General features: G+C 36.3%; 1 protein-coding gene across 2 annotated transcripts; it reads left to right on the top strand.

The window, feature by feature from the left end:
* The first annotated feature begins 69,302 nt into the window (after nucleotides 1–69,302).
* On the top strand, nucleotides 69,303–136,456 carry KLHL4 (kelch like family member 4). Of its 2 annotated transcripts, none has more exons than XM_065846845.2 (11): nucleotides 69,303–69,461; nucleotides 117,922–118,095; nucleotides 118,640–118,776; nucleotides 120,142–120,338; nucleotides 123,348–123,560; nucleotides 124,386–124,572; nucleotides 126,517–126,741; nucleotides 128,610–128,772; nucleotides 131,462–131,674; nucleotides 133,291–133,462; nucleotides 134,016–136,455. In XM_065846845.2, the coding sequence occupies exons 2-11, from the start codon at nucleotides 117,953–117,955 to the stop codon at nucleotides 134,073–134,075; spliced, it is 1,710 nt and encodes a 569-aa protein (XP_065702917.1). In that variant the 5' UTR covers nucleotides 69,303–69,461; nucleotides 117,922–117,952; the 3' UTR covers nucleotides 134,076–136,455. The 2 variants fall into 2 exon arrangements, with proteins under 2 accessions (XP_065702917.1, XP_065702916.1); XM_065846844.2 differs by lacking the exon at nucleotides 69,303–69,461 and adding an exon at nucleotides 99,796–101,555 and having other exon boundaries at nucleotides 134,016–136,456.
* The last annotated feature ends 7,723 nt before the right edge of the window (nucleotides 136,457–144,179 follow it).

The following is a 144,179-nucleotide window of genomic DNA, read 5'->3' as shown; positions in this document are numbered from 1 at the left end:
AAAAAGTGATTCATTGTCTTTTAATTTAATGCCAAAATTTACACTTTTTGCTGGTATTTTATTAAAAAAAAGAAAGTCTGTTTCTCTTGAAAAGCCCCTAGGCAACAGATATAAAGTCTACAGAAAATAGAAGAAAAGGAAAAAAATTGGCAGGACACTAATATTAAAAACATTAAGATTTTTAAGCCAAAAGATCTTGACAATAAATAGCTACCAATGGTTTATTACTTTAGAAATGCTGTGTTAACACACTACGGGCAAACAATGTATTCTAGTTGTATTTATGCCCAACTCCACAGCTGTTACAACTATAACAAAAACTTGTACATATTTGGTTCCACATCACTTCTGAAACACATTCAAGTATCATTCCTGTTCTAAAGACATGCAAAACTAAAACGCAAGGGCCTGGGTACATCTCACCTAGTTTTAGACATCAAAATGAAGCAACTAAGAATCTCTTATTCCTCTAAGGACAGTGGAAAAGAGGAGCACATCTCAAGTGCTAATTTTATGATTCAAAGGGTCTCCTGAAGATGTTTGCCTTCATTCATTGGTTGTAGAGGAGACCTATAACAGTTTAGCACCTAAATTAGACACCCCACTTCAGTATTTAAAAGTTAGTCTGGGCCAAAGCAGCTAAGAGATTGTCTTCACAACATGACACCTGCAACACAACTGGGAACTGGACCTCCTCACGATTCTTGTCAGAAATGCTCCTGTACTTCCCAAACCGCCTTCCACAGGGAAGTGGAACATGGGCTGAGTGATCTCAGTCTCAACTACACCAAATGCACACCCTGGCACTAACTCAGCCCTGATCGGTATGTTTCACATTATTTAGCTCCGCAGAAAGCAAGCTATCCAAAGAAAATTTGGTGAACCTGCCTAGGTAGGCAAAATATGTTGTATTTTATGGGGAGATGTCCACACAGTGTGTTTCTTCAAAGGAAATCTGGTCAGCAAATTTTCTTTGCATCAATACATTTCAGAAAAACAAATCTGAAGATGATCAATTGGCAAACTATAAGGAATAACTGAATTCTCACTGTTTTCTGTAGCACTATTACTCAAGTCTTAACTCCAGAATGAGATAATAATTTAAAAATAAAACAAAAACGAACACAAAACCTAAAAATCCCTACATCAAACATAGCTTAGTATGAAAGAAAAAACATAACTGCATTACTTTTTCGGTTTTGTTTTCTCCAGGGTAAGTATTCTAGTGTTATGATTGAAAAATCAAAGAGTCATAACGCAAATTATGTGAAAAAGAAAAAACCAAATTCCAGCAGATTTTAGATTGGAATAGACACTTAACTGCTACATTCCCTGGCACTGAATGAATGAGATTCTGAGGTGGTGACTGAAATTGAGGTTTGAGGTACAACATGTAACATCACTACAATGCACAGGGTGATTCTGGACCTATTACCCAGATGAACTGCTACTGAAGGGAATTCCCAATGCTTAGTTGAAATATTATTCAATGGACAATTAAAGTCGCTTGAGAATCTTCTCAGTGTTCTGAAACGATACCTATTTTCCAAAATAATTTCAATAATTTGTAAAATGACGCTATCACCTAACAGTTTACTTATATTTTATTTAATTAAAAAAATTGGGAGTTACTATGACAACTACAACATAAGCTGATTGTTTTTCTAACACTCAGGCACACTGAAGGTGAAATACACTCCTCAAGTCGCATATGCTCTATTGTAAACTTTAAATTTTGCTCTAACAGATGGGATGGCTGAATTACAATAGAATAATTAATGTGCGAGGGAAACTGAAATTTTGGTCTTCAGTCCACATTTTGTCATAGTAATTGATGCTGGCTCTTCTGACAAACAAATTTTACCCTGATTTTCCTATGCTATGTTAGTAAATGGACACAGGTTCTTCTGCTATGCAATGCCTAGGGAGAGAAAATATAGAGTAGAATATGTAGCACAATAAAAGACTAGCAAATGACATTCGTTGACCATGAAACACAGCCTGACATACATTCTGCTCAGTCCCGAGGCACCTTGGACATTTCCATGACCGTGGTTCATGCTCGTGGACTGACCTCGTGCACCTGCGTGAAGCTTCCTTACCCCTCTCTTTGTCCAAGGCCAAACACAACCTGTCACCTTGTCATTTTTTTTCAACAGACAAGGTTAATGTCTGTTAACCACAAATATTCAACATCCCTACCCACCCTGAAAACTCAATGGATGTTCCAACTTTGTGCTAAACTGTCTCAGAATTATAAACTAGTGCTGATTATATAAACCAACAAGAACTGATTAATGTCTAATTACATGTAACGCAAAATTCTACAGAAATGAAACACACCGATACAGTATGTCTGGAAAGCTCTATGTGCAAAACACTGCCATGTAAATGATGGCCTGATGTACTTCTTTCAATTAACATGTTAAAAAAAACAGCAAGAGTTTTCAAGATCAGGCAACCAAGGAAAATATAGCAAATAAGAGCTAAGTCACTACTAACTTTATATGTATTGAACCATTAAGTTTACTTCTGTATTGAAATATAATTATCAGCATGTTTCAAGCCAAGAAAGTCAGGGACATAAGGATGTCCTTTGCTAATGCCAACACAGATTACAGAAGACTATTATAAAAATTACCACATAACTGAAAAAGGACCCAAAGACACAATGGTTTTCCAAGTGACATAAAAAATGTGGTGGCGGATCAAACCCAGCTCAAATCTAGCTCAGAAAAAGCAAAGGAGAAACACAAAAAATGTTTAAGATGGAAAGATATACTGAGAATTATTACATTAATCTAGATAAATTACTTCTACCAAAATAGAGGAGAACCAGAATAAAATAGCAGTCTTGTCCTTTCTGATCAATATAATCTTTTTCTCTTGAAGTTATTTCAATGTCTTTAAAATTAGAATTTTTAAAGTTCAAAATAGCACTTCACCATTTCAGTGTTACACCAGGAATGAAGACAAACATCTTCCTACTCTGATGAGTTCTGTATAGATTCTGATCTTTACTATTCAGTGCAGTCCACATTGCTTGCAAACTATTTTAGTAAGAGTGGCAAAGGTGAATGAATGGATAATTAAGCTAATCATTTATGAAGGACCAGATGCTCTCTGTATTGAAGTCAACAGCAAAGTTCATAAATAAAGGTACACATGTTTAAAATAGGAAATAAAAAAATTACCAATGGTAAACACCAATATTCTGCTGCAATATTTTCTGAAAATCTGGTGATAACACAGTGAAAAATGAATATATTGACTCTAAAAGAGTTGAAAGGAAAAATGGATTTTCTCAGCTGATTCAGTGAGGACTGGGGATCTCAAGGTTTGCCATTATCTTAGCTAAGCTTTTGGATCTAAGAACATAGGAATTCATATTTAGATGATCTAAAATTCTACTAAGACTGTTTTCAAATCTTGAGCTACCCACTAGTTAAATTCTATGCAGATGCTACATCTACAGGATCACAGGTGCCTTAATCGTGCACATATTAGTCATTTTCTGGTTTTACAGAATTCAGTTATTAACCAGAATTTTCCATATAAGCAGAAAAAGTGCTTTTCAGGCCTAAAAAAGAAAGCACAAAAGAGAAAAATGCAGCTTTGAGTTTCCAATCTCAAAACCCCAGTTCCAGACCCTCTCCTATAAAAGACCCACATATGTGACTGACGGCGGGTCAGTGATTTCAGGGTACCCTGCACAGGCAGGGGGCTGTGTCCCAGAGTGTCTTGCGAGGTGCGATAGCTCTGGTGAAGCAGCTTTGGGAGCCCGTTTTACTGGGCTGGGCATCACAGCAAAAAATGTGTAATACTCTGGAATAACTCAGTCTGCAAGTTAAGCTAACAGACTTGGTGGACAGTAGTAAATTACTATCAAACAATGAGAGACACATTCATGGTTATAGCTTTTCTCTGTTGACACATCAATCTCTCTGTCACCCAATTCACAAAATAATCCATTACATTAATATGTTTCCACAGTCAAATTGAGAAATTCTGATTTTAATCTAATCAGGGCAGTTATTTTTGTAAATATAAATTTTAGCTTGTTTAAATTTCTTCTTATAAGAAATGAAATTTTAGTTTAAGAAGTGAAACATCTAGAGCTGAAAATAACTAAACATTAGTGCAGGTAAATGACATTTTTTCTTTTTTAGAAAGAATACAATATTACCTAGAGAAGGTAATATTGTCTAAAACAGTAATAAAGCTGCTACAAATGTTATCTTTCTCAAAACTAGATTATTCTAATTCATAAGGATACAGATGCAACAGATATTTCAGGCACGCTAAAAAATCACAAAAGTCTTTCCTTACTCATTTGAACAGAATTAGCTGATGCACATTTTTTCAATCAGAGCTCCATCAAATAAATAACAGTTCAAAAGGGAATAATTCTACTGAGTCATTGGAGCTGCCCTTGTAGGCCCAGATGGAGATGAAAATCATATAAGGCTGAGAGACAGACTCTCTGAACTCAGTTCTAACAACAAACACTGCACATTTTGCATAGAAGTTTTGGTTTAGTGTTTTTGTTTTGTTTTCTTGATTCCCCACCGCCAGCCCCCCAAGTTCACACCTGCATTTTCGGAGGAATTTGATTTAGACAATTGTCAGAACACATGATGAATCTGAACTAGATCTGCGAGAAACTTTTGCACCTTCAGAAAAGAGTAAAGCCTTTCACGGTATTTCGCCTTTAAAGTGGAGATTTCATCTGGTACAGACAAAAATCAAACCTAAACCACCTGAAATTATGTTCTTTTTCCTCTGAAATTTTATTCATGATCTTTACATTTTTAGCCCAATACTGCTCTCTGAAGATCATTTTAGTTCCCAGTTGAGCGTAATTCATGTCCTTTGTGGTCCAGAAGTACAAAATTACTCTTCCCTAATTCAGTCCACATGACTGGAACTTGAAAGCTACCTTAATGAGATGAATATAATTGTTTTCAGATTTTTGAATATTTTAATTAATGACAACAAAAAACATGGACATTCAGAAACTAAAGGAGCAAAATAGAATTTTTTTCAAAATATTGAACCATACAGGCAACATTAGCCATTACTACATGTGTACTTTAAGTGTGTCAAGAGAAGACAGTATTAAATTATACAATGCCCAATACATAAAAATGATTTCCTATTGCTGTTACTCTCTAGGCAGCTTCTCTGAAACATTAGGTTACCTACCTTAAAAAAAAATCATGTTTCTCAGTATGTCAGTACTGTGTTGGCCCCCATGTCAGTGTTTTTATATACTTGTGGAAAACCATGGTGAAAATATTTGGCAATTACTTATAGAATAAAAATGTATTACTGACTCATGTATCTTTTATTGTGAAACTTGTCTAGATGTCATAAAGCTTATGAAATCATGATAATTATGAATATTGGCAGATGTAAGAATGTAAACTTTAGTGCTCAATCAGGACAAAGGATTTATATTTGTCTATAGTCTGTGGTCTATAACTTATTTAACTCCAGCTATACTTTTATTTTTGTGTAAATAACTTTGCATCTTACCCTGTTATTTGATTTTTGGTCTGTGTCTCATATCAGGTGTATTTTAGATTACTACTCAGTACAAAATGCTTGACGTGAATATTTAGGTACAATTGCCGCCATGGTAGGCAATCAAGACAGAGAACGTGTATTTTTTTCCTCTTTTAACCTACAAGTGACCTGCCACTGGAATGTAGTTTCCTCTTTCATCATCATTACTCTATAGAAACACTAACAGCACTATGCCATGCGATATTAAAAACAAAACAAAACAAACCAACCAACCAACACAACCCCCTCACAGACCATTACTGCTTAGATAATAAAGGGAATTCTCCATTATAGCTCAGAGCTGAACGCAAACGTAACAAACACTGAGAAAGAAATTCAGAGCATGCTTTTCTTGTGACCCAGCTCTACAGACTGCAGCCAAGCAATACAGCATGAACCTGGGGACAGCTGACACGGCTGCACCGAGGAGCAGAGCCCACATGCAGACACCAGCTCACCCACTCAAAGGGAGCATCCAGCAACAAAAGGCATTTTCCAGAAGCTTCAAGTTTCCCTGCAAACACTCACTTTGGACAAGAAATCGAAAAAGAACAGAAAGTCTTAGGAACTTTCGAACTTGCTTCAGTGATGGTTTAACACTGCTATGTAACCAAAATGATTGTTATTTCACATGCACTGGTGCAGCTCTGTGCTGGCAAACAGCACGGAGCAGCAGTAAGTGAGCTCCGATTCCAACTGTGCCTGCGCGCGCACACACGCAGCCAGGGAAACACCGAGGCATCGTTAATCAGCACCGTTAATCAACACGACAGGCAACACACGTGGTTCCTCAGCAGTTGCTTCGTCAAGAAACCCCGAGAAGTTCACGTGCCGCGTGTCCTGGCGGCTACGCGGCCTTTTCTCCCAGAATATTCGTGGGAAACGAGGAGGGTGATTCCTCAAAGGGAAACTACTAAAACCCCTTAAAAATAATAGAGTGAGCTCAAGTGCCACGCAGCACCAGAAATTTATAGCCATGCTCACAAAACTAAACCAGCTAATAGTGGTTAGAGGGAGTGGATATATGACTTTGTACACTCCATTAATTGGAATTTCTGCAAAGCTGAGACAGAAGAAGTTATTTCTTTTGCAGTATTTCCTAACAATTATTTGGGAATTTCCAGCTCTCCACAGGCTTTAAGAGATCTCAAGAGAAGCATAAAATCATTGAATTAGTTTTCAGATATGCTAAGCCTTTTAGCTCACATTAAATCAATGGCAAATGAGGTTCACCACATCTCTAAAAAGCGGATTACTCTTTCAGGATCAAACCAAAACTTTGAAATATCTGGCACAAGCATTTTTAAAATTAAAGATGAATCAGTAATTAAGATTTCGGTAAATTAAAAAATCTTTTGATAGGGACCTTCTCTAGATAAAAATTTCCACATCATAATTTAATATGAATACTACTGGAAAAGATAATAATAGTAATTGCACATGTAATTTCCATATATTTGGGGGTCAAATACAAACCATGATAGGAACAAACTTAAACATATTACTTCATCAATTCATAGAATTCTTTCTATTGAGGGAAGGAAAAATGATTTCTGTATGTAAATTATTCTTCTCTTCTATTTGTGTTAATTCTATGTTTCAATTTACATTAAAAATTGTTTCAGAAGACTCTTATGTAGTGAAACAAAACAAATTTTAGTGTTTCAGTTTTGCAGATATGATTTAGCATTCAAAAAAGCACCTTTACAAACCAACTCATTCTGCTGCATGTTTTAACTTTTGTAAACAGATTGCAGAGAAGGAGCCAATGCAGATCTGGACATCTTGTATGTCATCAGGCACAGCTTTTGAGTTTTTTATTGCATAAGGGATGGATTGCTGACAACACATTTTAAAAATTGCTTCTTATCCAAAAAACGACAAGCAAGAAAATTACTCATGAAGAATAATCTTTGTTCAGCAAGTGTAGTCCCCCCACGTTCTTTGCTATGGTGAGTAAATTGGCCATGTGCATGGAACACCATAAAGATCACAGAGGACAAAATCTACCCCAAACTGCACTCCCTGGTGTCTTTCCAGAGCAATTCGTGGCTTCCACCCCAGCCCCTGGGCTTGTGAAGGAGAAGAGACACCTGAGTTTTCTAAACCCAGGGTCTGTAGCTACCAAATCTGTTTGTATAATAATAAAGTCAGATCTTTCAGGATCTATCACTGGACAATGCACTCTTATGAAAAACTCATGAATTTTATTGATTTTCAGTAGTTGTTATGGCAGTTGTATGGATTACGGTAGTTACATAGGGTTTTAAAAAAAGTTGTTAGTTTTTCAACAACATTTATTAAAGAAAATAATAATGAATGAGAGGGAAAGTTTTTTTTTAATATCAATGCTATTTATGGAACTGGAAAGGTTTGATATAAGTGGTCAGTGTTCATCATGGCAAAGAATGAACGGAGTATTTCAAGGTTTGGTGTTAAGTCATACAAAATACATTACATTTATAAATGTAACACCTGTATCAAAAAACTATTTTAGCTAGTTATCATAGTATTTTCATAAGAAAAAGCAAATCCTACCCATAAAATTTACACAATTTTAAATTAATGTCATCAGCTGCATCAAGAGAATTGAAGTTCTCACTAGGCAGACCCAAAAAAGCTGCATTCAGTGCACAGGCATAATCTAGAAATAAATATGATTATAGAATGATATGGGAGAAAGATGAAACTATAGTGTTGAAAAGTGTGTGCTATTTCATAAAAAGTTTCTGCTTTTATGTGTAGTAATGATCTCAGAAAGATGATGTAAAAACTTCAGGAGTGTTTAAAAATTCTTAGGCGAGGAGAATTTGAAAAGACTATAAAGTCTGCTTAACAAAGCTACGAATGAGGATACATCAGACAAAACTCACAGTCATTAATAGTACATATAGAATGGGCAGAGTTCCCTCCTGCACGTTCAGGAACATATATCTAAAGAACATCCAAATAACAGGTTTTTCCTCTCCGCTAAGCTTGTGGACACCTACATCATCTGCACTATGCACTTAGGATTTCTGTTTAGGAAATCCAGGTGAAGAAAACAGAGATACTGTCTCATCTCTCTTCTACATAATAACATATTATTCAAACCATTCAGCACTTCAGATTCTCTGCAACACAGACAACTTTTGTGAGCATGAATCAGTCACGGTCCAGGGACAGCTCCCATTTCTTCATGTATTCTCCTTTCCTATTTATCGGTCTTTGACCCTGCAGCGAATCTACAGTATCTGTGAACGTGTCAATTTGCAACTGCCCCTTTCCTCCAGCCTTCATCCACAGTCTCACACCCCCAGCAATCCTCTCCTTTAGCAGCTTTCCTTCATTCCAAAAAACAGTAACAACACATATGTTGTAACTCCTTTTCTTTAAATAACTGCCAGTACTTGTAATTACAACCCCTCAACTACTTTTTCATTTATAAACTTGCTGCCCTTCTCCAGCATGTTACAGTAGTGTAATTAACTTCCGGAGAAGAGTGTTCTGACTTCTTCTCGACGATTTGCCTTGCAGCCTTCATGTTGCCTTTAATCCATCTAACAAATTAATTAATATCCAATGGTCAGAGGCCTAATCCTGGCCAAACCAGAGGTTCTTTGTATTCTGACCTTTTATAAATTCTTTCTCTCTCCTGCCCTCCCTTCCATTCATATCATCCTGCACAACACTTACATATTTGGTTTTTGTACTACTTAACACTATTTCAGCTATAGACACTGAGTAAAAAATTAGCTATCTTCTCATTTACAAAATGAACATAATCTTTGAAATATAGTTAACTAGCAATCACCTAAAGAGAGCCTGAGCCATACAGTGAAAACCAAACCAAAACAACACAAAAAACCAAAACCCAACAGTTTCAATTCATGCATGGTATCTGTTACATCTATGCCAAACAGAAGAATAAGCTGAACACAATATGAACTTCTTGTTTTCAAACAAATGCTACTTAGCTTTAGCTGAGAAGATTAGGTCTATGAAATTTCAATTTTCCCAGTCCGATGGGAATAGTGGAAAATAGTACACAAAAAAATAATAAAACTAGCCTGGTTTTACTTAAAAAACCCACTACCGCTGTGTCAATGTCCTCATCCAGTGATTGATAGAGTAATATGGAAGTACACCAAAAATACCAGTTTTGCTGTCATTTAGAAAAACAAACATATTGAATTCAACCAAAGAAACAATTGTACAGATAAAAAAATACACTGACTAGGCAAGAACACAATCCAGTACAGAAATGCATGGAGAAGCACAGAGATAGCGGTATTCTGTTAGCTGCCCAACTAATCAGGGACAAAGTGCTGACAGGCCCTAGTAACGCAGGGGAAAAATGGAGAAGTGAAAGCTGAAAATCCCAGGGGGCTTTTTGGACACCCCCCCTCTACAATTGACTTGTTGATAAAGATGTATAAAAGGAATCGGGAACACGGAGAGCTGGAAGGGCCGTGGCAGGATAGTGCAGGAGCTGCAGGGACCCAGACCACTCCAGCTCACACACCGCATGCACGTCGATGCACCTTGGAAGTGTCTTCAGCCACTAAGGTGTGGGTTCAAACAGGAATCTTCAACAACAGGACTTTATTTAAAAAGTAGCCTTTAGGAACAATGTGGTTGTGACTATGATGAATCAAACCCAGAACAGTTTTCAACATTTTTATAGAAACTAATAATAACTACTGACATTCATAATACAGATCTGATCTATTATAAAAAGTCGTACTAAATTTTCAACTGCATTCGTATTGATCTGCCTTTTAAGTTTTGTAGCTCATTTATTAAAATGTGTAACTGGTTCAGAACTCCAAAAGCTATGTAAATGGATGCATGAATTCTTAAAAGTTGCTATTAGAAACACCTGCATTAGTCACAGCCTGGACAAGCATGAGCAAACCCACACAATGGCCATGGCTGAAGATGGCAATGGCTGATTTGGTAATCATGTGGACTTTTCTGCTCTTGGAAACCATCCATATAATTTAATACAGTTTTCCCTAATCTTGTATGCTGTCGCATTCTTATTTTGCTCCTGACAGGTCAGGAGAGCATTTGAGCTCTTTCCTGATTAACTCCCTCTTTAATGTCTGCTTAAGTTCCAAAATGAGCGTGCAGTGTTGCGGGACTATGAATCTTCCCATAGTACTGCAATGTTCTTGAACAATTTTGTTACTGGAGAAAATATTTCACCTAGGAGGAATAAGGTCTGTAAAGAACACAACAGAATTATAAACTCAAAGAAGTCTCTGGAAGAGAAAGACAACAGTCCACTAACTCTATTTGACTTGAATGATAGCATGAGTTAGGAGAGAGTCATGAAGCAGGGCAGGTAAAATCGGAAGGAGATACTATTTTGAACAAAGGCAGAGAAGATATCAACTGCGAGAGGCTGACAGTGAAAAGGATCTTGTGCTGAGGACTCAGGTTGTCAGACTCCAAGTTAGCTCAAAGGTCACCACTGAAAGATAGCATTGCAAAGGGCAAATATTATAAGGGTGCCCTCTCTTCTCCTACAGCTGAATTAAGCCTCCAAGAGTTCGACTTTGAAGGATAGCATCCTAGAGTTCTGCCCGAACTGGCCTCTTCTCTTGCATCATTTTTCTGCGTTAGAAGACAACACTTCATATATTTGCTTCAAGATCAGCAACGCAAAGAGCAAGATTACATACAATGATAAAAAAACTGTGCATTTATCATGATGACCATCTTCTAGAGAATGCCAGATCAAGAAAATTAGGTGGATGAGGCTTTTTTTGAGATCCTGGTAGAATCACTAGAAACGATTTTGCCAAAACAGGGAGATTTTACATACTTGAATGTATTGCAAAAGAAATAAAACATAAATCAGCCTGCAAATTCTTAGAAAGCATCAATGGCAGCTTTTGCAACTGAAGGAGACAGCTACAAGAAAAGCTCTTATTGTTTGTAGAAAAAAACTTGCTGAGAACGGGAGGGTATAAGGAAAGCTGAATGAGACAAGAAAGTTCAGACCCTTAAAAAAGAAAGAAAATAACCCCAGCAAAATGAAATCCATGGATTTTAAGCAGGCAGGTCAAATGACAAATTCACTAAATGTAAATAACCCATTGATCTCACATGGTAGAGAAAAGCACACGGAGAGTGGAAATGAGGTCAGATGGTGAAGGGAATAAGAAGTCATGCTGTAAGCACATCAACAGTAGGAAAAATGTGGTTCGGTAGTTGAATATTCAATGGTATCATCAACAAATGCCAATTTGCAGGCTAAAGTTTTCAGCACATGTGCACCTAACTTCACACAAAGGTCAATCCTGTAGGTGACTATTGCAAATATTAACAACAAAGAGGTGAAATCTCAGTTTTGAACAGAGAAATAACAGGTCAGAAAGCAATCACTGAGCTAGACCTTTTCAAATTACTGGGACCTGATAATCTGCCAGTTGGTTAACTGTTCATAGAATCTCAGGACAAGTAATTGTATTTTAGAGAACTGAAAAAGGACAAAGTACTGAAAACCTGACAATCAACATATATTGCCTAGAAATGAACAGGAAATGGGAAGCGGAGCTGGAAGTTATGGGCAGATTCATTCTGTGGTACATAAAGACATTACTTGTAAATACTAGTAATAAGGAAATGAGTCAAATACTACTTTGCAAAAACAGTGTGAAGCAAATCCAGCAAAATTAATTTTACATAGCATTTCTTTACTGCATATGACTTCAAAAAAGGAAGAAAAAAAAAAATGTCATGGAAGGCTCTGACTTAAGAGACCTGTAAACGATTCTTGCGTTTCTAAACAAGGGTCTTCCAAAAATTGAATGCTATCTTAGGAAAATGGAAGTGCTTTAGCTGAGCATGAGAGACCCATATCTACAGGATGATGAACAATGTGGCAGGGACCTCAGGGCAAGCTGCTCCACGTGGGAAAATAACAGCATTGTGTAGAGATGTTCAATGGTCCTGTAAAGAGCATCTTGACTTTTAAACATTTGCTCTTAGCATGAGACAAAACTCCTGCTTTAGGATCCAAGACCATATATAAGTTGTTTAGTATAAATTTAGGTGCATTTTTACGTGGAAAAGTGACAAAATAAAAAATACTTTAAATATCAGAAAATTGACATCTTAGTCCAAAATATTTTTCTAATTGTAAAGTCTCCTCTTGACATTTATATAATTCCAAGATATTTCTAGTCCTATTTTTACTGCTGCTGTAAAAGAAAGCCAGGAGAAGATCCCTGTCCAGTACAGTGTTTTCTGGTAAGCAAATCCGTACTAGGTGAGCCGAGCATCTGGTAAAGATCAGATCACATAGATTTTCTCATCCAAGGCAAAAACTTTCCCTATTCCAAACTCCCTATGGATCTCCTGATCACTGTCTATTTCTTTGTTTTACACTCCCATCACAAATTCCATTCTGCACCTTTGAAAATTCTCTTAATTCTTTCTAAGGAAAAGATATTTTTTCTGAAATAGCTCCTGCCACATACTAATCATCTGGCTTTATGTTTGTCACCTTTCCATGCTATCTAGAAGTCTGCTTAGTCCGCAGAAGCAGTGTGGGGAGGTTTTAAATTCTCTTTTGAAATATCTGGCACTTCGTAACATAAGGTGAAAGAAAATGCATTCTGTGGAATATAATTTGGCTTTGATACAACGTACTCTACGTTGCACACTAAATTGAAAAGCAGTGTTTTATCCCAGAGCCTCTCCAAAAAAGATAAACTGTAGGCAAGGTATGTGCTATGTTTTCTCACAAGTGTAATCACTGATACCTGAATACTTGTCCCCCCCAATTTTAGGATATAAATGGCTTTGTTATTAACCCTCAGAGTTTCTGACCTTGCCACTTCCGTGAAATAGCATAAGGTAGTGGAATTTTCTTTCAAATGAAATGTTTACTCTATAAACCTGTAACTGTTTTATTGCATTATATTTTTATGTTTATTGGTATGAAATGATGTTATTTGTAAGTATAATTCTGTAATAAAAAGAAAACAAAGATTGATGCTGAAATAATGAAATTTCAGAACATGCTATAAAATTAATCTAATACTGGAAAATCATAAAAATATGCAATTACTCTCTTTACAGGTGAAAAGGTAAAACAATTGCATACATAAAAATAAAAGCTTTATTGTTATATTATGAACCTTATTAATATCAAAATAATAGTGAAATCTTCTCACAAACAATGGGTTAACCTTAATTGTGAATCAGTTTTGACTATAACACAAATTTTATTTTAATATTCTGAAACTTCTTTCTTTACTCAAAAGTGTCTTTGCATAATGAATGTTGTAGCTATTGTGGAAGTTATTAGAGGCTTTTCACACAAATCCCACTGCCATCAACTTGAACTCCTTATGTTTGGCAAAGCTGATGCTCAGTCACAGCATCCTCTGATGCCATTCTCAAAGTACCAGTTCGTACCACAGGCCCAAATACTGATGGAAAGCAGCGGATTTAAAAATTTACCTAGTAAATATAACTGCAGACTTCAGAAGTGTGAAAGAAAGATGCAGAAAAAGATACTTTGGAATGGGGATGGTTGGAAGCATAGAATAGCACGTGTTAGGGATGGGATAAGGAACCATGATGACCGCTGATTCATCACACAATAGCTGCTAACACATCTGGAAAGCTCACGGGGTCGAGATCACCTGTTCAACAGTTTAAAACAATGCAAAAAATACAATCCATAAGAAACATCAATGTTTCTTCTTTTAGCAATACTTTTGGTTTGGAGCATTTCCTTGGTAGAGAAGCTACTTCTAGAAAGTTTCAAGGAAACATTTGGCATGGTTTACTAGAAAAGTCAATACAAAACAGCTGTGATTTTACACCATGATCCTCAAAGAGCAAAGAAAATGCCTCCACAATATTCATAAGCAAGCAAACAGACAAATTTGGAAAGATCTGAAAGCAAAGCAGCACGTCTGTACACAGTTGACTTTCAAGTCACATCCCTTCTCACTGGAGTGTATTTCCATAGCATAAAACAAAGATACAAAGATAAATAATAAACTATACATTGCTCCTCAAATTTACACCTACATATAGTACAAGGATTAAAAAAGTTCTCTGCCGAACTTTCAAAGGCTAGACACCAACACCTGAAAAACCCACCAGCCACTAATGGAGTTAATAACAACAAAAGTAGATGTTGTTATAGCCGAGGAATTTACTTGCAAGGGAAGACCACGAGTCATCCAAAGTCAGATACTATGTGGTCATTTTGGAATTTAATGTGCAAAAAGATAAGAAGGAACCATATTAAGTCAAAGCAAAATGGAAAAAGCATGTGCAAAGCACTACCTTCCTGAACTGTAGTAATTAAAAGCCTTGACATCTCTATGAAAGAAGGGAATGGATAATCTTTATTATACTGTAAGCAAGGCAAATGGCAGATTGATATCCTTTGGCACAGGAATATACTACTAAATATTTGAAGACAAGCTGTGACTTCAAATATCACATCCAACTGCAACTTTTTTTTTTTTTCTTTTTTCTTTTTTTCAGAAAAAGCAACTCATGCTGAGGAAGATATGGCTTACTTGAAACTTATTTACTGTCATAACAGATGGTGAAGACTAGAGAGAATATAAATGAAAAATATGGGGGCCCAATAAATGTCAAGGCTCCCAACTTGGTTTGTGAAATTAAAAGAAGAAAAAAGAAAGAAGCTATATCTATGCAAGATACAAAAACTTAACAGAATAGATTAGCTTTTTAACATCTTAGAAATAACCATTTTTCTGCCCACACAATGTGAGATTAAAAATTGCATTGGTATTACAGCCACAGACATCCTGAAAAAGTTATACATCGTTACCTATACATACTTACCATTATTCAAAGCTCCTTTCTGGGCATTTTTCCCCAAACCTCTGGTGGACCATGAATATTTTATTAATTACATGTAGTATGGTCCAGATAGTTTCCTGTGAACCCACACGGCAGGGTAGAAGGTTTGTTGATGTGTTTTTAACCCAAAGAACCACAGCCCGAGGAAGCAGGTCAGAGCCTGAGCCAGAGCTACAGATCCAAGCCTCTCCCTTGACTGGGAGTTTTTGAGTCTGGGGTTCTCATTAATAAAACAAAATTTGTAAACAGCAAAATCTTCCATAAAGCAGAATTATTCTTTATGCTCAGCCCTCTCTAACACTCACTTTGCCCTCTCTTCACTTCAGAGAGAACTGAGGACTCTTAGGACTCCCTAAAAGGCACCTGGCATCCTATAAAAGTCTACTTCGGATCCTCTTACAGAAAGGGATGCTTGCACGATGCATCATTCCTTCTTTTCTGCGGTATGCAGGTGAGACGGAACCACTGAAGAACAAACCGTACCCACTCACCTGTAAAGGGAAACTGCATTTGCCTTGTTGCTGGAGCGATTATTACCTTGGCAATACTTTTGATACAAAAAGCAAACAAAACTAAGGTAGAACTAAAACAAATGGAAAACGACATTCATGAAAATCTGAAATAACTGTCAATGTAAACTTACATAACTAAGCTGAAGCTGAACCCATTGGAGCCGAACTCCTTAATCTCACTGGAAAGCAGAGCTTTCATGGTTATACTACACAATGTATTAACACTGTAGTTCACATAAGAGTACAAAGTCGGCAGCAAAATGAATACTCATTATTCTATATTTAGCCTCTCTCTTGCTGTTTTATATCACCTAGATGACCAGAAAATATACCACTTTAATGCAGTACCTCATTTACTAAAATACTTCACAGCTAATTTTACTTTAAATCGAGTAATTAATTTCAGAACACGATAAGAAATTGAGTATTAAATACCCTATAATGGCACAAAGGAAAATAAAACCGTGAGTATGTTTTTATACAGTTTTTCTTAATGAAAAACAAGGAAATATACACAAAGTATTTGAGTTTTTCATGCTGCTACCTTTTATGTTTTCTGTGCATTGTATTTGAATGCTGTCCTCTTGATTATATTCTCTGAAATACTTGTTTGAAGTAAGATACTTTATTTTAATAAGTGGAACAAAGCTTTGAATAGCTTGGTTCAAAAAACAGTTTTAAATGAAAGGAGCTGTTGCTAAGCACAGGGATCTTTGCCAAATACTTTTTAAATGGTTTATTGTGCCCTAGCAATCCTGAGATTAAAAACATCTCTTGAATTACAATGACACATCAAAAAATAAAATTAATGTGGGGGTTTTCATTACAAGAATTGAGCCTCTGTGTGTTATTCTTTCCATTAGATAAGAAAGAAACATACTGTGGTACATTGTTTTTGCTGTCAGAGTGAGCTTTTAGGCAAATATACAATATCACACTATATCCCTCATGGATTCAATCACGTACTGTACAAGGTCTTCTATTAATTTAACTTAATGCTGTGGATTTAAGGGATAGACTGTATATTTTCACATATTTTTCTGTACCAGGGATGAGATATTTTTAGACTCCAGAAGTCTTCATCAAAATCAGAAGATAGCATTGCCTCATATGATTACAATACGAATAATAGTATCGCCTCACTCTGTAATAAACATTGAATTTTACACAGTTCTTGCAACAGTTACAAAACTGTTGTTTTGCCAAGCTCTTATATTGCAAGGCTGCGGAGCATATAGATCCCATTGTCAATAAGAAACCTGAATGCAGAGCTAGGCATTATAAATAAAAACATAATCAATAACATTTTCTAACTAATAAAGATGTCTAAAACAGTACTCTTAGCAGTGTTGGCCTCATGGTACACAAATTCTGATTTAGAAAAGGGAAAAAAGGAAATAGCAAAGACAACAGAGAAAACAGCTGCTAATTGATTTTAAACCAAACTTGCTTTCCACATCCTGAAATTCTATTTTAGTTTGTATCTAGAGGACTGTAAAAATATGACAAACCAAAGACATAGCTCCAGATACCTTAAGGTGGATATGAAAGCAGGGGCATGCAGATTGGTGGGATTTTTCTTGAAATCACTGACTACGGTGTTTTGCCCAACATTTCACAAGATACCAGTGAAAGACAGCACATGAACCTTGCCAGATAACACATGTACATAGGTAGTGCATGGCTTTAGCTCACAGGTTTTATCTGTCAAAATACACTTCCCTGCTTTATTTCACAAGGACAAATAAAATAATTCATCTGCAAGTTAGAGATTATGGCAAATTAAAAGAATACACCTCATACATAATAAAACTCAGCAATATCCAAACTAGGGAGAAGGATGGCAGGACCAGAGAAGGGGCATGACAGATGAGATCTGGGGAATCGAATCTACCTTACGCTGTTGTAATCTACAGCAGCCTTCAGCTACCAAACATTTTCAAGAAAATGTTTCAACACAACTTTTGATCAAGAAGTTTAGAAGCAGGTTTCTGATGCACTTATCCAGCAGATCCCAGTGCTGAGCCAAGCTGCCGGGCAGACTCGGGCCATACAGGTGACAACAGTCCAAGCAACAAGAAAGGTAAACGTGAGCTCAGCTATATGCTTAACCGAACCAAAATCTTCATGCTTGCATTAGCAGATCACAACTTAAACAACAAACATCACTCAGGGATGATGCCTTTTCTTCTCAGAAACTTCACTGCGTATTATAAACTATGCAGAATAATCTACAGTTAAATTTGCCTATAGTCTAGTACAGTAGGTTCTCCTTTCAAAAAAAAAAAATTAAAAAAGGGATTTCATACTAACATTGCCTCATCTAGCATTGCACAAACTATGCAACGATGACATGGATTTGCATTTCTTTGTGTCTGAAACTTGTTTCATACTCCCAAAGGCCAACTCACAGGAGTGACCTCAAACTGCATGCCATTTTAAAAGCAGATATTAAAGATGCTCTATGTTGGTCAAGTTGAGAAATACCTGTACAAAATTATATTTTTAAGACACTATATATTTTCAGCTGGAGACACTCAATAGCTTAACTGTCCTCCTTAAGGAGATCCCTGCTGCATCTACTCATACACATCATTGGGGTCACCAGGCTTCTCGTTGCCATCACTCATACAGCACTAGGACCCCATCCTTCAGTTCATCAAACCCACCCTTCTCAGGGGAGTCCAAAGGCAATGAATGCTACTGGGAAACATATGCTTAAAACAGCCCTGTTTGATTCTCTGCTCCGATAGGAAATAAGAAACAAAACACTTTAAAAATGAATCAGATCCCTTCAACCTTTGCTGAAAGGTGGGCATCACAGTTTATAGTGCTGAAAAGGTGAAGAAGAAACATAAAAAAAATATGAAAACAATTACAACCCTTTACATGCCTCTTCAGGACATATATATATATATTTCTCTGTTTTTCTTTGGTAGTACTACGTAACTCCAGATTTCTGCAACAGAAAGAGAATACACTGTCGCACATAAAACATCCATCCACTAGGAAAGGCATTTATTGGTCTCAGAAGACAGATATCACCAAAACGCACCATTATTTGGACAAAGATGAAATGAATCATCACGACATTCTAAGCTGCAAGAAGATGCCCTCTTCATTACTAGTCAATATTCAATGGTGCTCATTAAGAGAAGTTGTGGAGGCTTTGAACATTGGCACTGGAACCCACAGACTACGGCAACCTCGTTTATTCCTATTTAGTTCTGTGCTTTGTTTATTCAGTACAAGAGATGCCATATAAAGTAAGTCTGAGCTAATAATTTCCTCATTTCCTAAACCCCTTGTTTATGTTAATAGTTAAGGCATTTTTTTCTTCATCCTGATTTTAAAAGGAATTAGAAGAACTGAATAAGCAGTATTTCTCATTATCAAATTCCCAATATTTTTTAAAGCATGAGATTAATTTTCATGTTTGAGTTTTCTTAGGACAAGGATCAGAATGCAATCTTCCCAGGCTGATCTACATCTCAACCCTATAAATAAAAAAATGCCTGTGTTGAAACAAGTATCTTGAACAAATTATGCAAATGTTAAATACATTAGAAAAAAATCAGAGGCAGAGTAAAGAAGAGTAAATAACTCCAAGCCAGTAATAGCTTAATAAGAGCAAACAGCCTAGCACCCATTACTTGCCTGAGATAAATACTAATTTCTAAACCAAAAGTAAAGCTTTTGGGGAAAAATCTTATAAAAATGGAAAAACATGCAGTAATTGCTGAGATTACTTAATTAGCAGGAAGAGATTTCTGTATAAATTATCATGTAGTGTTAGTTTAATCTTATCTCAAGTAGTATGATAGCTTCTTATTAGGGTATTTGGCTTGGAGTTTATTTTTTGAATTCAATTTCAGTTATAATAAACTTGTGTAGATTAAAGCAAAATATTATAGTGGTAGCTTGTAAATTATATTATTTCAGCAAAGAAAGATTGTAGGTTTGAAGTTTAATGTTTCTCTAATGATGGCTCTGTTAGTTAATCGAAACAAGCACCGTAGAGACATTTTTCCTCATGGCAATGGCCATTTTTACTAGCGTTCCAGTAAAAAGTAAACACATTCTGGATACTGGAACCTCCTTAAGCCCTTTTGTAAACAACACTGAAATTTCAAAATTAATAATAAATTGAATTAGTTTTCAGAGTGTATTTTGCCTTTTCCGTAACGGAACGCGTGAAGGGATGAAGCGGAGACGGAGCAGCCGGTGCCGGGCACGGGCAGGTGGCCACCGCGCCCTGCTCCTCCCGGTACCGCACGGACCGTCCGGGACCCGCCGGCTGGAGCGGAGGGTTTAGAACACGTTGGCAGGAGCCCTGTGAGGTCCTGCAGCCCCGCCGGCGGATACCGGTGAGATCCGACACGGCTGAACGGGGAAAGCCGGGCGGCCCCAGCGCTCTCGCCGCTGTCGGGACCGGGAGGCACGGAGCGGAGCGGCCGCGGCCCCTGCCCCGCACGGCCACCGCCCGTGCCCGCGGCGCCACCTGGCGGCCCGGGGAGGCGCCGCGGGCGGTTCCGCGGGTCGGGTTTTAAACGCTCCATGGGTCCGGTTTAAACTCTCCGTCTCTAGAAATCCTTTCCGGCTACTCCGCTGCTTTCATCCGTGTTTCAAGTATTTCACGTCACGTATGGTCTTTAGAGCCCTTCCTTCCTGTCTCTTTTGCAACGTGATCTCATCTTCACAGCTCCGTGATTTTACGCGAGACAACAATCAACGTAACTACAAAGGATTTTCCTTCTAATTATTTCTAAGCTGTTACACACGACTTGTTTAATCTCTAAACTCTATAGCATTAGCTTAGCTCCAGAATGTCAAAATATGCAGCTTAGTAAATACATCAGGAACAAATTGAGTGTATTTCCTTTGAATATGACAACTACAATTCTAGAACATTTCTTTAGATCCTTATTAGCCAATAATAACCTACAAAAAATGTATACATATCTGTAAGTCTACAAGTCTGTTAGTGTAATTATATGTAATTCATACATGGTACACACTATAAGTTATTCAAGAGTATAACAACTGAAAGTGATTAGTCCCTAATTTAAAGTCAAAACGCAATGTTCCTTATGGAAGTGACCTGTAAAGCAATTCCTATTCTGCAAGCATTTGGCAAGTACTCTTTGGGAGTAACATTTCAATATCCTTAACTCGCCACTGCCTGCACAAAGCCTTACAAAACAACACATCGGTTGAGTTTACCTTTATCACACAGCATTTAAAAAATTTTGCACCTAGAACTTACCACGGTCAAACAGACTTGGGCAGGGAAATAATTTTACCTTTGTTGGTGCAATTACAAGAAAATACACATTTCTCAATGACTCAACAAATCCATCATATCTAGTTGCTTGAACAAGTAGTTCAGCAGAACAGAGCTCAGGCTGTTGTGTCAGTCCTGGCTGGGAACTCCGAGCAATGTCACAACCTCACGAGCCGCAAGGCCTGAAGCTGTTCATGGATTCCTTATCCATTTCCCAGCTTTTGTCTATGGAAATCAGCTTGGAAGTTGAAGATACTGCAGGAAAAGGATTCAATCTGTGGTTTTTTTTTTTTTTTTTTTACATACACTTTGAAACTCATGGAGTTTTAAATGACTGCTCTTCACTGAACAAATGAAATTTAAACAGAAGGAATCATGCACACTAAAAATTACTAAAATTATTTTAAATATTTCCTTTAACCCACACTGTCCAGTGATACAACATCCTTCTGTCAGCCTTTTTGTGCATCCTTATTTCCTTGCTTTCCTTAGTCTCTTCCCACACAATTTACATACTCAAGTAAATTGATAGTGGCTTATCTGTCCATATATCTTGTATAAATCTTTCTGAATCTGGTTGCATGACCTCTTGATTTTCATGGCCTGCCACTCCCCTGCAACACAGAAACAAAAGTGTGTGCTTCCCCTAGACTGCATGGTCTTTTCTTTTTTTTCCAGACCATTGGTTTATAAAATGAACAAAATTGGTCCTAATTCTGATCTCCTGTAGCACTCCACTAATCACTTGCCTCGTTCCCAAGCCACTACCCACTCACAAATACCTCTGCTTTGATGTCTCAGTAGATAATTTATCTATTCAAATACCTCAGCTCCTATAAAGTACCAAAATTACAGACCTTGCAGATTATTCTTTTGTGTTTTGCTCTATCAACAGATTTCTTAAATGCTAGGAAAATTATGTCTATGGACCCAATTTACTTGTTAGTGCATAGCAATGATTTGTTAAACATAATCAAATTTTTGTGGCTGTCTTTAACTGTAATGTTCCAGGTGTCTCCAGTGGGACCTGGTATAAAAATAGAAGTAGAAGGAAAAAAAAATTAAACATAAACATAATTCTGTGCACTCATTTACTATCAGAGCTCAGGTAATATGTCTCAACAGTTCTCCTATATGGGAAATTTAAAAACAAAACCCAACAATCACCATCATCTCTTGCATCTAGGCAGAAACATGCAGGTATACAAACTTTTTGTTTAGGAATCCATATCCTGACCCAAATTACAGCTACAGTACATATCTTTATTACTCTGAAAAGGATTCTGTTCTACTCACATTACAGTTATGGTCTACCTTTACTTTTACTACTCTTATTTTCCTTATTCTACTAGTAACTACAGCAGTTTTTCCATCCTACGTACCCACCTATTTTCCCCATACACTGTTGCTCCCTTGGGCTCACCCGACAATTTCCCTGCTGCATTTCCCAACACATGACAAAGACGGGCCCATGAACATACTGATCTGGAGGAGGGAGCTCAATGGGTTTCGCCCCATAATCAGTACAGGCTGGTGGAGCAGCGTACATGGGTTCTTGCCTCCCTCCACTATTTCTACCTATTCTGCAGGACCTTAACTTGTTCCTTAAATCATTATACACATCTGCCTTAGAAGGTCTTTTAACATGGCCTATTAAGATGACCCATTTAGTGAAGAGAGATGTGCTATTTCTGATGAGTACAGAGCAGATGTCCCAGGAGAGATAACCTCTGTGTTTTCCTGGCACACACAAGGTCTAATTTTCAGAAGCTTGTGCCCACCATATTCGTAACTCTTTCTCCACACAAGGTTTAAAGTACTCCAACAAATAACAGGACCTGTGTTTTCCACTTCACCTCATAGCCACATGTATTAGTCCATCATTCTCCCATTTTTGCATTTAGATATCGTGAAGCCCTCAGGGTGCTTTCCTCTGTGTTTAACTACATGTGGGTTTGAAAAAGGAGAAGCAAATAAAAGTTCTCCCTCTGCTCCCATATCCTTGTTTCCCACGCATAGAGGCAGAGCCTCAAGGAGAGCAGAAGGCCTCCCGTATGCTCTCTGGCTTCAATGCAGCAGAAAATCAGGCAAGAGACAGTTACATTTGGAAGGAATTTCCCAGCCAATACTATGAATTATGAAACTACAGCAATGATGAAAACACACACGTGTTCTGCTCCATCTACCTTGCATTTTAGTAATACTGTTTCCCATGTCTGTAACTATCTGTGACCTGCCTTAGTTCTTTGGGCAGTAACCAGGCAAGAATACGTACACTAAGTGCAGATCTTATACAAAAGCATTCAATAGTTCATCATTTGTATATTTTACATCTTGGGATATCTTAGAAAAGTACGGCTGCTTCTGTACCTCACTTCTTAACGCTTAAGTAGTTAAGCGGTCAGTGAGCAGTGACACACCACCTCACAGAGTAACAGCGGCGAATCCCAGGTAGAAGTAAAGATTTCAAACAATGAGTGAAAAATACTGATGGGAAGTTACGCTTTGAGCTGCTGACGTCCTTTAGCTATAAAGCAAAAATAAAAGCGAAATAAAGTTTGGAGAAAAATGAAAGTTCTGTTTTATATTTACTCTGTGCTCACAAAATTTCCTCTTTCTTTCCTTGACTAGTCAGAGACATAAAAATTCTATTACAACACAAGAATTTGTTCCAGACCCCATCAAATGTCAGAGGCATTCTGATAGCTAAGTGCCAACACAAGATAAAGATTAATAATAGTGTCAGCAACCTGCTTTCCCAAGACTTCTATAAAGAAAAGGGACAAAGAATACCAGTGTAGCCACATACACGCTTCTTGGCTGCCACCTTTTCATTTCTGTTGATTCCAGTGTGAGCCTTATAATGAATCCCTTGAATTATTGTCAAAATTCCTGTGGATTATAATGACATGATACCACCACCTCTATCTTTTTCTAAAAAAACCCAAAAAACCAAAAAAACCGGAAACATTGTTTTGTATTCCAGACCAGTAACACACACTCCTGCAAACACAGTGACTGTGTGGACATTCCTCCCATGCATAAAAAGATCCTTAACAGGCTGTCTTTACTCACAGGGCCCTTCAACAGGTATTCCTACTTATGTCTGATAGTGATATGTATTGTAAACGTGCACACCATCTTATATTAAAACAGAAACAGATTGTTTCATATAGTTGAAATAACTGATAACAGAAGGCATAACCATGCTAATTTATGTTGATCAGGATCTGTGCACATTTTCAAAGCTTTGAAGAAAGGCAACTCTAACTTAAGCTGTTATGTCTAAAACCATGACAAAAAGCCCAGTTGGAGACAGCTGAAAAAATAGTTGTGCAAAAAAAAAAAAAAAAAGATAATGTAAAAAATAGTTAAATCATTGTCAACTTCAAAATTGAAGCAAGGTTACACTGATTTCTACACTGAGATACACCCCTGCATTTCAATAATGAACAAGAATTAATGGATAGACTAAAAGAAAAGGCAATAGAAAAAGTTATTTCAAGTAAGCCAGAAACTCTTCAGCCGACTAGGAATTTAGGAAAGAAAAGTACAAATATCTTTTTTTTTAATTACATAAGTGACAACAGAAACCTTACTTCTTCCACAACATTCACAGGATTATCCTCCTGCCCCAATTTCTACCCCCAGCATTACTAATAAAACAATGAGTGCTGTCCCTGGGTGCTAATGGAGTCACATTCCCAAAGTGTATATATGAGCACTTCCTGCACTGCGACGGTATTACCAGTGGTAATTTCAAGTTCCATGAGAAACAAGACAACAAATCCATGTATATCAAATGGGAAAAAAAAAAAGAAATTAAAAAACAAGGTAGCAGAATTAGTGAGCAGACTTTCGAAGTGAATCAGGAGGAGGGAATTACAGGTATTTGGCAACACTGAAAAGAAAAGGAAAATGCCCTTGTGAAGAGCGGCAGCTGCTCTAGTATCAGTGTCTGCTCTGTGTTCAACCTCCTCTGGCTGTGCTGGTAGGGAATTACCAGGGGTTAATCCTGGCAAAGCAGCAGAAGAGGCGGCTCAAACCGACACTGAAACTTCATCCTCCACAAGACTGGAACAACTAAGACAACTGATAACGACCAAAACTCGTTCTTATCACTTCCAGAGTAAATTACCACAGGGATCAGAAGTTAAGAGGCAATTCAGCAGCAGGTTTGCTGTGGACACAGATGCACTGAGCTAAGCCTGGGAAACAATGTTTCATTCTCTACTACAAAATCACGTTTTTAAATAGCTACACACATTAGAGCATACCAGCATGTATCTATACACAACAACTATGGAAGCTTGTTTTTTTCTAGGATAGAGACTTTCTCATCACCATCTACCACCTGCTTCACCACCACAACATACTGGCAGAGTACACTGTTTTATTTTCAGATTTCAAACACACTTTTAGAGTACCAGAGGTGTCGTCTATTTAGTAAGTGCAGGGCTAAAGAACCCTATTCATGCGTTACTAATGACTGAAAATGTCTGAGAATTCTTCCTCATTAAGAAAAAGATAGTCATCAGAAGGTGGATTTTCCAAGCCTATTATCAGGCCAAGCAAAGCAGCCATCTTACTTTCATGAGTATACTAAAATAAACCCAAGAAGTCATTAAGTGCTTTTAAAAAATATCAGGAAAATAAGTCTTATTAACTGCTTAAGACACCCTTTGAAAATACTGCCTTCATTTATGAGCAAAACAGAATTTTCTTTCCCTTGTAGTGTTTGATAGGAGCCTTGCCCTAGCTCTGCCGTACCACAGGAAACACAGAGAAAAGGGGATTTTATTACACAGGTATTAAATCAAGGTTCCACTCCTCAGTAACTATTGTGGAGATGCAGAACCTGGTACTACTGAAGCATAAGCAACAGGGTTAAAAAACAAACAAACAAAAGTATTAACAAAGCTTTGGCTTGTAGGGGCGGCTGCAGCCCTGGTCAGATCTGGAGGGAGCTGTGTTGGGGGGAACACTTTGTAACTGGTGACTGGGTTGGCAATGAAGACAGCTCTTGTCTCTGTGGTACGTCCCTTCACTTTTATACGCTCTACCAGTAGAGTCAAGGCTGATTTGTATAAAGTAATTCAGACTAGAATTTTCTATTTTCTATGCTGCACATCACTTGAAAAATCCGTGACAGACTCAGTATTTACAGGAGACTGAATTGTTAACTTCTAGAATTACAAATAGACCACCATTCCATATGGCGCTACTTTTCAAATAACTTTCTTGTATATCACAAACAACAAAAGACTGATTCATCAGTGATGCCACTAACTCTGCCTGTCATGGTGCCCTCCTCCGTCCAGCCTCAGCATCCCCCTCATCAGGCTGCAGAAGCCAGCACCTGGCAAACGCGTCTCCTCGGTGCCGGTGCCCAGAACGTACGGGCTTGGACGCTCCTCACAAACCAGCTGTGAATGGAACAGATAATCTATGATCAAGCCTCAGGGAACTTCATCTCATGATATCAGAATCTCCCCTCTTCTCCAAAGGATTACTTTTCTGGGGCATCCAGACAGTACTTTTCTCTTACACAGTTTTTGTACTCCATTGACAATCCTGAATATCCCTCCCCATTTCTTCACATTTGGAATAGACCTGTGTAAGCTTTACACCAGCAATTATAGTACAAAAGACAATTTTTCAGCACCACCAGCAACAAACCCCACTTAATGTAGAGGGACCTGCTAACTAAGTCAGCCGCAGGATCCAGAAAAAAGTAGAGAGGGCTTCTCTTTCTTCAGCATCTCAGGCTTTTCCAACACACAAACATGAATTTTATATATTTGATACATTTTTACTGAGAAATATTATACCTGTGATTTTTTACTTTTTGAAACTAGGAAGACTTTCCAAGAGTAACAGAATAAAATATGACTTTTTCAGTAATTCCAATTGTAAATTAGTTAAAATTTCCAGTATAATAAGATGTAAGCTTCGAACAACACCATAGCATACTATCACACAGTGAACTCCAGCATCCCCATATCTCACTTCTGAGGTTATTTCATTGCCATCTGAAGCACGTATGGAGAGACAGGACCTGCTCTAATTACAATATTGTAGTTTTGACTGACAGACAATATGTCTACAATCAACTCATTTGAAAGCCGTGTGTTGTGACAGTTCCTTGTCCGACTCCAAAGTGTACAGAATCGAGACAAATCAGTGCCTTGTTACTCTACACTATATACCATGGTAAAAAAAAAACCAAAACCCCAAAACCAACACAACAAAAACCCCACAACCTAGAAAACACACGTATACCAAGAACAGCAACACGTGCCAAGAGGTATCTCGGCTTTTTTGTATCTCTTCCTAATTGTTACTATCTGTTAATTTTTTTTATACATGTCCAAAAGCATTTTAGAATAACACTTATGAACATGTATCCTCCCAAAACTAGTTTTCAAACTTCTTCAGCTTCACATTTGTTATGCTAAAGCAAATTTGAATATGAAAATTTGAAAAACACATTTTTTGTGATCACAAGAAAAAAAATCTTTGAAATTATTACACTTATTATTAATGCACACAAATACGTAGCTGATGCTGAAACAACGTATTTATTCTGACCTCACACAGGCTTGCATAAGTATAGTTACTATGCAGCATAATATGACAGAGATATCTGTCATTAGTAGAATTTCTGGAATTTTGAACATACATTTCAATAGCCTAAGTGGACCTAGCTTGGTAATTTAGCTGACCCTGGAAAAGAGTGCCTTATGTTCATCTTGTGCAATCTGTCCACTAACAGATGTACACCATTCCGATGTAAAGTGGGGTGGAGGAGGAAGGGAGCAGCAGAAGAGTCAGGCCGTTTAGCAGAAGAGCCATGAGCTCCAGGAGGCCAGCGGGAAGGAAGTGCAGTAACATACAAATCCTTCAAAACAGGTTTTGAGTAAACCTGTGATAAACAAACTACTATTTTTAAAGTATTGCATTTACTTTATGTTAAATGATATGTAAACATTAAAAAAACCACAAACGTATTTGCACTGTGTTTGTGGTGAGACTGTGACACAGGAAGAAAATGCAAAGAGATTTGGGTCTAACAGGGGGCACCACTACAGCTGAAGGAGCATTGCAAATTCAATCGCCTTCAGAAGAGATGCTGCTGTCAGATGGAGAAGGTCCCCTCCAGCATCATGGACCTGGGTCACCGAGAAGCATGAAGCCCACAAGTGGTAAAGTTCTCCAGATTAACAGTTTGTGTTGATGACATGTTCAGATGTTTGAATTACTTCGCCATAGCAACAGACACAACCTGTCATATTATTAACTCATCTTCCTTCTTACCGCAATGAATATACTGGAAGAGTTTTACTGAATTTAAGCTCTGTGCTGCCTGTGTGTGTCTATGAAATTTTCTCACCTGTGTTTATTCAGTTACTACCAGAAATGTGTAAAAACAGACAAGACTTGCAATTAATGGTTTTTTAAAATGCTCAAAGTGCCACTTTCCAGGATTATCACAACATAAAAATATTCATCTTATCTGCCCACACCAAATGTTGATATAAATTATTAATTCAATGCAAGTGTGACAATTAAGCAGATTTATTAGCCTTAATAAATCATGCAATTACTAAATGACTTCTTTTTAAGGTTTGTCTTTTCTTTTTATCTGCAATCAAACTGTCTTTTTGGTACTATCTTTTATTTATTGATACATAATTTCTTTTAGGTATGATATTTTATTTATTGATACACATCATTTTGAAAATGGGCTATCCAAGTTAAATTGTATAGTGACAGCATATAATAAACACACAAAGTATATACAGATTCTCATGAGCATCACAACAGCAGTCTCAAGGGAGTAAAGAATCTCAGACTGAGTTTTCAGTGAATAATTAACAGACACAGCAGTCACCATCACTGTCGCTAAAATGTACCTTTATTTGCAATCTTAGTACCTGGACCACTAATTTACTGAAGTTGGATTGTTCATCCCTAAAAGTCTCTTTTGCCACAAGGCTGATTCTCACAGATGGGAGAATAATGGACAAATTTGTATTTCCCCTGCCTATGGAAAAGTGTCTACTTTATGAATAACAGAACAGTAGTTTTAAGGATTGTTCAGGATGACAATTTTCATGTTTCCAGGAGTGTGAGAGTCCATAGCTATATTAGAAATATAGACAGATGATTTTAAAATTCATTTCATTATAATAAACACATATAAAATATGACTCATTAGACAACTCTGGTGTTTATCAGAAACACTGGTTATTCGCCACATACTCATTTGGCTGTCCTTTACAAAAAAAATAAGCTTTTTTTTCCTTCTTCTTCACACATTACATGTTGCTCTGGGAGCTTCAATATTGTTTTCAGCTGAGCAAAAGGAAATGTCAGGAATAATTTTGATAAATGTGAGCTATCTCATATTTTCTGTTAACAAGTGCTTTGTGCATCTAATAACATGCACCTGTGAAGCTGATTTTTCTTCTTCATGTGACCTCAAAGAACTAAAAAGAGACTGTACAGTAAAAGACGACTATACCTACTGCGAGGTCAATAACATTGATGGAAAGACTTAATCAATGTAGAGATGAAATAAGGCCTAACGCCCACCCCACCCTGCCCGCTGCCCCTCACTCGGCCGTGCCTTATTCTCAGTAGGTTTTGTGTTTACCAGTTGTGATTAGTTGGTGAAGTACAAACCTGGACCCACAGAAATGTTCCCTGATCACCATGCCGAGACAGAGCACCCAAGTGAGCACATCTCGGAGCAGCCGTTAGGAGCAAAGTGCAAGTGATTCAAATCAATGCCAGACCTTTAAGCTGTATCTACCAGTTTTTGAAGTACACTCTCTTTAAATAAACTACTATGACAACCAATAATTCCTTCTACTAGGCCCTTACTAGGAGGTGAAAAATACTACAACATATAATAAGAATTTATAATAATCTGTTCAATAGTTTGAGTGATATTAACTTTGCAGTTCATTATTCCTTGTAGCTAAATATCTTTGATAATAGAAACAGAATATTGAATTGTAAAATCCAGGAAAATTCATTGTGGTTCCAGTCTTCTTTGGTTTTCAATCAAACATATTACCATGAACATACTAGAATACATAGGTTTTAAATTGAGCAATCAGAGAGCGTTGTTGCCTCTGAAAGCCCTGTGGGCTTTTAAAGTTTTCTGTTACAGACTGTCAAAATTTCCTAGGTCTGTTTTGTTAAAGATTATTAAGAATAGTATATTTCCTTGTGGTTCTTATTTGGTTCTGTTCTGAGGACAGAACTTTAGAAAGAAAGAATTATAGCCTGATTGGTAGAATTTTAATGAAATAAAAATATAAAAACTAAATTTCTCTGAAAATTAAAATTTCCTACAGAACATCTACAGATATCTTTGTCACAAGTGAACAGCTTCGAAGTTTTTATTTTGCAAGGCGTTTCATTTTTTTTTTTTGTCATGGAAAAGGCTCCTTATGAATCTAAGAAAATAGTGATGAGTTTCTTTCAATCATTTGACAAGCATGAAAGAAGTGATTCTCCACTGGCTAATATGGAAGAAAAAGAAAATTGTAGTCTATCTGGTTTCCTGTAAAAAGATTTTTCTACACAGAATCAGTAGAACTCCAAGTGACAAAATATTTTTGCTTCATATGAGACAAGTTATTCAGCTTTAAAGCAGTTCTTTAAAACCAGTTAAACACATATTTGATATAAACGTTCTCTCATACAGATCCTAACATAAAAATACTTTGCAGCTAAAAGAAATATGTCCTGCACTATATTAATTTGCACAGACAGTGTAAAAACATAGACTAGTATTCAATGCGTCTGTGAAGCCTGACTGAATAGAAATCTGCTTTTTAAATTGTGTCATGTAGTTGAATTTTATTTTTGTTCAATCTCTGCTTCTGGAATCCTCTAAGCAAGATCGCTTTATTTTAGAAATGCTCTTTTAGTCAATGATTTAAATTGTAAAGCTGTACAACATGATATAGTCTGTGGGGATTTGTTATGTACCAATGGGTCATTTATTTATGAAATTTTCGTGTGCTACACATGTTAAAATATTGATGTTCTTCCCCTTTGCTCCTTTTTCTGATTAAAGTAAAATGGTAGGTATTGAATTGAGTTAATTTAGAGATTAGTCATTATAATCAAGTCTTATTTCAACATTCAGACGAGTCAAAAAAAAGGGAAACATAGAAAGAAAGTTGGCTGGCAGCTTCTGGAGAAGTGCAGCTATTCAGCAGTCCAGAATCCCAGCAAAGTCTCATCCACATGTTGGTTTAAACATCGTCTACCTGGGTTACTTTTTCTTATGAGGGAAATGTCAGTGTCATCTGCATCACTCACTCTCCCTCTCTCCCATGGAGGTGACGCATAGTTTATAGCCTCCCCTTACAGATGCATTTGATTTAGGTGCTGTAGTAAAGTGGAAGTGTCAAGGTGATTCATCCGTCTGCCATCGCTGACAGCTGCGTTACACAAAGTGCCTGTGTGGAACGCATCGATTGGGCTAAAGAAGTGGGTATTCCAATATCAAAGGGAAAGGCTTTCTTTGTCATCACAAACAGAGTGCCAGCTCTTGGCCAGTGCAACAAATACAGCCAGTGTGAATGTTGTGTTGCACACTCGGAATGTTTCCAGGATGCTCACCTTATGCCAGGGACCAGCAGTGTATTAGTCCCTTGTAAACTTGCTTGAAAAAGAAAATGTATTGCCACAACTAGACTTTTTTTTGGAGTAGTGATTACAAATACGTTAGTTTCGTAAAAAAACCACTTGATCTATCATATGCTTAAAACAACATCCACTACTAGCTAAATAAGTTGTTAATTTATTTTTGCTACAAATCCTGCAAAATACCTAGTTTTCTTTTAGAGATATCCTGCTATTTCTCAGCATATTCCCATTATTTTTGGAAAATTATCACCCATTATCTATTTTATGAATTGTCACTGCTACTTTTACCAAACAGCTACTTTTACAAGGCTCTCATATTAGTACAACATTTCCTAGATACTACCATTTCATAATCTAATTCCTGTCTGTTCATCCATACATGAGAAATGAACCTTGCTGGTCAAGTTGAATGATATGCATGTAGACATATATGTAGTTTGAGGGGTCATTTGTAAAACAATGAGTTATTAGAAGAGCTAATGGGAGCACCCTATGATGATACAGTGTCAACTAAAGCTATTTATCCATCATAATCTCTGCCTTTATGGAATAAAATCATTGTATATTCAAAAGTAATCTGAAATTCAGTGTATCAGTTTTTGATGTGTCAGTATTTTATCTAAAATAGTCCATATTTTATCATATTACCTGCAAAATATTGCAAGTTCATTTAATAGTGGGCCATGGTTTAGAAAAATATGCAGTTCCAATTCAGGAAAAATGTTACATTAAAATTTTTCTTGGTGTCCTTGGTATTTTGAAAAAGATGAGAGTCTTTGAAATTCTAACAGATGAGCATTTAAAAACCTTCAGGAATCAACATTTTGCTATAGTAGCACGGAAAACAAATGCAAAGAAAATTACTCTTTTCCATAATAAAACTACAGAAATACTACAGTCTCTAGGCTAAAATGCAGCTCATGAAATAATAAAAGGATCGGCTTTGAAATATAAGCACACATAGAAAGTTTCAACAATTATAAAATTGCAGTCTGCACTTCCAATGACTTCTAAACATAGTTTGTAATGAAAAATTGGATCATGAGGCTGCCTGTGGTTTCACCACCAAGCTGGGAGCCAAGACCTCCCATGTTTGAGTCGGGACTTGACACCTGACTCTGCAGTCTCAGAAAATTTGATTTCACTTTCTGTTTCAATTTTCTGCCTGTAATGCCACACTTCCCTTTCACATAAGTTTATAACCAAAGGAAGAAATACGAGCCTCAAGATGTGCAAGCGAAATCTGGGACTTACTGTGAACCATGTAATCCTAATTACTGAGCTGTTTACCAGAAACAAAAAGCTGGTGGACAATGCAGTGCATAAGCAGGATTTGATCACTAATTGAAATATATTAGGAGCCATCAAGTTACTTCAGAATGTTATTACGATTTTTAATTCTGAAGTGAGAGTTAAAAACCTTTAAATACTGTTAAAGAGACCCTTCTTTATCTTGCCAAAATAAGCTTCTAAAAGTGATTAAGGGAAAATGAAGGACGAATGGAGCGATGAAAGGACAGACATTATAGGATGCAAGCAGGAAAGTGTACACTGTAAGAATATTTCAGATTTGCCTGACTCCAAGGGGCCAATTTATAGGTTTTCTTTGGATATCAGAAGACCTAGTAGGACATCAGTATAGAAGGTACCTTACATAGGTCTACTGAGGGAAAATCATCCCAAGTATCTTGTTAGATCTCCAACATACTTAAGGAATGATGAATAACAAGTTAACATATTCCTTCTTTAGACTTTATGAGTTGCTCTACTGATCACCTGCTTCATAATTTCAGTCCAAATTTTACCATTAAAAAGTTATGTAAAAAAATAATGTAAATAACAACTGGAAAGAAAGATTTCCTAGTACTAAATTACGATGTCCTTTTGGTAGTAGCTTGGAACCAAGCAATCTAATTGTGCTTTAGCCCTTTCAATGGACATTAGAGTAAATTTAAACAATTAGAATACTCATTATGAATCAGAATTTGCACTTTAATGCAAATAGTTATATATAATTTGATGAAAAATTCTGATACTATGTTAGAAAAATAAGGCTGGCATGCATTTTTAGAATAACGCGAATTAGGAACCTGAGCATGTGCCATGTTATGAAAATTTGATCTCAGTACAATATTGCTCTGACACAGCCAATCTCTGTCATGTGTGCAGGTCACTGGTTGTCTGTTAGTAAGTGTTTGCAGAAGTGAAACATGCAGAACCATTGGAGTTGGGTTTTGCTTTCTGTGTGGTAACGGCTGTGCCACCAAGGTATCCACTTGCTAAGTGTGGGGGTGTGACCGACTTCTAAGTCCCACTGAACTATTAAATACTAAAAATCTGAGAACTGGAATGAAACAATTCACATGGTCTGTTGAAGAATCTGAGCAAATTAATGGAAGATAAATCCACAAAAGCTTACCAAAAAAGGCAAATCCCTGAGTACCTTTTGGAGGGCAAACTGCTGACAGGTAGGAAAATATTCTGGAGAAGTCCCAGTTTCGGCTTGCCCTACTCTCGTTATAAATATTGGCCTAATCTTGAAAAGTGCCCTATCATACGTGATGTTTGGCTGCCAATAACAAACATGTTCTGAAATCAGAAAATCTTGAGGGAAATGGAACATTTTAGTGATAAACAGTGATGATGATTTTTAACTAAGAAAATGTGTCTCAGCCTCTCTGAACACTGATTTTGAAGGCAGATAAGAGATATTTCACTGCTACTTCTGCTATTTTTACTGTGATGAACAGCCAGCTTGCAGAGACTCTTCCCTACGATATTTAGTTTCTTCCTGAATGAACCAGAGCTCTTACATAAAAGGCCACTTTGTTTTTCTGGTCTTCAGAGAAAAACCTTGGCCTTAGACCTCCAAAGGTCAAGTATTCACATGGCTGCTTAAAAAAATCACACAAAATCTATATTTATTCATACTCTCCTGTAAAAATATTTTCTCTGTGCAAAACAGTTTAGCCCCAGTGTTTCAGAAAGTAAGCATTTCATGGCAAAAATTCCTCTAGTTTGGCAAAGGACATCTTTAATCCTGAATCTTACATACAAGGCACCCTTTGAGTACATCCTTTGAAGCAGCTCAGTTTCTTAACTTCTACTTCTCCTTTTATATCAAGTAATATTCGACCATTGTTACATATTCTTTGTTTTAAATGCTGAAATATTCAGTTGTTTTGCAAAAGCAGCTGATTTTGTCTGCTTATGTTTCCATTTGCTTTTGAAACTGGAATAATTTTTGCAAATACTTTTTTTTCTTTTTATTTAGTACTTATGTCTCTATAGTTTGATCAACAGACAGTGGTTCAGAAGTGAGAATTTCTGATTTGCTCTGTGTCAAATCAAATCCAACATCTGGTGTACAGATATAATAGGTATGCATATCTTTAATATGATTTTCAATAAAGAAATCTATTATTCTGACAACCATCCATCATGTACCAGGGTTGTTCAAGGAATTTAGATAACTAAAAATCAATCAAAAATGGAATACTCTTAAAATTCTTCACAAATATACTGACTTCAATTCAGGCTGATATATTTAGACTAAAATACATTAAAGTACTTCTGAAACATATGTTTCTTTAAGTCATGCTCTATGAATGTTCCATCTATGCAGTGTGCACCAAATAGAACTCCACTCAACATTGCCCTTAATTTTAAGCCACGGACAACTTCTCATTGACACAAAAGAAAGTTGTACTATTTGAAAAATAAAAACAAACCAAACACACCAGTACTGTGTTAATACAGCATTACTAAAATTCACAACTGATTATGCAATTTTTTTAGGTCTTCAGAATATTTCAACTTGGCCATGAGATTTCAGCACAAATACACTCAGGAATGATGTCTCCATGATCAAGTGCATGAAGATGATATTTCAATGGGCTGATTGCAAATGTTTGTGTGTTAACTGTGTAATATTTTTATAGCAATAACATTAGGCTTCTTTCATGGAAGCTCTGCTGTAACTTGGCATCTGAAATGGCGATTGCACAATACACATAAACACACATTTGAAAAAAAATCTAAACTCCAACGTCTGATTCAAAAACTTGTCATCACCCCAAACATGTTACTATAAAACCCTTTGACCAACAAAAATACTTAAAAAAAAAAGCCAACCCTGTGCACAGAAGAACGTTGAAAAACCTTTTTCAAACTTTATCAGCCTAACAGAGCTCAAATTCTTTAGATTTGTTCCCAAATATAATGTTTATCATATTATCTCATTATGAACCCGTGCATGTAAATCACAGGCAGGACCCTGGGATAACTGTACTTCATTTCTATTTTGTGGCTACTTTTGTATTTATATTGCTGAAATGAGAAACCTACCCCATAGTCCACACAATTATTTAAGGGATGTTCATGCAGCTTTTTCACATTGTTATCAGCAGTTAAAATGAGCAAGAAAGGAAACACTTATTCAAGCTACAGAAGCATAAAACAGGGGGAAAAATTATCTTTCACATCTATTTTCCACATTAAAATAGCTTAATCTGTTTCAAATTTAAAAGCAAGTAAAGCTACTATGTGCACTGGGTTCTCTCAGGTACAAAGTAGCACTGACTGCGCAGACCAATGTACTGGCACTTTTCTAAGCTTGGTACTTGGAACCCAAATTCCTTTGGTGATTGTGCAAATGTTACACATCACCACAGCAATGCCAAACCCAACTCTGCCAAACGTGCATTTCAGCCTCTGTTTGCACATATATTAGACCAATCCTTTTGAGGACAGAGATGTGTTTTCGTGGATGTTTGCACTTTGCTATGTAAATTCTCAATGCTCAGCCCAGCCAAATAACTGTTTCCTTCAGCTGAAACTGATATCAGAGGGATAATTTTTGTTTGGATTAAAAAACCCCCACACTTCAGCCTGTAAACCCAAGCCTTCATTACTTAAGTTCCACTGAAGTAATGGGTATTTCGCTTCTATGGACACTGAACTGTAGTCAATAATTTTTGAATGTGAAAGAAATCTAATGAGATAATACTGGTTAAAATGATATATCACATTTGCTAAAATTAAAATACTGAAAATGCTCTGAAATTTCAGCATAAAATTATCCAAATTAAATACTGTTGAACAGAACTCAGCTCAGTAACAGTAACAAATATTATAACCAAGACAGATTTTGCTCTTTTCTTAAAGTCTGAGCATTAGCATCATAAAAAAAAAAAATTCACCTCAATATAAGGTGACATTCAGAAACAAGCAATCGTAATTTAAGACTACAGTGTTGTTAATGTAACTTCTAAATGAAGCTCTGACAACATATTTTTTTAAATGAATGAAACAAATAAATACAGCAGCTCAAGCCACACTAGAGGAAATAAAAAAAAAAAAAAAACAACAAGAAAATATTAAACAAACATTCACGTTCAATATTTAAATACAGTTCGGAAAAGTGTATTTCATCCTAACTGCTTTTGCATCTGTGTAATAGCACAATTAATATGTGTTCCATGGTTTACTTTACGGAAGATAACACTTTCAAGAGAAATTAAATATGGATACAACCTTCTGGCTCAAGATGTCCCTAAACTGCAGATTGCTGGAAGTGTCTCTGGGGAAAGGCAGGAGGGGCCATGTGTTTGCTTTGCTTTTCACAATATTCTGAGACATCCTCTCCAGTCCAACGCTGTGGCTCTGGACACCAGTCACTGATGTTCTCAGCAAGGTGACTCTGGAGTATTTTTGTGCTATACATTTGCTCCTGAGAGAGGGGAGGGACTGAGAACAGCCTTTAATAAAGGGACACAGATGTTTGTGTTTATTGCACCACCTGAGCTAATTAAAATTCTTACCTTTTTAGAAAAGAAAAAAAGCTTCCCCATGGGAATGAGAACTGGCTTTAAAAAAAATTACAGATGGGATAATGAAAAAAAGATGATTTTCAAAATACATTATTTGGTTTAGAATTGAGGAAAAAAATGAATATTGTGAGACTGATGTCCAATTTGTAAGCTTGCTTTGTTTGGATTAGGACATAAGGAAGTGGGTTTGTTAGACGAGCTTATCAACTTTGTCTGAAGTTACATGCTGGCTTTGTGGCACCTTAAATTGAATAAGAGCTTTCTTAGCATTTAAGAGAAAAAAAACAGAAGAAAGAATCCTGTCCACCTTCAACACTCATAGGTGATAACCTTTGGCATATCAATATTGTCATGGTATTACTGTTAATGAATCCTAAGAAAGATTAAAATATTGTTCTGTATTTCCCAGCTGTTACTGAGCTTTGCCATATCCAGAGGGATTTCTGAGTGAGCCCACAAGAAAATACGCTTAAGTGATGTGTAGTTATACAAATTCATATTTCAGTTAGAGGTGTGCATATCCTATAATTTTTTTTTTTTTTTTAAATTTCATGTTATATTTTCAAGGACTAAGGTTTTTGTGTAGTGAAGTAGTTAATGAATGTAAATCAAATACTCCCCCTGCCCTATTTCAATGAACTGCTCTTGAAACCAAAATGTCAGATAAAAGAAACAAAAACAAAAAACACACACAAAACTCCCTTTCAATCTGAATTAGTTTTAGACTCAAATTCTTTTGTAGAGATAAAAGATATCTGTTCACAGATAGGTTTCTGTACTTATCTAACAACTAACAAATATTTTCTAAAGGTTTGAGACTTTTCCGTACCATCTTGATACAATTGAATAGAAGACCCATTTAGCCTAATGAGCATTAAGATTAAATCATTTACTCACAGATCAAAGGAGATTTTAATTATGTAAACGAGTTGTTCAGAAACACAAAATGTTCCATTAAGCTTCACAATTAATACATACAATATTTATGAGTTCAGACTTCTTTCCTTGTTAAAAATTGATTGTTACATCAAAAAAAGTTTCCCTAGATGCACTGATTGAAGGGAAAATATTTTAAGTCATAAAAGTAGCAGGCATGCGAGAGATTTTACTGCCTTCTGCTTTTCCTTCTCCTCTTCCTTTCCCCCCCTTTTTTGTTGTTGTTGCTCTGAGCTTCTTGTCACCAGATGTTCATTATGTGTACAAAAATATTGAATTCATATAAGTAGTCACAGCACAGTCATACCAGACCGCATGCATGTCACTGGGGTCTCTGAATGGAACTGCTGCAAAACAAAGCATTTCTAAAATATCTCCATTTAAGGTCTCAAATGTTTTCTGTTTCTTAGAGTATGAAACAACAGTAACAATAATGTGGGGCAAAAAAAGAACTGAGCTTTGGTTCACTGGTGTGTATCAAAAAATCAAGAACCTGAGATAAAACGAAGCATAAATCAACCACTCCGAACAAGGGTCTCATCCTGCTCCCATATTCGGAAGGACATTACCTTTTGGTGGCACAAACAATGCTGCATATGATAGATGATTAAATCACTATATTATTTCTAACAGGCAAGATTAAAATAAATGCAAAGAAAACAAATGATGGAAAGAATGCTGATAAAATATGCAAGCTGGATTAGTTATAGAGTAATTTATTTCTACTAGAAGTTCTACTTAGGAAAGCAAATCAAAAGAATGGAAGTCTGCTGACACTAAGTAATCCTGAAAAACACAGAGAACAGTTATAGGAAAACAGATGACTACTTAAGAGGGATGAAAAATCCATTCACATTCTCAAGGCCAGAGGTATGCATCAACAAAACTTTCTACCAGATTATTTTCTACACTTAGAGAACCTTAGAAACTTCATTAAAAGAAGATAATGGAAGAACATTTCACTAGATGTGCTGGGGCAAAATTCTACCTTCAGTTACAGAGTATCCTCCAACAGACTGCAAGAGACTACTGCAGTTTATGAAGATACATCCATGAACACAAACTGCTTTTAATGTGCATCAGAATTACCAGCTTTGTTATGCAGGCTACACAGAGGCACTGACAAATGCGTAAATTTGTCCAGAATAGCCACTGATTATTCCATGTTAGATTTACAAGGAAGCAGCATAAAATACTAAAATATTTTATGAAATCTGTACCATTGTGTCAGTGAAAAATTCCACCACCTTCAACATTTTGTCTTAACAGAGCAGCTGAAGCTTCTATTTTTTTTTCTTGAAATATTTTAGGAACTCATCATACTTTCGCTCTTTCACTCAGTATCATTATGATTGATCTTATTTATTTTTGGTTTGTGTGCAACTTGAAGTTGATGTCAGAGTTATTCTAATTATAACACGGTCAAGAGAATGACAGAAATCTTATGTCCTGGAACTCCATAGATAATTTAATAGAATTCAATAGTTTATGTTCATTCCAATATTAATACATCCTCAAACTTACGGTCAGGTTTCAGGTACATTGCATGTATTTATTTTTCTATTGAATTATAACTGCATCGCAAAACAGAGTAATTTGCCACGCTCCTAATGCTCCTGCTTTTAGATACAGATGGCTAGCAATAAAAAGTTGAATTCACTATCCGTCTATTCACTGTCTATCAAAATAAGTGTGAATGTAAATTACCCAAATCACTTTCCTGCATGGCACATGAAAACAGATAAATTTAAGTTTCTATGTTTCCTTTCAGTAGAGGAAAGATTCAATTGATAATATTTTCAGCAACTTCTCATTACGTATTTTTTCATCCACAATCCTCTCATTTTCCACTAAGCTCTCCCTTTCCCCAGCCTATATAGAAATAAACAATCTGTCACAATAGATGGAGCAGTAACTCTGCAGCACATTCTCTCTTCCCATGTATACACTCTGAGGCGGAGGTAAGCGAGGAAATGCACGCTGTAAGATACTTATCACATAGCGCCAAATCTGTGACGTTCCCACTTGCGGGTTCACGTATGTGTCTCTTCTGAAGATGAAAGTGAAGTGCACAGCTGTCAGGGCTGGCCCTGAAAGGAGCTGTACCTTTGGGGAGGTGGTGCTCTGGACTGGATTTGATCTGTCTGATTAACATTTTCCCAGTGGACTTCAGCCATGATACCTCTCTGCACACTTTGTAAAGCTGGGTGCACGTTCACTACTCCATCAGTTTCATTTTGGCGGGCAGCATGTTACTCAGAGACAAAAATAAATATCTAGATACATCTCTTGCCATATGTTCAACAATTTTAAACACATTGATGCTAGTTAAGTCAAAGTAGTTCAGTATATAAGCTAGGGGGAAAGGACAGGACAGGGGAAGATTTTTGAATTGCTTTAGAAACATTTAAGTGATCTCAATTTCCTATGTGTACGACAGATATAAGAAAGAAGCAGAAATGGGAAGGTTAGGTGAATGAGAGCACAACAGGCCCTTTGATTGCCTTAGGGCTGCCTAATGTACCAGAGAGAGAGGACAAAATATGCTATCAGTGCTGCCTCATGGACTGGGTGCATCACCTTTGAAGTGCTGATATTCAAAACATGCCTTCCACAGTGTTTTTCTAGTCAGAGAATTAAAAGGAACCAGTTTCCAAATTATTGTGTGTGGGTTTTTTTTCCTTATATATTTAAGGAGAGATAGAAAAAAAATTATCTTTCAAAAATACCATTTCATGTTCTTATGGGAAGGTAGTTAGTTTTTAGAGGTATGTTTTAACATCCAGCAATATCCACTACAAACATAAATGTATTAAAGAGCACCGGTTATATAAACATGTCAGTGCTATTTCTACAAATACCTTTCTCAACCCAAGAAATCACCTGAATACTGAACTTAAGGCAAATACCTGTATTTGAGAACATACTAGTATTAATAGCATTATTCAGAAATACAAATACACCCAACCCAGGAAGAAGACCCATCAGACAGCAAAGAATAAAAGGTTCTTTTCATTAAATTCAAACATCTTAGTCTTGGATTTCAGCAGGATGCTGCCCTGTGTGGTGGTGGTTGTGTGCAGGGCTCTGCTGTCCCTAACCCACCTCTGCTCCCAGTCTCTTGTGTTTGCTACATGAGGACTAAGGCAATGCTGGATTTCTTCATACATAGCTTCTCTTTGGAGTTCTCACAAAACCTGCCGACAGCCCCAAACAAACCTAAAGGCCATCGCACAGCGATCTCTTTCACGGGCCAGAAATTAATTTATTATTTTTCATTTACATACTCAGTTAAGTGACAGAAAAAGGAAGAGATCAGAGCAAGAAATATGATGATTGAGCCTCTCTTGCTGTCACTATGATTATTTTCTGCAGTGTGTTGTTTAGAGCTTTTCTCCAACCACTCTTAAGTGATTGCAAAAAAGAACATCCATCATTTTTATTGGAAAATGACTTCATAGGTTAGCAGCTACCAGCCACAAAACAGACAGAAGTTTAGTTTTTTCCTGAGTTTTGGCCCACTAGGCCAGAAGAAACTCTGTGCCATCCCAGATGCTTGCTCTTATTCTTCTTGCATATACTTTTTCCTTATATTATCTGCATGTGTTTAGTCTTTAACTAAAATAATGAATGTGATATACTTGTTTTTAGTGCACTCTCTGATGAATCTTCAATTTCTTCTTCAGGGTACAAATATTATTAGGAGGATGAGGAATTAAATTTTTGTTGAATTAAATTTTAAATAGCCACAATATCGCAACACATTCCTTAATTCAGGGTGCTTTTATAACAAGGATACTATCTAATAATTAAAAATATAGCAAAAGATAAATCATACTGATTCTCCATCTGAGGTAAATTTAAGTGTTCAGGCCCATCGTTAACCCATGTACATGAAAGAAAACACATTGTATCCACTGAAAGCCGAATTATACAGGGGGAATAAAAAGGAACATAGCTAAAAAGGCAAAAAGAGAAAAGGCTACATGAAATTTAAACAAACAAATCACAACCGTTCAAACAACATAAACTGAAATTGAACACAATTGAAATCTGACAGATTGAGAGAAATCTTCATTTAGTTTCTACGCTCCTTTCAATTGGATTAGAGACTGAGTAAAGAGAACGTTTTTATGTCATTTGCTGCTCCCTAGTGGAGATGAAATGTAATTTCAAAGTTTAAAAAAAAAAAAAAAAAAAAGCGCCAGACTAATTATTTGTAAATTTTGGTCTACGAGAAAAACTCAATTACTGAGAAGTTTTCATTCCAATGTTATATGGTCCTCATTTCTGAGGAACAAAAATGAAAGTGCAAATGGGAACATATATTTACTTATAACTATTTGCAACAACAGGTTAGGATATTCAGACATTTAAAGTCATGATTTCACTTGGAAAACACTCTTCTGCATCATGGATCAAAACTCCTTGTCGAAAATTTAGAGGTAGCGTTATTTGCTTTCAGAAAAGTGCAGACCAACGCTTAAACTGATGTCAGGTGAAAATTTTAAAACCCAGTTAATTCTCTTGCAAAAAAGAAATCTGTAAAAATACACTTTTTGTCTCTCTGTATTTGCAACTGAAAATAGATAAGCAGTAAAACTCTTTTCCTTGTGTCTCATGTTTGTTTTCTGTCAGATGATTCCAGACTGGCTGGTGGTACAACCTTGTTTGCTCTGGACCACTCAGTAATTACATTAGAACTGAATAAATAGAGTGGCACAGCGTGATTTGCATGAAACCAGATGAAGATCTGTATCCAGCTATTGGTTGACGCCCTTTTGCCAACTTGTTTTAAGTCCTCCTGTTCCTCCTCTTTTTTTTTTTTTTTTTTCCTTTCTTTCTTTCAAATTAAGAACTTCAAACTGACAGGCTTACAGACCCAAATGCAATTACTTCTTTTTGCACTCTTGATAGTTATGCTGCTAGATAATTAGAATTTCAAAATATTATCAAACCTGTGACAGTGAGTCACCATGGAGAAAACTGTAACAACAAAGGAGATTTAAAGTCATAACTCATTTGAAAACCTGGAGCATAAGGAAAAAAATAAAAATGAAAACAGGATGTTTTCTTGTAATTTCTCTCAAAATATGCTACTATGTTTTCCTCTAGTCTGAGAAAAACCATGCAGAAATAACACAACACTATGATGGAGTACAGAAAAAACTGACTTCATGAGCAAATGACAAAAAGCTGGGAGGTGCCCACAGGTATATAGAGAGATTTGGAATATAAAATACTTAAAAACTGGAAAGTTATCTGAGTCTTGCCCCCAAATTCAGCAAGCGACTAAGTTTTTATACCTAAATAAAAATGGCTTTGTAGACAAATACCTATCTGTGAACAAACTGATAACTGTTATAGGAGATTATAAGCAAAGTGTTGCTGTCCTAAAAAAGGCCAAATGCTGCATCTCTTGTTGTGATGTCTAAACTATAACATGCCCTGGGAAACCATAAACTTGCCTTTGTTAGTACTGAAAATGCTCGAACTGAAATATTAAATCCAGTTTCAGCACTGCATTTCGAGATGTGGACAAAGTAAAAGAGAGCGCTGAGAATCTCATATTGTACAACTTAGGGACTGGCATCACCAAAGGGGTGGGAGGGGATAGGGATGATTAAGGTAGATGTCAGATGAAGCCCTGTCATTCATGACTGGTTTCTTCTGCTTCCTTCCTCCACACCGACAGCTTAATTTCATTCACCCATTTGTTTACAGACTATTTTCCCTGTTGTTCTCTGAAGGTGATTGGAACTCTGTGTAGGGCACACTTCAGCACATACACTGCAAGTTATTAATAGCTGAATCCAGGGATGGCAAAAATATGTTTCATAGACTTGAAATGTTTACTTTGAGTTCTGTTTTCTCTCTACAATGTGCAGGTCTCATTTGGAACATGTGTCCTACGAAGGCTTCTGCATCCTTTTTTGGAAATGCGGAGATTGCCTTGGTTAGCTATTTTTTTTTTTTAAATCTCCTTAGTAAGGAAGGGTTTTTCAGTGACCCTGTGCATTAAAGTTACTTTTAAACACTTTGAATTCCAATGGCTATCCATTTTATACAATGGACCACTGCAGAGTCAAACGTTTCTTTCTTGAATATAAATGAAAAGTTCATAATGAAATCAGTGAGAGTGGTGGTTGCGTATCAAAAAACAAAATGTGGCTTCTGTATGCTGCTTTGGTTGATGAAATACACTTTAAAATGTGTATTTTAAACATTTAATAACCCTAAAAGCCTGTAGTGGAAAATGAAAAATCATGGTACAAAAAGAAGAAACTTTTTTTTTTTTTGCTTAACCTGCACACCTTCAGAAATGTGAATATTCCTGTATTAGCATAGAGGCTTTCTGTTAGTTTGTTAGTTTTCCTTCCAGGAAACCAATTCCCTAATTTCCTTGAGTGCAGAGATGGACTTGTTTGCTTTCTCTAATCACAGCAGAAAAAGCAACAAATTATATACAACCAGAATGCATTTGCAATCTCTTCATGTAATTGGCACAGTCTGTGCATTTCTAGCTAATTCTTCTATTAAAATCAGGTCAACATTGCCAAGTCGCCTTATTTTCAAATCATAATTCCTACAGGTTTTCCTTTTGGAGGGGCAATCAAAACATCTCACTATACAATGGCAACTGTCTAAACATCAGTTGAACTATGAGAAAGCTCCGAGATTGTCACCAGCTACACACTCATTTACTATTCATTTACACTTTTAGGGATGACCCTCAGACATATAGAAATTTTCCCATTTTTAAATGGTATTTGGAATACCTGATTTTCAGATGATTTCTAAATTAAATTAAATTCACAGTGAAAAAAACTGACTTAAAAAATTAGGATCTGACACTCAAGGCTGCTCAGAACATTTATTTTAGGAATCAGACACTGGAATATATGTTTGGCAGCTGAATAGATGACAGACTTGGGGGCTCAGTCCTCTTCTAGTCCTACTCACAGTTACCTCAAATGTACTCACTATTTCCATTCTTCAGAGCTGGTTTTAAAGCTTGCTCTGTTGATCAAGAAAGTCATTATGAACATCTGATAGGCAATGGCTGAAATGTGATCTATATAATTTAGTTATGAATTCCTCTGTATGCATTCTCAGTAAAAGGGGAAGGGAGTGGAGTGGAAAAGAGTAAGCCCATTTTCTATTCTCCATTCATTTTCTCTTGTATTACTAATTGAACAAGTAATAATTATTCATTAAGTACTCGCAGGCTTTAAACTGTATCTCGTTTCATACTCATGCAAAGCAACTTGTGACTTTTTCTGTGGATCTCTGCAGACACATCACCTTTGAGCATGACCATCTACCTCGTTTATTGGACTCCTCAGCAATTTTTAGAGCTTGTTGCCCTGTGTAGTCATATAGAATTCCATACCCTATTTAATATAGCATAAATTTTATCCATTGTTTTGTAGTTGTTTTTTTTCATTAGCAGTTTCAGTAATTATACACTGTTGTGCAGAGCAAGTGCATGTGCAACAAATTAAGCTTACTGTGAGCACAGTTAAGTAAAACATATTCAAGATCTTAATTAAATGAAACAAATCCAGTAAGAAAAAGTAAATTGCAAAAATATGGAAGAGGTTAAAGGAGAAAAAAAAAAATCAACCTGTACAATAGAAAGAACAGAATTGCGTGAAACTTTCTTTTAAAAGCCAAGATACGATTAAATTTGCCAGTATTAGAACTTTTTAAGTGTTCTCCGCACAAAATCTGGATTTGAAAGAGCAGTGGTCAGCTGATAACGAATGTTGCAATGTCAGGTATTCACCTCCCTCTCTGCAAGCAACCTACTACATGAATAAAAACAGGCATCAAATTCATCTGCAGAAACCACAGCCACTGCCACAACCCATCTCCCAGAACTGGACTTCTTTGCAAAGAACTTCTATTGGTAACATTTACATCTCCTCAATATTACCTACTACTGTTACATTTTAACCAGATTATTAATTGCTAGTGTGTTATATAGACTTAGAGCTTGCTTAAAGTGCATTTTCAATATATAAAAATCTTTCTTAAAAACAAGCAACAAAAAAACATCAAGCATCAGTAAGAGTGTTTTTACTATTCACTGTGAAACTAAGTTTTACTTGCAACAGCATGCCTTCCTCCTTTTCCCTAAAATAGTGGCTATCATTTCAAGTGATATTTTTCTGTGTGGGACCACACAGTAGCATTAAAAAAAAAAAACAAAAAACAAACAAACAAACAAAAAACAAAAAAAAACCAAACCCCAAAACAACCTCAGAAAATAGTATTTCGTGACCACCAATGAAATATCAAGCACAGAATGGCAGAGAAACAGTAAACAGGCCATCCTTGCTGAAAGAACTATCCACCAGCTCTCTAATATTTCCTTAAATAATGTTGCCTTTTCCGTTCAAGGCTCAGATACCAATAAAGCACAATGTTAAGTTTCTGCGCTCACCCCCTTTCTGGAGGGCAGAAGCGGTGACTTCAACATGCCCTTTGGTGCCAAAGAATCACCAACTCCTTATATTCCTTTTCAGAAAGCCATTGTTTTCTAGATCAGCAGGTGACTTCACAATATTTAAATAGATAAAACCACATCTGGAGGGTAACAATCATGCTATGGAAAGGACACAAAACAAAAGAGCTGTGCAGTCTTCATAACGAGGAAAACTCTTTTAGTGTTTTAACTTCTGAAGTATTTTTGCAAATCTGAGCATTTTAAAAACCTCAAACCTATCTTGAAAAGACAGGAAACTGTGTAACTGCTTTTGAAAGTAAAGTGTACTGAAGCTGAATATATGATATCTCATTCTCAATCTCTTCTTTGCTGCTAGAACTGCAAGATAGAACTGATGAAGTACAATTTCTCCTCCATCCCTGGTCTGAGCACTCTAGGGAACAAAGACACACACTTGGGTATCACTCAGGGCTGCAAACTGTGGGTTCAGAACCCTCCCTTGGCTTCCTCTTCCAGATGGCATTTTCTATAGCAGATATTATTCATGTCTTACATACAAACAAACACTTGCTTTGATTGCTTTGGTTTTGCTTGAACAGTTTTTTTAAACACCAAGTCTTATTGAAAAGATGGAAGTTAAATGTTGAGTTTGGACATGAATATATTTTGTTGTGCTTGTATTTCTACAGTTTTAATGGTTGTTCTTAGGTATATGAATTTTAATTTAAAATGTAAATTTCTAGAGTGTTATAAATGACTAGAATATGGTGGAATTTATACCGTTAAGAGTGATTTTTCTCATGTCACCAAGAGAAAAATAATAAAAATAAACATTACACAGCAGAAAATTCACATCAGTAAAAGCTTAGTGGCATAGCAAACAATTCTCATTACTAAATAAAACAGGAGTTGAGATATATATATATATATATATATATATATACACACACACATAGAATATATCTTAAAATAAATGATAAGCAATGAAAAATTGACAAGATTGCTCTAATGGAATGATAATGGCTATCAAGGGTAATATTCAACCAGATAAACAACTGAAGTAATAAATCAATTAAGCCTATAAGAAATTTGTGCATTCTTTGTCACAGTGCCTGTTCCAGGACAGGATGTTCTACAGAATGGTCTTCCACATGTAGAGGATGAACTAGATTTTTAAAAGCTCTTGACTCGGAAATCCAAAAATAAGGAGGAGAAAAAAAAATTGAGAAAATGAGTGTTTAACCACATAAAGAAAACTGGAAGTATTTTCTGAGTAGTATAAAATTTACTTTTGACCTATTTGGAAGTCATTTTATAGAGAAAAGGTGTTTGTGTGTTTTATTCCCTCCCCCTTAGCAAGTATTAAATATTCTCATAATGCCCAGAATATGTTTGGACTAAAGTTAACATTTAAATCCTTGGTACCTTCACTTACACATCAGCACACACTGTTAAGTAGCTGAACCAAACAGATCTACCAGTGTTTTATTTATTTTGTGTATTGCAAGTGTATAGGCTGCAGTTTATCACCATGACGGCTAAATCCATCATCCTCTACCTGCAGCTATAATAGGAACACTCTCAAATCAACAAGTCTTTCCTTCAGAGTAACTGAACTGTAAATTGTCCTTGACCAGTCAGACAAACAAAAACAACCTTCCCTGTTAATCTGCTGAAGACAAACAGTCCAGTGTCTTTGCTCCTCAGAAGAAGGATGCCCGTGGCAATGGTACTTTAGATGTCACATCCTTCACGCTACGCTATTCCATTTTCAGGTTCAAAAGCTTAGTGAGATATTAAGAAAAAGATGCAATTTGACCTCTCTACAAAAGTAAATAATAATTTTTCTAGGAACATGTTTTTTTTTAGTATTTTTTTTTTATTATTTTTTAATGAAAATGAGGTTTCCCAGGTTGTTAGCATATATTAGGAAAATACAAGTCTTTTCTACCAGAGAAAGAGAACTCCCAGTAACATGGGCATGACAGCTCCATTGTGTATCAAACAGTGACATTCTTATTCCTGTGCAGGATCAAGAAACCTGTTTTATAAAATACAGTTACAGAGTTATCTGGCATGATGCATATATTTCATCAAATATCTTATGAAATTACTGGAAATAATTTTTATTTAGGTTCTTTCATGTGTTCCTTACAACTAAGGGCAGATTTTTTATATCTCAATTCACTCTCTGTAACTGTTTTAAGGTATTTTACCAAAAAGCATTCCTGAAAGGCTCCATTAAAGAAATGCTGACACATTATGTTACAGTATGTTACAGTATCTTGGGTTCTATCAGTCACATTTCATTACTTTTACATAACATGGCTCTATTGATGCAACCTGATGTGACATGTCACACTGCAGTGTCAGCGACAAACTTTGACTAAAAAGTTTTTATCCTCAAACCCACTATTTCTGGTTGAAACACATAAGACATTACTGTACATATTCCTCTATTTATCAACACAAATAAATAATTTAAATTAAGACTTGACTGGCATGACTGTATGTTAGCACTGAATAATTCACTGCTGTAATTGTACATACTACGTGCAGTCAAAACAGGTAGTAGGTAAGAGTATTTTATGACTGGCACATCTTTATACAGAACATCCAGAGGTGCCTGGGTCAACAGCTTCCCATTTATTCAAATTTATATTGACTAGCTTCAGAAGGCAAAGCTGACAAAATGATTAATTAGACTTTATAACTCATTGGCAGCCTGCAGTTTAATGGAATTAGTAGAGCTTAAGTTCATCTTTAAATACCGTGACTGTTTTAATTTTGAAAATGTCAAATTACATTTTTCAGTTAGTGCAAAATACAAAATGACTTATTCCAAATTTACAGAAAAAAACCTAATATATATATGTATAGTCAAACAAGATTTCCACTATCTTTCAATTTTACTAGCAGATGCAACCTTTTTGCAAAAATATATCTTATTCAGAGAGAAATGTGCATGTTAATCAGCATTTCTAGCTGCTAAGATGTATTCAGTCTCAATCTGTATACGAGTTGAAGTTTGGCAAAGTTGGACAGCTCAAACAAGAAATGCTTTTAGAGTGCAAATTGTCATAATGCGAGAGACGCTTAGCTGTATGTTATTCTTCCAGGCTTTATATAGCCCATTAATTTTGAAGTTATAGTATTACAAAATTTGAATTATGCTTTGCCCCACTGACTTCTTATACAACAATCTCATCCAACTGAAAAAGTCCTCTATATTCAAACAGTTTGTAAGTATTCAAAGCCCAGACCTTTGATCAAAGCTGTTTAAAAGATGAGAAAATAGGGAGATAATCAGCTGTTGGTTAAATCTCAGAGTAGACCTCAGTACTTTGAGAGTTTGTATATTATATATATGTATATATATAAAATAAGTATTTGAATAGGAGCTACTGTCCACTAAATTTCTTCAGATTTTACTTCCAGAAGTCCAATACAGCCAATCTCCATGGGATTTTTAACAGCAAAGTCTGGTTCCTTCAGTACCAAGCGCACATCTGTAGTCATTGTACTTCTTCCCACATGCTGTCAGATAGGCATGCAACTTATTCCTTTTTATTGTATGAATTGGTACAAACTGTTCAGCGTAAGTGAAATGGTGGCTAAACTTTCAGTTAATGATGCACTAGTTCATTCTGCATGATTTCTACTGCATTCTCAATTATGAGAATCAATATTCCCTCTAAACGTCTAGAATACTGGGAATAGACCTATTTTGATACACTGACAGAAGCAAAACTGAAAATTTACAAGGTTGTAGTTTCAGGGATAGGACATTTTCTGCAACGCTGATGGAATTCTTTCACCATTTCATGGACTGGAAAGCATATTCTGCACAGACGGAAAGGAAGTAGAAGAGCGTTTGCAAGGGCAGGGTAATAGAAAACAGCTATGGAATCTGTGTAGCCCTTTGTCAATTTATGGGTTCTCAATAAACAATAACGACACATGTAAGGAAATCAGATCCCTATGAAACTAAATTAAATCTAGCAGAAATTTGCAGGTTGGGTTTTCATCATGAACCTAGGAAGTCAAGAGGGAGTAGGGAAATAAAGAAGCATAAGCAAGCTTTTCTGTTAGCAGTAAAGTATTTGTGTATATATTTTATAGAAAACGCCAATAGACAGGTCTGATGGTTCTTTGGGAAGAGGTAATTTTCCACTTAAATGCATATGCATATTAACTTCTGTAGTACTGTGCAAATGAAGAAGGCAATCTATAAGAAATTTAGAGTAAGCATACTGAATGAGACTCAAAAGAGCCAATTCAGCATATATGGCATACATGACTGATCATAGAATGATAATGAATAACAATATCTCTTTGATGTTAATTAGTTGCACTTGATAAGGCAGTGCTAAGTGGGTTTACAACAGTCATGTAAGAAAAACCAAAACCTCGATAAAGCTTTCAGATTGTTAAAACCAGTAAGGGTTTTTAAAAATAAAAAACAAACAAAAAACATACTACCAAGAAGTCCCTGATTCTTTGGATTATCTAAACTCCAGAATAAGAGAAATGACTTAATAAAGAGGCAGACGCAGAAATAACGACGGTAAATTTCAGCCAGAAATGGCTTTAAAAAAAAAAAAAAATCAAAAAAAACCAAAAAAACAAAACCAAACAAATGAAACAAACAAAACAAACCCCCAAATAACAAAACAAACCTACCAAACTAAAGAGCCCCAGACAACAAACACCACAGCACAACGTGCAGGGCATCGGAGAACAAATTTGTTTGCGCTAATTTCAAACAATGGAGTAAACAGTAAACACAGCACAAATTTCTCTAAATTTTAACAAAACATAGATGTGCGTACTCCTGACTGTGAGATTAGTAATATTAAAAGAAATTATTAAAAACACCTTTCTTTCCATCTGCCCCAGGACTCTTGCAGCAGTTATTACACAGACTGGGTGATGCCTGACTCATAATGATTTAGCATATTATTCTGTCGTTCCAGTTCAAATTGAGATATTATGCTTGTTGCACACTATTTAAACTTCGAACATACTGCTATTAATTTACCCGACTGCTTTTGATCATAGTCTTCACCATGGTACTTGCATGCTTCACAAATGCTGCATCTATTATTTTTCAAAAACCTTGTTAGATAAGAGGTATTGCTATTGCCATTACTAAATAATAAGATGAGATATAAAAGAATTTGGATTTCACTTGGGATTTAAAATTCTTGAATCTTTTTGAAATTCAGGATTTCATTCACCCTTGAACACTTCTTGCTGAAAACAGGCAAATTAGGGGACTCTGCTGACTTGTCCCTAACATTTGATATTCTTGGAACATCTGCAGTGATTGTGTTTGTAGTATTAGGCTGATCAAAAATAGGAAGACAATTTTGTACATTCCTTATTAAAAAAGAAAAAGAAGAAAAAGAAAATACAGAAGAAAAAAGGGATCATACTTTGATTTAGGTTCTTATCATCTGATAGCCTTAACTTTGTCGCTGTGTAAGAAGATGGAGGAAATGATTTATTGTTGACTGTCATTCTTTCTGGAGATGAATAATCATCTTCCTCAGTATTAAAGTGGCTTTCAGGCAAATCAATCAACCATGGATCATGTCATAAGACTGTCTTCTGATGTTAATAAAGCATTTGGTAATAAGGCGTTTTATGTGTTGTATTTATAGACACAGAAATACTATAATATCCTGTTTAAAAAGGGACAATCTTGCCTGTGATATTGGCTTAAAATAAAGTTTAGCACACATGCATAGGCATAACTTTCTTAATTCTCCAATATACACGGTGTATGAGAGAGCAACAGTTTGCTAAAAGGCTTTCTCAAATGAATTGACCAAGTCAGGATAACAATAGCCAATTGAAAGTGAAAACTACGAATAACAGACATTATATAAATTAATTAACTAACATATTTCTTTTTGAAAAATCAGCATTCCTATATATTCTAATGTCCCTATGTAAGCAAAAGACTGTCTTTTAGATTATAAGGAAAAAAATGAGAGGGGTTAATGTGGAACAAGTCATATAGTTAAGTCTTGCTTTAAAGCTGCTTCCATTGTATATATCATAATGTGACAACATAATGAAATGTCAGAACTGAAGCACACACAATGTTGTCTGGTCTAACTTCAGCACAAGCACAGGGTAATTTTCAGGTCAGGTATTCACAGAAGTGGGCAATTTAAATTATCTATGAATTCTTTCCAGTTACTGAAAATTCATTACCCACATGTCTCCAATAATAAGGAAAAATGACATTTACTGCAAATTTTAAATATTTAGAGGGATGACTGAATAATGACTTATGGTCATCAAATTCAGTTTTGTAATTGAACGATGACAGAATAAAGAATTAGAAGTACATCAAGAGGCTTCTGGGAAATAGACAAAGAATTCACTTCCTAAAAACTAAAATTTTGACTTAAATTATTTGAATGCATATGTCAAATGTCTAGCCCAGCAAGATGATCTTCGTTGATCTTAATAGTTTGGACATGTCATTCTAGTAACATTTCTTGACTAGAGATTGGCTACTAAGGAATAACTGCAAGTATTAAAACAAACAATTCATGAGAACTTCCTAGGTGGCTGTCATGATCATGTCTATTTAATATTTCCAGTGATGTGGATATTGGGTAGGTGCTTCTAGATGTGTTTCTCACTGAACAGAGACTTTCCCTGAAGGAGCAAACAATGCAGAGCTGGAAAGATCAACACTGCAAGGAGAGATGGGTCAACCACACTTAAAGTGACCCATATTAGGAAGCTCCTTGTAGTAAGCTAAAAAAAAAAAAAAAAAAAAAAGAATTTTTGAACATCAAATGGTGGAAAATCAGATACTTAATATTTGCAGAGACAGTGAAGTGGGCAAATAAAGTAATTTCAGCAGCTGTGGTTTTTATGCTCATAGGAAGCAATTCCATTGTTGGTAGTTCAAAGATTAAAGGACTACAGTTTAAAAATAGGAATAGATGATGGATCATTTAACAGATTGGTTGGATTTGGAACTGTCATGGAGCAGGCAGCCATACCACATTTAATCTGGTGTGCTGCGATTAATATAGGAATTAAAGACTTTCTTATCTAAGATAAGTAATTGCTGGAATCTTTAGCAATTACTAGGCAAGGCCACAGATTCTGAGTTGGTCAACAGTGTGTTATGAATCACTGCTTTTAACAGCACCTCAGGTTTTAGTTTGTGAATGATATAAAGTAGCAGTTCCTACAGTATTTTCTTCCTAGCTGAAACAAAAAGTGAAAACATAATTCAGCCCAGCCTCTAAGAGTTCTTAGAACTGGTGATGCGAGAACACTGTGCTGGTACAAACAGGCCTCCAAGCATTTGAGTCTAATTTTACTGTGAAGTTTTGTTGCACTGTTTTGCCTTCTCTGCAAAACCTTATGTGGCCCAAAATTTCATAGCATTAATTACAATGAAATGACTGCAATTTTGTTTTCCATTTTCATTCTAGAGATCATAGTGGGATAGGATATAGTAGCCTCAAATGTGTGAATTTGGGTTGAAGAAGTCAGATTAGTTACCTGGTTATACTGCTGAGTTATTTGCTATCTTGATGGCACTGAATTAGATTACTGAAGTACAACCTTTACAATCTGTCACTTTTCCAGATCTTTTAAGTGCCGTTGGTATCACCCTGGAAATTTCAGTCACTGGAGTAGGAATAGCTTTGGAAATTATTGATGTCTATAATAAGGTAATATGTCACAGCAACAATGTCATTTTTGTATGGATTCCAGCCTGTGTAGATATTAAAGGAAATGAAATGGGAGATAAAGCAGTCAAGAAAGCTTTCCAAAATAATTCAGACGTCATTGAGGAAAGAGAATTTGGTCAGTCAACAACAACAACTACAAAAAAATCAGAGCTGAACAACTAATTTTAACAGCTGAAGGTTAAAGAAAGTATAAGTTAATTTACAATAGAGGAATATTCGACTTCTGTGCCCAGTTACCAAATTAAAAAAAACAAACAAAAAAACCTGGCCAACCAAAAAAAAAAAAACCCACGACAAAACAGAAAAACCTGAAAATGGCAATAAAATCATGCCCGAGAACCTGAAGTTTTCTTACATACTGTACAGTAAACTAATTACACTTATATGCTAAAAGTCTTTTTCTTAGGTGAGAGTCCTTTTTATATTCTTTTCCTACAATTAAGACTCTCATCAATGTTGCCTCAGTGTAAACTTATTACAATGGTCAAAATATTGTTTAGTAGAATATAGGATCTCATCCGCAATTTAAGAAATATAATAATTGTAGAAGCGGACATGTTCTCTTATTTGAATATTTGGTATTAAACGAAAACACAGGAGACTCTCCCCCCACCAAAAAAAAAAAAAAAAAAAAAGCCGGATAGCACCTTAGAGTTTGCAATTACTGGAGCTAAAACTGTTTCCCTTAGACAATGTTTAAGGGAAAGAACATCACCACTACAATATAAGTCAGAGTTGACTGTTCTTGCTGGGTGTCACACTTGAATTATAAAATGTATCCCCAGCCTTATACTGGGGAACAATTCCCAGTGAAAAAGTATATTTTTAGAATACTATAATCAAGAATTCTAATTCTTTTACTTATCTTAATAGTTGATTAAGATGAGTTGGGGGAAGGAGAGGGGAAGCGTTGTGGGTGGGAAAGAAATCATAAAGGCAGTGAAACAATATACAAACATTGTGTATTCAACAGTATACTACTGTAAGTCCATAGGTAGATATTTACCTCCAGTAACAAATGACACATGAACTATATCTATAAATTTATATTTTTATGTATATACAGTACGAAGCATCTTTATATGTGAGTGTATATGCAAGTTACACATGTTGTACCCCAGACAGTAGAAACTACATTCACAAAAACATAGCTAGGACTTGTATACCATGTATAGTATGAAACATGCAGTAATGTAATAATACTAGATGATCTGTTACTTGTACAGTCACATTTCCAGAAAATGTGTCAATGATATTTGCATTTCCAATAAATAAATTGTTATAGAAAAGAAGAAATAATAGAAACGGTGCTGATATCCATACATTTCTTTCCCTTTCCATTCTTGTTTTGTATCCTTACTTACCTTTATTAAGTAGTTAAAAGCAAGACATTAAGCTCAGCTACAAAGATCTTGGGTAACATTCCAATAATATCCAGAGAAAATGAACATCACTATCTGAAGATATGCTCCCAAATCAATCCTCTTACACTTAACGAAAATCAAGATGCATTGATATACACAGGAACCTAAACTTAGGTACAGCATAGATTTTTGGAAGATGGAGAGTATGTGCAAATCACCTTTTTAGAAATATGTATATGCTTTAATAGGAGTTCAAACATTTAAAAGAAAAAATAAAAAAGGAAAAGAAAAGAAAAGAAAAGAAAAGAAAAGAAAAGAAAAACTTGAAAATATATTACCACCCTCTAGCGGCAGAATGTAAGATGAACAAGAACAGAAAAAGTTTTAGAGTGTGTAGATGGATTTCTTCAGCACCGAATCACCAATAAAACACTATTTTTTAGCTGAGGTTATACTGTGTTTAACGTGGCCCCTCCAAAAACTGGAATTCATGCATACTAATTCATCATCAGATGCTTGGTAGCCATTCTTTTAACAAATTTGCAGATCATTTTGGGCCTTGTCTGAAAATTAGAGATAACTTTAAATGTCAAATGAAGTAGAAATAAAATAAAACAATATATTATGCCCCTCCCAGAATCCCTAAATCTACGATTCTTCACTAGAACAGTGGATCCTGAGATACTGTGGAACATGGGGAAGATGTGTTGCAGTACAGATCTCGACATTGTATAGAGAGTTCTGCAAACATTGTGTGGCTCTGCTGGAAGGAAACCTAAACCCCAAAAGGTTGGCTCCTTCACAACCATGTCAGATATCTGAAAAAGCAACAGATGAAGAAAGCGAAGATCTCCAGAGTGTCAAATAGCAGAGTGCAAACTGAATGGTCTTTGTGGTGCCATTGCAGCTTAGTATAGGGACTGAGAGAAAAAGTCTGGCTGGAACTGAGCTGCCTTGGTGCTACTGGTGTCCAGAAACACAGAGTACGCACAGATATATGAGACAGTCTTGCATAAAACCTGTTTGCCCTGCAGAGTTTTTTAATTTCTCATTCTGCTGTGCAAAAACATCTGTATTACTTTCCACCTAGGCTGTGAAAGGACCAAGAAAACAATTCTTCACTTCTCTGGGAAAGACCAAACTTCCATTTCTCAAAATGCTCCAGTGCCCCTGCTTTGGGGGATATTGCACTTTCGCTCTCCTTCTGTTGAGACATATGACTACAAACCTGCTCCTCTTGCAAGCAGATAAATGTTTCCTCTCAATCACAGTAAACTACGTCTGTCAGCTGTCTATGTCAACTCACAGTAGTTCACTGTATATTTTGTACTGAATTGTACTTTTGCATGAATTTTTCATTCCTTGTTTAAAATTGAAAACAAAACAAAACATATAACTGAAAAACCCAAGGAAAAATCACTAAGCTATCTGAAAACTACGGTCTCTTGTTTCCGTTAGTAGCTGTATTTTACAAACAGCTGAACACCTGCACTGAGGAGCACATCAGCTATCAGGACATACCTGTATATAGTTGTTGGTTCTTCTGAGCCTGAACTTCTCCAAAGCTCTCTGTACTTGGCCACTCTGGAAAACAAAGGACAATTTCTCATTTTTGCATATTTGTTATGCGCTGCTGTTCCTCCAACAGCTCCTGCACTGCTGTGACTGGGCCACTGCTCACTCACGGGTATCCTTCTGTCCTTCCTGGCATCATATTTCCTCACTGACTACTTACAACTGATTCACTTAATTTCAACTCTTATCACTACAGTGTTACCACCTCTATTGTTTCTGCTTCAAATCTGTCATTATAGAAATCCTATGCTTTTATGTCATACTTCCTTAACTTGTTACTGTGCTTCCACCCTCCTTTTTTGTAAGTTTATCTTAAACGGAAAGTTTTATTTCAAGGAAATTCAAATAGGTATAATATACTGCTTGACAAAAAGATATTAGGGAACTTAAAGGGTGCGTACTTTCAATCAGTTTCCAGTACAACTACAGAATATTGCACTAAGTAGGTACCTGCAGTCTTCGATTTTCTCACATCCCTAAGAATTTCTTATTGTTCATATTACATGTAACACTAACAGAAAGGTGTCTTTTTGAGCATTTTCTAATCAATTACACACATGAGTTGGTCTAAAATTTTCAATTGAAATTTACTTTTTTGGGAATTTCACTCTGTATATAACATTAACTATGGAGTAACAATTGCTAGAGTTCCTTTATGAAATTCCATGCATTACTGTAGTCCAATAATATCGCACACAATATTCTAATGCAGTCAAAGCACTGTATGTTTTTCAGATACTTCTTTTACAACTTCAGCTATTTGCACAATGCAACTACTTGGAGAAATGAGAGACCACAGTAACCTTTGGATGCTGGAAGCAACTGATCTTCAGTAGTCTTCCTCCTATTGTAGCTTATATATCACATACAACTTTGACTCTATACAAACAATGTTTTCAACACACTTTTTTCTACTCCATCAATCTGTCCTTGTGGAAATGATGACTATCAGTTCCACCCGGCTAATATAGATGTCCTCAAGGAAAATAAGGGTTACTATTTTCCAACTACAAGAGCAGAAGATCAAAGTAAATTCATTATAGATAACTTAAAGCTTGAGTCTAAACTTACTATTAATTGCTTTCTAAATGTAAATGCCAATATTCTACTTAGTTTTATTGATTAAGACATGTAAACCTATTTAATTTTCTGGGTCAGAGTTTGCTTTTCTTTTGTCAGTAACTGGTTACTAAGGCAAGACTAACAGTAGAGGTTTTGGCTCATAGAGTTTTCATCAAGTGGCCAGCTTTATTAGTAGGTGACAGAAGCCCATTTTTTCTTGGTTTTGGTGGCATACACCGCATATGGCACTTCAATGTATATCAGACCATTTTAATATTTTATATAATGCTTGAGTCCAAAATTAGATGTTGAAATTCCAGTTCAAATCAGCACTTTGACATACACGAACAGTAAAGGGACTTAAGAATATTATTGAAAATGAAATTCTTCATTGTGCTGGGGTTTCAGAAACCCTCTCTATAAATTCAGTTAATTGAACAAGAGTTTTGCAAAGACAAAACCACACACAATGGATTTCACATTTTTTAGCTTCTCTTTTCCCTTCCCAATGTAATTACCTGCTTTGCAAATTCTAATCAGAATCCTAAGTCTGCAAATCTTCCCCCCTTGCTCCAATGCCTCTGCTACATGATCTTGGCTAGGGAAATAATAATGGTAAATGGTCTAACAATTTCCTTTAACATTTGAGAAATTTTCCAGAAGCCCAGGGAACTAAATTACTGCCACAAAGCCCCACAAACAAAACTTGCAACTAAAAAACAGCATTACCAAAATTTTAAACAAAAAAACTGCAGCAGCAGACAGAAGAGTGAGGGCATAAACTTGGGGAAACCAACAATTAACAAATAGCTTCGAAATAAAACTAATACTCACCAACCTATCTTCTATCCCAGAGCTGTCTGCAGCTACTACAACCCTGCTAGGTCTGGAGTGCAGATAGAGCCAGCTCTCAGCTGGTGAGATGACAAACACCCTTCACAGCTGCAGGTAAGCAAGCTTGAGGAGCCTTAATGAGGGTTAAATAGGTTGCAGGTGTTTGCTGGGTGATGAGGCTGTAGATTTTGATGATTACCTTAACAACTGACTTCATCTCTCCTGCTTGAAACCGTAACAAACCAAAGAGTGAGCAGTCAAATGTTGTGTCTTGGTGCCTATTACATATTTGTGATACTAAATATATTGAGTAATTTCAGAATTGAGATTATCCATGCCAAATGATATCTTCAAACATGTAGTCTACAGTAACCAGCAGATTATTTGCTGTGCAGTATTTCTAGGTTGGGATGCAAAATCCTCTTTTGCTGTCAAGGTAAAAGGTCTGAAAATAGCAAAAAACTGATCAATGATCTAATGGCACATACTGATCAGTATAATGGTAATTCTGTCCAACCTGAACCTCCTTTTGACCTTGACTTTAAAAGGAAACACAGAACAGAAACACAAAGAGGTGATGGCTTTCACTCAGCAGAAAACTGTTGGCTTTGGGGGTGGAGTGGAATGGGGGTTTTGGCATCTTCATGCACTCTGACAGTTTATTTACTCTATGCAATAATATCTAGACAACAGAATAATCCAAACCACTCAAACAGGTCCTGTGATCTGCTGCTGAGTTAATCCATTTCTAATTTAGCTTTTCTTGCAAGGCGAAGAGTTAAAAGATGATTTAAATTTTGGTGCTCTACAGCCAGCATTTTTGTAGAAATAGAATGGGAAAACATCTAACAGCACAAAACACAACTGTGGTGCTATCTGTAAGCACATAGAACAGTCTGGTAAAGAACAGAGATGCTGAGATGTTCTACTGCCTTTTTTAAGTTTTTGGCTTTGTACATCCTAATCTGGATTGGAATCAATAATAATTGGGACATAAGGTCAGGAAGAATAAGTGACATACTTACAGTATTGTATGCTATATCTGGAAAAAAAGGCCCAAATATTTGATAAAATAATCTTTTTATGAGTGGGATTTTAGACACCAGTCATCCAGTACAGGGTAAAAAATGACTTTATGCACCAGAGTTGTGTAAATGGCTGCACACTTTGATCCTTGGGTCAGGATCCTCCCAGATTTGTAGAAAAAATACGACAATGAGAAGAAAACCTATCAACAGTCACCTGCACCCTCACTTTCTACGTATTTCAGACACACTGCAGAACAAGGAGAATCAAGCAAAAGGCATACAGAAATCCTTCAAATAGAAGTGCCTGACCCTGTTTTTCAGTAAGATCGGTGAAACTTTCTTTAGGACCTCAGAGCAAGTAAACTTATTGTTAACTGGCTCTGTTTGTGGGAGCTATCTGCTCACCTGGAAAAAGATTCCTGTTGAAACTGCTCACAAGAGAGTTGGAAGAGATGAGTATGTGTATTGCTCAGAAGTGGGCTTCACTGGTGACCTTCTACATTCAGAGCTTCGTTGCCTCTCAGCTGATTAGAGTGAAGTTGCTTTCCCTTATAAGTTTAGTTCTACTTGATGGTGGAAATGTCTGTGATCAGCTCTATGTGGTTATTCAGGAGGATCTCACAAACACTGTGGACATAATAGAGTCTGAACATCCTGATGGGAAGGAACCGCTACTGAAAAACCTCTGACCTGAGCCAATTGCTCGTCTAAAGAGACTCCCAAGCTCTGATGAATGTGTTCACTCCAAGTGCTCTCATCAGCAGAGGAGAATATCATTGTATACATCTGACACACTCCTGATACTCCACGCCGAATCTCTAAAGAAACAAATGACAGCTGGTGAGTGATCATTTGCTGAGAAAGTGACATTCTGACAAGTAGACTGTATAAAGCCACAGCTGCAGGGCCCAGAGATTAAGCCAGGCATTAGATGATATGGATACACACAGCTCCACGTGTTCCATCAGAGACTGAAGGTTTACAACGTGACAGGCCATCCTGTTGAATGGAAGGTGATGAGAGGAGCTGTTTGGACAGAGATAAGTCTTTACATAGGACAGTGTCTGATTGTACCAGTGAACTCTGTGGACTGAGCCAGAATAGGACATGATGGTAGTGAGACAACATGGAACAGCTGAAGAAATCAACAGAAATCCTTATCTTATTGAAGCATTATCTAACTAATTATCTATGCATTTCAAGCATTATTATTGGTATTTCAGTGTTTTTTACAGAAATTCTGATCAAAACCACCTAAAACTGAACCTACATCTTCAAAATCCCAACCCAGTGTCAATACTCATCTTTGGAACAGACCATTCATATTCATTAAAGATATTAGTAAAAGTGATAAGCTTTACCATTTCATGTGTTACTCTTCTAGATATCTTTAACAGATTTATAAGCAATTTAACTTGTAAATGGAATCAGGCTATGAACAAAGTCAGGGACGTTACTTCACTCAGGTAAATTTTTTATCTTAGCATTCCGGCTCCAATACAATCTTGTTTAAAAAGGACCAAAAAAGAGAAAGTACTCAGAATAGAGGTATTATAGTTGTTAGAATTTTCTTCAAATACAGTTATCTTGTATTTTCTTCATCATTAAAATATCCCTGGAAAAAACAAATAACTTTTTTCTTGAAAATGTCTTCAGAAAACTGATTTCTAAAATCATGTGAAGACATCTGCATTCACTATGTAACAGATATTTATTTGCATCATTCTGAAAATGTTCTACATCACTAAGATATTTTAAACATATCGATCCCTCCTTGAACCTGTGCAGTGAATTATGAAATGATCCAGCAGAGGGACCCCTTCAGTTAAAAATTAAAATTCATCCATGAATCAGCCCTTGAATCAAAACCCAAGAGAGTTTTATTTAAGCACGCAGTCCTAGGTAGTGCCCAAATTTGTAAGATCACACAAAGCGCAACGATATTTCTGACATAAGGCAGAAAGGTTTAAAACATAATAAAATCCCTCTTCGCATTCATATATTTCCAGTTAAAAGATGTATAAGCTTACTTTGCTGTGTGGTATTTTAAGAATACCATTCAATCACATATTATTTGGGCTGACTGGTACCACCATCCCCAAGTTGCTAAATGACACTATGTTGTTATTAGAGGTAAGGAAATCACCTAGTTAAAGTGTATGTTGTTACCTGAGAGTAAAACAGAAAATGGTGCTACAGCAGGAGTAGAAATTAACATAAAAAAAAAAGGTCTCTATTTAAACCATTGCATTCCTTTGAATTACACAGCATGTCCATTGGAATTTGACCAAATTAAAACAATCTCACACCGAAGTAGCACAGAAGAAATGTCTGAATTTATAGAGCATCCTATAATGTTGGAATTGAAGCATGGTGATGACTGGTACTGAAATACACGTATTTAGAAAGTATGGTTTTAAACCAACACTTCCTAAATCTACCTTTAATTTGAGGGGAAATTTTATCAGGGAATGTATCTTTTGCAACAGTTGCCATGGCAGCTTATCCAGTTATGTCTTTGTTGAAACAATTTTTCACATTCCAAGAACTTGGTATTTTTTAACTTTCTGTATTTTTTATTCTGAGATTCTGTGAACTCCCAGAACATTATTTCTATTTATTCATGACTGATAAAACCTTTGTAACCAATGCTTATTCATACTGCAATATGACAGAACTCCATGCTTCTAGAACACTTATTCTAAAAAAATTGCAAGCTGGGAAATTCTGCTAATGCAAATTCAGAAAAGACTTATTGTGCTGTGTTTCACAGTGTTTTACAATGTTCTAAGGTGTTTAGTACATGTAAAATGCTACTTTACACTTTAGGCCATAATGTGGCTATGGTATTACAGCAAGACTGTAATCAGTAAGACTGTAATCAAGACTGTAAATCAGGTTCCCCCCACTACAAATTTAAACAGGTTGTATTTCTTTGATATGTACTAACAACACTCAGATACGGTTTTGACATAGAAAATAGCTGTGGGGAAAAGCATTTTGTTTTATAATCATTATTACTGTTTCATAAATTAGGTTATTTACACATAAAAAGGTAGTCGGGAATCTGTAAACACCTTATGCCTTGTTCACAACATTCACAATCCAGCAACTGACTATGATTAGAAAGGAAACGGATGGCAGACTTATCTCTGAATCTATTTATTAAGGATGATATAAAAAGACCCATTTTTCTGAATGTAACAGTGATATTATAGTAACAGCAAGGAAGCCATTTCCCCTCACACAACATAATACTTTCACTGTACCCTCTGTCTAAAAATTCCCCTCCTTCCTCATCAGACTGACTTGAGCCTGCCTGCCTTCCTTCCTTCCTGTCTTCCTTCCTTCCTTCCTTTTTCCAGTTCCCTCATGTTATCTAAGTAACTCAAGTTCTCCTTTAAACAGTCTTACACTTTCATGATCTGGCAGCATAAAGTGATTGTCAGGATGTCAGCATAAAGTGATTTTTATTTTTTCATCAGTTTTCATGGACATGTACAAATTCACTTAGGGTTAAAAAAAACCCCAAACATTTGGAGAAATAGTTTTTTAATTAAGTATGCCAGGATGATGGAGAAGTTTACAAATGTATCAGAATAGCAACATGGGAAATAACAGAAAACAGTTTGCAGAGAATTATTTTATGACAGGACTGTACTGATAATTTTTCATGATAAAATATTCATTTAGTGTTTCTATAAAGGAGTCAACTTAAACATTAAAAATAAATGCTCTTCTCTATTCACAGCCTACCTTGATCTCTAATTTTCACACTCCTAATACTTTTTGGGTTCTCCTTTTCGCAAGCATTGCTGGAAAGAAGCAAAACCCAATTTTATCTACTAATACATACACAGGATTTTTTTTCCCACATAAGCATTGTGACGATAACGATCACACTGAAGACAGATGGCAGATGCTAATTTCTACCCAGCTGACACACAGCAAGTTTTTGATCACCATGTAGGGAGAGAATACAACAACTTGTGAGTTCAAAATCCTCATTGGGTGACCTGATTTTGCTGGGCAGACAAGTGTGTGGTCAGAGAAACTAGAAAGAAATGAAAGGTATGCAATTATTTTTTCTGTCTTCTCAAACCTACCTCTTTGAGGCTCTGAGTATTTCTACAGACCTTTCTTACCTCATACGTATATATATATATATATATGTATAAAAGCAACAGTATACATATATATATATGTATAAACATCTAGGTAACTATATATGTATATAACTATATATAGTAGAATCTCCACCCATGTTTCTAATTCTTGAAGTTTTACAGCACTCACATAGTAACAGTGGCTAAATTCTATAGCATCTCAGGATTATAGAAACTCCCATCTGAAGTGCACAGTTAAGAGAAAGGGAGGAAAATATAAATTCAGAACTATAGGTCTATAAAAATATTTCTTCTATCTAATGACAAAAGAGGTTTTGAAAGCTCAGCTGGAGAGATGAACTTGCTATAAATTATTTTCAATAGTAATGCTTGACTTTTTTTTTTTTTTTAATCAATGGCATTTATTTTTCCCCAAAGCAATTCCAACTATTGCCTTACATACCTTTTATTTAATTTAAAATCAATACAACAATGGGCATATACCCTTGCTATTCAAAAGTGATATTTCTCCTTCATTTTTATAGCACACAAACAAAAATCAATACTTTATCTTTCTACACTTGAATAAAAGGTGTAATAAAGCAGCAGGCTTACAGTGCTATGTAATATTGATTATGGAGTCTTTCAAGATAAATTACTAAGATTTTAAAATAATTCCTGGTAAGACAGCACTACAGGTTTTTTTTATCAGTTGGTATGACTGTTTGGGGAAATATGTGCGTGACTATATGAGCTAGAATACATTACACAAGGTGTAATTCTTTTTAACACTCTTCAATGAAAAATGTACTCACAGACCACATTTAAAAGCAAATATGTTTTACATTTCTTCAATAGGTGAAAACGATCTGAGTTTCATGATTACGTTCACTGATGACAGTCTAATATTCACACAGTATATGGCGAGTCATATCTAACAGCACATTCATCTGGAGTCAAATCATGGTTATTAGCAGAAAAGAAATTTAGGAATATGAAAAAATGTTATTCTGAAGGCATTAATTCTTATTTAGAAGCAAAAAACCCCCAACTTTTCAAGATAGACCTTTTTGCTGTAAATGACAGGGCAATCAAGATCTCCACGTTTTGTGGATAAATTTCAGCTAACAAATACTTATGCATCAGGTTAAAGGGCAACCTTTCATAAGTTGTCTTGAAAGGATTGCTTTAACAGATTTTTAAACTTGAAGTTCTTTCCAATATGGATGAATTACCAATTTTATTTTCACAGTAAAACTCTAACGAATCATTAGGTGCCATTGAAACTTGCACATAAAACCCTAAATTTTAAACATTGTAAGTGCAAAGTTATTAAACAGCTTGTCTCAAAGGACAATGACCCTGAACAGAAAATGGTTTTAGCAGACTGGAAGAGGTGGTATATTGCTCAATATTGTTCTGTAAATAAAAGAAAGCTGTTATCAAACAACCTCACTCTAATCCATCTTAATGTGTTCTCTGCTCTCTTAAAGTAATAATTGCTTACCGGTGTTGCAGCATCAAATATGTAACATTACACCATATACTTTATCTTCATCCCCAAAGGATGTTCTTAGTTTACCAAAAAATAAGTCCAGCTGTAACTCTCAACCATTATTATTTCTTAGCTTGCAACTATCTTGTAGCAAACTTGTCTATCATTTCGAGGAGTCTTAAGCTTTCTAGAGAAATTTGCTACAGTATTTAGTAATTTTACTTAAAAACTGGTTTCTTTCAATTACACAGAGTACTGTTGGACTTTGCACTATGTCCATCAGCTAAAGAATTTTTTTCCTAGATAAATTACTTCATAATGTGACAATGGCAAAACCTGGCCTACAGTTTCCATGCTAATCACTCTATAAACTTGGAGATCAGGTAACTTTTCTTGTTAATTTCTCGGAGATCAGCACTGTCAGCTATTTTAAAGCACGTTACCATTTGATTCAAGGGCATCATGAGCACTGACCTCAGGACTGGTAGTGGTGGCAGAGCAGCCAGGGAACTACCATGCGAGATGGTTCGACAGACACACCAACTACGAGGAATCTTTTTCTTGTTCTGCAAAGCTCAGCAGTGCACGCGAAGAGTGTCCACGAAAGGAGTAAGTAGCTATGCAATGACATTTTCTGCTTTAGCTAGCTGCAAGCTAACACCCCCAGACACATATGTCATCGTAATATTCTGAAGTGCAATGTAATGTGCAAATGTTACTCTGACAGAAAACTTTATGTTCTACCAAGATTTTAACATTTCTTCAAGGTTTTCTCTCAGCAGTGAAATTGGGTTCAATACACATCAGGTTTCCTTAAGTCAGAATCCAAAAGCTTACTCAGTTTTTCCTAGCAAATATAAAGACTATGTTAAAAAATAACCAAAATATATAACCTCCAGAAGGTGAGAGTTTAATAAAACTCTATTCTGCTTTGAGACTTAAATATAAGTTGATATCAAATGAAGGAAGGCACAATCAAATTTTCCAGATTTCTGGAAGACCAAAATTTGAAGGAAAAAAAAAATCAACAGAATTTAGATATCTAAATCCTCATTCCCAAACTCAGTAACACATGGAATTAACAGAAACAATAAGAAGGAATTTATGTTATTGATTCCGATGCAACAGGAAGGAATCTAAGATCGTGGTGGATTATTCATTCTTTTCCAATGTAGCATGTAGTTCAGAACAGTATTTACAGAAATTTTCATTCTTTGTTATCACTGTTGGCTCCTGACTTCAAAAGTAAAGAATGAAATAATCTCCATATTTAAATAAATGAAAACTGAGGGAGATGGACCACATAGCCAGCCACACCAATTTCCAGGGATTTTCTGTTGCAAAATTCAGTTTTCACACGAAGCTTTAAAAGGAAAGATGGAAAGGATTCCTCACCTCTCTAGGCTTTTGGATGCAATTTTAGGAAAAAACAATTTTATGTTCCAGTAAGCATTTATAGTCCATTTTTGTGTCTAATAATCTGGCACCCTAAGTCTGACAAATGGTTACCTGCTTTTCTTTTTCGCTATTTGCTTCACAGAAAGCAGAAATGAGATCCAAGGCTGTATGCATCTTTCTCACCTGGCTATGTTAATCCACAAGACATTTAAGTAAACAGATAAAAAACCAGCCAGAGATACACACAGTATTTGATCACATTTCTATTTAAATCACCTCAGCTTCTGAAAACAAACAAACAAACAAAACTACCACACTGTACATTACATAGTTCACCAGTCTTACAAGCCCTCATATAGGAAGCAAGGAAGATTACCATCATATTCTCATGGAAAAATTTAATCAAGAGTGGTAATGCTAGAATTTCCACAGCTCAGATGGTATTGAAGAGATCAAAACTAGTTGGATAAATTCTAACATAACTGTATCCTGTTGGAACATACTTCCAATCAAACTGGAAGCATGCAATAAAAAAATTAAGTGGTGTCCTGGTTTTGTTAAAAAACAAGTTTCTCTTTTAGTGAATTTTGCCCGTCAGCTAAAGCCTTCATATTAGCTGCATTTTCCTGGAGAACCTGACACATGTTTTGGTTAAACCTAGCAATGGAATGCAAACCTATTGATAAGCACGGGTGGACATCTCGCGAGAGAGGCAATGAGAAACCGGTGACCAAGAGACTGACCAACTGTGTATAACATTCCATTCACGTGAATACTTCAAGGCCTTTTTGCCTTTTCCTTTTTCCTCATGGCTGACATTAGGAGAGGACCTTGCTGGTTGTCCTTGCGAACTGAGGCCCAGTGAGAGACTGAATCCAGCTCCGGTTGGCTACAGAGTCTAATCCAGGACTTTGGGTGCTGGCTCTGCAGATGCTGAAACTTACAAGAGTGGTTTTGTATATTTTGTATTATTTTCTCTATTCTTATTAGTAGCATTAGTAAAACATCTTTAATTTTTCCAACTCTCTTCTCTCTGTCTTTCTTTTCCTCCCGATCGCCTGTCCTGAGTGGGAAGGGGGGAGAGGGAGGGGCTAAATTGTCACCTCGCAATCTTAACCCTCGACGAGTGGAATTTTCTTTCTGACATCATCCTGTTTCAGCATTTTCCAATTTAACTACCTCCATCATTAGTTCCAAAATCGCCACTGATTTTTTGATTTGGTATTATAGGATTACTTAAAAGACTAAACTAAAACTGAATTAAAATATAAGTTAAAATAAGTTAGTCCACAAAAAATAGTAAGGTAACACCTTCTGGAGCGATTTCTGAAATAATTATATTTAGATACCAGAGAATTTCCTGCAATCCTAAGTAACACACAATAGTAGTAGGCAGACACGACACAATCTTGAGGCTACATGTGCAGAAAGCAGAAAGTAGAGACCTCAGGAAATGATCCTTGGCAAAGGCGCTGTTCAATGGAGATGCTGGAGGAAGTTAAACGGAAAACATTTATCAGAAATTTCCGTCCAGAGAGGAGATATGCTGTTTTAGGGAAAAATACAAATATTACTCAGCAGACCAAGGCCAAAGGAAATAGGAAATGGGCTAGAGAGTTCTCTGAAGTCATATCACTGAAGTGTGAGAAAACATTCTCGTTTTTCTTTTATTTTAAAGCCTTCCACAACGCAAGATCCTTTTGCAGCATTGTGCCTCTAGCTGAAAGTTGGCTACTTCCAATTCACACTTCTTAAAGGTAGGAGAAAAAAGCTTAATTTGGTTCCTATCTTGACATATCATTTGCATGTTTATTATTTAAGGCTTTGGAATAACTCATAGGAAAACCACGAGCTTATCACGGAAACAATACTTCTTAGAAACTTTGTAACTGTTGACCATGCTGTTTTTTACCGCCTGCTGAGAAACACCAATGATTCAGTCAAAATCTTTTAAGAGCCTCTCTAGATAAAAGGGCAGAGGACACCTCTGTGACGGGTGTCACCTCTGTGTCCACTGGTGCTGGGACAAGGGGTGGAGCAGCCCTTTTGGTGGCCGATGCAGAGAAGAGGAAACATACTCCTCATCTGCAACACTAAACTTGCATGTGGGGAGAGAAAGAGATCTTGCTTTGAACTCAGCATTTTTAACCTCGAAATACTCGACTAAGGCACTAAAAATCAAGAATGCCCAAATTACAATGGTGTATTTTAAGAATATATAGATTATGGTCAACTTCCAAAGAAATTCAACCTCATTAATTATTTAAATTATAGGTAATAAATCTGCTTGCATGAGTGAAAACAAAATATGTGCTTACTAACATGTAACTATTGATATTTTTATCATAATATTATTGGTCAAATGAACACAACAGTAAGTTCTCAAAGGTAAAAATTAATGCTAGAAATCATAGCTGTTGCAATTAGAGTCGCATTATCTTTAGGACTCTGGTATCCTTGAGTTATTATTCCATAAAACATTACTAAAAATTGTATTAATGCCCTCAATTTGACAGGTGTTTTCCAGGTTTATATGAAAACACAGTAGGAAAGAGAGAGAAGTACATTACATGGAATATTCACACTATTTAATTACAGACACCAATAATATGAAATAAAACTCTCTAGATACCTCAGCAGAAAAAGTGAGGCTGCTCCAGAGAGTGATTTAAGGCAATTAAATTATTCCAGTTGTTCTGAATTGCACTCAAAGACTCATAAAGCTAGGCAAAATGAATATGTCCTGCAATGTCTGATATGGAGAGTAGATAAGAAATAGCAAGCCAGGAAGAAGTAACACACTAGAAAAATAATCAGTATGATTACAATCTTGCACTCCATTGGGTCTTGTCTTCGGATAACTCTCTCTTGCCTCCATTGTTCATGTTCCTATCTTTTCCCTCACGCTACTTTCTGGTTTAAACTACAATACCATGTGTTCCTCACCATTTCCTTAAATATAACAACAATAAATAAATGACTTCAACAAGGAGGATTCAACTAGACAGTGTACACACATGCTTAAATGTTCACAGCACTTCTGAAGTAGGCTTTAATTTATTGTATACAAACAGAGGAAGTGGATCTTTATAAAGCATCTCCTCAGTGAGGAAAAAGCAGTTCAAATGTATCTCATTCATAAAGTGTGATAACATCAAGAATATTAAAATGACCATGGTTAATGCAGGTAAGTGTGACAGTAAAATAGTGGGAATGCAACAGAATTGAAGAGCAAGACACAAGTAGAGAGCAATTTACACTTGGTTTTGTTGAAGGGAGAAGGACAAAGAAATTACATAAATTAGTTAGGAGATAAGATCGTATCGGACAGCATAAAAGATGTTCTCAGTAGCTTTGTTTTTATTTCTGTAATTCATTATTTTTCACTTGGTGTTACTGGGAGGCCTGTGAGAGGTTCCCTGAGTCAGATGGCCGGATCTCTGCATGTGTCCCTGGCTCCAAGACACACGTCCTGGTGGCATCTCCTAAGCAGAACTGAGAACTGTGCGGTCTCAAACCTGCCCACTGTGCACACGGGGGGACTGGCTGGAGTGTTACAGCACTGACTTGTTTTCCAAGTGTTCCTTTCAAAGGAAACCCAAGCTCACAATGGAGTGGGGCACAGTGGGATTTCCTCCCATGCGGAAGCAGGATGCAGCAGACCATGCCCGGAGAGCATCGAGAACTGTTCAACAGTTCGAGCTGAGCCTGTGTTGCCAATACATTCCAGAGTTCCACCACATCCATAAATGCAAAGGTTGCTGAAGTAATCTGTATAATGCACTTTATTTTTATTAATAGAGAAGTCAAATAGAGGAGGAGGAGTTAAAAAAAGATAAATACTTTATACATGAATAAAGTAATCAAGTTATCTCCAAGTTTTATGATGTTTATATATAATTAGATAGTTCTATGTTTGTTTTTTTTTTTTTTTTAAACCCTGGATATCTTACAGCTATGTAGGTAGTGATGACAGCTAACTGTTCATATGCCCATGTGAAGTGAGATGCCAGATTCAGATCAGTTTCTCTAGGAGAGTTCATTTAAAAAAAACCCACCACCTTGCTGGTATTGTCAATAAAAAGCACTAAACTTGCCTAATTCTCTTATGCTGACCAACATTGGATGAGGTTTGGGGAACAAGTTTGGGAATATCAAAGGGATGAGGAAGTTTGTAATCCCCTTACTTGTCCTATAAATACTCCAAGGATAACCATAAGGTTCAATTGTGAGAACCACCAGACTGGTGGTTTGTTTTTAAACAGTTCATTTTTTCTATAGTTAATTTTTGTAAATATGTTGTACCACCTAGTGAAAAACACATGATGTATTTTTGTTTTTCAGTCATGGGATTAAGAAAGAGATTTGTCTATTTTTGTTACAATCTGAACAATTTCAGACTGTAACAAGAATATATTGCCTGTAGTCACACTTAGAACTTCACTATCCAAAAACTAACAAAAAAATTCCCCTCAGAAAACACTCAGCATAGAGCAAGATAATGCTTCATTTTAAGTATTGGTTTCTGCAAATACCGTATGTAATAAGTCTTCTGTATTCATATGAGCACCCTGAGGCAGGAAAACAAGAACTGAGTAAACATGTGTCTCCAGCTCTTGGGGAACTGACCATTTGCCATTTGGAAAATGCCAGTGAACACAATCCCAGCCATGCAAAGCAAGGTCCCTTAACACTGTTCTGACAAGACATAGTTGATTTAAACCCAGATGAAGTCAAACATGCAGTCTGTAAATACAGAAGGTCAAAAAAGCCAGTGATGCCAAGATATGTGAAACAACTGAATCCACAGATGTTCGTTTTGGAGAACAAGAAAGAAGTTACTTCTGTGGTACACAAGACATTAGTAGTCTCTACATAAAAGACATACATGTGACATACAGCTGTTATAAAATTACCAGTTAAACTCCTTTTACAATATGGTGCTATCCTATACTAGTACTAAATAAACAACCCAGAAAACATCATCCTAAAACCACATAATCTAAACTGTGCAACATTTGCATGTTTGCTCAGGAAAGGAACAGGATTGTCTACTTCTCTTTCTCTTCAGAAAATATCAAGCCTTTATGTAAAATCTTGTTTATTACATGCTGGATAATTATCTTGTCAAATAATAAGACAGTCTCAATTTTGTTCCATTAGTTGAAGATACTATAAAATTATGGAAGATGTCCAAGGAATAATAGCATCTAGTAACACCACCCCTTGGAGGAGTTTTTTGCCTTTTTTTTTTTTTTCCCTCTCTGTCTCTCTCTGCTGCATATTCACTGTAGAGAATTTTTAGACAGAAAGGTTTCCACATTTAGTTCACAGACTGAAGTGTAAATACCCAGGAGGGGAAATCATTTCCATCAAAGTCTATATGTCATATTATATTTATAACCAGATCCAAGTGTATGATGATTGGTATAACACAGTCTAGATCAGGCTTACTGAACAAGGTCAATGGGATGGAAGAATTGTCATCCCTCTCACTTTCTCTTACCACAGAATATATATGTGCATCTGTTATAGCAGCAGATAGTCTGGTTGACACTGTCATTTTTCCCTGTATGCAAATCCAACATAACACCTTCTCTCAAACACTCTGGAGCGTATACTACAAATAACTCTGTACTATAAATAACCTGCAAAAATATACGCCAAAACAATTTCACTATCTTAAGGCAGCAGTCTGCTTAGTTTTGATGAAACTAGGAATTCTTAAATATACAACATTCTCTGAACTGAGCAGTGGGTTGATTTCACTCTGTAACTCAATTTAAAGATGACTACTGTTCGATCAGTACAAATAAAATAAGCAGATAAAGGATGATTAAAGATTACAGCATTTTAAGGGCTCTTTGTAAACTTTACTGTTAAACAATAACAATATTCATAAATCAGTGATTCCATAAGTCACTGAGAAATGGATAAACTCCATTAACTCTGGCAGTCCTGAAGGTCTTGTTTCTTCAGGCAGCCCTGGGTAGTCACAGTGTATTTAATGGATCCTTGCAATTACATGTGTAAAAATCTTGAATCACAGAATAATTCAGGCTTGGAGGGTCCTCTGGAGGTCCTAGTCCACCTAACCCAACCTTTCCGTTAAAGCAAGGTCTGCTATGAAAACAACTGGAATTAAGTTTTAATAAAATGAAATATAGAAAGACATATGAAAATAACAACAAAAAGATGACTTTGCAGTAGATATATAGACATCAGATTTTCAGTTAGCAACCTTCATAATCTCTGGCACACATTTAACAAAATTAGGGAGAAGAATGCTTTCTCCAAAAAGACTGAAGACTTTTTTTTTTTTTTTTTCCCTATGTATTTGTACAGTTTATGGGCATGAGAATTGCAAAAGAGAACAAACAGTCTACCCAGTTTTCAGTCTTAGAGAGGAAAGCAATGTGGTATCACATGGTTGAGACAGGTATGGAGACTTATACCTCTTCGTGACTTATCTCAGAAGCTATCAGCAATGTGATTTATCAATATTGTAGAAAATAGCTAGAAAGAATCATATTTTAGATGTGGGCTGAACAGGTTGATTGAAATTTCTACTAGACTGAAATGCTCTCCCTGTTCTCTGAACTCCCTCAGGTCATGTGTTTGAGGGAACAAAACCGTTAGTGATTCTCACAGGCAACCTGGCACACCAGGATTTGCTGTGGCTTTATTGTCTGATACGGTTAGATACAAAGGAACATCAAACCCTCCACCCCTCAGCAAAATCCAAAGAGGAAAGCAAACTGCACTGCAAATAATATTTCAGGTTTTAGTTTAAGGCAGAAGTGTCATATTCATTTTCACCAGGGGCCACATCAGCCTTGCAGTGGCCTTCAAAATGAAAAAATTGTCCATGTTCCATTTGCTCATGTTGACTTCATCCACATCTGAGTAACTCAAAGTGCTTTTTCATTTTATGTACATAACTCTTCAGTGGGACCTCAGGTTAAACATATCTGAATGCTTTGTGAGGTGAAAATAACTGTTTATTTCATCTTCCCTGTTTAGTTAAAATAGTTCCTTTTTCTCAGCATTCCACTAACTGCTTTTCATTCAGACTCCTTCCCACCCCACTGGCTCATGACCTGGTCATTCCAAATCACTCAGGATGTCACTTCCCTCGCCATGCTTGGCTGCAGCACTGGAACATCTTCAAATTTATTGTCTTTCTCCATTTACCTGTCTCATTCTCTCTGTTTTGTAGAATGTTTCCTCCTTTCCAGCTGCTCCTCAATAGGAACATGGAGCTTGCACAGGAGCAGAGAAACAGTAGTGAGGTGGGACAGGAACCTCACATTGTCTGCACACTTCACAGTTTTACAAACTCCTGACAATGGTAAAACCATTTGGTGTGACTGAAACGAACGGAGATAATGAGAGGAATTGGCAATGCGTATCTATGTGACAGTGTTAGTAAGAAGAAATACTGTAAAGTTGAGTAGAGGTAGAAAACATTTTACTCAGTTATTTTGAGTTATTATTATTATGAGTTATTCTAAGTTATTCCTATTTGGTTGTTTATTCATTTTTTAAGGAGTGCAGTCTTTCAGTAAATGTTAAGTAAGAATTTGAATATATCGCTCAATTTCCTAAGTGTATATCCAGTACAAAACCTTTATTAAAGAAAGAAAAAGCTACACGGCTTTAGAGAACAGCAGATCAAAGCTGTTGAATAGTGTCTTAATAAGAGAACTGGGATTGCTTTCCAAAGGCCAGCCTTAATCCTTTCATATAAAATTCATATATGGAAGTAAACTCAGGCCATGCTTCAAATAAGTTATTTCAGCAATTAAGTTATGATGTCTAACTTGAGTATTTGTCTAAAAATACTAAGCACATGACCATAAAAAGCTTAGAACTGAGTTCCTTTAAATCCTACGGCATTATGGAGCATTATTTGAGATAGTCAGAAAAAAAGGGCCTTGAAAATGAATGTATTATTGCTGACACAGTTTGACAGATATTTTTTGTTTAATATACCAGCTTTACATAATTAATTTTTGAACTGTGACTTTCCTGTACTACAAAAGCTGTACACAAAATGAGATCTCTAGCTATGCATAGTGCAAAAGCTCATTTATTCAGTCAAAAACATTTTCAAGACTTACACATAAAGACATCATGGTGGAACTGGAAAACATATGCAATAAACCCACTATCTGCCTCTATTTCTGTTCCTAGTAGCATAAAATCTCTTGCGAGAACAGAGATCAAATACAGAAAATGTGCCATGATGTAACCTATTAAAGATACTAAATGCTTTGACAGTAAGTTACGAACAATTATCCTTGGTTCTTGGATACTTTTTTCATGCTGTATGTATGTGCAGAATTAAACTGATCTTCCACTGCTTTTCACTATCTGCAATTATTTGACACCCAGGCTCCTTTATCTATAGATTCATCCCATTGAGAATTTAGCTGGTGTTATTTAGTCAATTATGTTGATAAAATTTTACTGGTAAAATGTCTCATCTCGGAATTTTGAAAGTTGGTCTTAGTATGTGCTTATTCTCTGGAAGGTAAAGAGCAAAATCCTTTTAACAGCCTTTGGTACTTGATTCTATGTATCCAAAGTCAGATAAAAATGATACTAATTGAGAGAAGATAAAAATGTAGCTGTGTTTCCTTATTTGAAAAAAGACATAAGTAGAAGCAATCTATTTCGTACAAAATTTACTTCGTCACTATATTTTAAAGTTTGGAAACATCTTCATGAGGAAGGGAGATATTTAAGACCTGTATTGTTTAAATAGACACTGGCAATTATTTTGCTGGTATCTGTTACTGAACTGCTAACAGAGAATGAGTTTCCAAGAGGAATCAAATAGTTGGAGGCCTTATTTGAAATTGTAAGAAATAAAAAGCCAGTCATTTAAGGATTCTATAAAATCTCCCTCCATGTAAATGTAACAGTGATTTTTCTTTTAAATATATTTTGTTTCAACCAGTATTTCCTAGATAAGAAATAATGATTACATATATTTAATCTGTTTCATTCATCTGCTCCTATAGCTAATTTCTCCTTCAGCTTTTTAATTGACTGTCAGTACTTTTCATGCTGTGGGAAGCATTAAGTCACAACAGATTCATAAATGTTACAACCAACCGTATTTTGAGAGGGACCAGTAGGGCTGTTATTGTCATTATCATTATTATTATGTTGTAGTGGCAAAAGAGCTAGCTTATCTTTAAATGGATTTGTTCAGCTTGGAAAACTCATTGTTTAGAAACAACCTATTTTAATGTCTTTGTGAAACATAAAGCAGACCCAGGAAAGAGCAGCATTCTTGTGAAACCATTACCGTGTGTCCCACGGTTCCCCTCATCTCGTTTGTGCCCTGCTCCGAAATTCATCACCATCACCCAGAATTAATGTGCTCTGTTCTGCTGAACTCACAACACAATATGCTGCACACAAAGCTCTGTGAACAGCTCGTGGCTGAGCTACAATAATCAATCCAGCCTTTCAGCTGCTCCGCATTTGTGGCATAAACACGACCTGACTGTCCCCTCGCCCTTGCTTTACCAAAGGATTGTTGAGCATTGATACAACAATAACTTCTAAACCTCAGCCTGCTCCTTGGAGATATTTTTCCCTAAAACGTGCTCCTGCTTTTCTGTGAGCTGTCGGGGTTTCGGTTCTGCCTCCAACCTGGCCTATTTTTAAAAGCCAAGCAGAAGTCTGTGTCTCATGCTTCGGCAGACCTTTGTGTTTTCTCAAGTCACTGCTGCCCAAGTGTCCTGTCTCCAGCAGGCTGCCCAACCGCTTCCTGACAGCTTGTTTGGAAGAATTCTCTACTTCCTCCAATTTTTTCTCAGCACCTTAGTAGATTTATTTCTTAACTGATTGCATTACCGTGTAATACAGGCACTTCAAGCAACAAAAGGCATAGTCTAATTAGAAAGACTTATTTTCCCCAAAATCTTATATGACAAACAGTATTACTGTGCTGAAGGAAAGTACAAACCTGGCAACAACTTACCTACAACTTATTATCCATCTAGCATTATACTCCTTTGAACTTAGAATAATTAACCTAAAATGTGGTAGAATAGCCTGCAATTTCTATTATATTTTCATAATAGAACTCATATTTGGGGGAAAAAATGCTCAAAATGCAATATATATCTATTTCACTTATACAAAGGACTTCTAGAAACTAAGACAAGCTTTTGTCTTTGTTTAAAAGGCATTTGTATTATTTAAAAAACATCAACAGCTACAATATAATTTTAATGTGTTTTAAAAAAACCCTCCAAGTTGATCTCACAGATTTTCTTATTGAGAGCATCACCTAATTCTCAAGAAACTGGGCTTTTAAAAAGGGTACACTTATTAAGACAAAGCCTCTGCAGGTTATTCTAGTGAAATGCACAGTACAGCTAAAATCTGTGTTTAACTGCTACTGGAATTAAACCAAGAGTACAGTTTGCTTCGCTGTTGCAAATAGTAACAAATGGGTACAAGAGATGTATTCTTTTTTTTTTTTTTTTTTTTTTCATTTTATCTCTCTTTTATCCATCTGAAAATGAAATGTCCACCTCTGGTCTTTTTCTTTAGAACATTCTGGGCTAGTGACACAATTTCTCCTTAAACACTAATGACTTTGTAAAATATTTCAGTACAACAAATGCTGCAGAATGGGCTTTATGACAACCAAGGGAAAACCCAGAGCCATTCGGTCATTACATCTCCCAGAGGACTCCTGTCCACTGTTTCTGTCAGCCTCAACCTCAGCAAACATTCAGCTGCCCTGCCAGGGGGTGGGCAGAGCTGCAAATGGAGTTCCAGGAAACCCCCGTTCCAGAAATGCTGAAACAGAGGAACCTCCATTGACAGATAAAGACCCAAATAACCATGGTTTTGGGATTTCTAGGACTATTAATGCTGTTGGTGCTGTTATCAGGATTAGCAATGCTTCCACCTGGTTTGCTTTGCACTCTCAGGATTGAAGGAATGGTAGTAAAGGCAAAATTAATTTTATTCAGCCAGAAATATCCTCCCCAAAATCCCAGAAAATACCCTCTTCAAGGACAGAGAATCTGACATTTTCTGCTGGTGCCTAGCTTAAACAAAGTCACGTAGGAATGCTTTGGTCTGGGAACAGACATGGCAACAGACCCAGCTAAATCTGCCCTCGCTATTAGGGATCTGTCAGGCTAAATGAATGCCAGACCATAAGCTTACTAGATGAATGGCTACAGAAAACCCTAGTGATTGAATAAAAAACATATCTCAGAGAGCAAAAGAACTGTTCCCTAGACTGTTTTTGTCACCTGTCCATCTTCATATGAGAAAAAAAAAGGATACTGGTGAATGGGAAAGGCTGTGACAAGCAAGCAAGAATGAGACCTGTGAGTATAGGACTGCTAAAAGCAAGAGTGAGAATTGGTTTTGATTGGGACCTTGAAGTATTTCTTGAATGAGATCCATATGAAAATTCGAAAATATGAGTCTTGCAAGCCATAAGCTACAAACCTAATTCCCTTCCAAAGGATCTGGTAATGACAACAGTAACTAGGATTATCATCCTGACATCAGTTGAAATCAGATCTCTTTACAACACAGAAGAGATTAATAGTTTGCAGCAGCACAGTAATTTCTAAACCCCTTCTCTAATTTACATAAAGCAATTAATATTCTGAAAGAATGTTGTCTAGTATATTGGTGGAAATATAATTAACAAAATCAACACAGCATTTACATCAGTATTTGTTTTGATAAACAACAAAATATGCTGAAGAAAATGTTTTTGGAATAAATTGGTATTTGTTTTTTCATGGATGGCATGAGTTGGCCTAAAAGCTTGATTATCATTCAGGATTTTAATTGCAGCCATAGCAACGAATGCTTGCAAATTCCAACAATAGCTGTCGAGTTTCTTAATCACTCTTCCCTCATTGTAGGGAATATATTCTGAAAATTATTTGCTGTTTAAATAGCAGTTCACCCTATAGTGCAAAAAATATGCTTGGCAGAAAATTTCTTGGCAGTGTTTGACTCAGTCTTAAAGGTCTTTTCCAACCTAAACAATTCTATGATTCTATTCTATGATTCTAAATCCCCCAGGAAGATCAATAAAATTTTAACCCCAAGGGACTTGAATCAGGCTGACTAGCAGATAAACTACAGATGATGCTCAGAACCAAAACCAATTCAGTATGAAAAACTAAATTTAACTTTAAAAACTTCGTAAACATAATACCTCTAAAATTCTATCTGCTTTAAGCTCTATGGAGCATCAGTGGTTGCCTACTCTTGAAAAGCAAAAAAAGCCTCTCTCATTGTCTACACAATAGGAACATGCTTTCTGAACCCATCAAAAAACTCTAATGTATTTTAGGTCATAATTTCCCTTCTTTCCAAATACAGCAAACTGATCAATGTGAGTACTGATTCTGTTTTTAGAAGTAATACATCTGAACATGAAATACATAGGCTTGTATTTCCATGAACCTGCAAGGTCTCAATAAGGCATGAAAAAAATAAACTCTAACTGTGCATTAGGGAATGGAGTGTGATAGATAAGATTTGATAACTACTGGTGTTTGTGAGCATGCTTAATGCAAGGATAAAATGAGTAATCGAGCAGAAATTGAGATGCATGATAGATAACAACAGGTAAGAAAACATAGGAAATTAAGAGTGTGTCTTGGCTTCGCTGGCTTCTCAATGAAAAGTAAGACTTGGAATGCTGTTCGTCAGTGACAGTATAATTCTTGCTACTTCAGACACAACATCAGATAAATGTATTTCCATGGTAAACCCAACGACAAATCAGGTTCTGCTGTTTTTTAAAGCCTACCTAGGCCTTTCCTTTAAAAATACTCTGAAAAAATCCTGCCATATTAAGTACAGGTTTTAATGATACTTAATACTGGCATCTATATACTTTTCACGACTATGAAAAGAAAAAGAGTTGTTTTCAGTGCTACGATGCCACATATGGGACAAAAGGCTGTATTAATTTGCTACCAAGTGATTTTGGGAGCACCTTAGAACAGCCAAACAGACAAAACCAAGGAGAAGTGGTTTTGTTCTGGGCTCTTTTACAAAACTCTATTGCCCTCCACTCCCAGCTACAGGGTTAACATTTGTTATTTCTTTTTCAGCTTTGTCCTGTACTCTCTGTTGACATTATAGGCAGTCAACAGAAAGATGTTTTTACTTTGTCAGGCATCTTTCCTAAATGTGTATTAATGTCAATTTCTATTTAGACATTTGTTTTGAAGAAATCAATAGCTTTTACATTTTTACTCTGAATGATATTATTGTATTTAAAAATGTCAAAAACTCAAGAAGTCACTGCAACATAATTAGATCATTTCTAAATGTCAATAGTCATCAGTGCTTCAGAAAATATGGACCGGTACAGCTACCACAGTTCTAAGTGCTAATCTTTTTTTCTAGTAATTGATTACCAAATAAGTTTCCTTTGGTTATAGGAATTGCTAATCTAGAAACACATTTACAAATCACCTTCTTTGGCATGGAGGCATTCAAACACACTTGCTCAAATTAAATACGTAAATAAGAACCCAGGACAACTGTATTCTTAGTTTGTCCCTTGACTTTCATGTGAACGGCATTAGGTTCTAATAACTTTTAAATAAAAAAACCCTGATGGTCACAGCTTCTAGGTTTATTAAGATGAAATTATTCCTCCTGAAATACAAGATCTGCTTCTTCTACTTACAGCCAATATTTAATTTTTGTACTTTTCAGCAAGTTCTCACTCTCTCATGTGTGTAAATGAAATACTGCTTACAAATGTAATTGAATTAACAATAAATTCTCATCAAATAAAAATTTACCTTTAGTCAGACTTCAGAAGAGAGGCCTTAGTAGAAAAGCAAAGTTGAACACTTGCTCTGAAGTACATGAGGTTCTCACTCAAAGTGCTATTTTCTCGCCTATCTGAAACTCAGGATTCTCTACTGCAAAGAAAAATGGTTGAAATGAGTCTACCTAAATCCTACTGTAGCACTATGAACCTCATTTATAATATTTTCATTTTAATTTAAAACATGTTCCTGAAGAAAAAAAATCCCTCCCAGTTTTGCTAAGACTGTGATGTTTCTTTCACCATGTATTACTGAAACTGAATAGCCTGCAGATGCATCATAATGAACAGCAGCTCTACACAATCTATCTCCAGGCTGTCCAACAAGGTGACACTGAATGACTTTAATTTTAAGTTGTATAAAATTGTCTTACTGAGCTCTAAGGTATGAACCAGGTCATGTTTTGACAGGTTATTTAACAGGCTTTGTTAACTTCACAGGCAGTTTTATCTTTGACCATAAAGCAATGTAATGGGAGTCTACCAGTTCCAGAAGGAAGAAAATGACTGAAAAAATGATATAAGAAATAATAAAAAAGCATACACTATAAAAAGAAAGAAAAAAAGGCATTTTCCAAAATAAATAATTTCAAGTTCACACTTTACCTTTTGCAACAGCTGTAACATTCAACACAATTTGCTGAACACTCTTGTTATTCTAGGGCACGTACCCATGACTGTGTCATAATTTTCCTAATTAAAGAGAAATAGATTTCTGAGTCATATCCAAAGAGGGAATGCAGTCCTGTTAATACACCCACACGTGCACATGTGTTGGAAAGTCTGTCACTCTAAACCAGTCTTTTATCTAATTCTCACATGGCTAAACATCTCAAATCTCTGTCTGTATTTCTTTTTTGAGAATTCCTCTTTAGCCCTTAGTTCAATATTTCATATCGTCTTGAAGAGCAACCTTGAACATTTTCTTTTATGGAAGGTTTTGTATTCTGTATATGACTTAAACAGGAGATTCAAGATTGATTTTTTTTTCTTTTTTCTTTTTTTTAAAAAAAGACATCACCAGAAAAACTACTCTATAGCTAAATTAATCCAAAAAGTATGTTTCGATTGTGCAAAAGGCAGTATTAAAGGAAAAGTTTGCTAAAAAGAAGGGGATAAACATGGAGCTATCTCCATCAGATAAGCAGTATATGAAAGAATATCAGTAAGAAGTAGTACACTGCAGCACAAAATATTAGACTTAAATGCTCAGCCCTGTAATTACTCTTTGTGATTAAAAAACTTTGCTAAAAATTCTTAAAACATAACTATGCAGTTAGCCTGTGTATTTTGATTTACTCTCTAGTAATGTTTCAGAGTTTATGAGAATTTTCCCTAAATGTTTCATGCAAATATAACAATAGGTATATATACACACACACAAATATATATACAAAAGATATTCCTGTGCATATGTTCTCGAAGTTGTCTTGCTTTCATTGTAGACACAGCATGGGGATTACTGCAAAAATATCACTGGATATGGGGAAAAAATAGGTATAGCTATCAAAATAAATGAAAAAGAAGAAACCTCACTTCAATTTTATTACCAGAGAGTGTTAATTTCACACAGTGATTCTTTAGGAAGATCAAGAAGAAATTTGTGCAGTTCACTTACTGTTTTAAGATTGAAGTTCCCTACAAATTTAAAATATTGCTTTGTACACAATGTTAATGTTTTGGAACAGCTCAGTGGTTTTCATTATCTATTAAAGACATCAGGACTTTCAAACGAGGTGATTTTTAACCTGTCTCCCAGGAAGGAAGAATCTTGTACTCAGAACACAGTAAACGTAACATCCATGTTTGTAGGTACAGTGCCCAGAAATATTTCACTAAAAACAACCCCTAAAATCCAGACCAGAATAGGAAAAGTAGAACTTGCGCCTGCTTTTCATACAAACCGAGGTGGTGAAGGTATTCCCCCCAGGTGTGATGACCTATTCTAGGTTGTTCTTAGACTGATGCAAAGCTGTCTTGCTTGGAAAGGGCTGTAAATTATCATCAGATGTTATCATCATCAGATTACAGACTGCTCTGGGGTAAATGGGATTCATCGTTCTGCAGCCAGATCATCACCCAGTCAGGTGCATTAAATGGACCAAGAGAGAAGCAAGGCTTAGAGTCTTAGGTTGGTCTCCTTCTGTATGAAAGGTGCACTTTACAATCCAAATAATATTGGGAATAGGTCTTATCTGAAATGAGGCGGATAACAGCTTCCAAAGAACTGCCGCCTTTATAGAAAAATGAGACAGAACAGCAAGAAACATTTACTAAGTGTACTCTAAATCAGCAAAGCGGGATGGAATGGCAGTTAGCAAGTGTTTGTTTTTTTCAAATATAATGATTTCTCCGTGCTGTATAGCTTCAGAAAACTTACAACATAACTGTTTAAATAATTGATCAATTTGCAAAAAATATATTGACCTTTCTCAGCTAAACAATTCGTTTCCCAAAACAGGAATAGATTTTTTTAAACTAAGTATCAACGTATCATACAAAAGGCTGAATCAAAGTAATAACAACCTGGTAGATTCATATAGAATATTACAGAAATATTACAGAAAAAAGCGGGTCGAGTCCCAACGCTTAACATCAATTTACATAATTTGTGCAATTTCCACTCCAAAAGCTCAGTTTCATTGAGCAGAGTAAGACTTATTAAGTACCCTCAGGTATGAGAAACTTGGGAAATAACTGAGGCTAGTATGAAAAGCTACAAAGAAATCATATGCAACATTTCATATGACTGAGCATCAGTGTTCAAATCCCCCTGCAGCCATTGCCATACGCTATCCAAGTGTCACGATGAACTTGTACACAAATGTTAATTAGAAATTTCTTGGCAGTTTTAAGAACAGGAAGAGTTTAGTGAGCTCTGACAAACACTCTGGTGAGCCACATGTCCTTTTCCTAGCATGGCTGACTGAATTAATATTTACGCAAATGCAGCTACAGAAGGAACCCTGATTTGGTTCAAATTTATACCACCTTTTTCATGCACTAAAGTTCAGATGCAACTTGAAGTGTCACACACAGTTATATTAGGCTGCATATGTGGCTGATACACCTTAAAATAATTTTATATTCATTTCAAAAATATCCATGCCAACCTGTTAGGAAATAACTTTGACAGTATTGCAGTCCTGTTTACCATGAACTTGTAGGAAGCATCATCCATGTGACTGAACAAAGTCATTTACAACAAGCTGAGCTCAGCAACTTCACTGTCACCATAGAGAAAGTCAGGTAACCACTGCCAACTCCGCACTAACTCAAATAGGGACTTATTCCCAGTTACCAAAGTTAAATACAAACATTCTTCCAACTTAGATTTTCAAAATACATAAGCACAACTTGAACAGTGCTTTGCCAATACTTTCCACACATCAACACTTTGTACATTTCTGTATAACCCGTCCATTTTAACTTCTGTCTTGGTATCATCGAATTTCATTCACTACGCCAGAGAAAGACATTCCTCTTGAGTAGTCCCATGACTGCTAATTAGTCAGTTCACTAATATCAGTAAAGATAGAAGTTGAATATCTGCCCAGTTCCAAGTCTTGTCTACAATTAAGTCGGTCTGTGGAGGAGATGTTACGCACTGCACTGGGTCCATCTTCTCAGCAGCCTATATCCACATCTGCTTACTGTCCCCACTGTCACCTGGATACCAACCACCACCACTGGGAAAGGAAAGAGCTTCCAGCTAATCAAAGAGACTACAAATCCCAACAGTCACTTCACCTATGAGTCTCTCTTGCTCACTGAAGTGAAGACTGTAAAACGCAGAGATAGGGAGCAGCTCAGAGAGCTCTAAGCTGCAGGATCTGTCACCTGTTTGTAGCACCTTTCAGTCACTCTGTCCTAATCTTCTGTGGCATGGTAATGTATTTAGAAAAATCGGTGTCTGCCTGCTGTGTAATCTGGCCTATAATAAGAAAGCTTGGCAAGTAATATTTGCTTATATTCTGGAAAAAAATACTTTAAAAAAAAAAAAAGAAAAATATTATATAATAATATTTTTGAGGATATAAAGACTCTTAGCATTTCAGTTCTAATCTCATAACAAAAATCACAACCATTTATAGGTCACGTCCACATTTGGATGTAAAAATATTTAAAAGAAAGCAATGAGAACAAAGAACATACATTTCCATTAAATTTCGAAGTATCATGTGCCATAAGTTTTAGTATGTCTCCTGCTCACACATTTTCTCATACAGAGGAGCAGCACTTTGAGCCATGTCATCTAGAGAAATCTAAATTAACAGGTCAATGGATGTGTTATTAATACATAACACGTCAATATAGTATCACTGGTACAACCAAAACCAATGGACTCCTAAAGACTGCATGGAGAGGAAAAAAAACAAACGTCAGTATCTGTGATTTTAAACAATGGCTGAGTATGTCTGAAAAACTTGAAAATACTGCTGTGTTTTTTTTCTTCTGCTTACATACTGTATATATTTCTTCACAGATGCACTTAATTGACTGGAACAATTCTACTTGGCTTCAGTGATTTTATAATTTGTCATAACCACCTCACTAACTGTTGAGGAGACAGACTTCTTCCCCACACTGCCGAAACAATCCTGTGAAATATGGTTTGGTTTAATTAAAGTATAATTAATACCTTGAATTTTAATTACTTTTGCTGTGATATGGATATGAAAATATTCTTCTGCCAGAATAATACATTTAATATGAAATGGACATGCTTAGTATTAATACCCATTCTTTATTAACTTCAGTAATGAGTTCCTTTGATGGAACAGGCAGCATTTGGAAAAAAAAAAATCCCACAAACCTACAGCTTTTCTGCCTGTCAGACTATAAATGTAGTTGCTGAAAAATGGAACTTATTCATTTTACATGGCTTGCAAAAATAAAACTGAAATCTGTTTTTTGAATGCTAGAGGCTATCTATTAGATATTTCTTTTTATCTAGTGATGTGACTTGGAAAAAATATTTCGTGGTTAACAGGCGAAGAATGTTGAGTGACACGTTGACATCAAAATATTTTTGCTAGATGTACATGCTTTAAATTTTAAATCTGTTCTGGAGGGATGTGAGAAGGGAAATTCCCTACTGAATTACATACAGAGCACTTTTTCTTTAGAGTAGTAATCCCATGTCAATCTTTTAACATTATCTCAACACGAGATACAATTTTAGCTTAAGTAGTTAATTTAGGTTTTTTATTGGCTAAATTTCATGGCTCAAAATTCCTTTTGTAAATGGGAAAATATGGTATTTCTACTACTTTAAATGAGTACAGAGTATATGAAGGATTTCTGACACAATCTCCTCTGTACTAAATCAATGACCTGAAAAAAGCTGTGCTGTTGTTGCCACCACCTTCCTTTCCTTCTTGTCATACATTTGTTTCCATTTATGCCTCCTTGGGATTCCTTCACTTACTCCCAGAGGAGAAGGCTTAGCAAGCAGAACTGAAACAAATTCAAACAGTGACTCGAAATGTTAATTCCCCTCAGGTTGAGAATGAAATACCAACATATGCAAAAAAAAAAAAAAAAAAATCTTACACATACAGAAAAACAGAACTACAAACATATGCAGTGGCATATGCCTTAAAATGAACAATATAGTTCTTTTAAATATTGTGATGTTTTTAGTTTTTGAAGGCAGAAAAACATATTAACTAGCAGTAATATCATTAAAAATCTGGCAAACTAAGTTATCAAATGTTAAATATTGAAATTATTACAAATGTGATTTATAACATGCCAGCCCTTGGCTTCTATTTTGGCTGCTTTATTTAGTGTACGGAGCCCTCTGGGTCAGCTGGAAATTCCCATGATGTTGGGTAAGACTCAAAAGCCTGCTGTGACAGAAGCGATGGGACTCCTCTGCTCAGCACCATTTAATTAGAGCTAAGGTATATCTCTATACCTTAGAAGTACAGAAAATTCGATTTTCAAGATATCTTCCAGAGCACGATGTCAGAAAAAAATCAACAAACAAATCTTTTTTTTTTTCCCCAGATTTTGTGTTTCCTGCAGAATGAAGGACAGAAAACTAAAACTACACTTAAACACATTCGACAATGAGTGCTCATCACTATGGTTTTTAGCTTCCAAGTAACAGAAGTAAATTGGGAATGAAATTCAGGTGGAATCAATGTTTCATTTATTTTAAATTGTTCAAAACTGTGAAATCAAATAAAATTTCCCATCCCTCCTACTAGTGCAGTACTTGTACATAAAAGCAAATGTTTTGTTTCAATTTCTTGTAAACAGCACCTATAATCAAAGAAATTCTGCCAGTAATCCACATTTGATATCTCCTCTGCTTCGATCTCAAATACACAACATAGCACTTTCTCAGCCTTAAAAAGTGAGCTTCTATTAAGTTTGAAAGATAAATTCTCAAAATTAGTCCTCCACCTACAGATCACTCATAAAGTTACTGTAACATATTGAAATTTATATATATATATATAAACATATATGAAAGTAAAAGTGTTATGTAATAGATAATATATTGTTTATATAAATTATCTAATATACATGACACATACATAAATATTTCAGCTTATTAGATGTAGAACAGGAAAGTCAAACAATTGAAAAAAGGTAGATTCTTACTGGTAACCTAAGTGACTCCTCTGTTAACCTTGTATTATGGATGCACCATAAAAAGCTTAATGTCAGGAGAGGTGTGATATTTTATTAAATGCTGCCAATATGAACTAGATCATGAGATAAATAACAAAAAAATTTGTTTAAATATGAACTAAACCTTGTTCATTTCATACCATCAAGTGGGAAAAAAAAATCCAAACTAAAAAAAAAGTTGTTTTTTCTTGCTGCCAGCGAGAAAATGTTGTTGGAAGCTTTGATGCTTGTGGCACATCATATCAGTCATCATTAATTTGAATGAAACTGTTGGGTTTGCATTACTTGACATGCATTTCTAGTTGGGGCTTATTTTCTGTGCACATTTTGACAAGCATATCGCAGTACAAGTATTTCAAAACAAAGAACCAGTTTAGGATGCAGTCAGAGCAGTAAGGTATTTGGGGGTAACAACCTCTTTACACACAAGTCTGGAAGCTGGAATGCCAAAATAGATACAAGTATCTATAACAAACATACATACGGAAAACAGTTATTGAGATTCAGAAACCTGAAGATGTAAGCACAAGTAATGTAATTAATTCTGTATATTTTAGGTTTTTTTGATGACCAGCACTGTACTTATTTGTGAAAAAACACAACAAAGAATCGATGCTGAGTCCAGCATCGCTGCAGTACCCTGGGGTCTGCGCTAGTGCTGTACTACAGTGTGACTACTGCTGCTATTATCCTGAAATGCTGACAAAATTATCCCTTCGTTTGGCTAATAAGATGGGGTTGGTGTCAGCCATAGGAATATTTTGGAAGGCAGACTGTAGATCTTCCTGTTTTCTCTGAAGTCAACCCAAAGATCTCCTTTTACTCTGAACTGAAGATCTGCAGTACCTGGTCTGAGGACAACTCTGTTGGAATGGGATGCCAGTCAACTGTACTTCCTTAAGGACAGCACTTCCCAGCCTCATCCAGGTCACTATTCTCAATTAAGAACATGTGAAGATGACAGCACCCTAAATTCAGATGCAATTCTAGAACAAAATGCTGAAGGATCTTTCTAACTTAAAATGTCTGTGAACCACTCACCCAATAGTTTAACCGATATAAAGAAAATTCACTATCAAGATAGAGTGTGTTCTTTTTTCTTTTTAGTATTTTATTTTCCAGATAGGTGTTCCTATTCTCAAATCACAAATCTATTTTTGGAAGGCCCTGCTGAACTGTTTCAGGACAGAACATATAATACCCTCTAAGGTTGCCTTCAGCATTCAACTGTGGATAAACTGGCAGGAGGTTCAGTAATACAGTGCGAGATAATGGGTTGCCGTGGCAACTCTGCTGCCTGCTGCCAAATTTTGGAGCTCAGGTTTAAAAGCTGATCTCGGACCAAGGTCTTTTCCAAAAAAAAATCCAAGCCCTTATTAACGAAAAGCAAACACACAACCATATTCCTCTCAAAAAAATCCATCCCACATAAAAGGAGGCAGTCCTTTCTTGGTCACTTACTGCAGTACTATTCCCCCAGCTCTTCTGACCACAGTATTGCCTTCTCATATTGAAATGCTGTATTGCTATTATGAATTTGCCTGACTTAAAAATCAAGCATACAATACTTATACACTTCTATTCAAGCATGTAGAAGATAGAGATGCCATTTCTCAGGCAAGTAGCAGAGTTTAGAAGGCAATTCTTTTACTGTGGCTTTTCAGAGCACCGTTTTCACTGTATTTGAACCTTAGAACAGCTCAGAATAGACTTTTCCAATTTAACTAATTTTTCAGTTTCCTAGAAGTTCTTAAAAAGTGGTAGAAATGGTTACCTTAAAGTTATGGAACTTAGGGGAGTGTGAAAAGACTCTAAACCTATCCAATAAATTTATTATAATAATACAGAAGGTAAGGCAATAATGAGTTAAATTTATAACAGGGCTTGAAAGTCACAAAATGCAGGACTAGCACAATTCTAGCATTATATTCTCACTGTTAATAATTTGAATTTGGGTTTGCATGTCCCAGCTCTAAGTTCTCAAACAGATAATATAGATTTAAACCGCATTGCAACAAAAAACCCCTCAACAATCTGCAACAACTCAAAAACCCTACAGAGAGAAAGAATGACAGGAGATACAGTACATAAGGGTATTTTTCTTAAGAATGTCAGTCTCTTTCTACTGTGTCTTCAAAAAGGATCCACACTTGGAATGAGCTAAAAGTAAGAGATGCAGTTTAACAATCACTGGCAGTTCAGATAAGAAAGATCTTCATCATCTTCAAAATTCCTCTCGGTGATGGATACGCCTATGGATTTTCTCAAACTGTTCACTGTCAAGCAAATGCAATAATCCCTACATCAACTGGCCAGGCATCAGCAGAGCAGAATTTCAATCCACATGGTCTGCTTTGCACATCTTGCTTTTTCAGCCTAGAAACGAGACGCCTGCAGAACGCCTTTGCACTGCTCAGCACTTCGAGAATCCTGCACTGCAGACCAGGATCATGTCTTAGTTGTGATAAGTAAAGAAGGCAGTTTGTATTCTCCAAAAAGAGAAACACAAATCAAAATGAACGTGGTGACAAGTCTGCAAAAAGTGTGCTCTACTTCGTTCACTAGGCTTCCCAAAAGCAAAAATATATGGATTCTGAACCCAGCATTTGCTCTTGCCTATTTTTCTCTTTCAGAACATGTTGGGTCTATATCACTAGGATTTTTCTCTGCAGATAACATCACGATACCAAAGTCATGGGGTGGACTACAAATATTAATACATTCAATTTAGTCACAACAGTGACTAAAGAGTGGTGAAATCCTAGAAAATATGAGGGAGTTGCCTTTAACAGCTTCATGTTGTGGTACATAAAGCCTTCTGCAGAAGTTTTAGATTGCTGGGATCTGTTTGCTGCAAAAGCAATGTAATGGGGACACAAATCATAAAGCACAACGGGTCTGGCTGATTCATGCATAAAATATAAATCAGATTGCCTCACAAAGTATTTTTAAAGAAGTATCTTGGTGAAATACCTTGTTCTGGGTGGTTTATTATACAAATAACATTGACTAAAAGCAGAACAGTTGTTTTGTTTCATTTCTTTCTGCACTAAGTGCAGGCACTATTATACATATTTTCCTAAAGCCAACTGAATCTCCTTCATCAGTTATAAAAAAATCCCTTTCAAACTATTTAAATCATTAACATCCCTGATTCACTGTTGTGTAATGCTTTACACAATGGTCTTATTTCTACTTCCTATAATTATATAACTGCACATCTGCAAATGTGTATATTGTTAACAGATTGTGGCAACACATTTGAATCTCTAGAGGAAAGTTAAGGATAATGTTCCACACACACAAGCAGTACAAAAGAGGACTTTTTAAGACTCACATTAGTTTCTCTGCAGGAATTTATAGAAATTATCCTGTCTTTAATACCTTAGTAAAAATCTTAAGTACTTATAAATTCTAATGACATATTGGTGTCCACACGTTTCACTGGTTCCCACACGTTTTTGAGCATGTAAGAGCTTTGTAGATCCAGATCAGAGAAGACATGACTTAAAACCTCCCAGAATATATTCTCGAGGTCAAGCAAAAAAGTCTGTGGAACACCGTTCTCGAAATTAATTCCAGATAAGAGATCACGAGGAGTTTTAGCAGTTTCATTCACATTTCAAAGCAAAATAATAGAAGCACAAAATAATACCTGCTTTGCTTTTGTGGTCCTGACCATAAGACAGTGAAAAAACATCTCAGAACCACTACAGCTATCCTCAATGTAGGTAGTTAACTACCTGAATCATTTAATAGTTGATGAAAACACATACAGGCTTTGAGTTCCTGCTCTCTCACATTTAATACTGACTTTAAATCAGGGTGTTTACAGAACTGTGTTTCCTATTGGCATCAGCCATCTACTCCGCCCTGGTGAGACCCCATCTGGAATATTGTGTCCAGTTCTGGGCCCCTCAGTTCAAGAAGGACAGGGAACTGCTGGAGAGGGTCCAGCGTAGGGCAACAAAGATGATTAAGGGAGTGGAGCATCTCCCTTATGAAGAAAGGCTGAGGGAGCTGGGGCTCTTTAGTTTGGAGAAGAGGAGACTGAGGGGTGACCTTATTAATGTTTATAAATATATAAAGGGTGAGTGCCATGAGGATGGAGTCAGGCTCTTCTCAGTGGCAAACAATGATAGGACAAGGGGCAATGGGATCAAGCTGGAACACAAGAGGTTCCACTTAAATTTGAGAAAGAACTTCTTCTCAGTGAGGGTAACAGAGCACTGGAACAGGCTGCCCAGGGAGGTTGTGGAGTCTCCTTCCCTGGAGACATTCAAAGCCCGCCTGGACACCTTCCTGTGCGACCTCACCTAGGCGTTCCTGCTCCAGCAGGGGGATTGGACTGGATGATCTTTTGGGGTCCCTTCCAATCCCAAACATACTGTGATACTGTGATACTGTGATAAACAGCCTGACAAGCTTGCCTGACATTTTTCCATTTGACTAAAAAATGATGGCACTTGTGGGGTTTTTTTTATAATAGGAGAAATTTAATCAGATGAATTTATTGGCAACAGGATTTTCTGAAATACAAAGTTGTATCAGACAAATATATACTAATCAAAGAAAAGCTATGGAGAATTATTTAAGTACCATATTTTAAAAACAAAAATTTAGGTAGCTTAACAGTTGCACTAATTTGTTTTGTTTCATCACATTGTTCCCCAGTAAATCAAATATCTTGTGTCCGAAACCACTTCCACTAAAGTCAGCCTACCCGACGCCCTCATCAAACTGTACTGATGAGACAGAAATATTGCATACTGTCTTTTGAAATTTTCTTCTACTCAGGGGTGTATTCTTGCTCAGTATTGATTACACAGTGAAATAGAGAGGAGAAGGATTGGCTTTGACATGTAAATGTGGTTTGGGGACATGAACACTTTTTGGTTTAGTCAATACCCTATCTGTCCCAAGATACTTTCTTCCTGGATGAGACAGATATATGAACATGGACAATGGTCAGGCCAAATTCATTATTGAGGCCATCTGCTCTCTGGTGCCTGCTTTAATGAGAGAAGAGTCTCAGAGAACATAGAGGAAATTTATATATTGTAAAGCAAAGACAATAGCACACTACTTTTCTAAAAAAATCATAAAAATATTTCTGAAGGGGTTCTTAGAGCCTTAGATCAAAGATCCTGAAAAAACACCCGGTACATATTATCATTGTAACTTTTAGACCAATACTGTGACATTCTTTGTCAGAAAAATCCCGATTTCTTAAACAGATTGCTTTTGCTTATTAGGAATTTAAGCATTTCTTATCTGTAGCTGGACAATCTCACAGGCCACATTTTGTACCTACATAAGGAGACATGTGAGAAAATTAAACCTGCCACAAATACTTAAAAATAACAAGAAGGACAACAGGAAGAGCTTTTTCAAATACATGGCAGATAAAACTAACACCAGAGGCAATGTAGGCCCACTGATGAATGAGGTGGGTGCCCTGATGACAGAAGATACAGAGAAGGCAGAGTTACTGAATACCTTCTTTGTCTGTGTCTACTCTGCCAAAAACTGTCCTGAGGAGCCCCGCACCCCTGAGGCCCCAGAGGAAGGCAGGACAATGGAGGTGTTTGCCTTAGTTGATGAGGACTGGGTTAGGGAACAATTAGGCAATCTGGACATTCATAAATCCATGGGTCCAGATGGGATGCACCCACGGGTGCTGAGGGAGCTGGCTGAGGTCATTGCTGGACCACTCTCCATCATCTTTGCGAAGTCTTGGGAAATGAGAGAGGTGTCTGAGGACTGGAGGAAAGCAAATGTCACTCCAGTCTTCAAAAAGGGCAAGAAGGAGGACCCGGGTAACTACAGATCAGTCAGCCTCACCTCCATCCCTGGGAAACTGATGTAATAACTTATCTTTGGTGCCATGTCAAGGCATATCAGGGATAAGAAGGTCATTAGGGGCAGTCAACATGGCTTCACCAAGGGGAAGTCATGCTTGATCAACCTCATAGCCTTTTATGAGGACATAACAAGGTGGATAGATGATGGCAAAGCAGTGGATGTGGTCTACCTTGACTTCAATAAAGCATTTGACACAGTCTCCCACAGCATCCTTACGGCTAAATTGAGAGAGTGCGGTCTGGATGATTGGGTAGTGAGGTGGACTGCGAACCGGCTGAAAGAAAGAACCCAGAGAGTCGTGGTCAATGGGGCAGAGTCCAGTTTGGAGGCCTGTATCTAGTGAAATGCCTCAAGGGTCAGTACTGGGGCCAGTGTTATTCGATATATTCATCAATGATTTGGATAAGGGAATAGAGTGTGCTGTCAGCAAGTTTGCTGATGACACCAAGCTGGGAGGAGTGGCTGACATGCCAGAAGACTGTGCTGCCATCCAGCAAGACCTGGACAGGCTCTTACCAAAAGGGAGGCAGAAAGTATCAGGAAGCTGCAATTTTTCCTGAAGGATGTGAGCCTTGGTGAGGCAGCATTTGGGTTTTATACATTTTTCCTGAAGGATGAGCAAAAATATTGTCTAGAGGTTTACAATATGTTATTAATTGCAGAAAATGTACAATGTACACAAAATACAAAACTATATTTAGGAATTACAGATTTTCAGAGAACTGCAATTCTGTACTTTCGAATTAAGTCAATTAATCATATTATTTGGCTTGTAAAAGACCCTTAAGATCATCAAGTCCAACCATAATCCAAAGATCTGTGGGAAAAAGAATAGAATTTTAAATATCTAAAACCGGACTGAGTAAGAAATATGTAATTGCCATCTATACAAAGCTCAACTATACATCTTTAAGTACTTAAATAAAGGCTGGAGTCTTCATGGAGTTCGAAATAACTTCTTAAGAAACGACCATGACACAACATAATACAAGGAAAAGATGAGAAGTTTACTGTCTGAAATAAACTACTTAGCAAGACAATGGGGGAAAAACCTCACTTTTTTTTTTTTTTCCTAAAGGAAGGACAGATGTTCAGAATGGAGAGATGATATGTAACATTATATTAAATCATTAAGAGGTACTCAACAGACTGCATAAGTAGCTTTTGTTCTAAAAAAAAAGTCTTTGTTACAAAAAGGATCTATTTTTTGGCTTTTTTACGAAACTTTTGGTTTAGTGCAACAGATACATTATTATAAGTTAACCAATATAGACTGCATACGTTTACAATATTAAATGTAAACTAAAAGTCTCTCTGTGCAAGTGAATTTATTTGTCTTCATTTTCAGATGTAAACTATTGTAAGAATGTGTTTTTGTATTCTGGGCTAGCATCACAGAGTGCAGCCTCAAGGCATCTTGGCAGCTGACAACAGCTAGAGCCAGGCTGAATGACAATAATATTGTGATGCGGATCTGTATGGCTTTTTTCAAAGTGAAAATTGAGTTATTCTGTGCTTTTACAGGTGGCATGGACAAAATGATGGTGTTAGGATGCTGGGAGACAGTTTGCTGACAAGGATATTGGTTTACAGCACTTTTCCAGATAAGCTTTCACTGTGATACTTACAATCATACAATTTTAAAACGTATTCTGTCCCTTGCATTCTTATGGCATCACAAAGGATAGATCAAACATCTGAGAAAATTGGTAGGAAAACTGATGACAACTGCGAGGGAAACTGAAGGGAGAAAAAACGTTGATGGATTATTATGCTACAAAACCCCAACAATGAAAGCCTCAAGCTTACTTGCCTTACTTGTAAAAAAAGTTGCATGTTTCCCTATGTTAACCTAAAGGTAAATCAGATGGCCCACCAGAACACCCGTTTCCACGCTTGTAAATACAACAAGCCAGCTTGTGTGGACTTGAATATGTGTCTGTGTTCGAATCAGTCTGTGTACTGGAAGTTAGATAAGTCATTAAGGAGAAAGACTTGAAGTGACTGTCTCAAACCTCTCAGACACCTGCCCCAAGGCAGCTCAATTTTTCCATGAATAATCGAAGAGCTCTGTAACCTCTGGTGTCAATGATTCAAAGGAGATGCATGACCACACATTCTAAGTTTTTTTTTATTGACATATACAGCACCTTTCTTGAGCCTCAGAACACATTTGTGGGCTTAAGAATGAAACACATCTAAGAATCGCTACATTCTACAATGCACAGAAATACAACTGCCTCAAGGGCCTCCCTCTCTTGAAATTAAAGGCAGCATATATTACTTCTTAAGATACAATGAACTAGAGCCGCATTCAAATATCAAAGAAGACTGACCTTGGGCATAAGTCCTTATTCTGTCAAGGCTTTGAGATGGGGTATGATACAGACCTATACTGACAAGTGTCAAATCTAAATACTAGGTTTTGTTGAGGGTATGCTAGATCCTTTCCATGCTCTTTAATATCTGATGATAATAATTGGTGGTTGAATAAGGGTTGTTATTGTCAGTGAATAAGCAGAAAACTCACGTATTTTCTACATGAACATTTTCTACGTGCATCCAGGAAGATCAGCAAAAAGACTGAGCTAGGCTTTTCACAGAGCATGGTCAGATGAGAAAAGATATCAGGGAGTGGATGTAAATTAAAGCAAGGGAGGTTCATATCAGTTGTACGAAAAACGTTGTTACTACTAGAGCAGTCAAACACTGGAACAGGTTTCCCAGAAGTGTTCTGATGTCTCAGTCCTGGAGTTTTTCAAGATGATAGTAAAGAAAACCTTGAGTGACCTGCTCTGATCTTGTGCCTGGCCCTGTGTTGATCAGGATCTTGTAGAAATGCTGTGATTTTTTCCAGTTTTGACATACAGCTTTGTAGGTGGGTTGCAATCTGTAGTACAGCTTACAGTTATTTGAGGAAGCAATTGTGTTTAAATGTGTCAACACTTTCCCTTAAGTGGATCATTTCTACTGATTCCTTTGGTAGTAAGTGTCTAAAGTAACTGATTGTCTCAAACTGATTTGTGTTTGCTGGGATTCAAAGTTGAACTTTCCCACAGATATTAAATAGAGCTGTTTGTTTTTGTCCTGTTCCTTTCCATTTGACTGTGACTTCTGTTCATGCTAGTGCTGTGCTGCGCAGATGTTTCCTGGAATATCTCTTTTACAAAGGATGGACTAATGGGAGTTCTCTTGAAGCACCATTTTCAAAACAGTGTAATAAAAATATTCGACTTCTTGTTCTCTTTATCTGGCTTCACATGCAGTATAAATACGCAGGCTGGGTACGCAAACTGTGAAGACCTTGTATGATACGCTGTTTGGGTAGAGTGACAGCTCTTTTACATAGGACTTTAGTTAGTTAGCAACAATCTCTACATATGTAGACCTCATTATAATTATTTCCCCAAATGCAAGCACTGTATACAGTATTGATAAGACTTTGTCATAAACATGAATTTCTAAAAAACATTATGTTGGGATAGACTTCAAATATCTTGAAAAATAGGAGAAAACTTTCTTTCTGTGCTTAGCTTGCTTTTCTGATTGTCTCATTCAGCATATGCAGATTTTTCCTATTTCAGTCAGCTTTGCATTGAAGACCTCTGGTCCAAAGCTATCCTTGACTTTTATCTAACAAAAAAGTAATTTTTCCTGGTCTGCCTCACATCCAGTAAAGATCTACTTCATTAGCTCTTGCGAGTAACCTAGTCCTTGCAATACTCCTGCCTTTACAGTCTGTAGATGGTATCTTTCTTGAATTATTCTACAACAAAGTTTGATGATTCCTTTTTATTATTCTTTGCTAGGCTTGTGGGAACAGAGATATATTTTTTTAATAGGCTTTTCGTACATGAAGTGTACTATCAGCTCAGGGCAAACAGAAAAAGAATAAGAAATCATTTGCTATGTCTCTTCTGAGAGGAGAATAAAAATTATATAACTGCATGAATATACTCCCCTTGCTTAAATTTTCAAAAAAAGAAATTACTGTTATTAACTAGAAGATCTGGAAATTTTTAAATGCATTAGAACATTCCTTTTTATAAAATGTTTTGGTGGCAGATGAACATGGAAGGCAGCTGTAGGTTGTTTGTGACAGAAAGAAAATTCTCAGTTACTTCTTATGAGTAGTTTGTGGCAAAAGTAATTTTATAATTTTCTAATTCAAATATTGTATTAGATATTTACACTTGTCATCTTAGAATTATTATAAACACCTATTTAGTCTCTTACTATTAACAGATATCTTTCAAATTATCTGGATGATTGCCATGTTTCCACAAGCCTTTAAAAATTTTGTCTGACTTCCTGCCAAATGCCAGTCTACCATCATATTTAGTGCGATTTCCTAACCTGATCAAAGATTTTCCTGAAAAGCTTATACCCATTGAATTGAGTTTTTTTAGAGAATGAGGACTTCTTTTTCCTCAAGTCATTAGCAAGCCTCCTATGGGATGAACAATTCAACCCCCTCCCGCCTGCCAACTGCAGGCAGTGCTGCTTAGATCTTTTGCTTCTGAACTGGAATTGAGATTTCTGGAAATGTATCTCTTTTTCATAACTGATAGCTGCATTAGTTTTCTTTGGCTCTACTGTAGCTGTTGGATGAACACCTCAAACACTCCCTGGCATGTCACACAGCCACAGAATAATGGGTTGGAAGGGGCCTCGGGAGCTCACCTAGTCTGACCACCTGCTCAAATCAAGCCCAGGTAGAGCAGTTCCACAGGATGAGTCCATTTGGGATCTTTCTTGGAGGAAGGAGATGCCGTAGCCTCTCTTAGCAACCTCTTCCCACCTGCTTGATTACCCTCATGGGGAGAAAGTTTTTGTTATATCTCACCAGATTTTCCGATTTTTCCATCGCATTCCATCATACGGTCTAGCTGTCTGACCCTCCTGGTGGCCCTGGCTAGACTCGCTGCAGCCATAGAAAATCCTGTTCTTTGGAGATTTCCAACCATGAGGGGAAAAAATAACATCATTATTACAGTAGATATTTATATAAATGAGACCAAACATATTAAATTAGGAATAGCAATAACAGAAAAATCTTACAACTTTTCACATCTAGAAGTTTGAACCCAGTCAGAGATACACCTAAAAAATACATTAGAGATTTATAAAGAAATCATCGAGAAGTAAACACATTGTATTCAGTTTCAAGGGAACTTAGTTTTCTCACCAGAAATAGATCTAAATGATTAAAAACAGATATGTGGCATATATATGTGTAAACATGGTACAGCTTCATACCACATACCTGCTCCTAATCATGTCATGAATGAAGTTTTGGATTATCAAATCATCTACACTGCCCTAGTACAGCATGTTGAAATTTTAGCCAGAATGTTAACAAGCTGTGTAAAAAATAATTTACTTATGCCCTACTGGAAACATGTTCTGTGCTGACTCAAGCTGATTTTTTGAGCAAGACAGTCTCTTCAGCAAATGTCCAGTTTTACTATTTTCATTTCAGCTGGATACACTTTACATCTGCCAAAACGTGCTGAGTTAGTAGGAAACAGGCCCATTCACAAACAGAAGTACTGTTTGTACATTCTTAAGGAAAATTCAAGGAATATGCTTTTGATGATATCTTGGAGTAAAGGATGACTTTTGCAGAAGGGAGTCCCTCTTTGTGAGATGGTGAAAAAATATGGACTAAATGTATCAGAGCTGTTGCTAAGTGGAACTGACAGAGCTGCTGAGAAAGCTTTATGAACTGATTAAAACAGTAGTAAGAACCTATGTTCTCTGTCCACCTCTACAAGATTTTATCATAAATGATTTTATTAACTTGGTATACAGAGACTCCTTCATTATAATAAATCTCAGATTGCCATGTAGGCAATGCTGAGGAGTATACATAGATAGCACTAAGTATAATTACTTTTATGAAACTAAACAGAATGATATCCATAGGCGTGTAGACTGAAATTCAAAAGTTAAGAGACATTAATTTAAATATCTTATTTATTTATTTATTTATTTATTTTAAATTTGCATGTGAAAACATTTTGTATATGTTATTTCAAAACACATTGGGAACAGTTCGCATAGCCCTGCCTATTAAAAAATGGATGCAAATGCATATACACCATCTATTAAATTTGCTGAAAACATGTTCCGGTGTACACTAACAAAAGAAAGGTGTTTTCTAAAAAAAAATCACACTCGTTTCACTGCCCATGGGAAATTAAGAGCAGGATGGCAGAGGGTGTTTACACAGGCACTTAGCCAGGAAACAGTGTGTTTTCCACAGATACAGTCATTCCGGGAGCACATCTCTCATTTTCATGAGCTCTCCCCCTCCATTCTCATACCCCTCTAATTATATCAAGAAATCTATCTGTAGGTGAGAAAATACATACAGTTCTGCACAATGTATTCAACTGCTGCCTTTTTCCTTTAGGTAAGTGCTACCACGCTGAGGCCATTTGTAGGAATTTTACACAGCACAGTAAACAAATGCAAAACCCTTAAGGAAACACACGAACTGCAGGACAGTTTCACACTGAATCGTTACCAAAAACCTGCATAAGGAGACTATGAAAGAATTCTCTGTAAATCTTCTGTGCAATGCTGCATTGCTTATTAGCAGGCTTGATAGAAAACCTCGTGAGATAGAAAGTCGTGTCACTTTATTTGTCTGTGCTTTCCAGCATCTTAAGTTGCAGCTTAGGATCCCTGAGGATCATGTGAGGCTGGGTTATATATGAGAGAGCGGTGCTATAGTGCTGGGAGTGTGTAAGCCAGGCAGCTGGGTAGTGTTATGGTTGCTGCTTTCCTGTGCTAAGCTGATTTACTTGTTTAAGGTCTGACCTCATCATCCTGTCAGTATGGATTCCCACCTATACAGTTAGCAGCAGCTTAGCATCGGCTTGAAGAGCTTGCAGTATATTAATCAGAAGAGAGAGGGAGAGAGCTACCGGTATTTGTTCTTTTGTTGTCTTTTCTTAAGAAGAGGAGTTGAAACACAAGAGATAACAAAGAATTCATTTCCTTTCTAAAAGAATAGGCTATTTTTTTTTTTTTTTCCCTTGAAAAAAATGTCAGTATCTGGAAAGAAAGAGTTTGATGTGAAGCAGATCCTGAGGCTCCGCTGGAGGTGGTTCAGTCACCCCTCACAAGGCTCCACCGGCACAGGGGGCTGCCATCAGCAGGAAGGATACGAGCACAGAGGGACACCGGTTCAGAACAGGTTCAAGAACCACTCTCGGGACAGAAATGGGCTGAAGAAAAGCAGCAGTCCTATCCACCACAATATCCTGGTACCTGTGCCAGGTCCAACCCCTGTGCACCACCGATCTATTCAAACCTGGCATCAACAGCACCTCATAGAACAGCTTCGATCAAATGAGGATTTTCCCAAAACAAGCACAGAGGAAAACTGTGTCAAAGAAGATTCAAGTAAAACCACACAGGAGCTGCAGATGATCACAGAAGAAAATTCAGATGAATCTGCAGAGAGGTAGGAGTTTTAAAGTCTGCACTTAGAAAGCCATACTTCTGTCCAAGTTATTCCCTTAAACTGTCTTAGTTTGTAACCAGAGTTCCTTACTGCATTAGTCTCACTTATATATGTGCACACCCACACTCAAATGAATATGAACACACTCACATTAAAAAATGAACAGAAATGTTGCCATGAAATTTTGATCTTTACCTAAGATATATAATTTCATAACTATTCCATAAAAATAACAATCTGCCAGTTCATCATTTTTTCTCTGTCACAATTTACAACATATTAATTTTTTGTCTTGATTTATTATGTTGAAGTGCAATGAAAAACTGAGCCTTCTGAAATCCGGTCCTCATTCTGACTTTATCAATGGGTGCAACTCTGACAAATGGGAGCTGCTGGAGGTGCACAGTCTGTGTGGTTGTCATCAGTGTGTCAAATTTCTCACTGTTTTTTTTTACTGCCTTCTTGACAACTAAAATTAACCTTGAACTAAGTGGAAAGGAAGCATCATTACTTGCCTTTTTTCCAGATTTATTTGAAACCACATTACTTTCACAGCTTGTTTAGTATACTAAGAGACAAACACTTTCTGCAAGGTCAGGTGAAATAACATCACAGCTATGAGACCTTAAAGGTACAAACACAAAGGAAGAGCTATTTTTAAGATGTTAATACAGAGAATATTATTTGATAAGGCATGCCTTTTAATTTTTTATGATCTTTTTTTCAAAATTGATGTCAGTATTATTAGCTTATACAACAACAACTTCACAGCACCTCGGACTCAAATTATGCATTTATAGTGTGATTATTTGTACCATTTAATGAGATTGTCATCCATATTTGGGAATTATTTAGGTTACTTACATTGTATTTAAATACAAATCCATCTTACTTGAAGCTACAGTTTCAGTAGAAACAAGGCTAACAGTTTGTGTATTTTTAACGGTTATTATTTTTCAAGTTGTACATCTGGTATGGGGAACATCCGCAGACTGAACAGAAAAAAGGGCATTCCAAAATGTCATTTTGAAAACAGTACTAGTAATCAGTGTGTACTACAGAAAATCATTAGCGAAAAAAATCAGTGAGGTAGGAATATGATACTTCTGTATGTTTACGTACTAGTTTGTACTGTGTAAGAAGCATACACTTAGTGTAACTTGTTTTGAATAACAGTACAAAAAAGGAACATTGAATAATCAAAATAAGATTCTATATCAGGTGAAGGAAAAGGTAAAAAAAGCATCATTAATTCAGTTCAGAATGTAATAAGACACTGTCTTCTAAAATAAGATGTGACATTTCCTGCAGCTATATATAAACTTTCTGCTGAGACCTCATGAAATTTTGTGTCTTTTTATTAATTAAAAGTTAAGTTCTTCTCTTGAGCTGCTTAAATTTGCAGTTTTTAGAATAGTTTTGGTAATGTAGAATATATATCTTATAAAGTATGTTTATATACAAATAAGTGTATTTTCTGTAAAGTTATCAGTAAAAGTTTTAAAAGACTAAATTTGTAAGAGATTGTTTAGAAAGTTATTCATGTCTATGAGTTTCTCTATAAATAAAATCTTATTTCAAGAAAAAAATAGATCAGTAAAGACACCTCAACCTAGTTCCAAGTTCTTAAATATGTACCAACAGAAATCATTAAGTAAATCATAATTCTCTTCCCCCATAGCATCCAGCACAGGCCACACATGAATTAAGATGCTAATTGGTTGGGTAGAAATGAAATATTGAGAAGAAGAAATACAGAGATGCAGCCTTATGTCTATATCTAGATCTTGTTGCTGAATATATTTTAATCGCTTTAGAACAATGCCTTATCTTATTCCTTTGAAATCATCCTGTTAAGTCATTTTGGGTCTCCTTTTTCTTTAGAAATTCTAAATGGTCACAAACGATTGTAATCAATGGGTTCTGCTAGTAATTAACACAGCTGAAAAATGAGGCATTTCCAGGATCCCCTGGCTCCATATTCTCATGTTATTAAAGCCATGGCATAATGAACTATACAACTATTGCTGCCAAATGCTCTTTCACATTCATACCTGAGAACACCAAAGAAAATTTCATACAAATTTGCCTTTTATTCTTTAGAAATGGTTGTCTCTAATGCAATGAGTTTACCTCTACCTGTTTTGAGCTGGGATTTAAAGCAGGACACAGTTACATGTCACCTGGACATTGAAAATAATAGAAAAGGATAGAAAATCTGGCCAAAACCTCAATCTCGAGCAGACTATGAAAGCGATTTCTAGCAGCAGCTTAACACTTCCTACCAAAAAGTTCTGGAAACATGTAAACAATATTCTCAGTTTCTCTAGAAACCACAGGTCTTAATACTTTCAGTGTCACAGACATAAGAACATGAGGTTTGATGAAAAAGGGCTTGTTCCTAAATGACATGACCAATGACAGACAAAGTAAATGAGGGCTGAAGTTCCCAAAACTTACTGGTTTTGTAGTAACAATAGCCAGTTAAGGTGCGACCAACCAATAAATTCTAGGTGCATAGCAGATAAATAAATTGGTTATTGGCACAGAGTAAAGCTTCCCAGAGTGCCTATCCAGCGTTGCTAAGAGAACACACTCAACAGATATCAAAATATCTTGTAGGAGTAGTAGGAGTAGTTACATTTATACAGTCCTAAAATTACATTCGGCCCTTTGAAGGCAACCTCAAGGCTGATGTGCCCCCCGGTGAAAATGAGTTTGACACCCCCGCTCTAGAAGCATCTAAAATGGTGGGCCTTCACCTGGTATAATATCCTTTGGAAGTTGCATCAATAGTTTTGTAAAAAGCTGAACAGTGAATGATACACATTTCATTGACCCAGGCTGATTCTCACTAATCTACTCCTTGAATGAGGATTGGGAACTTTTCACGAGTGAAAACCAGAGAAACTCGCTAACACCTGAAGAGATAGCAATTTATTTTATTTAGACTGTACACTGTATTCCCCCCCTATAAAATATTATGGTATTACTGGGATGGTCAGAAGTCTAAACCCACAGAATGTGGCCATGCAAATGAAGAGTAAAAACCTTCAAAGATTTTAGGTTTAGCTTTAAGTAGGACCTTAAGTGATCTCCGAGATAATGCATACTAAACAAATGCTTCTGGTTCAGAAGGCACGGTTGTGTATTTTTGTGTACTTTAGCTACTTGATCATCTCTGATCAACTCTGTCTCGAATCATCTGAGGCCCACGCTCATCAGTCAGGAAGACCTCAAAGCAGTTCCATTTCTTTCAAAGAAAGTGATCTGGCACCTTGTCACCATTTATACAAAACCAGGACACACTGGTCCAGAGACATCAGAGAAAACGTAAAGGATTTAATTGCTAGATTTTGTTTGACAACAGAAAATTTTCTTCTGTGTGCAACACACAGACACACACTTGTGCACAAATATAAGCACTGATACCTCCTAATAAGCAGAATCCATGATACTGAATTACCTTGATTACTTCCCTTGGCAAAGGTTGGACTCGCAGGTATGGCTGTATTGATCTTTCAATATGAGCACTATGCCTAGTATTTCTTTACATTGTGCTACATTGCCACATCAATTGATGCATGCTTGCTGGGAGATATATTATGATTCTATATGTATACTGTCAAAGACCATGTGTGCTGGTAAGGATGTGTGTACCTCTTTTCCCAGTTGCCCAAAGGCAGTTAGATTTCAATAATGAATCCATTCATCATTTTTGTCCTATGCATTTTTTTCTAATTATGTGGCTGAAAAATTGCTGACAGACCCTAGTTTGGTTGACAAACCCTACTTCTGCTAAAGATACATGCTTTCTAATTTCCCATATGAGGCAAAATATACTTCTAATTAATTTTAATATAAACTTTGGTGTCATAATCCAAGCATTTGGTACAGATGTACGTGGAAACATATATTCAGGAGTAACCTCTTAACTGAGATGATGCATTTTCGGTAGTGACTGTATATGATGTTCAGTTCTTTTGATCGTTCATCTCAAGGCATGAAAACTTGTCTAATTGTCTTTTCATTTTTCTTGTCAGCCATATGGAAACAACTAATGGATCATTTCCCTTACTGTCTCTGACATATACATATATACGTATATGTATATATTCATATATACACATATACGTGACTGCTTTGGATATTATCCCCTACAGGAGGGTTTTTCCTGGAGTTCTGTTTTTATTTCTTGGCTCATATTCCATTGTGAAATAAAGGTACCAGGAGGAAAACCTATCCCTTTAATTGTTGCAGTATCCCAGAAGATACTGAACAGGTGAAAATGAAGAAATCAGTGTGCAGTGCCAAACTCTAATTTCTTGCACATACAAAACCATCTTGTTCAGTTAGCTAATTTGGCACAGATGAAGGACATATGCTGTCATGTTTCCTTCTGCTGAGTGCTTTTTTTGGGGAGAGCCATTATACTACACGTTCATTACATCCTCTAAAGTTTGTAACAGATACTCACTGAAATAATGTCTTCTTAATTTTTCAATAGAAAAGACCATCTCAAAGAAAAGAAAACAGGTGATAATTTGCCTGGTGAAAGTGGAACATACAAGTTATTCTATGAAACCACCAGTTAAAACAGATTGAGATTTTTTTCATTAAGAGTGCAGTTCTGAGTATCAAATAAGCAGAGTCCTACCACTGATTCATGAGAATGACTGAAAATTAATGACAATGCACCTGGTAAATGGAAGGACTATTGTGTATCCTTTGCAGAGGAGATGATGAAGTGCTGTATTCAAAGTAATACACATGACACTATTTTCCCCTCATGAGTAAGAATTCAGTTTTGGGAACCATCTCTGACACCTAAGGCAAAAGTTTACAAATGCTTATTCCCAATCTCACACAGCAGCAGCCTTTATATTTAAATGAAAATATAACTGCTCCAATTTTATCTTCACTGAGCTTCCAACATTTTGAAAAAAAAAAAAAGACAGCTTTTAAAAAAGGTAACCTAAACAGATAAAAGTTTTGCAAATATAAAAAAGAATACTGGACGTGTAGTCAGACAGCATATCAATCCTTCTATGACAAAGTTGGGTCGACTATATTTAGGTACTTACTTATCTGTAGCACAATTTGAGCTCATTATCGCCTTGATCTTTCCCCCATGACTATAGACAGCGTATCGTTCTTTGTATTCCTACACTATTCTTTGCACATTCCTTTGTATTTTTCAAAATTGCTGTAAGTCTAAAGAGCTGCAGTTCTTTTTTCAGAGGCCTATGCTAGAGACAACTGTGATAATTTTCAGTGCCCTCCTGACTCAGGTGTGCCTCTGGATTACTTGCAGTGCTGCAGTCAGATCTGGATATGTGCTGCTTGAAGTCTGACAATTCTGGTGTAAAGGGCAGGATCACTTTCATGTCATTCTGACTAAAAAACTGCTTTAATATCCTCCTCAGCATGTTTTTTTCTGCCTTTGCGCGTGTGTGTGTGTGTCTGTGTGAACAACATGATGCTATTGCTCATGCCTGCCTTGTGATTCATATAAGCCTCCTGACCCTGTACCAAAGACCTGTTCCCTTACCATCTGTATAGCTTTGCAGTTATTTGTGCCTAAATATAGTATTTTGCACAAATAAATTCCATCTTATATTTATCAGATAATGTCGCAAATTTGCTGAGTTAATATTCAGTTGTGATTCTATTTAATATCTCCAATTTACTGATTTAATATTCAATTCTGATCTTATGCTTATGCTCCAATGTACTTGCAGGTCTTCCCAGTTTGGCATGATCTTCAACTGTAATAAAGTTCCTGTCTAAGGTTCCTCTTAATTTCCTCCTCCCCCCAAGTAATTTAGAAAATTTATGAAAAGTAATAGTGGAACTTCAGAAGTAGCAGTAGAACTTCAGTGGGACATTCCTTAGGAACACAGTTTGATTTAGCTTTCTATTTATCAGTGAACCATCGATAACTACATTAAAGGTCTGATTTCAAACCAGTTTTGCACCCATGCCATAATGGTTTACTCCAAACAGCACTTCAGGTTGAACTTAGTGCTATCTCCCATGAAAGAATGTCAAATTATATTCTCATGTCCAAGATATAAATTACAAGTACTTCTTTTCTGTGCTCTATAATGCCTACTACAACTTTTTACTGAAGGGCTTCAATTTATTTTGACATATTATTCTTCACAAATCCTTGCTGACTGCTTGTCTTTTTTGAGTACTTAGAAATAAGAATTATATTACTTTTACACCGCAGAATTTGGAAAGAAGAAATTACGCTTCTATCTTGGGGAGAATTTTACAGCTTCTTTAATACTTATAATAACTTAATATATATTCAGAAGTGTATTTTAGAAAGAGTATTTTATGCCAGTCTGCTATAGATAGCCAAAATTCTTTATTACCACTCAGGGACAAGTGAAAACTAATTGTGTTCTAAAGATGACTTTTATCTAAAGGTCAAAATATTAATTGGAAACTGGAGACATTTGAAATGGGTTATTTATGATATTGTAGCTCATCTCTCAGAAGTGATGCTGGAGCACCTCGTGGCCTTTCCACACATCAGCGCAGTGCAAGAACAGTTGGCAGCAGGGGCACAGAGGTGACACTCTGGGCAATGTCGGTTGATGAACATCCCATTGGCATCACTGAGATGCTGCACCTGCTGGTGTCAGAGATTACTTTACCTGTACTTATGAACAAAGGCAACGTAGCACATGAGATAATTAGTGACATTAAGCTGAATTTTAAGAGCATTTTGCTGAACTCCAGTCACAACTGGTTGAAAAAAGAGAGTAACCAAGAAAATTTTCCTTTGGTATCTACTATTTGCTAAGTGTAGAAAATTTGTGAAGTTATAGTAAGTGACATCTGATGCAGGATTAAAATCTAAGAGGAGAATTACCTTTTTCCCAGAAACTGATAATTCACAAGGAGGAATAGGACCCTTTAGGCAATATGCAAATGTATTTAACAGTGACCAATGGAATAATTCTGACGAAACAAATGTGGTTGTCTCATACATGAGCTCTTGGTACTGAAATGAGAAACAATGTTTCAAAGACATCCTCAGCAGATTTTATTCCTATTTTCTCCTATTATGACATCTTATGAGGAACTTGAAATGGCAAAACTATGCGAAGTTAAAGTGGGTTTAAATAGCTATTAAAAATAAAGAAACAGGTTTGTATTTTGAAAATAGTTTTATACTTAGCCTGTGAAAGGAGTGGATATTTGTTTAAAGATTGTTTTCATAGCTGAAAGCATCCTCTGGATGTCATCTAGTCTAACCCCATCTCTGCACATCCCCCCAACAAGGCTATAATGAGAAATAATATGACTTACTAAAAACTCACAATATTTTGCAGGCTTACATTTAACATGCAGAGCTTTCAAATATGAGTTATTATAGGCAAGGGAAAAAAAACCCCACATTTAATAGCCATTTAAGAACCTAGGACAATTCTATTAATTTCAAAACAATTTCTTTATGATTCAATTATCTTCTCATTTCCACTCCATGGAACAGCTCACTCTCAGCAAAGACAGCTGTTCAATTACTTTTTAAAGAGTTATTACTGTTCTTAAAATCACTTCTTAATGTTGCCAGAAAAAGCTAAGGAGATGATTAAACACACACGGCCAATGCAGAGCAGTTTTTACAGACACGCTGAGCATATGCAAGTGTAAAATCAACAGGAAATCACATGGTTGTTTGAAGGATGCTTGGAAATGGGTCAGAGAGTTTGCTTGATTTGAAAGTTATAGCTAGACAGCATTTTGAAAGAAATTGATTATTTATTTTCAACATTTTGTGGCTGAATTTTTTACTTTGATCTATTTGAAATACCATAATGAGGAACATTACTAAGATCTTTCACATTCAAAGAAATAAAGGGATTTGTTTCCTACAGTCAAACAGCTAAGTTAGCTCAAGATGTATCGATTTCAGTTAGGTCCTTTCATTTTGCTAGAAGAAAATAATGATACTATATTTAGAAAATGACCATATCAGGTGATAAAGTATATGGCTTGTGTCAGGCATACCTCTAGGTATGCAGACTAAATATACACAAAAGTAAAGCTGAAGGACTGTCAGGATTCACAGAAAGAGCTTAAGCTAAGTATAGGAAATAAAATTGAAAACTAATCTCTAAAATAAAGTTATAACACAGCTCTGACAACAAATCTCCCAGTCCACCCCCTTCCCTCCTTTCCCGAGTACAGGCTTAATAGTCAAAACTCTATTCAAAGCTAATTCAAACAGAACAAGATCTTACAGCCTGGCTCTTTCCAACAATTCTGCCTTTCCAACAGTTATTAGCATAAACCATCTTTCATCTCATTCTAATAACTGTTTCCATTATATACAATAAGTCAGGATATTTTACTAAATGTCTGTATGCTACTCACAGGTGACAAGAAGGATAACTAAAACTGTTTAAAGGAACACCCATTAACTGGGAACACCATTGACTAGAAGTTTCCTATTACAATAAGCAGTAAAAACCACCACCATGCTTACGATGAAATGTTTTGAAGAGCAAACATGAAGGGAATACAGTTGATAAAGCAGACAGCCACTGTCACCATTGCCTATGCTTCGCTTTACCTGATAAATTAGAAGACAAGAGGGAGGCATTCTTGCAAGAAATGAACATTTTGAAAGCCTGTTCATTTTAATAGAAGTTGAGGAAAAGAAGAACTGGGCAAGTATACCTTGATTTGAATGGAAATTGTGAGCAAACCACTAAGAAATCCTAGGAATTGGAGAAAAGCTATTTTAAGCTATTACATATGGTTTGCGTTGCTAGGGAAACCTCTTTTAGAGTGTTCATTTAGCACAGATGCTCAGGAAAGCTCTGTGTCTCCATGTCATACCGTTTCAGAATGCTTCAGAATGTGAAGAAACAGAGATGCACGCATACACATATGTGGACGAAAATATCTCTGTAATTTTGTCTTAGTCATGTTCTATGTCTTTGCTGGAAGTTAGTGCTCTCCATTTCTGCCATGCCCACGCTGATAAATCAAAAGCCTTGTAATTAAAAACCTTTGTTTCCAGACTGAGGATATTTGCTCAGATATTACCGTCAGTTTGGATTCATTTGTCTTCATGTTTTAGTCCTCTATTTAGAACAAAAGATTTTCATTTGCCATATACATAGTGAAAATGCAAGGAGAAAGTCTAGCTGTGGTGAAGCCCTTTCTGGCCCACGTGTTTGACCCTGGGGCAGAGATGACTTGCCAAAATGTATTATATAACCTGCTCCATTCAGACTGTACTGCCAGAGTGTTCTGCATTCTCCCCTGAGCTCTCTGGTGCCTGGGTGGGTGACATCAGGTGCGCACCCACACACCTGGCAGGCAGCTGCCGCTGGCCAGGATCAGAAAATGTGCTCTTCCTTTGCTTTTTCAGTGAGCAAGAGCTACAGAAATTTACAAAACATCAGATTTGAATTATTGAAAAATAATTACTTTTTCAAATTCTGCAATACTGCAGTCTCTCAGTTTTAAGAGACCTTGTTTGTAATTTGGGGAATGGCATATTGTTACTGTATGCTGTTGTCTACTCTTGGTGCACAAAGAAAGTGCATTCTCTCTCTGTGTCGAAGCAAGATACATTAAAACAATTCATGAATTCAGCTAGGTGAATCGTAACCGCTGTGCTGGATGGACCTACAAATGTATGCAGCATCACGTTTTGGGAACATGTGTGCATGCAGTCACATCACAGGTATATAACCAGTCTTATGAGTATATTGCAAGCTCAGAAAGCAGCTTTTGAGTTTTTTTTTTTAATTGGAAAGTTTTGCTGATTTTTGCCCCTACTGTTCTTTTAGTGAATTCACCAATTTACACCATCTCTGTGGCCTTTCCCAACCTATCATTCAGACTTACAAGAAGTGGAAGCCAGTTGACTCCTTATTTTTATGTCTCTTGAAATTTGTGAATGGATCTGCAATAAATTGGAATTTTAAAAACTGAGCCTCCAAACTCAAGAACAAAATCTCATAGACAGTGACTCTTGAATAAGCATTTATATAATAGTGAAATTTTTAAATGTTTGTCCTGAGTAGTTGAACAAGAATTGTCCGCATAATATTATAGTGCAAGTAAAGCTCTTAACCAGATCTAACTGTGCTTTTACACAGTAATAAATTACAGAAACTTTACTATGTACACAGGAATCTCCCATTTCATAGTTATCTGTATGTAGCAAAATGTGCACACAGAACTCTACCGTAGACACTAGATGCCAAGAAAGGAAAGCAGGAAACTTTCAACAAACTGCCATCCTGATAGCAAAGGATCAACAACTGAGGGAGTACACATGCTGATGAGAACAATCTGCAGTGCAGTGAGCCTGGGAAATAATTTTATAATTAACCTCCTCTGTTAAAAAAATAAATATACAATTTCCAAAGGAAACCAGCTTAGTGGGTAGAGAGTTTGGATCTATCCCTCTTTGTAACAGGAACTCATGATGTGGCCACAGCTGCCACGAGCTCTCAGGGGCTCTGCAGTTTGGTTGCAGACTCTTTTCCAGCAAATTTCTCACCAAACATGTGCCTTCTATTCACAAGAGAATTCAAGATACCCTAACACAAATTCATCCTAATATGAATCATAATGGCATTAATCTGTATATTATCATGTCTGGGGGGAAGAACAAAACTCAAAACACCCACAGTACTTCAGCGGGATGCTGAAGCTATTGCATTTAATCATGTGCACACTTGTAATCTCAAATGGGAAAAGCTATTTTAACTAATGCGAACGGAGAATAGTGGCAGGTTTATGTTAACACTAGCAATATAAAAATATTAAAACCAGGCAGTTTCAAGAGCACCAAGTTTTAAAAGAATTGTCAGTATTAACTTTCAATTTAGATAGGTTAGAAGTCAGCAGACTCTGTTAAATTATTATACATTTCAATTGCTTATTTCTTCATCTACTACATAATTTTCTGTCATCATTACTACCTCATATTAATGTTACTACCTCAGTGGTCATCAAGATATCGTACAATTTTGCATATTTTTTTGGACCAAAGTTTTTTACCCAACCCTAAAAACTTCAACACAAGATTTAGGTGTTACATTTAGAAAGAATAAATAATATAGGCAACAATTGCAGTAGAAATTTGAAGGCAGAGATTGGGACAGTTACTGATATGACATAATTATATCAACGAGCAATTGGTACAAGTGCATCAACTTTATCATTATTTTACCTGTGTTCAGAAATGGCTTCCTAACTAAAATATTTTTCTTATTTCTCAGCCAGCTGATGCAGTTTATCTCTAACAGATGCCATGCTCCTATGATTTGAGCTAGGAAAACAGCTCACAGCCTCCAACCCAGCAGACAGAGGGTCAGAGACCCAACAGCTGCACAGGAGAGGCTGCCTGCGTGGGGGCTGACTGTGGTTTCCTTGAATAAGCAGCAAAAAAATAGAGGGAGAAAAGAAAAAAGATGAGTTGCATTGTAAATATTGCTGCACAAACAAACAGAATTGATGAAGCTGCAGTTTTGTCCCATGCCCTGTCACCACTGAGGCGCATCCAGTGCCCCACGGAGCTGAAGTCGCGCTGCTGCTTTCAGCTCTGATAAAGTCCTTAGGATGTCTCGTGTCTCAAACTGGGTTCCAGTTTGCTGCTGGTGGCTGCTCTGATTTACAGTGTAGAGCTGAGGGGATCCAAAATAAAAATCTGACACTGATAGCTGAACTGTTACTTGATTAAACTGAATTTCACAAATATTATATCGGATTAGATAGGTACATTCAACAAATACCCAACAGGGAAGTGGTCACCATAAATATATAAATAATAGCCTTATGAAGAACAGTAACATTAAAATACTGCATTTCATCCCTCGGTTTTCATGCAATACTAAGCTTCTAAGCTTCCTTATCATCTGATTTTCTTTCTTAATTTTGGCCATAGGCACACTTAATGAGGCACTTTAAGAACATACTGAATTTTAAAAAGGACGTGGCAAATAAATGGCATTTCTGTTTTATCATATTCTAATTAAATAAAGAGGAAAATTGAATTTATCCTTTATGTACTGATTAATGAAGAGTCCTGTACTGATTAATGAAGAGTACTTTATGAAGACAGAAAATAATTCTAACATAATTCAGAAATTTAAGGAATTGTAGGAATGGAATGAAACATAAAACCCATCACATTCGTTTTCCTGACTAAAGAAAATATGAAGCTTTACCTCCATGACACCATTTTTGAAATGCAGCTTATTTAGGGTCCAGTATGCTTTAGCTGTTACATCAACTTTTCTTTTTTAGCCTGTTTCATTCAGGTATTTACACACAAGTGTGAGTATGTCTTAGAAAAAAAGTTTGCCAATAAGTTCAATAAGGACAAGGGCAAAGATGGCTCTCAATTTAAATTCTGTTCCCCAAAATTTTATCACTAGTTATCTTATGTTGGTGTAACAATTAAACTCTATTTCTATTGTATGCTTGTCTATAATAAAAATATGGAGCAGCATTAGAAGCAGAATTTGCCTGGAATGCATTCAGAACATCATCTGCCTTTCAGAGTGAATCTCTGATAAATTTTCATGAGTAGCTATACCAGTTATTCATATCTGTTATATTTATTACGCTTGAAAATGTCATGTGAAATCGTGTCAGAAGTCATCGAAAAGTCAAGATGACTTCTGACAACTAATGTTTTTCTTCCAGTAAGCTATGTTAGCTTGTCAAAAAAAAAATGTTATGACATGATTGGTTCTGAATGACCATGCTGGCTGGTATTTATGACCTTGTTATCATCTAGATTTTTAATGTTTTTTGATTATTTCTTCAGGTTTTCAGTTTATATTGTCTGTTTCAAACTTTTGTGTTGCTTCTTTTGAAAAATGTTACCATATTTTCACTATCCTTCACAAATCCTTACAGGAAAACTCCAAAGTTATTTCACTTGGCTCTCTACCTAAGATGAAATTTATAGTGCTCAGCTACTTCGGAATCATTCAAATACAGATTTATCTCTGCTCTCTCTAGTCTAATCTGCCTTCTTAAGCCATTACTGCTAATGCTAATGGTGTTAACACCACTCAACATCCTAGTGAACACTAACACAAAGATGTCATTAAGTGATTTGGGTTTCTGATTCTACAGAACAATTAATTTATCATTTTCCCTCCCAGCTTAGTAGAAAACTAATTGGTCATCATAGGACTAAAGCACCTTTGGAAACTTTTATTACTCAATGTTAAGTTGTGGGTTTTTTTTTTGTCCAAACTAGGCGTTTTAAAGAAAACAAATATTTCTCCATCTTCTACGTGTTTCCCTTCTGAGTAGGTTGACATGAACCTCGAGTTCTCTCATTGTGTTCTCACTATCTTGTCCCACACACAGAGAACAAGATGTGACAGGCAGACGCGTTCAGACATTTGCTGCCAGCTTGCCTATCTTTGTACTACAGGCCACAGCATCCCCTGTTAGAATTCTGCATAAAGGGATTGAACTCAAGGATATTTTCACTGATTTCTTTCTTCAAAGTACTTTAATCACCATCTTTAGTTCACTGATTTCCAGTACTATATTTGTAAGGTCGATATTTGAGTTTTCTGCAGCGATACTTGAACACTAAGGAATATATATACATATTTGAATTATTTTTTTTCCCTTCCATAATATACTATAGCTTCCATTTTGAGTCAGCTGTTGAAGATAAACCAACAATTATAATATTAATCTTAACAAACTTAGTGGAGCATTATTTTTTCCGGGTATTTTTCATTTTCTGAAGACATTTATCTTTAAAAAAATTGTTAATGGTATTTCAGCTGTAGTTAAAGATCACTCTACAAAACATGAAAAAAGTATCCACGACTGAAGGAAATTCTTAGACTTTAAGTCTCTAAATGTCTGTAGCTTAAAAATGATTACTCTACCCACAAATATACAGACACTGTGGGAAATTATTTATTTCAAGAAGTAAAGAGTCTCCTTCTCTGGAGACATTCAAAACCTGCCTGGACACATTCCTGTGCAACCTTTTTCTGGTGAACCTGCTCGAGCAGGGGGTTGGACTAGATGGTCTCCAGAGGTCCTTTCCAACCCCAGCCATTCTGTGAAACTTGTACTGTGCATTTGCAATAGGGATGGTTGAGTATTATTTTAGCTGATTTCTGCAAATCTCAAGGATAAGTGCAATATAATACATAGTTAAATACAACACTTAGAGTGGATATAATGATTCTAAGAAGAGATATTTTTGAAGAATTATCTGAAAAATGTTAAAGAAAGTTTAAGAGGTAAATATAAAAATGTGAATGTTACATACTATGAATTTGACATCAAGTAGCTCATGCAAAGCTAATGAGCATCTAATCCAATTTTGCAGCTTCTTCATTTTAAATGAAGCATTGAAGGAAAACAAATAAAAAAAAGTATAGTAATTAAACTCACTGAGACAAATTAATTTTTTTAGCCCTAAACTACAAAGGATACACATTATATGTGAACTTGATTTGCCCCTTTTCTTAGAAAAACAAAAAAAAAAAAAGAAAAAGGAAAATCCATTTGAAATTGTAATAAAGACCTTCAAAAGAAAGGTTTGTTGCACTGGTCTCTTAAATGTTAATGTGTCTGCAATTAGTATAAACTCAGGTTACCCAGACAGAAACACACGTGCATCCACTGTGCAGATGCATGGGGTGTCTGAGGATCTCAGATGCGTCAGGTGTGCTGTGTCTCAGGTGACACATACACACATCTCTGGGCTACCAGATCTCAGTTCTACCAGGAATGATGTGTCTCTGCAGACTGTGAGTGATCTTACATCTCCAGTGAGTCTGGCAGGGCCAGGCCTGGGTGAACACAACAAACTCTGGCTCATCTGAAAGGCATCAAATACATGAAGCAGCTGAAGGCTTTTAACACACCAGTGCCTGAAAGGTGCCATATTCCAAATGGGCTGTGGGATGTATATAAATACAATGCAGAAATCCAGAAAGCTTCATATTGATAGATTTTCAGATGGAAAAAATAGCTATGCCTGGAAAAACCGAGACACACCATATACATACCAAAGGTGATTTTGTTATGTACCATTCAGAAAAGCACTGATGTACAGAAACTTTCTGGTATTGCAGAGGAGACAGAAAACTCTACTGTGTTTCACTTGAATATTACATTATAATTTCATTTCTAATTATTGACCTTGAATTCTGATTAACTATTTAATGATGCATGATCTTTGAAAATGTATAATCTAACTTCTCTCTATTTTCTGATAATTTAACTTATTCAACCTGATTTAACTACTTGTATTTCTGAATTTTCTGAACTAGATGTTCAATTGTGAATGTAATCCAATATTCTGCTAAATTTAATATGTTAATTTCATGAGGAGATTTTATCTCTCCTAATAATTTGTGAATATGCATTAATAGTATCAAAGACAATCACTAAATTTAGTCAAACAGCTACCATTTTTTCCTATATGGCTTTGGTAATTAAAAACCACCGGCAATAGGTGCTTTACATTTTCATAATATATGATATTAAATCAAGAAAACATTTTTATAAAAAAACCTTTTAACTAAAAAAGTGTTGAAGACAACATTATTTTCAGGATGTAATATACATATAAATCAACAAATGCATTACTATTTTACTAAAAACAGTTGGACATAAAAATAAACATTTTTGTAAGAAAATATCAAAAAGGTGTTCCATTCTGCAACCTGATCCATATTAAAAGGCAGTGGGAATGATGTCTTAAAAGAGAATGAGATAAGATAAATTGTAAGCGGGACAGCTAAGAAAATTCTGTAGTGGGAGGAATATATTTATAAAGTACCTTTCCATCAAAAGACGGAAAAAAGAGTTTGTCTTTATTGTTTGCATTCGGGTTTTAAAGGCTATATAATGTACTGATTTGATCAGTTTTTAGTTTGGCAATTTGTATAGAATTACATGGTCCTTGTCAAATTATCTTCTGATTCATTCCCATTTAGTAATTTATGAAGTATGAAGAGACACAGAAGTAAGACCTAAAGACACTTAATATCCAAAGTTTCATACCACAAGATATTTTAGCTATTAGTGCCACAGGAAAATAGGTTCGCACATCATTGACACAAAACTGATAGGAAACAGAAAACTCCATAGCACCACCTACTACAGTTCGCTGCAGTAAACTACAGTTTACATGCAGCCTTAGAAATGAAAACTCTCAGATACCAAACAGAAAAAAAAGGAAGAAGGCATCATAAGACCAGGATCATAAGAGCTTTATAATTTTAAGCATTTCTGGAATGTCATTTGAACAAAAACTATATGAAGAATGTAATCAGTGTTTGTAATGCAGAACTTCCCACACTGCCTTGTTTCCTTACAGGCTGTCGAGGACCAGCAGCTCCCTGCTGGGAATGAGCACGAACGGCTCCGATGAGTATTTCCACTCAACAAACCACGCGGAGCAAACTTTCCGCAAAATGGAAAATTATCTACAGCAGAAGCAGCTGTGTGATGTTCTTCTCATAGTCGGTGACCAAAAGATCCCAGCTCACAGGTACATTTCCCAGTGTTGTTTACATGGCTTCAAAGCCTGAAATTTCCAAATACTAGGTCAATTTACACCTACCCTGTTTAGTTACGAATGAATGTTTACTATAGTAGCCACATCTAAGTGTTCCTGCTCCAGCAGGGGGATTGGACTAGATGATCTTTTGAGGTCCCTTCCAATCCCTGACATTCTGTGATTCTGTGACATCAGCTAACAATGGAATAAAATTATGTGATCAATGTTTCATATTCATTATTTCAAATGGAATGAAATTCAAACATGAAACATTGATATTGTCTATCTTCCCTTCTTGCTGCTGTCAAACTAGTGAGATCAGTGAAGAAAATCTGCCCAAACAAGCACTGAGAGAAAATTAGATTACTAATTCCACTTTAAAATTTATTGCTCTCTGCAATAAGATTTGAATCCTATGCTAAAGATAATGTTTCTATTATGCACACAATTTATTACTTAATAATAATGAAATTCATGTTTGCTATTGAGATTATGAACTAATTTGCAGTTCTCCAAAAAATGCTTTTATTTCAAGGTTGGTTCTCAGTGCAGTGTCTGATTATTTTGCTGCGATGTTTACCAATGATGTGCGTGAAGCAAAGCAAGAGGAGATCAAGATGGAGGGAGTAGACCCTGATGCACTGAAAGCTTTGGTGCACTACGCCTACACAGGTAATTCTTCCTCCATTACTCATGTCCTTGTCGTAAAGGAAGATAAAATCTAGTCAACACATACATAGTTGTTCCTTCTTCCATTTCATATCAGCAAGTAAACACATGCATAAATCTTGTACATGTGATGTGAAACCTTCTGTAGAGAGGATGAATAAATACGACTGTTTTATGCAATAACAAATTCTAGAAGATATACAGAAATATTAACATACAAATTCATATTGGGCGTATTTCTCTAGCTAGATATGAATTATTTTAGGAATCTTAATGAAAGAAGAATGCATTTCTCCTGTTGCCCACCTCACGTAGTGACACAGAAGCAGTACCATGAACCTTCCTGTCACTGGTAGCTACAGACACGGTTCTTTGGCTCACTCAAGGCTCTTGAGTAGGAATAATCAGAGGAAAATAGGAATACAGTCACACCCATGAGCAGAGCAATCTTAACTATCAGAAAGTGCCACCACATTCTGAAAAAAGGTTTACTTCTGTTCTCTTGAAATATTATGGAGATTTTATCTTAATGAAAATGACTATTTTATATTCTTTTCTTTTCTCTAATTTATTTTCTCCTGCTTTCAACATTAGCCCCTGTATTGCTGAATCCAAAGTGATTGAACCAAGTAGCCAAAAAGACCAAGTCAGAGAACTGTGAAATCCCTTTCATCTGCTCTACAATAAACAGGGAAAACCACTGTAGAACATGACCAGCATGTTAGCATATATTACACTTAGAAACATCCAGATCATTCAAACACATGCAGATTCTGGAAGTGTGCACATTGTGGTATTTGGCCAGCCTCTCAATGCAGATGGCAGCTACTCCAGCCAGAAAGGTAAAAGGGAAATCCTTTTTCTGTGACACAAAAATGCCCAAATCTCAAAAGAGAAAATTACTCCCTCGGGATGTACCAACACTTAACTGATCAGAATAACAGCTTTACGAATTTATGGACATCTGCTTGTAAACTGATCCATGCCCTCAGTTAACACCTATTATAAATAGCTTTCACTAAATCCTGTCATCTGATGTCCCACACAGAATATTACTTTTTTGCTTTTGAATGAAAGAACAGAATTTTGATACCAAAACAGCAAGGCTGGAAGATGTATCACAGGTATCTATCAGTATTTTTAGAGTACTTCAAAAGAACTTAAAATAACTAAAAAAAAAACCAAGGAAAAACAAAGACCTCATTATGATAATCATATTGGCAAGAAACAAAAATGAATTTGTGAACCACAGAACACTTCTCAAAATTTTTCAGAGGAGGAGAAAAATTGGGGAGTGGGAATCTTTCTGGTAATAAAAATACAATGACGAAAACTTTTTTTTTTTTTTCCTATCTACAAACTGCACAGGTATTCTAGAGTTAAAGGAAGACACTATAGAAAGTTTGCTGTCTGCAGCTTGTCTTCTGCAGCTCTCCCAGGTCATCGAGGTTTGCTGCAGCTTTCTGATGAAGCAGCTCCACCCCTCCAACTGCCTGGGGATTCGCTCTTTTGGAGACGCTCAGGGCTGCCCGGAGCTTCTGAAGGTGGCCCACACATACACCATGGTAAGGTGAACAACCGAAATGATTCACAATTAAAGTTAACAGCAAGTGTGAATAATCTCCTGGAAAACATGTGGGCTTTGGCTCAGCTGAGCTGGCTGAGCGGGGCTCAGGGTTGTTCCTCTCTCTGAGACTGATGCTCTGCTCTTCCTACACTGGCAGGGGCAGTTTTTGGAAGTCCCTGATGCAGGGACATCTCTGCTCAGCTCAGGCTCCACAGGGAAATTTAAGAACTGTGACTGTTACAGAAGTATGGGAAGGAGAGAAAAGTATGCTCAGAAAACCAAATGTTCAGTTTTGTTTCCCATTTCAGAGTTCTGCCTTGTAGAAGGATATATTTATTGGATTTAAATTTGCAGTATGATTCTTACAAAAAAAAATGAGGCCTTAACACGGCTAATGTCAAGATGCAAACAACAATGGCCCATTCTTATGCTTTTGATTCAACACAAAGAAAATTCTAAAGCTGATTTTAAGGTGAGACACACATAGAAAGAGACAAAATAAAGAATTTATAGGAAAGATTTGGAATGCTAAAAAGCAGCACATCCCTGACTGGAGCATAATCCTGCTCTGGCTCAAAGCAAGAAATGCATATTCAGAGTGTGGGAAACAGAGAAGCAAGATAGCTTGCTGTGAAACCAAATCAAGGGATAAATACTCAGGGCAAAAAGATGTGCTATAGCAACTTTAAACACAGAAAGAATGGCAACTGCTACAGCTAAGTAGATATAAAAAGAACGACTTGTTAGGAGACATATGGCAACTTTATGCTTGAAATATTAGCATAGTATGTCAAAACCAGTTTGGAGGTTTCATAATGCTGAGAGCATTCCAGTAAGAGATTGTCCACAAGCTGAAGTAAATGAGAGTGGCAGGTGCAGGTTGAGGGCACTGGTTGTGCCCTTCCTGTCACGCTAATGAATGGTTTGTTTAACAGCAATCTAGATAATTTTTATATTTTAAAGTTTGAAGAAGGGCATTTAAGATAGAGGTTCACTCAGCCTCTACAAAATTGTGTTGTCATTGCTGCTCCACACCATTTTAAACCCAGGAACTTCCCTCCCTTGGCTGTTGCCTCTTTTCTCCCACCAGCACCAGCACATGGGCATCAACTTTAAGCATTTAAAAGTCGTGGTCCAGATTTCTGCAAAATTGAAACAAAATCATATGATTAGATTTTACTATTTTTTCAAACTGTTTGTCATAGAAATGGCATTTGAGTCTTTAAGAACCCTGGATAATGTGAAGGATCATGGTGACTCTGTGATACTCAGCAGTCCTGGGCATACATAAGCTTTGCACTATGTCTTCCTGAAAACAACCAGGAACATTTCCACCCCCAGAACCACTTCTGTGCAACACAGACTGAGAATGCTGCCATGACAAGGACCTTGCATGTCATAAAAGCCCCTGTCGAGTTTGTGGCTACTGACAGTTTAAAGGTAGAAGAGGAAATCTGCACCCTTTGAAACAGCCTTTAAGAAAATTTTCTTTTAAACGCTTGAAGTAATTTAAAAAAAGCACCCAAACCTAGAAGGATAAGAGATCATAACAATGCATACACACCCAAGTGTTGTGGAAGAGGATAAATAAAACAACTGCTTGAAAATATGTACCTTAGAGGAAAGTCTATGAAGTTGTAATGTAAATACAGAGACCATTCAAATGAACTAGTAGTATTCAAATATTTTCAGAAGACAATCAGCTATAAACACCACATCCATTCAATAAAAACAGACACAATGGAGACCTTCCCCTTCAATTACTTTGGCCATTGATGCACAGTATTAACAGCTTCCTGCCTGGTACCTTTTTGTAGAGATAGAACTTGTTCTGATAAACATCTTGTGCTATATTTGTAACTAAATGTGGACTGGCCTTCCTGTACCTATTCTCTGAATGTCACAAAATGTTGAAGCAGGGTATGCATAGCAGAGCAAAGTTAACATCTCCTTTAGTCACTGACACTTCTCTATTTACATCCTTGGTACTCTTGAAAAGAGTTACCAAAAGCTAAGAAACTGGTGAAAACAAATAATACCAATAACAGTTAGAAAACTTTCTTCATCTGCCTTATTTCAGTCTGGTTCCCAAATAAAACATATTACTCCCAGGTACATAAACAAATAATATTTCAAATACAGACATGAATTCTTACATGTGTTTATTTGCAAGTAACATAAAAAACCCCAATCTCTGTTAGCAAAATTTATTTTTTCCTTTGGAATTAGCACAAGTAAGCATACTTAATATATTTTAACATCCATTCTAATATTATAATAACGTGATTGTACAATGTAATATTTTAATGAAAAATAATTATTTGAAAGATTCTGGGGATTTAGTATTTGTGTCCACTTCTGGAGCTGGTGAATTTTATCATAGCAATTGCTTAAATACTGAGACTCCTTTGTTGGGATTTGTCCAATTCTCTGTTGCCCAAGAAGTGCTGTTAGAAAAGTGAATTTAGCTTCCCTTGCTCTATCTTCTGCTACTAAGAGTAGAGATACACAGTCAACACCTGGCACAGCTCATTGCAAAAGGATTTGAAGATTTCAATGTAATTTTCTTAAATTTCTTGAATTATAACAGAAGTTACACAGTTTATTTGAATGCCTACTTGGCATTCCTAAGATACACATTATACCTTCAAATTGTTTTCCTATGTTATTATAGAGTGTTAAGACCCCACTGATGGACAAAACTGCCAGTGGCACGTCCCTAAGACAGGACATAGTGACAAGAAGCCTGACAAACACACTGTAGTTTGAGAATAATCACTATTCTTCAGTTCTGTGAGAGTAAAGCAGCAAAGAGCAACCAAAATCTCCTTTAAATGTCAGCAGAAGATTCAGTGATCTTTAGATCACTGCATTTCCCTATGCCGTAGAACAGAACAGGAATGAAATATATGCAGAGCCTACATTATCTAAGAAAATGTTATTTCAAGTTGCGAAAATCCTCAGTGCACTGAATTTTTTTTCTTTTTTTTTTTTTTTTTTTTTTCAGGAACACTTCACAGAAGTAATAAAAAACCAGGAATTTCTTTTGCTCCCTGCTAATGAGATTGCAAAGCTCTTGTCTAGCGATGACATCAACGTGCCAGATGAAGAAGCCATATTCCAGGCTCTAATGATGTGGGTGAGGCACGATTTGCAAAACCGGCAACGAGACCTGGGAATGCTCCTTTCTTACATCAGACTGCCTCTGCTTCCAGCCCAGGTATGAGTGTGAAGGGCTGACAGGGAACCGAACTATCCACTGAAATGCCACCTCAAGCATCATTTAGACAGAGAAAAGAATGCAATGGAAAGGTTTCGGCTGGTGTTTTTAGGTTATGTGTATATATATATTTATATATATATTTAACAGCGTAGTTGATGTGTTTATTATTTGTAAACACAGATGAAAAAATAGCCCCCAATGCCAGAGTATTTACTAGGCTCAGAATTACCTCTATAAAAATGTCAGGTTAATAGTATTACAAAAGTACAGTGTTTCTTCGTTGGGTAGCAACGGTAGTAGTTTTCCTTTAATAATACAGCAACTTATATACCATACAAAGATATATATTTCAATTTTCTGAACTGCAGTACAGATAAGGCACAATACTTATTTCTTTATTGCCATATAAGTAGGCAAAACCAAAAGGGCTTAGATTATTGTCGACTATTCTGAGCATTGACATACATATGTTAGATTTGCTTATACTCACATCAAAAGGAGTTCTTAATTCAGAGGGTGCAGTACTACGTTTGCTTTATTTTTTATGAAAACTTTATTTTAACCTTTATAAAAGGTTATATATCATTATAACCTATATCATTATAACCTTTATAAAAGGTTAACATTGCAAAGACATCATACTTAAAGTCTTTGTTCCTACCTTTATATTGTTTTGATTACATTAAAGCAGAGTTTCCAGCAAAGCTCGAATCAGAGGTGAACTGAAAATAGGTGCTTTTATCTACAAATATTTTAGTTATTAAAGTACATACAATGTTAATGATTTAGAGATATGTAAGAGCCTCACTTTTCATTTCTTAGCTACTAGCCGATCTAGAAAATAGCCCAATGTTTGCAGACGACCTAGAGTGTCAGAAGCTTCTTATGGAGGCCATGAAGTACCATCTCCTACCAGAAAGACGGTCCATGATGCAGAGCCCTCGAACTAAGCCTAGAAAATCTACAGTGGGTGCACTTTATGCCGTAGGAGGTATGGATGCCACTAAAGGTAAGTTCAGAAATTAATTAGTCTTAATTAATTGCATTACAGACATCCAGAAATATATGACAAATATTTAAAGATTCATGTTAAGAAACCAACAAATTGGTGATGAAAAAGAAGAAAAAATCAGTCACAGAACAACAACAAAAGTCACAGAACATAGATGTTATTTCTTCTTGCAAGAATCATGTGTTTGTAAATGATATACACATACCTTGAAGTGCAGACTAAACAAGTTTGATTCATATGGGTGATTTTTAAATTAGGGTTTGTAAGAATTTGTGTGTATAGTTTGAATTTACAGAGCAGAAGAAAAAAAATATTCAAAATATTTCAAGATTTGTTTAATGTTGTTTTAGAACCCCTTGCTCCACTTCCTGACAAAAGTTAGAAGGCTGGAAAAGTTTGTAGAGAATAGGAAAATAAAACATAAAAGCATTACTGAACTACTGAGAACTCTTAGCTAAAGTTTGTCAAAACTTGTTATAAAACTTCAGATGGAGAGATTTGTACTTTTTCATAAGTGCAACAGTATGTGCAGCTTTTTTCAGGACTTCATACAAAGGAGATTTTTCAGGTTTGTAGTTGAAAGTTAAATGCAATAAATCTATGTCAGCTTCTATTATTTGATTTTCACAACTGTAATCATGTTACAGCTTTATACATTACACTATTCTATTTAGTAGGCAGTATATTAAATAATTTTCCACAGAAACCTTAACTTCAAACCCACAGCTTGGAGCCAAAGAACTGTAATTATTTTAAAGTCTAGCAACTTGCTTAACAATATTACTTTTAGCTACGTGAGTTCACTTTTAATAGAATCACAAAGAAGCTAATTCGTTTCATGGTTTGCAAAAGTTGCTGATAAAAGATTTTTCCTGTACCATAGATCTTGAAGGACTACCTTACGATCTCTATGCAACCAAATCCAGTGCAAAACACCCATTCATTGCCATCACTCATTCCTAGGAGAGTTTACCAAAATCAGGTTAAACTGTAGCAATTAGTATAGTTTCATTAGTGATACTGATTATTTATGAATTACATAAATCAACCAAGGTAATCTTTAACTTCTACCAAAATAGGAATAAAGTTTTCCAATAGATTTTTCTTAGTAAAGGTTATACAAAAAAGGGGCTATTTCAGTCAGCATCTGCACTTCCTGTTGGTGCCTCTTTTACTTATTACCTCGGAATAAAGCCAATTGTTTGAACTTTTGCCTGTGCTGGCTCAGAAGAGCAGCACTTCCCCTCCTCCCTGCTGGCCTCTGCAGCTCTGACTCACATTTCCAGCCTGTGCTGGGCTGGAAGATGAAGGAAACAGCACCTCGGAGACAAGGATGTGCTCGAAGAACAGATTTGAGAAGGGAATAACTACCACCTCTGGCAATAATACACTTTCTCTGATAAAGAAAACTCTCAGGGAATGATGGATTTGGCTTTGTGCTTATCTCAGGTGGTATATGAAGTCAAATCTCAACTTCAAATGATCAAAAGAAGATCAAAGAGCCACTTTTGGGCTGCTATTTGGAAAAATGTGATTGTGCCTAAACCACGTTAACTTCCAAAACCTACCTTCAAGTCTCTGGAAAAATTACAGCCCACAGGGTGTAAGAACACACTGTATACCTTCATTTAGTTTTCCTGTTTCTTAGCTAGTGTGCAGGATGTTTGTTTTCAAGCTGAGAACTTTGGGGTGCTCACATATTTGCAAAGAATAAATGAGAAGGAATCAAACAAACAAGAGCAAAGAGACTAGTAAAATGTAAAGCACAGTCAAAGAAATCCAATTGCTCTAAATTAGACAGGAAAAGGGAAAAGGTAGAATTTCTTTCTTTTGTTACAGATAGATGTGGTAGTTTCTTTCCCAGTATATGGATCTGGAAAAGCAGATAGAGGAGAGAAAATATATAATGAGATAAGCTCATAATACTTACATTTTTAACAGGTACCACTACGATTGAAAAATATGACCTTAGGACTAATAGTTGGATGCAAATTGGTACCATGAATGGCAGACGATTACAATTTGGAGTCGCAGTAATTGACAACAAGCTCTATATTGTGGGAGGAAGAGATGGTCTGAAAACTTGTAACATTGTTGAATGTTTCAACCCTATCACCAAAGTCTGGACTATAATGCCTCCGATGTCAACGCACAGACATGGCCTAGGTAAGAGGTGGTCTTCCTTTGGAACTATCTTGGATCACATACAAGTGAATTCTGATTGACACAAACACTGTTGATATACCTTTCTAAAGCATTTAATAGCATACGACAATATTTGTAGAAAATGTTTTTCAAAGACAGGGTTACCTATTGTCATAATTTAATGACCGCGATACTTATTAGTATTCACCCAAATTGCACTGGTCATCCAGAGTTAATTTTCCTTTTAAAAAATTCCAAAATATAAGCAACAGTGAAAATAATTGACTCTTCATCCAATTTAGTAGTCAAGAGATATGTTTGCAATACAACAACAATCTGGTTTTCAGGTTTTTCTAAATTATGACTTAGCACGTAGGTACCAAACGTGTCTGAAAATTAGATCAGAGAAGTACTCACACTGAAGACACCATTGCAGTAAGGAAATAAGTATGACCTCACAAATGTTAATGTTGTAATTACCACAACTTTTACAGAGCACTGTCGCGTCTTAGTTTCTATGGGTCTTCACTGCACAATAATCCTTAATACTATTGACAGTGCATGAATAATATGAAATCTAGAAATTCTGGATCTATAACAAATGAGAATAAGTTTACAGTTGAGGAAACCGTAAGGGAGGGAATATGAGAATTTCTGAATTATTTGTATAGCACAGTCCTTATGAAAAAAACTGGCTTCTCTTCAGTTTACAGGAACAGGTAATGCTGGAAATCATTGGTAAGTTCAAATGGCACAGAATATTTTTATTTTAAGAAATAATAGAAAAAGTTTGATCCAGAATTATTCAGTGAACCTTTGTGGCCTGTGTTACCTTCTCCATCACTTGATGGAGGAAGTACAGAGTAGGGCTGTTGCCATCTAATCTGTCAAATTTATAAAAGCGAATACTAGTAGGTAGCAAAGAGAAAGAAATGAGAACAGATGAAATTATTCTCATTGAAGTCTTCAAAATTACAAACTGCAGGGGCACAATTCTACCCAACAAATAGGTCACAGTGGTAAATTTACATGCCCACAGTTAGGCTTCTGTCTGTGCATCAGCCTGCTTTGCAAAGCTGCCTTACAAGAGCTCCTGTTAGCGTCAGTGTGATTTTGTGGGGAGTTAGCACTTTTGAAAAAATCAGGCCATGTATATTTAGGCCTGAAAAGACAGATTTAGAAAGCTTTTAAGCAGCCAGATTCAGCCGTTTTGCCTTACCTAAGAAGGGCAACGAACAGCAGCAGACCCCAAGGGGAGGTACCAAAGACCTTCTCTCAATGACCTGAGATCTGTCCACCCAGAGCTCTACAGCGACAGCCAAGTGCACTCTCCTGTGCCTCAAGGTCACCAGACACAAGCCAGCTCTCATCCAAAAGTGTGTTCCCCTTGCAGGCATTGAAATGTTATGGTACTTCAGCTGTAAGGACAGCCAGTTGCCCACCCACTTGGGCTTATGCTGGCGGGACTACAGAGCTTCGGCTGGCTCAGAATAAGGGATAGGTGGTTGGTTCAGGTATATTTTTCATTGCCAGGCTCAATCTTTGCCTTTCTTTGAAAGAATAGCATTGTTTCTCACTTAGGGGCTTAAATTTGCTTCAGAACAAGGTCAACAGAAGTGGAAGAGATGAAAGTCCAAGAAGAGAACATCAAAATTAAAGCGGCTTTTCTCTAATCTTTTGGCAAAAGAGAATGCTTTTGCAGAAAAACACTGTATAAAGTATTTTGTTTATCTCTGTTTATTCTGCCAAATGACAAAGCAGCTTTCAGATCATTTAATACCAGCTGAAATTACTTATATGCATAAAGGGAATTAAAGTGTGAAGTTAATATGCTATTGGTCACTGAAATGATTAGGTACTGCAATTTGTCCCTAATTCTATCTTTGAAGGAGTAGCAATGCTTGAAGGACCAATGTATGCTGTTGGTGGCCATGATGGATGGAGTTACCTTAATACCGTAGAAAGATGGGACCCCCAAGCACGGCAGTGGAACTATGTTGCCAGCATGTCAACCCCCAGGAGCACTGTAGGGGTTGCAGCATTAAATAGCAAGTATGTCAACAGGAAAATCTCTCTTTGGTTTTTCATTTGCTTCCTTCCTTGGAAACAGTTTCTTAAATTTTCTATCTTATAGTAATTAATTACCTCAAGAAAACAAAGAGAAAACGTAATGCACAGAAATAAGAAAGAAAAGCTCTTCCTCTGTTGTGTAGTATTTTCGTTTTCAAATTTGCAGTCATGTTTTAAACATGTTTCAGCCCTTTACAGTTATAACAATTTACAAATGTTATTACATGCATATCAGAATTTTACCTAGAATATAACATATAAGGATATAAAATCACTTACTTTAAAGAAATATTCCAAGTTTTTGTTTACATTTTAAAATCAATGTGTCTAAGTAAGCAGCGTTTGAAAATCTGTACAGAAACAGTCATTCCTCTGTCATTTTATACCTCCTGCATGCATCTACAACATTAACATAGAAGTTCACAGTGAAGAATAATTTTTAAAAGGCTAAAGGTGTATGGTGTGTTCAATGAAAGGAAGACAAGTTCAATAATTAGGTGCGGAATGAACAGCCTTCTATAAGTCTTAATTGTATCCAGATTTATTCTGCCCTTCATCTATTGCTCACATACACTGAGCTCATGTGTTCACTGTCTGTTGCTTTTCCCAACAAGTTTTTCAAAATGTATTTAAACATCCTCCTAAGACACTAAAATCACTCAAGCAGTTTTACACAGGAACTGACGCATGTATGAATTCAGTTTGTAACCTGTATTGAACAGGGTGTTACATCTTGTTGTACGTTCCTATTGAAAGTAGTTGTATTTTAGCACAAGAAAGAACAATTCATAAATAAATGCCTAACAGAATTCTGTTTTCCTCTTCAGCAACATGGTCTGGTGCTGGAAATACAGAAGCCTTGTAAAAGGCCCCAAGTTATATTGGATAGTATGGCTTATTTAAATCTGTGGAAAGCCCTTAGCAATGACAGTTTGTAGGGGTCAACAATATTACAATTGCGGGCAGACAACTGCATTTATGCTGAAACTTCATCAATAGCTTCCCTGTTCACTTCTTAGCTTCCAGAGAAAGAGAAGGATAAAGAGTAGAAAGACGTCAGAAAACAGATGTTAGCAAATACAAAACTTCTTCATGTACAAGTCAGAATTTTGCATTCAAACATGACATGATTTTAATCATAAACCCAAAAGTCCAAGAGAGGCAGAACTGCCTGTTGAAGTCCCTGTTGTATCTCAGAGGAAACATTCTCAGTGTAAACTTCACCAGAAACTCCTGTTGGTACCTTCCACAGCCACATGCAGGAAACCACTTTGTCAAAGAGGAAATCCAGCCTGATCCTGACTCTGTTTCTCAGTCACTCCTGATAGAAGCTGTCTCCAGCCTGGCTTAAATCATGTCTGTTAGTCTGGTGATGTCATTTCTGGCATGTCAGGGGAAGCTGAGATCAAATGTCCATCGTTAAGTGCTCCTGCTGTGGTCAAACCAAGGAGAATGCTTCCCGTTTTCCTGTTTCCCTAAGTCAGACCATATAATTTTTTTCTATTCAGCCCCACCAGAAAAGACTCTATGTTTCTGCTGGGCAAGGCTTTTTGATCAATAAATGGTCTATCGAGAACATCAGTCAAAAATGCTAAATTTGCTCTTTTGCATAGAGAATGGGAAACACTACCATGTTTCTAGACATGTTATGGAAAACAAAAATTCCAACCAATCTGTTTGTATATACAGTGATTATCTCTCTCTGAAACCTGTCTAAACAAGTAGACTGTAGCTAATGGCATGATGTGAAAAGAAAACAAATAAAATCTTCAGGTTTTTAAGGGTCAAGCAACAAACTGTGCAACAGAACTCAAGTCTGTCTTCCATTCACAAACAGCAGAAGAGAGCACTGTATTATTCTAACAGTGGTCAAGCATTTTCTAGTTAAATACAAATCAGAGCAGTCTAAAATCTCTTCCCATCACTGGAGAAAAGCAGGTACTTCTCAAGAAAAATTCAACTGACTTGTTTTAGGTGACTTACTCTGGACAAACCTACGTGTTTCCTTCATCTCTAACTAGTGCACTAAGTTAATTCGATTTAATGATGGTAATAGCCAGGATTCAAAAGGAACCTGAACAACTGGCACACTTGACATGTAAACATGTCTGCTGATACATCCAGGATGTCTAATAGCATCCAAGTTAGCTTGAAATATAAAAGGAATACTTCTATCCAACAGATTTTCTCCAATACAAACATTGAGGAAAATATATTTAATATATCTTGACATATATTTTTGATATATAATAACATTATTAAGGGTCCTTTAAATATTAACAGTGTAGGGAAAATGCTTACTGCAATATTAATATGTCAAATAGTCCACAAGAATGTCATAGGGAATAACACCCATATGTTTCAAACATACGTAGCATCTTTCACTTAAATTCCATCTCTAGGTCACATGTCAAGAAGCTGATACGCATTTTAAAATTAATTTTCATGTGACTTCCTGAAAATTTACACTGCAAATGAAGACTATAACCTTCCTTTACATAGCATGCAAAACACTTTGTGCAAAGAAAGTTCCAGAGTGTAGCTGTCAGATAGCAAATAACGGGCATAATAATATTTTTATGTGGTCTGAATGAAGTTAGCCAAATAAAATTCCTATCAAAATGAAAGTAAAAACTGAAATGGTTTACCTTCTTGTGGGTTATTATCCCAGACTATATGCTGTTGGTGGAAGAGATGGGAGCTCCTGCTTAAAATCAATGGAATGTTTTGACCCGCACACAAACAAGTGGAGCATATGTGCATCGATGTCCAAGAGAAGAGGTGGCGTTGGTGTTGCAACGTACAATGGGTTTTTATACGCTGTGGGAGGTCACGATGCACCTGCTTCCAACCACTGCTCTCGCCTTTCCGACTGTGTAGAAAGGTAAGGATTTTTTTTTTTTTTAAGTTCCAGGAAGGAAATATGAAATAATTTGTAGAAGGGAAGGTAAAATTTCAATATCTTTTCACAATTGGAATGTTATGTTTATCATACATATTATGCTTTTTAAAATAACATTTTGAGCGGAACAATCGATTTCCAGTGCTCTCGTGGTAACAAATCAAGTAAACCATAGAACAAAATTCCTCCCAGCTTTGCCTTTATTTGAGCTGCCCAGGAGCCAGGTAAAGACAACTTAACAAGAAAGACAAATTCAACATGTGACCTTTCTATTTCTCAAGTGTCAAACCCCAGGTTTGGGCTACTTGTGTCATACATGGTAGGAACTAAATATTTTTCAAGTGTCTCTTCCTCCACGATTTGGCTGCTATTGACAAAAAGTTTAAAAATGTAATAAATATCAGATATTCAAACAGGCAGTGGTCACTACACGGGTGTTTTCTGACAGAGGAGACCGACAGAAAAAGCCTAGTTTCTGAAAAAATCTATGTTGCTATAGGAAATCAGGCTAAAACGTGTAAGTATCTGATTTAAGATAAAAAAAGTAAATATGCACCAAAGCAAACTACTTTAACTTCAGTTCAAACTTTAAAACTAAATAGTGTATTAATACTTTGGCTTAATGATTTTAGTAGCACATAGCAACTAAGCAGTGAAATCTTGGCTTTATAACCATTTCTCAAAGTAATTACTCTTTTACTTGAAAATACTCCTTAGCTGATTCTTATTTAATCTCATTTTTGAATTCTTCGCTGATGAGCACACTTGTTAAGAAAATGCAAATATTGGTCACTTCTTTTCAGAAACATAAGTATTATGTGTCAAGTATTGCTTTGCCACCGCGGTGGCACAGGATGGGACACAGGATAGCACTTAAGCCTTGGGTGAGAAGGGGACATGAGGATTGGGGACAACTCTGGATGGTTAATGGGCCATGAGAATTCATTTGACATCCTCATGTCATTTGGGGGCAAGAACAGAAAACTGAGCAAGTATTCAACTCCCTGTTGTGAATAACAATGGCTGAGTTTTGATCTCAGTTAACTGGTGTAAAGCTGGAACTACTCCGGAGTTCACTTGAATTTATATTTGAAATTGGCTGACTACATATTAGAAATAAAATCAACACTGGTGTAAAACACTGCCATGCATTATGTGTTATAAACTTGTAGCAACTATGTGAGATATTTAACTTCTTTTACAGTGAAATTTTCTGAAGACATTAGCTCTGACAAGGAAGAGAAAACAAAAGTCTTTATGAAGAAATTAAAAAAGAATATATTGAAATCAATTTTTCTGAGTCAACTGAGGGCATTTTTATCATTCCCTGAGACCTCATTTATGCACAAAATGTATTGATTGTTTAATCTGATAGAAATGGAGAGACTGTAATAAAAAATATGGGCATTTTCCATGTGCTTGAAGATCCCTCTAGTGGCTAAATTAAATATTTAATCATCTTAGTCCTAATTCTCTATACTAGTTTGTGGTGTAAGGTGAACTACAATGCAGGAAAAAATAAACAAATATCAGTAATTTAAATTTGAAATATGTTTCTACAACGTATGTTTTCTAATTTTGATCATAAAACATTCTAGGTATGATCCTAAAACAGATGCTTGGACAACAGTGGCCCCATTGAGTGTACCTCGGGACGCTGTCGGGATTTGTCCCCTGGGGGACAGATTGTATGCGGTTGGGGGCTACGATGGCCACACGTACCTGGATACCGTGGAGTCCTATGATGCTCAAAATAACGAGTGGACAGAGGTAATGGGAATATTGGGAAATCTTCCTGCAGATAGGAAGAATTCTGTCTGAATAATGGACACAAATGCTTGTGTATCAAAATTATCAGTGGTGGTGTGGTGACCCCGGCTGCATAAATCAGTCTGTGCTGGAAGCGCTGAGATTTGCCGAGATGGCTTGGCCAGCGATGCCCTCTGCTGGAGCCACTTCCAGGTGCTCACCTTTATGACCAAGTGTGCATATTTACGACCAAGAGGAAAGATTTAAAACTGTCAAGATCCTTTTGTAGTTATACAGTCCACATTTTTTGAACTAGGATATGAAGGTCTATTACAAAAGTTAAGAGCAACAATACCAGCCTACACTCCTGAAACTCTCAGCAGCTGATAAAGTTGTTTCCCCAAAAGCCAAAACTCTTTTCAGTGCCTCAGTTAAATCTATTTATTTTAGCAGTACAGTAGTTTAAATAAGCAAATTGCTTCCCTTTTAATCTACAAATAATTTCTTCTAGACCTATCCCATAATAAAAATGTTTCCTCTATTATTTTTTTTTTCTTTCTTTTAATTTTTTTAGGAAGTTCCTGTCAATATTGGAAGGGCTGGAGCATGTGTCGTTGTTGTGAAGTTGCCCTGATGACTATAAATATCGTGAAACTAAACTGGGTTCCATGAAGACCAAGTCAGGAAGAGAAGAAACCTTTCCAGAAAGCAGTACAGACTATACACTTCTCAACAGCCCTGTTACAGAGAATACTTATCTCTGAGCCATCATGGTATTAGAGCACAAAAGTGTCTTCCTGCATTACAGAAATGGGAGAATTTTGCATAAGTGAATTATTTTCTTATGCCTAATGCCTAAAATTTCAATAATATGTTTAAATAGTTCAGGTTTGTTACAAAAGTGTATCCGTTACTTATAGAATGCAGTAGCGAAGTGTTAAGTGGATGTATAAGATTTCATAAACTTATTTCTTTTCTATGTTGGCAATAATGCTAATGTTTATAAAAAGAACTTTTATATTTTAAGCAAATGAAAATGAAGAAGGGGGAAACATCTTCAACAGATAACTGCACAGAAGGAAATACTTGCCCATAAATGTAATTGGCAACAGAATATTCTCTGCAGAAGTAGCTTCATTTCTATATTTAGAAATTAAATTACTAAATTAACTTTAAAATCAAATCAGAGAAGCATAGAATTTGGTTGCTATTCAACCTCTGGAATTGCTAGTATTGTGATAGAATATAATTTTTTAGCAGTATATTCAATTGAATAGTGCAAGTAAAGAAATAGTAGGACTAAGGTATCTTTATGTTATTAAGTACGTGCCAAGAGAAGAAAAAAATGCCACCTCTTTTGTCAAAGCAGGATGCTAATATTAGTTGCAAACATTTTAACAGTGCAGAGATATGTGATATTTTAATACTGATCAGTGTGTCAGGTTATTCATGGATTTGTCTTTGTCCACTAACCATCTGTCAGTATGTGCTATACTAATTTTGCTATACTTGGGATAATCACCATGCATTAAAAATTAAAACAATCATATAATTACATTCCTCAAATAAACTTTAAAAATGAAATTTTATATCATATTGATATGACAATCTTTGACCTCAGCTGAAGATTACCAGCTTTCTCTCATGTACAGGAGAAATATGGTAAGCAAAAAACCACATCCACTGTGTAATGTTATATACCATTTATATAAGCATGTTTCTGTTTTATGAATAAACGGGAAAAGAGTCACTTGAAAACAGCACATAGTATTCCACATGCATGATTTTCTTTTTGTGTGCCAATTTCAAATGAAAATTTTGATTTGTTTTGCATTAATTTCATTTTTTATATTTGCAATTGCTGAAAGTGTATTTTAGAAAAAGAATGTATGTAAGATATTCTATGCTGTAAAGCACAATATTTGGACAGTATGTACTTTAGTGTTTGATATGTTGCTGTTTTGTCAGTATCAGAAAAGCCAGGACAAATATTAAAATTCTCTGAATGTGTAGACTAACTTTCCTGATAGAATACTGTGTTTTCAGAATTCAGCAATATGTTATTTTAAAAAAGTTATAGTATTAATCTTACTGAATGCTTCTAAAGATGAATCCTCATAAGCATATTTATAAAAGGAAAAACATTTTTAACTTTAAAAATCTATTATATTTATATGTAGCATGCTACATTCAAATAAACTTAACTTTTTCTGCTATGAAAATTTAGACTATGTTTTAAAAACTTTGTGGGTGCTATTTTACATCTTTTCAATAATAGAAAACACAGAAGTATCAATCTCATTTTTGTACTCTGAAAGAAAAAAGATCCTGTCTTAGTGTCCTCACTGCATCTAGCCCACATAAACTAAAATTTAACTTCCTTCTAGCACTTTTTGAATAAAGTTCACATTTTTTTCTTTCTTGAGTCTAAAATAGTTACCAATAGTGCCATGTCAGGTTGCCTTCTGCTGCCCTGCAATAGAAACTTATCGATGTGTCAGCTTAGAACTACCTCCATTTAGTGCTGAATTTCTAAATCAATGCACAAATTTCTTTCTAGCTCATCTGGCCAGGAAATAAACTTTATTTCATGTCTGTTTTCATATGGTACCACTCCATGGAGGAAAAAAAAAAGGAGGGGGGAAGACAACAAAAAAATCCTACAACCCAAACCAACACAAAGAGTCAAACAAATGGGGAACAAGGCCTAAACCAGCTGGTGGGTCACGAGTTGGAGAATTCACATCAGAGGAGGAAAGTATTTTTACCTTCCACCAAATCAATAATCTGAAGCAAATGAAAGGGATTGGCCGCCCAGCTTGACAGTGAATCTGCAGAGTAAGAAATTTGTGAATGTGAGGCAAATATTCATTTTATCTCTCTCCCCTGTCCTAAGGGCACCTGTCTGACCACCTATTTAGAACATCTTATTGCAGCAAATGTTAACTCTAAAACATTAATAGTATTATAAAAAGTATTCATATTTTTGCCCTATTCAGTTTTATCGCTGCTTTGGCCATGCAACATCTATGTGCACTCTTTTATGTAAATAAAGATTTGTGTGCATCAGAGAGAGTGGGTCACCATTGCTTATCATTCCAGCTCTAAAATCACTCTTTTCTTCTCTTCTTCTATAACAGCACATTGCTGTTTCCAGTAACCAGTATAACCTCACTTATTCTGCTCCTGTTTGGAAAGCACTGATATTGAATGTGCATATTCGTAACTCTAAAATACAAACTATGAGAACAATGTGCAACTATTGTCAAGACACGTGCAAGAGGCACATCAGAATGGACACTGATAAACTGCCAGTGCCTTTGCGTGGAATTTGACGTTTGCTTGGAGTAAAAGGCAGCACAGCCTCAAGTGAGAGAATGCAGGTATGGGCCTTTAGCTTCTAGACTGTTTTGCAACATGTAAAGCTACATCCAAAAGCCTAAGCTAGTCTACAGTAAGGAATGAAAATGAAGATTGAAGCATAGAAGAGGTCAGTTTTGAAGAACAGGAACCATGGGTGAGTACCTTAATGCAGACATGAGAACCACAGGGCCTGCACATGTTATGACTGAAGAGATGACATGGTATTCATCTGCCATTGTCCCCTCCTCCTTTAGCTTGTAAATTTTATTAAAAGTTTTATCAGTAAACAAGACATGAGACACTTAGGAAAAAAAACCCTAGATGTAAACAATCCCTTTAAACATAGCTTTTAATATGCTACAATTTCCATAGCTGAATAAAGTCTCAAAAGGAATTTTAGAAAAAAATTATACTTTCTGTATTTCTTTACTGTTCTCTAAAGAAATTGCATCATGAGGTTTGCTTAGTTAAAATATGGCATAAGAAAGAAAAATCGTAGCATTCTTTTAGCTTGCAACATGCAGCTACTTTTATAAGTTTGAGAAATTCAGTAGCTCTTCCTATCATTGAACCACAGCCACCAAGACAGAATATTTGTAAATATTTGCATGTGTGTCTTATGTGATGAGACGGTCTACTAATTTCCATGGCAAGGCTGTAGTAACTCATACACATTCTAAGTTTGAGGCTGCATCTTATAATAGGAACAACACAAAGATAAATACGGATGAGGGGAAATGGGCGAAGAATTGAAGGGTATAAAGCAGAGAAAAGTCAGTCTAATCTGAATGCAACCTTATAAATTGAAGCAGTCAGCTGGTGAAAGAATCGATTTAAAAACCACATGTGAAGAAATAATTCTGCAACTCTGTCTCCTTGAGTGAAAACTCAAGCTTCAATCTCTGTCTGAAGAGGACATACTGACAGATCTGTTACTAAGGTGCCACGAGAAGCAGAAGTGAAGTTTCTTAAGTGTTAGAAAACACCAAAACAAAATTTGAGCAGATACTTGAATTTAAGCAATAAAAAGGCACAACTGAATTTCCTAGAGAAGGGAATTCCTCGGTGTTTTTAGTACTAAAGTTTATTTTAGTTTCTCTTCTATGTTATTCGTAGAGCAGTGAAAAATCATGTGAAAGGAAACTTGCAATTCACAAAAGGAAACTAGACACTGAACAGGAAGATAGAAGAAAAGCAAACTGAGGAGAATTTGGAGATGTTTAGACATTATTATGTGAGAGGAAATACTAGAGATTCTTTGATGAGGTGTCAGCCCTTCATATTTACTGTTTCTCCAAACATGAGTAGGTGCAAGAGTCATGTAACATCTTTGGTGACTGGGTACCCAGACAGCTGCACGCTCTCTGCTTTTTATCATTACTCTTGCTGTCAGAATGATTATTATTAGCGCTATTCCTTTCTCTCCTCCTGCACCAGTCATTGTGTTTTCTTTCCTTCTAAGCCCTGGCCTTTTGGACCTTTTCCCTCTTTGGACTGGGTGATAATCTCTGCATGAACTGGACCAGTAACGATATCTTCTATAGCGTAATATGTGGGAACCAGAGATATCACTTACCCCTTGAAGTCAATTCTGGGGATGACTGAAGCTTCAGCTTAACCACTGTCATGTCTCTATCTACCAGCAGGAGATATTTAGGCAAAGAGGATAAGAACCAGCTAGCCCCATTGCTTTAGCAATGCTACTTTCACTGAATTGTTTTCAGATTTTATGCATATGAGGCCACCTAAGTTCCTTGTAGAAGTTTTATTTTTTTTTTCCTCTTGATTTTCCAGAACCTGTTCAATTTGTGTGCACTTACAAAATTGCTACCCTTTGGCCACATAATTTTCAACCTTTAAAGTATCTTAAGCATCTCTCTATTCCATTGCAAAATAGACCATTACAAAAATATTGCCATATTCCTGTAATATCTTGCCCAATATATAGCCTAGAAAGCATTCTGTAGCATTAAGAGCAATGCAGAAAATACGAAAAACAACATAGCAAAAAAGAGTATAATTTTTCATTTCTTGCGTGAAACACTTTTTCTAAACCACAATCTTGACTGATGAGCGCTAGATGTCTTAGAATTGCAGAACCAAGGACTGAATAGCATACCTTCAAACCCTATGGCAACTTTGCCATCGTTCCTTCAATCTGTGCGAAACGATATATATTATTATCAATAGGGTCACATGCGCTTCATTTTCTACATAGGATTTTCTCATTGTGAATTTCCTGAGAGTTACTTGATGTTTGCCAGTGAATTTTTCGGTCAGGGAAGACATGAACCTGCTGAACATAGACCCACTGCTTAGGAATCTGAGTCCTTCTCCTCAGCAAATTGGATACAAGTTCGCTCATAATCCTGTGCTTGAAAAGTCACTTACTGACTAATGGAGGTTTTCTCATATTGCTTTGAGTGTCCAGTGAGTCACTTAAATTCAGTTGGATCACAGTTTGCAATGCAGGGTTTGCTCAGAAGATGGTGCTACATGACAATTTTTAGAGAATCCTGGCTCTTAATAAGAGCATAGGAAGCTACCTTGTAGTAATATTTATCCTTTAAGTATAAACTCTTACTTATTTCATAATCTCAAGCCTACTACATTTTTAGTGAAACCACCATTCCTACACTTTCAGCACATGTACAAACACATGCTGCTGACCTCTGAAAAGCAATTTTAAAACAAAAGTTGCAGCAAAGCATGTTTTGCAAGGATTTCTGGTGCAACAAGTGCGATCTGGCCCTGTGCCTGGTATGGGCTTTGGGCACATCAAAAAAGTTGCTTGTTTTTTCTTTGCTGAGCACAAATCACAAAAACCATTTATTTAGTCACAAAAATACTAATGACATGTGGACAGATGAGTGGAGAGAAGCCGATATTTTCCCGTTGGCCCATTAGCCCTCATCACCAGCCAGCTGGCCCAGACCACCTTCCCCTGACTTAACCCAGACCCTTTTAAGACGCAGCCCCCAAGACAGGGTCTAATCCACACCCGTAGGTCTTTTTCAAAAGGGAGAGGTTTTCCAAGCAAGACAAGTTGATAGCTGCTAAGACCATAAATAGAATACGTTATTTTCTTCTGTTTTTACATTTTCCATACTAGGAGACTCGTGGAAAGGGGACAGAGGTGAATACAACGTGTTTTACATAAAAGATAAGGAAACTGCACATAATGCTAAAATTTCTTTCTATAGGTTAAAAAGCAGAGCATCATCCCTCCTCTGTAGCAGTGACCAAAGACCTTGGATGCAACTTGTTCAGGATTCTCCAACAGTCTTATTTCATCTTTCTGTAAAACTACTAAGCTGCAACTTGCTTTTATATATACAAACTATTTCTCTTTATCATCTAGAATGAATATACAATTCAGTTATATTACTTTTGGAACTCAGAAACAGGTTCTGAAGTACAACAAAAAATACAGCTTATAAATTCTTTCTTTCAGAGAACAGAGACAAGTTTACAAGCAGATTTATAGAGTTTACAAGACGAATGTAAAAAAAACAAAAAACCAAAAAAACTTGTTGAAGGAAATTAAGTGTAACACCACTTGAAAGCTACCGCTTACTTTGCCATACTTTAATCAGAGATAACTGTTCATTACTGACTGACTTGCCCTGTGAACTCAAGATAACACCGTGTTCAGAGATTTTCAACTATGCTCAATCTAGGCAAGTTAAAATACCATACACTTATTAATACTCTGTATTGGATGACGAGTATTATATGAAAAAGTTTGCTTTTGCTTTTTTAGGCCTAACCCTAACCCTGACCAAACACGGACACTGACCGTGGCCCTACCGCTAACCTAGGCCTAGGCCTATGTGTAAGCCTAACTGTAACCCTGATCGTAACTTAAACCTAACCCTAACCCTAACTGTAACCTAATCCTAAGCCTAAATCTAACCCTAACACTAACCCTAACCCTGACCTAACCCTGACTCTGACCATGACCCTAACGCTAACCTAGGCCTAGGCCTAAGCCTAAGCCTAACCGTAACCCTGACCCTAACCTAAGCCTAACCCTAACCCTAACCCTAACTGTAACCTAACCCTAACCCTAATCCTAAACCTAACCCTGACTCTGACCAGGACCATAACCCTAACCTAAGCCTAAGCTTATGCCTAAGCCTAACTGTAACCCTGACCGTAACCTAAGCCTAACCCTAACCCTGACTGTAACCTAACCCTATTCCTATCCCTAACCCTAACCCTAACCCTGACCAATTCTTTACATGAACAGTCCCCGCTGTTGTCTGTCTCTCCCTCCCTCTCATCATCAATCAGGAGCTTTGTTCCAATTTCTTCCAAAATTTGGAAGCATCATTTCCCTAGGGAATGGCTGGGCTATTCAACCCATTACCTGTGCTTCTGTTCTCACAGATTCCCTTAAAAACAAATATCCTATCCTCAAATTCCCCAAACCTCCATAGGCCAATTGCCTGGACTTTCCTACCGTTTGAGTTTTTCCTTCAAAAAAATTGGTTCAATAGTTATGTGACAGTGCTTACATGTAAAATCATGCAAGATAAAATAATGCCAGTTGTCAAGAAAGCAGTCCAAGTAGGAACAGTTTTAATTTCAAGCATTCAAATGTAAGTTAATCTTTGTTAAAATAAAGATCAAATCAGCACTTCCAGATAAAAAAAAAAAGCCTATGTGTATAGCTACTAAACAACTGATGATAATGGAAAAACACATTATGCCCAAGATATTTCTGATAAGAATTGATTATCAAAGACCTCATTACTCTCTTTCACTCTACACTGTTTGTATTGAACAATAGTAAATAAAAAGTCTTGTGATGATTATGCCTTTGCAACTTTAGGCATTACACTGATACTCAGAAAAGCACATGCTTGTCAGATTCACAGTTGGGAAAACCAGTTCACCATATAAAGAAAATGCATTTTAATCACACTCAGTAATCAGATTCTTTTGTGAAAAAAGGGACTTGCAGCTGCTAGATGGAATCAAACACACTTCAAAAATAAAGAAAAATCACTGTGGCATGTTTTTCCCAAGCAATATTGTACACACTTCATTACCAATATTCTATAAAAATGAGAATGATTGGAGAGAATAGGTCAGGAGACAAAACAGACACTGAACAGGGAGGGGGTGGGCAGGAGGTGGTGAGGCAGGAAAGAAACTGGAGCAAATAGATTCAAACTCTGAGCAACCTCCCAAAATCCATTTCATCTTTTTAATAAAATAAAGGACACGATGTAAAATCTCATTTGATGATTTACCACACTGAAATAAAAGGACCATGAAGCAAAGCAGAAGCAATGAAGCCATGAGAGTATTCAAGAGCATTTTTTACAGATTTTTTTCCTGCCAACTAAATAATTTTGTCAGATCCGGAAGTAATGTTGTATTTGGAATCTGTTCCACTCTATATTTAAGATCTTAGACATGAAAATTTTATATATATTCATACTTCAGTTATCTGTGTTGAGCTTTAACCCCAGACAGCAACTAAGCACCACGCAGCTGCTCGCTTAACTCCCCTGGTGAGATGGGGAAGAGAATCAGAAGAGTGGAAGTGAGAAAACTCGTGGGCAGACATAAAGACAGTTTAATAAGTAAAGCAAAAGCTGTGCATGAAAGCCAAACAAACCACTGAATTAATCCACTACTTCTCATCGGCAGCAGGCGTTCAGCCATCTCCAGGAAAGCAGGACTCCGTCACACGTAATGGTGACTTGGGAAGACAAATACCATCACGCCGAAACATCAGTGCATTATCAACATTATTCTCATTCAGAATCCTTAACACAGTACTATACCAGCTACTAGGAAGAAAATTCGCTCTATCCCAGCCAAAACTGGGGCAATCTCACATGCAAACATGGAAATGGAGTTAAAATACATAGTGATTAAATGCCAAGAGGTTTTTATTTTGTTTAGCAACAGAGTCCAGAAGGCCAGCTGTATCCTGGGTTGCATAACAAGGAGTGTGGCAACAGGTCAGGGAGGGGATTCTCCCCCTCCACTCCCATGAGACCCCACCAGCCGTGCTGTATCCAGCTCTGGAGGCCCAAACATAAGAAGGACATGGACCTGTTGGTGCGAGTCCAGAAGAGGTCATGAAGATGATCAGGGGCTGGAACACCCCTCCTATGAGGACAGGCTGAGAGAGTTGGGGTTGTTCAGCCTGGAGAAGAGAAGGCTCCAGAGAGACTCTTTTGCAGACTTTCAGTGCTTAAAGGGACCTTATAAAAAGGTGGGAACAAACTTCTTGAGTGGGGTCTATTACAATAGGACAAGGGGTAATGGTTTTAAAATAAAGATGGTAGATTTAGACCAGATATAAGGAAGTAATTTTTTTACAGTGAGAGCCTGGACCAGGTTGCCCAGAGAGGTGGTGGATGAACCATCCCTGGAGACATCCCAGGCCAGGCTGGACGGGACTCTGAGCAACCTGAGCTGGTGAAGATGTCCCTGCTCATGGCAGGGGTGGCACTGGATGACCTTTGAAGGTCCCTTCCAACCCAAACTATTCTGTGATTCTAGGATTTAAGGGCCTTAACTCATTTTTGGTTAGAAAATTAACAAGATCCAAAATGTGATAGAATTTTCTTAAATTTTAAACATCAGTCTCAGTCTCTGCAAATTTCACTTTACACACATTTGTTTGTTAGCTCCTTTTATTTGTTCTCTTTTGTTCACAAGTCAAGCCTCTTTTTTTTTTTTTCCTTCACTAGATTGTCATCATAAAGTTCTCATAATTCTCTCAGGACTGTCAAGTTTGTTCAGCCCTCAAGAGACAGATATAATGCAAGTTCCACTTCATATGTTGGCATCTTGTCATAAATGCACTGTAGCTAGAGATGAAAGTAAACTTTTGCCACAGTTTGGAAACTGATTCAATAATTGTCACTATCTTGAAAGGTTTATAGTCCCATAATTTATTTATATAACTTATTTTTTTATTACTATTTTAAAGAAAATCTTCCCAGGGAAACAACCTTGAAATGTCTTCATGTTGCTTGATCACTTATTTTCCCTTCTAGTATCTGCTGTGGCAACCCACTTTTTTCCACATAATACATGTTCCTATTATCTCCAAATGCTTGGCAAAATGGCATTAAAGTAAACAGACATACAAGAGAAGAATTTGTGATGAGCCTCACAATATCTCAGATCCAGCCTTGACCGATGTAGTATGTTTTAAATAAAGATAAAAGGTTAACTAAGAGTCGAACTATTGTTTATTTGCTTCTAAATGTATTGCAGAGTTACATGTTTTATTGGACAGACACACAAGATGCACTGAAAGAGTCTCAACACAAATTATCATTTGAGAACAGCTAATTGTGAAGGTATAAACACAGGATTTTGTAGAATTGTATTTGAATAT

Source organism: Patagioenas fasciata, chromosome 11, assembly GCF_037038585.1.
Source record: "Patagioenas fasciata isolate bPatFas1 chromosome 11, bPatFas1.hap1, whole genome shotgun sequence".
Lineage (NCBI taxonomy): Eukaryota > Metazoa > Chordata > Aves > Columbiformes > Columbidae > Patagioenas > Patagioenas fasciata.
This window is presented reverse-complemented; position numbering and strand designations above follow the sequence as displayed.

Bases quoted from the DNA above. Each gene is read 5' to 3' on its own strand.
- KLHL4 (XM_065846844.2), top strand. From the start codon at position 101,134: ATGTCAGTATCTGGAAAGAAAGAGTTTGATGTGAAGCAGATCCTGAGG. The intron at 124,573-126,516 runs GTAAGTTCAGAA...CATTTTTAACAG, and splicing joins AGGTATGGATGCCACTAAAG to GTACCACTACGATTGAAAAA. The intron at 128,773-131,461 runs GTATGTCAACAG...TTATTATCCCAG, and splicing joins GTTGCAGCATTAAATAGCAA to ACTATATGCTGTTGGTGGAA.